Source organism: Lytechinus pictus, chromosome 5 (genome assembly GCF_037042905.1).
Source record: "Lytechinus pictus isolate F3 Inbred chromosome 5, Lp3.0, whole genome shotgun sequence".
Lineage (NCBI taxonomy): Eukaryota > Metazoa > Echinodermata > Echinoidea > Temnopleuroida > Toxopneustidae > Lytechinus > Lytechinus pictus.
Window position 1 is genome coordinate 51,905,029 of NC_087249.1, and position 109,819 is coordinate 52,014,847.

Genomic DNA, 109,819 nt, shown 5'->3' on the forward strand with positions numbered 1-109,819 from the left:
TTTTAATGAAGAAAAAATGAAAATATTTCATGTATAAAAAATACAAAAGAAATAGAGAGTGAATGACATCGATCACCTCACTAACCAGGATATGCATATATTAAACTGTTTTGTGAAACCATACTTTGAAACGCTTGCCAACGATGTTTTGAATGTTGCATTGCACGGTCACATCGTTGGTCGTTGGCTAGCGGCGCACCCAACGATGTTTAGCAATAGCTAGTAGTAGTAGGTAATTTAAAAGAGTGTATTAATCTTGTACTATTGCACCTTCACATCGTGGGTCGTTGGTTAGCCAACGATGTTTTAAAGTTGAATTAAGAAGGGGGTGAGTTTCCATAAATATAGGTTCTACATACAATATATAGTATATATAAGTTGTTCAAACACATAGCATGTCACAATAATCCTCTGCCTTCTCGATATTTTGCTTTGAAAGTCTATGAAATTAGCCACCTGTCAGAGCCCGAGAGACGAGTGTACAGAAAAGTCACTCGGAGTGTGACGTCACTGGGGGGAATTTAGTATAAGAGGTGCCTGAATGTCATACAGAAATGCTATGCAGAGAGAGAAAGATATTTTACAATTTTTTTTCAAAGCAACTCAAATCAAACAAATAGGACTGATATGTACAAATCTTTACTTTCCCTGTATAAAAAACAGTATGAATAACCACCATGAACTCTTCAATCATGATGTAAGATAGCAAACAGTGAGTTATTGAATGATATTTTCACTATTTCTCATTTATTTTATCACGATGTTCAATCAAGTGAGTAGCTGGAAAGTAATTCCGGCGGCTAGCTCAGCGCGCGCTGAACGCATAATACTAGTACACACAACACCCAGGCACTGAGTGTACTGTTATGGTCTGGTATGTCGACTTAGTTCATGGCCGTGCAGCGATCCCCTGGCGTTTTTTCTTCTTTTCTTTTGTCTTTGACTCCACTTTTATATCCTCTGGATCATTTCCACTCATAGCTCATTCCACAGAACAATCTTGAACCAAACGTATAGTATTCTTTCTCGGCCTTCTGAGTTGTTTTCTATATTTAATTACGCTAGGGGTCACCGTCACACATACAAACGCAATTCGGAAGTGAGTTGAAGACAGAAAGATATATAGTAATTAGTATACATCTCTATGGTTGAAGACAACAAGAACGGTACGGTAGCTCGACAGCTAGCTGCGCCGGAGCGGGCGGCCGGTCGGCACAAAGCAATTCCGCAACCAACTGTGTTTTTTTGCAAGAGCCGCGTCACACGCGGATAAATATGTCATGATAACACGTCTGCTACGTTATCGACTGGTGAGAAGATCTCGATCAAATTTCATATTATTCACCTTGAAATTATTCCTTTAGGGTCTATGGTATCATTCTGAGGGAATTCACATATTTGGAATAATAGTACGGCCACAAATATTTTAATCATTTCCTCTTTGCAAGTTCTATGGCTCGCAGATACAACTTCAACTGCAGTTATTCCATATGAAGGAGTACGTGCATAGTACACAAAACGGCACTGCCTTGTTTACGACACCGGGACCGAATACCCCCCGGTGACGTCACACTCAAAGAACACCCGTCTCGGTAGGCATTGCAGGAGCGAACTCAGGGAAAATGGGTAGGGATAAATCGTTCAAATTCACTATTTTGAAAAAAGAAAATGGGGGGTCGAATCACCTATTAGTGTTTGGGGGGTTGTAAGGTTGCTATTAATGTAAATATCTCAATATTTGGAATCGTCTTCTTAATTCAACTTTAAATGTTACATGGCACCGTCACATCGTTGGTCGTTGGCTAGCGATGTTTTGAATATTATATTGCACCGTCCGTACCGTCACAACGTGGGTCGTTGGCTAGCAGCGCACCCAATGATGTTTAATTATAGCTCTAGTAGTAGTCAAAGGGCAAAGGTCATTACGTATGGCCTGGATGCATTGCTCGTACGTACCGTCATACGTACGTACGTACGTAGTATAGTAGTAGTAGTAGTACCAGTAATGCATGTACGTATATAATAGTATGGATATATCTAGGCTATATACCATTGAATTAGTATATAGCTATAGGTCTTGACATCGTTGTGTTGGCTGACCAACGATTGGGTAGTGAGCAGTGTCGGGGTATTCTGCAGTTAAGCCAAATCTTTGTCTCTGATTTCCCTTTTTTCTTCAGAAGTTCAGTATCCGGCTTCTTATCCTGTTTCTCCTAACCTAAGTTTTTGTCCTTTTTCCTCCTCCTCCTCCTAGCTCCTTTCCTTATCAAATCCCACGTCTTTCACTCATTACTTAGTCAAAATTGTTTTTAATGATACATGGTCGCCGGTCCGGGCGAAGCCCAGCGGCGTAACAGGGGTCGGTGGCCAGGGGGGGCAAGAGCCAAAAATTTCCCGGTCATATCATGGAACAGGCAATGGCGTCATAAGGCAAAAATTTTGAGGGGGCGATATGGCGTATCGGGCAAATATATATATAGCGAGCGAGCGAAGCGAGCGAGCAAATTTTTTTGACATTGTTATTGCAAAAATCCAATTTTGTGATAGATTTTGACATAATGTTAAAAAGATGATATCATATTTCACCCTCCTCTCCTTTTTTCTCTCTTTTTTGTACGCCACGGTGAACAGGATTTTTGTTATGATTGTGAGCATCAGGGCGAAGCTCTATATGCTCGAGGGGGCCGAGTATGGCGCTTCTGGCAAGAAGTAGCTTAATATAGGTCCCGAGCGAGCGAAGCGAGCGAGATAAAAAAAATCACCTTTTCATGAGAATCTAACATGACGATAGATTTAAACGTGATATGCAGAAAAATATAAAACACTTTCCTTTCTTTCCTCATTTTTTTGTTTGGTTGTAGAACTTTTGGGGGCCATGGTCCAAACTCATCCATATAACAGTGCTTTATGGGTGGGGTCCAGGGCAGAGCCCCGGAACCTCTTGATATCAAAGCCATTTTAAACCTTACAGATGGCCACTTATTTTAATCAAATTGCGTGTATATTTATATAGCTTTAACACAACACATAAATTCAATACAGTTGTGTATCGTAATCATCCAAATATTGTGAGGAGGCACACCATAGCAAATGTGGGAAAATTTGTAAAAAGTCGCCAGCGAGCGAAGCGAGCCAAAACAAAAATGGCCTGTTAAAATGAAATTCTAATTATGTGATAGATTTTTACATCATTATAGCAAATATCATGTCATATATTTTGTGTCATTCATCTCATTTCGCTGCCTCCTTTATTTTCTTTTATTTCCCCTTGGCTGTGGAACCACCCCGCGGTACGCCAGTGCTTCAACGTAAAGCTTAATGCAGGAAGGGTCCATATAGGGGCCCGTTATAGAACCCATTAAAGGTTACAGATGAAGAGCCGCGGTCTTGACTCTTGGACAGAGCCTTTGGAGATTTAGCAAGTTTATGATAGACTTTAATACGACATTATGCTATATACCATCCATTTTTCTTCCCGCTCGTTATCTCAATCCTCGGCAGCCCGGTAGTGTACCTTATCTTGTCCCTATTCTTTATTTTCCAATTTATATTTTGGCTAATTCCATTCTGCCTTTATTTCCCGCTTTTGTTTGCCTTTTTTTCATCTTTAATTTATTTCCCTGTCTTATTAATCATGCTAATGTATTTGTATATCGGGGCGAATTGTTCTTTCTCACTTGTTCTTTTTTCCTTCCTTTTCCGTTATCTTTCCGTTTTCCCTTTTTCAAGTTTTTTCTTAGTTTTCTTTTCCCTTTTCCTTTCCCTTTCCCATTTTTTCTTTCCTTTCCCTTTCCCTTCCCTCCCCCCTTTTTTTTCTTTTTCCCGTTTTTTATTTATTTTCCCGGTGAGCTCCGCCAGGGGGGGCAGCTTGCCCCCCCTGCCCCCCCGCCTGTTACGCCACTGGCGAAGCCAAATTCTTGTACCGACGCCGATCCCCGATCACGTATCAAGTGTCTCTTCCAAATTTAGCGCTTACCCTGGCCTGCCGAGCTCCTGTGCTCTGCCTAGCGCTGTCGAGTGGAATACTAGTACCAGTCTTATACGCCGGGATAACCGGGCGGGCCGATCCGGGGGAGGCCTCGCCCCAAATGCGCTACACTCGGGAAATCATAAATCAGCCCGTCAACGAGCGCCAGTGTATGCCGATATTTAACCTAAAAATACACTTCACACAAAGAATTGATACCAATAATTTCATATTCACCTGCACCAGTGAGTATTTTTCTTGAAACGACGCCGAACATTTTTGAAAATGGATGCTCCTTTTGGTGAAAAATAGCAATTTTCTTTAGTAATAAATTTGTTTCTCTTTCGTTTCGGTAGTATCCGCTGCACTTGCGTGTATGGAATGCTAAATGTGCATGACTTGTGTGTTTTATGGCATTAATTTGTTCCAACAAAATAAATAACAATTGAATTTTGAATGCAAAAACTAACTCTATTTTAAGCTCTGTTCTGATATCGAGTTTGTTCTGACAAGAGAACAAATAAAAATCTTGATATTTAAGATGATTGCCTCATTTTCATTTCCATACACTCTATTTTTAAATACTGCTTTTCTTTAAAATGCCAATCCGTTACTCTCTACCAGAGTCTATCAAAAAATGTTCATCTCTTTACTCATTTAAGGCAAATAGTAAATTCATGTTATTATCAGAATATTTAAACTGTAAGTTTTCTGTGTCAGTATTTCAATCAATCATTAAATCACTATTCCTGTGATTTAATCATCACCAAAATACTCTCCGTGACCATCACCATCATCATCATCTCCATCATGGCCTTCATTTCACCATTATCACCATTCTCATTCTTATCATCTTCATCATCATAAAATTGTGAGCAGAATAACATTTCCATTCTGCATTATAAAATTAATGTATTTATTAATTTAATGAGTTTTATTCCGGGGCTGACATTTTTTCAAGCAATCTGCTTATAAAGACAATCCTTCTCCTGCAAAATGTAAATGTTATAATTTTCTGTTTGTAGTAGATCATATTTGTTTAGAATGCCTTTTTATTTAGTATTTTTTTCTTTATGATTCATACCAAATCAATTACCGATATAATGTTTGTTATGCAATGAAAATTGTATTGTGTACGAATGTTATGAACGCAGAAGAAAGCAATAAATCAAATAAAAAATCAAAACAAGAAAAGGAGAAAGGTGAAAGACTGAAAACTGAGAGAAATATGAAAATTAAGGATGCTTAAAGAGCGAGTCCACCCCCAGTCAAAGTAGATTTAGATGAAGAGAGAGAGAGAGAGAGATAGAAAAAAAATCCAGCATAACCCTGAAAATTTCTTTAAATTTGATGTATTAAAGTTTTGACATAACATTATTTTCACAAAATCGCACATGTATCCTCGTCAGTATAATATGCAAATGAACTAATGACGTCATCCATGCCCGCTGGGCCGGTTTTGAGGGAGGGGGGGGGGGGGCGGCCCAATTCAGATGGTAATTTTTTAAATACATTTTTGTACACGTTTATTGAAAAGGGTAAGGGGTGGGCTGACGCCCCAATCCCCAAAGTTTCACGACCCCTGCTTTATTAATGAAAATTGAAATATCTTTTTGTTAGTCAAGGCCTAATTCTTCATTTTATTTGTACTGTAGCATGGTTGCAATCATTCAATGAAGATGCTCCCTAATTGTCAAATCTGCATGATAAATTGAAATATTATTTATTTTAAGTGCACATGATAAAATACAAGAGAAATAATGAATGTGTGAAATATCCTTTTTATAACACCTTATGTTGTAACTATTTTGTGAAAATAAGCAAACTTTGTAATGTTTCAAATTATTTTATTCTAAATGAAATTTTATGAGACTTTCAATGGTATGCTTGATTTCCCTATTTGTTCAAATACATTTTTTTCTGGGGTGGATTTGCCCTTCGAATAAGAAGTTAGTGGTTTTCGTTTAAGGAAATGAGGACTAATATGCAATTATACACATACATACATTACCCTCCCTCCCTCACTTGAATTTTACTGATATTAATTTAATGATCAGTAAAATCTGTAAACGATTTGGCTTTGAAGTTTTGCTCATTAGTAGGACCTATGCACTTTTTTGTCACCTATACGTTACGAAATGAATAAGTCCATCTAAAAAGGAATTTTTAAAACTATTCGTACAAGGGTCATGAACAGGATAGGTTTCTCAGTATAGGCCTAAACAAAAAAATGTATAAACACGACGTGTTTAAAGTCTTGTAAAGTCTTGGTATATTGAAAACAGAAAATGGGAAATTTTAAGTTCTTTTCATAATTATGAACAGGAGGCGTATTTTACAAAACAAACCAATGAAATTGCAAAGTGGAAACTGAACTATCCTTTTTCTATATTGACTTTGATACATGACATTTTAAGCGTACATATCTTGTTAAAAGGATAGTGCGAGCCCAAAACGTGAGTTTTTATTATGACCTAAGGCTAAAATATATAAAAATAAAATAAATAAACACTGTAAAAAAAATGAAGTGCTAATTTAGCAATCACAGTGCTTGTATAGTGACTGCATTATACGAGTGCTGATTTTCTAGTTCAAATTTAGACTAGAAAATCAGCACTCGTAGTGCAGTCACTATACAAGCACTGCTAAATTAGCACTTAATTTTTTACAGTGTGAGATTAGTATATATTTATGTTGATTTATAAGAATAAAGCATAGAAGTGACTACATTATTAATTAGGACTACCCCTTCAAAGAAACAAGCAAAAATCAACTTCGAGCGGCCGATCAGGGAGAATGTGGCTAAAAAAATTCTGCCCCCCCCCCTATTTGCGAAGGCTGGATCCGTCCCTGGCTTTTAGGCTCCTGTATTCCCAGAATTATGATACCTCTATGCACCCTCTCTCTTTTATCCTGATTTTATTTTTTTCTCATTCCTTCACTTCTACGTACCCCCTTTCCATTCTTTATTTCCTTCCCTTTTCCCTTCTTTCCTTTTCACTCTATTCCTCTTCTCTTCCCTGTTCACTCCTTATCATTCCCTCCCCCTTTCCCTCTCTCTTTAATCCTTTAATTATCTCTTTTTTCGGGGGGGGGGGGTGCCCCCTTAGTCCCCAATGGATCCGCGCTCGATAGGTTAACTTGTGGTTAGCAAGCAAACTTTGATTTCGATTGACTACATTTTTTTACTAGTCTGCAGGTACAGACCCTTGGCTTTCGCAACTCGCATAGTGCATAATGCAGAGTCTTAATTGGTGAGACTACTTTTACTATAATGATGTGGCTGGTTCTCACACAGAGTGTCTTCACTCTAGATCTGGTTTTGGTTGAAGTGTCAAACAGGGGGGCGTTTCATGAAAGGACTTGTCGGACGTTTTATCCGACAAGTCCCATTTTATCCGACAGTTACCATAGGAACAGTGCCTCTCAGCCAATCAAAATCATGGAACGATGTCAGATCTGACAACTTGTCGGATGAAAATATTGATGAAACGCTCCCCAGGAGTCTGTGCTTACAGACTACCCTTTTACCATGGAAGTTTATAATGATGACACAGTTACCACAGTCGCAAATTCTGTAATAAAAACGGACCCTTTGCCCAGGACTTTTCCGGCAAAAAGCATGAATTGTATGTTTTACTTTTACGCCAATGACGGAATTTGACAGTGGTGTTTGAAATGAAGCTCAAAATCTATACAGAAGCCGCAAAACCAGCAGTAAAATTAACGTTGAAATAAAGGAGATACAATATTATATCCAATAGGCCTGTTTGGCAAATACTGTCTTAGCAATATGGTAACATGGGGGGGGGGGGCAAAAATCATGATTATTTTATTTCTCATTATTCCGTTTTCAAAACAAGAGTGCATGGTTATGAAAATTTGTATTGGTTACTTACGGAACAATATACTCCAAGGTGTCACCTGATAGCAAACAGTGAAAATCGTCGATATTTGATATGTACATATATCATTATTTGACGTAGTAACATACTTTTAACACGGCAAACATTTTTCCTCATTTTGACTGACCTATAAGCGAATTATGTTTGAAATAGGCCTTATGTCATGATTGTAATATATATTTTATTTTTGCTCAGCTGAATATCACTGATGTGCAGTTACCCTTCAGATATTCCTCACATAACATGAAATCAATGCAAAAGACTCTTCAGCATTTCAAAGTGGAAATCGATCCCAACGATTAAATGGAATAAAGAAGGTATAACGGTGAAAAATTCACCAATGTCGGATGTAAAATAAGAAAATAACTACCTACTCCTCTTGATTAAATTATGCACTATTATGTGGGAACCAATTACGTCACCCAATAACTATTGTCTCTTATGACTTATGTCATTGTGAAGAATGAAATATTATATTTTATCCTCATTACAATGTGAAATAATATTTGATTCGTCCCTGAACATGTGGAATTGTGATTTGAATAAGAGTCTTATCAATGTCAAGCCTGCCAAAGTGACAAACACGGTATAATTCATACATTGAAACACTGAAGAAATAAGTGAGTGACATCATAAACTCTCTGACATCATAAACTCTCTGGTGACTTTGGAAAAAAAGGCAGAGAAGATTGAAATATTTTCATTTTGCAAGAAGTTATTGCTTATTAATTTAAGAACCCTTCTTCTCGACTGAATCACTGACATTTAATGTGACAATCTCTTATTTCGTGTACTTCGAGTAAGATGTCTAACAAAGTTCTCATCTAGAAATGAAGTTACTACTAATTGCTTGAACCACGTCAATACTATTAATTTTAGTTCCGCGACGTACGGATGATTCGAGAACAGTGATACATGTATTTGCTGCTATGCTTCAAGCATATATTTGCTTATATAGTTTGCCTCTGCATTTTACTCATTATATATTTTTTCTATATTGTATTTATGTCTTTCTCCAGTCACTACATATAAGATTATCACTTGGTTATGTACTTTATGCTATATTATGATTATGTCTCAAGCATTGTAAATTTGTTTTTTATATTATTCCAATAAATGCAGAAAATCCTGCCAAAAAAAGGTCATTTTTATTTTTTTCACATGAGCGATATATTATAATTTTCTTATATTACATCTGATTCAATGACATTTTGAGCATTATGCTTGTTGATTGTTCCTTTTCCAATTTCAATACATATATATATATATTCTTTTTTGGGGGGGTAGGATTTCTCGTATAACGGGAGTTTTTCTTTAATTGTTGGTGACTTTGGAAAAAAAAAAGGCAGAGAAGATTGAAATATATTCATTTTGCAAGAAGTTATTGCTTATTAATTTAAGAACCCTTCCTCTTGACTGAATCACTGACATTAATGTGGCAATCTCTTATTTCGTGTACTTCGAGTAAGATGTCTAACAAAGTTCTCATCTAGAAATGAAGTTACTACACATTATCTATTCTCAATCGTACATAAACAATTTAACATAACCATACTGCCAGTACTTAATTCAGACTGTTGCTTGAACCACGTCAATACTATTAATTTTAGTTCCGCGACGTACGGATGATTCGAGAACAGTGATACATGTATTGAAAATGACCTTTAAAAATGACAAAGAACAGCTGGGAGGGTGAACCGGAACAGCAGTTTCGTTCTGAATTTCGGAGCTGACGAAAAATGGCAAATATTTCGTGTCCAGAGTCAAGGACTGAACTGCTGTTTTGGTTCACGAATTTTCGACAAAAACTTTTTGGTTGTTCTTCGTCACCTAGGGCATTCGACAACACATTTTCTCCGTTGCCTTGAATCGTCCGTGTATACATCGCTGTGCATGCGAAAACTTCCTATCATCTTTCATTTTTTTAGCAACTCACTTTTTACACCATGAACGAAATAGGTGTTTGGCCATGCATAAAATGCAATCTGATAATCAAAGCATTTATTCATGTCGAAATGTCTCCTTCATATTCATAAACAAAAGTTCGACAGTTAAGCCAGGGAAGTGGGAGTTAGATAAGCAGTGAACTTAGGTATGATGACGAAGAGCTCACAATGAAAGTTTTCGAAGACTCATTAAAGTTGCTTTCGATGGCCCAATTTCCATAACAAAGAATAAAGGTACAAAAACCCATAGCTGCAGTTCAAAGTTTATTTTTTTTGTCACTCTGGCAATACTGTAAGTGAATCATAATGGAGTAATTTCAAACTGTGTATGGGAAAACTGTTGACAACTTGCACTTAATTGCTGAATAAAGTTTCATCGCATATAACACAAAGGCAGGTTTGGGAGTTTGTAAGACAATTCTATGTCGACAAATCTATGACGATCGGGTAGAGTTTTCTGAATGCGACTCTTGGTTTTTGTTTTTCGATTCTTCTAATGAAACATGTACTGTTCCCGCTAATGCGGCTCGATCTGGATTGCGATGTTGGAGACACAGTCGTTTGAGGCAAGGAATTGCTAAGAAAAACGCACGACGATATCGCTTGTTGGATAAAGTATAAATAAAAGGATTCACAGCGGGGTTGATGTAAGATAAAATACGAAATGCCCACACGAGTTGACGCGTGCGAGTTGCGATATTGGAGGTGGTATCGGTGACTAATCCCTCAATCATTCTGTAGAAAGAAAATATTTGAAACGGAGACAGGAGGCAGAAAAATACGACGCCATTGATGACAAGCATACGGACAACCTGATTTCGGGTCCGCTGGTTTCTCGCGTTTATGATCCCATGCAGACGCTCATTGGCTGCGATGGAACCAGGGTGTGCGCGCATGCGCTTCGTGAGCGCTCTCACGATGCGCACATTCATGTAAAAATTGACGACCATGACGGTGAAAAAGGGTATTGTTTGTATTCCATTGGCGATGTAGTTTGCAGCCATAGAACGTACTGGTTCGCATTTCCCTACATCAAGAGGGAAAACCGAATAAACATCTTCATCTGGCCAAATGAACTGGTAGTCATTGTACACAGCGTGTGATGGGATGAGAAGAAAGGCAAAAAGTAATGCCACTATCCAAACTGTTACCAGAGTTCTGACGGTCCTTTTTATCCCGCTGGCCACCCGATGGTGCAAAGGCTTGCAAACTGCATAGAACTTTTCCGCCATGACCGCAGTAATGAGAAACATAGATGCAAAGAAACAAATATTGGTCGTATAGTATAGAAGAGTACACCCCCATGGTCCCAAAACACGTTGGTCGTCAACCATCGGCGATACAAAATACAAAGCGAGCTTATCCCCTGCTGCCAAGCTCAGGAAAGACACATCAGAAATGGCCAGGTTCAGTAAATAATAATTCGTGATGGTGTGCATGTGTCTTAAACGCAGTACCACAAAAATAAATGTCATGTTCGCACATACTCCGATCCCAAGAATGATAGGAATGATGATGACGATGAGAATCCGCTCGCTGTCGGTATATCTGAGAAATGTTGCTATGTCGGTGTGATTTGTTAGATCGCACTGGGTCGGATCCTTCCCTGAGCAAATGGGCTCTGGATCCCCCATCGTGACGGGAGCTTTAGCGTAATTGTCGCCAGGATGCACTCTCGTCCTCGTTTTATACTCAAAGTCAAAGGGGGAATACATACCAACATCGGGGGGGGGGGGGGGGGTAGGTTGGAAGGGCGTAAAGAGAACATGGGTTCAGAGGGTGTATATTAAATACATGACTGGGGAGAAATGTATTCTTATAAGGATCACACCAAGTGTTTCTCCCCAGTGTCGATTCTTAATTCGACACCAAGTAGTGATATTATATATATATTTTAATACATTAATGAAAAAAAATGAAAAAAGTGATGAGGAGAAACATAAAAAACTAAGCTCTTATAGTCATCGCAGCTGAAAATAAGCTGCTCTATACATTTTATGTTTATCGTTATTCATTATTCTCTCTCCCCCTGATGTGTGTAATAAATACAAGGGGGTGAGATTACCCTAGTATATACTTCCCGCGCAATAACATGGGCGTTTTCACTATTATAGTAGTATAATGCAACTAGGTAGCTCAATGTTTACCAACATTGATATTCATCCACTATCTCCCAAAATAATTAATCTTATCATAATTTGTCATGCTTACAAGACGTGGAGGCAATATAGACATCACCCAGCAAAACGATATCCAAAGTACAACGGTTGCCAGGTTAAGGATTTCTCACCCATTGCGCCAGGGAGCCAAAATGCTGATACAAATTCATTAATGGAAAATGAAGGATGATTATTAATCAATATTTAAATGCATGATTATTCACACTGGTCAAAGACGTATAAGAAGACAGAATCTCTTTTGCGCGGATATCTCCATAACCAATTCTTTCCTCTTTTTCTACCATTTTCTCCCTTTTTTCTTTACAATGCCCTGAAAAATCTTAGGGGGCAGCCGCCTCCTAAGGGGGGAGTGTTGACTTTCAATTCCAGGCAAACTGATTAGGTTTATCCTTATAGTGAATGCACGCAAAATTGCGAACTATGACTTGCAAATTTCCAGAACAATTAATCGCCAGGATAGTCTAGCGAATTTGAAAGTGATTGAGTATTAGACTGGAAAGCTATAGTTCGAATTAGTCTTTTCGTTAAAATAATTCCAACTATCTTTCGGTATACCCTATCTTTCCAGTCTAGTACTCAATCACTTTCAAATTTGCTAGACTATATCAAGCCGATTGTTGTTCTGGTAACTTGCATTTGATTTGCAAATGATAGTTTATCTAATATCTAATCTTGTTGCAAAACTGTTTTATCTCATCCTGCTAATACGTGCGTGTCACTTTTCGACTTACTGCCCTCTGATATTTCATTCGCATCAAAAAGCATTTTATGATTCTTTCCTGATCCTGGTTTTAAAAAAGCGAAATGAATACTAGCTGCGTATGCATTTTGTGCGAGGTGTGTTTCACTGACGACTACGAGACTATATTCCATGCAGGTCAGTACAACTTGGAACAAATCTCGTCGTTTCCAAAGCAATAACATTAATCACGATCATGATTTTACCATCTATCATCGTTAATTCATTGATCATTATGATTATGTTGATTGATTTTATTCGAAGAAAGCAGATACTCATTCAGTAATTAAACAGTACAAATAAACTATAAACTATAATAGATTCTTTATAGGTATACCACATACAATTGGAAAATATATAAACACACAAAATATGTATATATATATATATGTGTGTGTGTGTGTGTGAGTGTGGGTGTGTATGTATGTGTGTGTGTATGTATGTATGTGTGTATGTATGTATGTATTTCTATTCCAAGATTGACTTTTATAAAATTCTATATCACCCGCTGTCAATGATATTCATCACTTTTGCATCATCCATGTAATATCCTAAAATAATGTCGGTTCTTTACATTAAAATTTAAAAACGTCAATATTGTCAGAGATAAAGAATTCTCCAAAACATGTTTCTACTGTCGATAACGTAGAATTAATATAGGCCTATATTAAGACAATATTTACAATATCTCAGTGGATTTCAGGAGATCGAACTTCTGTTGTTCTGCCATTTTTACATTTAAGAAGAAAAAATGGAGAGTGTACCCTTATTCGAATTATTCTTAACCCCTTACTTGGGACCTGGAAATGTCTGCCAATTCAGTTTCAATTTAAATTTAAAATCGGCCGTTTCTTTATGAATTTCAATACCATGTGTCCGGAGAAAAGGAAGAAATCCGTTATGTAAGCATTACTTTATAATGTTTATGAATAGGGCGGCGCAGGTGTAATTCAATAGGGGCAAGACGATCTACGGCAATGTATTTTTACTCAGTTAGATAAATCGGTATTTCACGACATTTCCTTTTCTTATTTCATTCTTTCTTTAGTTCTTTCACTACTTGGAAAATCATAAGGGACCGTTGTCTTATCTGCCCGCCACCTTCTTGTGTGTTAGGCCTCTAGATGTATAGGCTTTGTACTCCAGCGTCTCTAACATTAAATGGGTCCACGAGAGGGTTTTGTTTTTATATTTTTAAAGAGGGTTGGTCCACTTCCATATGACCTAAGACAGGTTCTGCTTTTGTAGGCACATACGTCGTTCTTAGATAACCATATTGTAAGGAGGTGGGCTTCCATTGCTGGCGTTATCAATCCCGCGTCCCTGATCTGACGTCACAGTATACTTCCCGCAATCGATGGACACGCCTTTCGAAGGGGTGTATATCGCCGTGCCGTCAGATTCCGTAGCGTATTCTCCAGAATAGTCATCGGGGATAGGTCCGCCTCGACCGGGAGGGAATGGCTTGTATCCGTGAGCGATACGGTCTACATTCAGCGCTGGACCCCAGTCCCATCTTGGTTTTACTAAGAATGAAAGACGCTAGGAAAGTTTAGAGAAAAAAATCAAAATGACGAGGTTATTAACATGCATGATCATTAATATAGATTGCGGTGTTCAGATAGCTAACATTTAAGTATAATTTCTTTTCCATTTAACGATATAAACATGATCAACTTTTTGTGATTTATTTGTGGCAATGATGACATCGATGTTTAAACTGTCCATAACGGCTCTTTTTCTTCTCTTAGTTTCCTATAGGCATGATTTTTGTTACTTATTTGACCCATACTTTAATGTCATTGAAGTATTGTAAAATTGAAATAAATATGTACCTCGGAAAGTGATCCCTTGGCGTGGAATATTATGGCATAGATGGCGTACGCAGGTATGACAGCGATTGACAGACATGCAAGTAGCCAGCCGACCCCCTGGGCCCAAGGTTCGAAGATGTAGTCTCCAACTGATGCTGGAGTGTAGAATATTACTCCTAACACCACGATGAGCTGGTGAGTTAAAATATAGTGTTAGGTAGTTTAATCGTATTTGATGAAGTATAGATGGATATATTATGAAATATTTTTAAACTATATCGAGTAACAAAAGAACTATATAGGACTTTAGATTGCGCTATAAGTCTATTGAAGCCCCTTGAAGTGTAGCCAGAAAATATTTCCTTGCTGTAATTTGCATGATTACTTCGTACCTCCAAGCGTATAGATATCATTTACTTTTTATAACCACGTCGTATAACCATACTTCACATATAGCCATACGTCGTAGAGCCATACGTCGTATAGCTATACATTGTATAACCATACGTCGTATATCCATACGTTGCAATATTAATTTCTAAACATGCATGAGGAAAACAACTCTTTAATATAATAATCCGTATATATTTTAATGATCTTTTATAACTTGTTTTTTTATATTGTTTCCATGATGCATTATCTTACGTATAGTATATTCATTTTATTACCTTATTTATCTTGCCTTCTTAACTATTTTCTACAGATGTTGCTGCTTTTAATGTTTGAAATATGATGAGCCTAGTAATTATATATACGACTAATACAGCCATTTGGCTGCGACTCATGTTTTAATAAACCTTAATTTGAATCAACTGTAAGCACGTCGCCTAGATATGAATTACTTTGTTGAAAGAAACTAATGAGATTCGAACATGCAATGAAAAGGTAAAGTAAGGGCCGTTTTGAGATATCTGAAAAGTTATTGTTAAAAATTAAATGAGTGCTCACTATCATGACAAGAGGTGAAATTACAGCCCAGCAGATCTGCCAATAAATGAAGACATCAAAACCAATCATAGCCCGGATGTCACCCACATAACGCTTCCGTCCTATGAATAGCAGATTTTGGGAATAAAAGTTTACAACATCTATTTATTTAGTTATATTATAAGAACGAACTAGTTAAAAAGACAATAGATTGGCAGTCAATCTGGGCTCCCTACACAAAGGTTAGCGATTAAACGTATACGCTTGATTTTCAAGCAGTAAATATTCTACGATGATCGCTTACCCAGGTACATCCATTTTGGCTATATTTAGCCATAATCTTGTATAAGTAAATCACAAATGACTGTACTACAATAGGTTTATTTCCAATTCGTCCAATTGCCAACTCGTCTACTATCATTTGGTCTACCATCGGTTTGTCCACTATCCACATGGTCAAATTGCCTATTCGTCCACTCACCATTTCGTTATGAGACGAAATGGTCGTAGACGAACTGGTGAATAAACAAAGTGATGCATTGGACCAAATGGTTGTTAGACGAAATGTTGATGGACGGAATGGCATTAGACTAAATGAAAGTAGAAAATGCTGTGAGTGGACGAGACATGATATGATGAATTGGCAATTTACCCTACAATATACTCCACTGTTACGGAAATAATAGCCCCACTCAACTCTCAATTCTCATCTAATTATTTGTAACTAGGTTGTTTTATTTATTCTTTCTTTGATTCATCTATTCGTTTATCATCTATTTATATCATAATTTATTCATTTTATTTATTATTCATTTATTTATTTATTTATTCATACACTCATTCATTATTCTCCGAGAGGCTCACTATCACTAGATGCCATTCCACAAGATAACATGAAAGCTAGAAAAGAGCCATTAAAATACTCAAAAGACATTGAAATTCATAAATATATATACAAATAATAATAATAATACTCCAGACACTAATTCGAAATATTTAGTTTTGCGAGACCCAAAAAAGTAATTTAGTTGAGACTTATAATAGAAATTCACAATTCTGTGTTTTATTAAGTATTAGCCAATCATAGTCGTGATATTGAGCGACATAAATGTATTTAGTACCTGTCATAAATGTTTACGGCTTAATGACTAATATTAAAAATCCAGTATATTTAATTATTAAATTGCTGGAGATTTTCTTCACAGTGGACATACTTTTAAAACATGTCTTTGATAGGTCAATTACAATTCATGATAGGATAATTAATAGATGCATCTGTTATTAACAATATAAACCCCTCAAAAAAAGTTTGGAAATCTGAGTTTGGCAATCAATTTCTCCCAACTTAAGATTTTACACAATGCATATTGGATATCATTCAAAAGATCATTTAATTCTCTTTAAAATGATACCATGCTTGTTATGATCATGCCATCACGAAAAGAGCAGGATTCAAAAGTGTTGGATGAGGTCTGAATTGAAAAGCTGCAAAACGAGCAGAAATAGTCATGAAGGGTCATTACAGAACATGATTCTTTTGTCTGTTTCAATAGAGATGAAAATCCATTCAAATCAAGCCCCTGCTTCTTCATTTTTTATGTTTTATTGTGGTTTATGTAGTGATGGTTTGTTTGTTTGTTATATGTTTGCTTGTACAGAGGTGTGTTTCATTCCATGTTAATGTTGATGTCAAGGTGCATGAAAACAATTAAAAGAAACCGCTGAGAAACTCACTCACCACCACGGAAAAAAAACAGTGACTTTCAATACTGTGTCATTTTGCAACTTTTGAATGTTGACCTTGCCCCACATTTCAAGACACTGCACCTCCATGTGAACCATAATCATATCATGTAGGGTATCATTTTAAAGAAAATTAAATGATCTATTCATTGCTATTAATTACACATTGATATTTACTAAAACCGAGGAGGAATTATCGATCAAAGTGAAAGGAACAGCTGAGAAACTCACTCATCACCATGGAAAAAAGAACAGTGACTTTCAATATCGTGTCATTTTGCAGCTTTTGAAATTTGACCTGGCCCCACATTTCAAGGCACTGCACTCCATGTGAACCAGAATCATATCATTTACGGTATCATTTTAAAGAAAATTAAATGATCTATTCATTGATATTAATTACACATTGATATTTACTAAAACCGAGGAGGGATTAACAATCAAAGTCAGATTTCCAAACTTTTTTTGAGGAGTTTAGTATTTGTATTACTTTCCAACTTAATGTGCAGACCATTAAAGGTGATTTGATTCTGCACGTAAATTCCATTTAATAAATATGTAATATATTTGTTCTTTCTTCCATATCTTCTATGACACATTGTTCCGAAGGGTTCACATTTACCAACAAACATGCATGATCCATTTATTTTTAACGTAATTGGGTAAATTTTAGAATGTACAACAGGAATGCTGAATTTTATTATTTTGAATTTAAAAAGGATTTAAAAAATAATTCCGAGTATGTAAGTGTTGAGCTATACCCAATCCTTTATTCCCCTTCCAATTTCATTAATATTTAGATTCAAATTCTCTTCTTGTCTTTTATTTCAAAATGGTGTCGAAGGCAATAGGTGTCTTTCCAATTTGGGCAAAGGAAGTTGAGTAGTTACAATTTCTAGAATCAGTGTTAGATTTTCAATTATATTCATACACTTTTGTCAATCAGCAATATCAAATGGGTTGTGTCGAACGAATATATGTTGCCTTCCTGTTGTAATTAGGCTCATGAAACCTCTAATCTATTTATTCATGAAAGTTTGGAAAACTTACCGTAAAGAAAACAGATCACCAGTAAGTAGCAAGTAGCCATAATGAAAACTGAAATATAAGCCGCGTACCAGTCAATCAACGTCAATACGTATAACCCTCCCTGAAAATCATATCAATAAACATTGACAAAAATTATTATTAGCATTGAAATTATGCCAGGAATCAAATCTGTCGGAGTTTTTTTTTTCTCGCTCAGACGATGGATCTCTTGCTCAAGGCATGTAGGCCTACAATAAATTATTTTTTTGTGGCATGGCATGAAGATATATGGGAGTATGAAGACACGAAAACACGCACAGATCTACAAACACACACATCCGTTACAAAGATATAACACGTACATTCCCCCCATTCCCACACTCAAGCTCTTACACACACACACACTCTCTCTATATATATATATTTCGCACACAAACACTTTACAAAAAGGTAACACATTCACACACTCTCTCTCACACACCCGCACACTATCACACAATCATCATTCTGTGACACACACACACACACCCCTATACGGACCCACTCACACCAACACACCCTCACTCTCTCTTTCGCACACAAACCCTTTACAAAAAGGTAACACATTTACACACTCTCCTTCATACACCCGCACACTATCACACAATCATCATTGTTAGACACGTACACACCCACCCTGACCCCTATACAGACCCACTCACACCAACACACACTCACTCTCTCTCTCTCTTTCGCACACAAACCCTTTACAAAAAGGGTTACACATTCACACACTCTCCCACATACACCCGCACACTATCACACAATCATCATTCTGTGACACACACACACCCACCCCTATACAGACCCACTCACACCAACACACACTTACTCTTACCCCTTACAGATAGGTACCACCCACACCCTCTCATAGACATACGCAAATGCTCGCATTTCACTGATACCCACTCCCGACCCACTCACACACACAGACCATGTACATACAACCTCCCACACCCTCCACACACACCCTCACCCACATAGATACACTAACTACAAGGCACATCAAAGACATTTGATTATGTATCTATACACATGTACATGAATATAGGTACACATCTCTATGTCAATGAACGACTTGCTAAACAATATTCTCACCTGCATGCATAAGGGTAACCCGAACAGGAATCCAGCAGCACAAACTAACACGGTAACAAGCCACTTCCATTTCTTCCTCAATTCAGGAGTGAATTCATCGCATATTGCCGTGACTAGTGATTCAATTCCAGCAAACTATATCAAAAGTCAAAGGTATTGGATGAAACTGTAAACACTCATGATTTATTCATGTGTTTCTGATGAATCCTAATGGTTTTTATCTTTAAACAGGACAGTCCAGGTGGATATACGGATATACATGAGCTATAAAACAAATCATATTACGATTATCATAAAGATGATGATCATTATTATTATTATTATTATTATTTTCATTGTTATTATAATTATCATCAGCATCAGCATCACTTTTATTGTTATTATTATTACTTTTATCATTATCATTAATATGATTATTCATTATCAGCTAAAACTTCTAGCCAAAACATTCTCCGACCGAAATGTCATCCACTTAATCTCCCGTCGTATACTCTTAGAAATATATTAGAGGGTAAATTACATTAAACAGCCAATTTGGAATCATTTTAGTTTTTTTTTATAAAACTGTTTAAGGTAAAGAAACTTTCTGGGAATCCCTTTTCAAGAGGGTTCCTAATACGGGACAAAAGGTTTCAATACGCACCCTTTTTATTCAAGAAGCGTAAACGCTCTTTATCTAACAAAAATACAAATGTTACCTAAATATTGTAGAGGTCAAAATAATGATCAAAGTGATGGGAGAAAATGGTACAGGAAAATTTCGGGCACTGGTGGGTCCAGGAGGAGGGGGGGGGGGGGGGGCACAGCCGGCCCGTGCCCCCCTTTCGAGAAGCAAAATTAAATTTTTTAAAGTAAAAATGCCGTTAAAACAGAAGTGTGCCCCCCCCCCTCTCTTTGAAAGTGAAGACCTTCTTTTTTTTTGCTTGTTATTTTTTCGGGGACGCAATATCCTAATTTTTGGTTAAAAGAACTTTTTTCTTTGCTTGTAAAATTTTTCCTAGGAAAAATGTGCCCCCCCCCCCTTTGGAAAATCCTGGATCCACCCCTGATTTCGGGCAAAATCATTCAAAGATATTCTTAACGACGACCTATTAGTTTTCAATTCAAAATCATAATATAAATTTTGAACAAAGCATTAATGTATTCCGTGAAAACGATTCCAGTGAAATATCTGAAATATATTATTATTAAAAGTCTACCTGACTATCCAGACCAAGAGTAATCAACATGAAGAAGAACAATATAGACCAGAGTTGAGGGACAGGTAGACGGGACAGGGCCTCAGGGTACACCTTGAAGGCTAGTCCAGGACCTGATAATGGAACAGTCGGGGGTGGTGACGAGAGAGTTAGACAGAGATCGATAGAGTGAGAAAGAGAGAAGCAATTATGAGGAAGGGGAAGGGAGGACAGCAAGTGTAAGAAATGTGAAGAGAGATAGAAAGGGGATTAGAGGGGAAGAGAGAGAGAGAGGGGGAGAGGGGTACATGAAATAGAAAATTTGAAGAGTCATATTAACAAAAAGCTATATAATGATAGTAGGCCTACTGGTGACCAGGATCTCTTATGGATTTTTGGAAGTGAAACAATTACCAAAGTACCAAATTGCATGTGCCGAGAGTCTTATAATGAATCTGACACTCTGTTCCTGTTCCTTTCATACGGGGTATTCTCTTTCTCAAATTTCTTGATATTTCTGAAGATTTACTCCAATATGGAACTAATTGTCTCGCTCCCATTCTTTTTATGGAAGTCTCACAAACAAACAACTTAATCAGGAATAAGGAAAATTAATTGGGTCTCTTTGGATGTCTTACCGTCGTCCACGACGTCTTCGACATCTAGCCCGCTATCGTGAGCCATAAAACCCAAGACAGAGAAGATTACGAAGCCAGCGAATATACTTGTCCCACAGTTTATGACTGAAACAGTAAGGGCATCCCTTCAAGCGCCATACAATAAAAAAATGTTGAAAATCAAAATTTTGTTAAATCATTCAGATTGAAAAAAGGAAAGTTCAAATGCATCAAATCCAACGGAGAGTTCTAAGGAATGGTAATTGTTCAGTGACACAATGGTCATGATGGTAACGTCGAAGCTGGGACGTTTTAGGACAAGATCGTATAAGTAGCCGGTGGCCCTTCTGTCATAGCAGTAGAATGCAGTATACAAACTTGACGTTCATGCAAGGGACAATACTAATTGTCCATCAAGTTTTCCTGGGTGAATGACACACCAGGTCATGCTTTGAATATCACTTGGGTTTTCGTGCCAGCATAGAATAGGGAATAGGATGAACAGTTTAAAAAATTTTATTTAGCATGCACTAGACTATTTTATCCAGCTGAAAAAAAATAATTAAAAAAAAAATACCTTCAGGATGATCCTTCTTCTCACTTTAATACCAACCTGTAAACATTGTTCTTGAATTTGTTGTAGCTTGAAAGTGTGATGTTAGTTCCAAAAGACAGTCCTAATGAGTAGAATATCTGGTTTGCAGCATCCTTCCATGGCTATATAGTGGAAAGTAAAACTGATGAATTTTACAACATGTATCGATTCTCATTGCCTGTACAAACTTTTGTCATTTGGATATTATGTTTTAATAGCAAAAGAGGGTGCTCTCTTCCTGGATCATCGTTTAGGGATATGCTAGCTATTATGGCAAAACAATCATTATTTCGCCATATTGACCACCAAGACGAACAAAGTGACGTCATTTTCACAATCCAATAATTAGGATATTACTAGTCTTACAAGCCCAGGTATTTAAATTTTTAACGCATTTTGGAAAATAAGGCAGGCGGTTACCCCTATCCCCTCCCCTCCGTGACGCTACATTGTTTTTTTTTTATTCACATTGACTTGTGACATCTTTCATTATAACGTATACTATTATTATGTCTTGTGTAGTTCATGCTCGCGCGGTCAATAATGAGCGCTTATTTTCTACCTTAAAGATTCAGTTTCAACAGATCAAACCGCATAATAATTATTTTGTGTTAATTAATTCATTACTATTGTTTTTGTTTTCCTCTAATTATGATTTAATGAGGGCTTATTTAAAAGTTTAATTTTATGGGTGCACCAGCCAATGTGGAAAGTTTTTCTTTTAGTTGATCCTCTGGCGTTGACTGGTGCTCAATTTCATAAATATTTTGTTTCAACCATCTGATGCTTCCGGTCTTCATTGTATTTTTTTAACAACTTGCCTGCAAGTAAAGTAAATAAATAAAAAACTAAATAAAAATAAATGAATTATCTTGCCAGAACTTTTAAACAGAGGGTGTGACTGACAAACCTCTACTTTCAGAAGCCTTTGGAAATCTGGTCGGATATAGAAAAGGATGCCTTTGGCTGCGCCGGGGAGAGTGACACCACGGAAGAAAAGAATGAGGAGAACCACGTAAGGGAAGGTAGCCGTGAAGTACACCACCTGACGTATGAAAAAAATAAATGAAATGATAGAGGTTGCGATTTCCAAAGCTAGGATTCGGGTAATGGTATTGATATTTATATTTATTTTCCATAACATAACATAAAAAAAACCAATACAAGGTAAATGTATGTACATTATAAAAATGAAAGGTGTAGCGAAATGGCTGGATAAGCCCACTCAGATTTGTTGATTATAACAAAGCTGTTCTTAATTCCCTTGGGTCCAGAGCATACATAACAAAATATACTGTACATGACAACAACAAAAAAGCATGATTTCAGATTTCCAAGCAAGATATTTGACAATGAAACCCAATGTTTGAATCGTTTTGAATGTTTTGAATCGCATCATTCCTAAAATATACAAGAAGAGGCATGGAATATTACTTCAGCCATTGGCGAAGATACACAGGTGACGAATGTTGTAGGCGGAGTCCGGTCTGGGGCCCCGTTTCATAAAGATTTACAACTAACTTTGCCATTATTGTACCCACCCTGTAAACTTGACCTTGATTGTAATTCTGCTGAGACTAGTGACAATGGTGTCATGGCAAATTTTCAGTTGTGACTCTTTAAGAAACGCCCCGGGGTCAATAGTCAATAGGGGCGTCGATCCATTTTTCAGATGGGGGGGGGGGGGGCAAAATCATAAAATTAACTTTCAAAAGGCGCTCGATCACACAAAAGAAACAAACTCACACACACGTATTTATGACTCATGAGATAGAGACACATATCTCACCAACAAATTAATGCGAGCGCGAAGCACGAGCTGAAATTTGTTGTTATACTGACCTGAAAACAGGAAAAAGGTGCCTCTTTAGGACTGTTTGTAGTAACTCAGGAGGAGGATACAAATCTCACTACACAGATAATGCGAGTGCCGAGAGCGAGCTGAAATTTCTTTACATTGATCTGAAAGCTTGATATTCTAAGCATTTTTGGTACCAATGATTAAGATGTGTATCTTTAAAAAAAAAATAGATGCGAGCGCGAAGCGCGGGCTGAAAATTTCGATATTTCAATCTGAAAAAATTGACAGTTTAATGGACGTTTTTAATAAAGAACAGGATATATATCCAACAAAAGATTATTGCAAATCGAAGCGGGAGTTCTTTTGAGGTTTAGAACTGAAAACGGGACATTCTATTCACCTATTTATTCATGAAAAGTATGGGTTTTTGCTACCATAATGATGCGAGCGCGAAGCGCGAGCTGAAAATTTTTATATTCCAATCTGAAAAGCGGACATTTTGAGCACGAGTTTAAATAAAGAACGAGTTGTGTTTCTCAATCTCGCTTGCTGATTTCTTTATAACATTACAATCTTTTTTTATTTTTTCACATGCGGAATTATTGGGGAGGGGGGCAAAACGATATGTTTGCCCCCCAATATTTTCATTGGTGGGGCGATCGCCCCCCCTGCCCCCCCCCCCCCCAGGATCGACGCCTCTGATAGTCAACAACAGGGGGCTGCACCCTACAAGCTCTGCTTTTTTATAGCAGCTTCCTCCATTCCCAAACCGGCATATAAGATAATTTTTATTATAATTATTGAACATAAAGAAATTTGCTATACATTTTCCTGCTTTAATTTGCATATCAAAATGTATGAAAAATTGTTAATGGAATAAACGAAACGAAATGAAATGAAACAAAATGCGATTCATCATTAACTATTCTGTTGGTCAAGAATTTACTCCTAGAATACGGACAATATGAGTTTATTTCTTTTTTTTTCTAGTCGAGTCGTAAAATTATCACTTGAATTGCCATCAACAGACATGTAGTCGTTCTCTCTCCGTTAAACCATGGACGTCTCCCTCTCACGTCCCTGGTTTAACATGACCCAACGTTCTACCGTTTAATAAACCCTTTACTCACCTTTCCGACTGATTTGACCCCTTTGAAGATGCAGAAATAGACGATAAGCCAAGATCCGACAAAAGCTCCAAACATGTCCCAGTTCATGGATCCCATGTCTCCAATATCTCCCGAGAGATGATGAACCCGGTGTCTGATTCATACAGAAATATTAAAATGAACTTTGTTTATCAATAATTTATACATTTTGTGAATGGTCAGCCAATGCGCGAAATTCAGATATGCTGTTAGTTATTCACAAACTTAATTTGGGAGTAAAAAGTTACACTCTAACCTTCAAGGATTTAAAATCAATTCAGAAAAGCTGTGAATAGTGACCAGCGGAATATTGGATACAGGGGCCGCAAAACGGTTTTCAAAGTGGGGGGGGCTGAGCCAAAAGTGGGGGGGGGGGCTGACCATGCTAAAAATCACAATCATATGGTCAATTTTAAGTTTTTGTACACGGTTTTGGAAAAAAGTGGGGGGGGGGGGGCTGAAGCCCCCCCCCCGGTTCCGCGGCCCCTGGGATTATTAACCCTAAAAGAGCCGGGTTTTTGAAACCATCATGATCTCACAGCCCTTTTACATTAGCTGGGTTTTTTAGGGTTAAGGATCAAGAACTTTTTAATCTCAAACGATTTAAATTCAAGTCTTTTTGAAGTCTTAGCTTTACATTAAAATCCAAAGTGTTTAAATATAATTCTAACATTCTAATGGTCATTATTCACAGCTATTCTGAAGAACTCAGCCTGTATTGATATTATCTCATAACTGCGCTATTGATGAATTATCTCATGTAAAATAGCACAGGAACTGAAAATCGTACGTACGTGTGTCATTGGAAATATAGTTCAATTCTTTGTTTCTAAAGACATCGTGTATAGAGGTATAGATATGTTCCTGGAATGAAGAATTTGATAGAGCTTGTGAGGCAGAGGCCTCTCCTGCCTAGATGAAAGAAAGGGTGTCATTTCCATGTTGCATTCTATCGAAGAAACGGGCTTTTTTATTTTAAATTAATTTTGTGAAATTGTACATTCATTAAACTGCACTGCACGAAGTAATACTTGACACTCTTCCCGCCTTGATTCCAAGAGAGTCCTGGCCCCGTAACACAAAGGTTAGCGATTAATCGCTAACTTGACAGATCAATTCTGATTGGTTCCCAGTCAGTCTACTGCGAAAAACGCGCATGCAACGATGATCTTGATAGGCCATTCCATTAAAGGGATGGTCCGGGCTGAAAATATTTATATCTCAATAAATAGAGTAAAATTCACAAAGCAAAATGCTTAAAATTTCATCAAAATCGGATAACAAATAACGAAGTTATTGAATTTTCAATTTACCAATATTTTGTGAAAACAGTTATGTGCACATCCTTATGAATATTCATTAGGTGGGCTGATGATGTCTTATCCCCACTTTCCCTTTTCTTATATTATTACATGAAATTATAATTGATTTATTCTTTTCATATATTTGTAAATGATGTGTCTCCATTATATGATGAAATAAGTTGCGGCAATAAATAACTAATGCACTTAATCAGTTGTCAATCCAATTGTTTTAGGCTTGTTAGAAAATTTTTGAACAAACCTATATAATTTCATATAATAAAATACAAAAGAACAAGTGGGGATATGACATCATCAACCCACGTAATGAATATTCATGAAGACATGCCTGGAACTGTGTCACTGGAAAAATGCAAAACTTTAAAATTCAATAACTTCGATACTTGTTATCCGATTTTGATCAAATTTTCAGCATTTTGCTCTGTGAATTTTACTCTTTTTAATGAGATATAAATATCTCCAGCCTGGACCATCCCTTTAAGCGATTAATCACTAAACTTTGTGTTACGGAACCCTAAATATTATTGAAGGAAATGGGGGGGGGGGGGGCAGGGGGCGGGGCTGGGTTATAGGCCTATACTCACTGCCAGTATTCTTCGCTAGGTCGAACCGAGTGTGTGAGGTTGAATGTATTGTTTAAGCTGGATTCGAAACAGTTTTCTGTGTTCCAGTAGTTGTTACAGTTGGACCAAGGCAATGTGGACTGACAGGAAGCTCCCAAGAAATAGAGCGCCCAAGCTACGAGGACGTTGTAGTAGATGGAGACCAATGCGTTCAAAATCATCATGCCTATCCCCAATCCTATGATAGATGGCAAACCGGATTGTTTACACAGTAAAAAAACGCTGCTTAAAAAAATTCAGCCTGTGACAAGTTAAGTCGTCACTCTAACAACAAGTTGTTCAAACTTTTTTAAATTACATGTTTAAAAGTTTGAACGAATTGTTAAAAAATTTAAACTATAGTTCGACAGGCTTAAAATCGTGCTTATGTTTTTTAACATCGCTTTTAAACATCCAGTGTGTCAATTCAACCCAAATATCTATATAACTATAACTGGGATCCGGTATGCCATATAGGGGCAGTCTCTATTATGCCCGCTCCCTCCCTGGTTCAAAACTTTCTTTGTAAGTTCTATATGGGTGGCCTGTTTTCCCATTTCTAGTGTATACGACGTCGGGCATTTAACAAAGGATCATTTCCATTAAGAATTTTCTCAATACATATAACACATAATTCAAACATAAAAAAAATATATTATACGTAATAATTGTCCAATATACAATATAATTCTAACCAATTTCTCATAGGGGGCAAAATAACACCTTGATAATCTTCAACGATTGATTTCAGTTTTTTGTTGTTGTTATATTCAGGGGTGTGTTCTCACCTCTAAACATAGGAGCAATATTCCAGCAGCCGATGCAACCAAGACTTGAGAATTGTCCTATGGATAGCTCGATGGTGTAAAGTGGGGCACCAGCAATGGCCAAGAAGATGATGTACGGGATGAGAAACGCACCTGTATTAGATTCCGAAGAATAATTGATGGAGTCAAGTTAAACATACTATACAGGACTGCAAGTCCAAATGGACGGTACACTCTTAAAATGTTGGGCAACATACTGTTCACAAAAAGATTTACCCAACTCGGGGTCGTTTTCAACCAATACTGTGTAGTTTTTTACCCAAAGCACACATTATTGGTTTAAAACTACCCAGAATTTGATAAAGTTTTAACCCGGGAAGGGGGGGGGGGGCACTTACATTGACGAGTGGATACCTTGCGCGACCAAAAAAACACGTAAAAGGATGTCTAGCTTTTTCAAGATAGGGCTCGTTACGTACGTAACGTAATAAGGGTGTCAAAAACACTAAAATATTGAAAACTTGTTTAGGGTCAAATTTGTGAGGGTATTAAAAAAGTGTTATAAAGGATGTATACTTTTTGCCCCAACAGTCAACACTACGTGTTTAGAGTACGATTTGCTCGAGGTGTGGGAGGTGGTAAACCCAATGATGTAGGTAAAGGTAAAACGACCGACGTCCGTGACATATACATGTAATATCGCTGTACTTGTTTAGGGGTTTAATTCAGGAAATACTTGCCAATAGTATGGTTTTGTTTCCAATACTTGTTAAGGGTAGGGTTTCACATGCCAATACTTGTTAAGGGGTGCATTTTAAAAAACATGGTAAATACTTGTTTAAGGTGCTCTTCGAGACCCCATGGTCGCGCATGTTATCCAATCGTCAATGGAAGTGCCCCTCCCGGGAGTTTTAACTAATTGTTGTGTGGACAGTATGTACGTGGCCCAACATTTTTAAGAGTGTACCTGTTCGTCTAGAATAACAACTTAGCCTTGAATGATGATGATGATGATGACGATGATGACGATGATGACGATGAAGATGGTGAGGATGATGAAGATGATGATGATGATGATTACGGATGATGATAGTGATGATGATGATGACGATGATGATGATGATGATGACGATGAGGATGAAGATGATGATGATGATGATGGCAAGCATGATGATGGTGATGATGGTGATACTGATGATATTATGACAATAATGACGACAACGATGATGATGATGATGATGATGATGATGACGATGAAGATGATGACGATGAGGATGAAGATGATGGTAATGAAGATGATTTCGGTGGGAGTGGCGGTGGTGGCAGTGATGGCAACAATAATATTTATAATGCTTATTGTGATGATGATGATAGCGATTGTGAAAAGTGTCAGTCTTCGGTCGGGAAATTACAAGGCCTATATTACGATCGATAATAATTATATTTGAGGTTCGTCATGGGATTGTATGTTCATCAGTTATGTAGGTCTATTGATGTATTTATGGACATTCTAGCTTACTAAATTTACTCATTATCTAATACGGTTATCACTGATTTAAGTTGTATATTCGCCAATTATCTCTATATTTGTATGTATAATTAATTGTTCGTAATGGTGTTTTCACTCTCAGTTTCTTCGTTGTTCTTTTACTGAGATATCTTGTACTTATATTCTTTTTTTTTGTCTTCTTTCTTAGCGCTTTGAAACTTCCGTATAAAGCACTTTATAAATTTTGTATATCATTATTATTATCATTACACGCAATAAAAAAATTCAAGCATAAAATGTGACTTTGGCTTATCCAGGCTGCGATAGGGATTTTTATACCGACACTCAATTATAAATCACGGTAAGAGAAAAAGGTTTAGGGGAAGGCGGGGTAAGTTGAGCATAGGGGCAAGTTGAGCCACCACCCCCAGGCTAATAATGAATGAGTCAGACAATGTGGTGGTGTCATGTATTGATGACCCATTGCATAACCCTTAACCCCACCACTTTGTTTTCAACTTTGAAACAAAAAGTATTTTTTTAGAGGGAAAAATACAAATTTCAGCCAAAAAAGTAAAAAAGGGTGTGAAATAGATAAGTGCTTTATACCCACACACGTCTTTAAATATATTATAGAAATAAGAACAATATTGTTAGTCCAGGTATGGATTCTCATTTTTGTCATAGTCTTTTACATGATGAATGCGTAAGAAATGTGTGGATGTGAAAATATCTCAATAAGTTCGGACTGGGGTAATTTAAGCCAAATCAACATGGGGCAAGTTGAGCCATGGTAATTCTTATGGTGATGTATAATACAAAATAAAAAAAAACGTAAAAAGCCATTGATATGCAGGCAGAAAGGAGTAAATTCACATGACAGTTCTCTTACTTTTAGAAGATGTTAGTATTTATAGATAATTAACAAGTGAAAAGGCTTTAAATGAAAAATTGACATCCTGGTTCTTCCCGCATACATTTTGTACATAGTTTTTGTGGCTCAACTTACCCCACAAGGTGGCACAACTTACCCCACAGATGGGGCAAGTTGAGCCATTTGACATCGTTTTTTTCAAAGGTCACGACGACTTTCAGTGTGGGGGTAGAAAGTTATATATAAGTGAACAATATTTCCCAAGAATCAAATTTAAAGGCAAGGTACTTATTTCTACAATATTACTAGTCACATCAATTCTAACATGCAAAATGCAAAAAGTGTCACAACTTACCCCGCCTTCCCCTATACTTAAAGGAGAATGAAACTCTTGGAGCAAGTTAGCTTTTGTTAAAGCAGAAAAATCAAAGAATAAGATCAACAAAAGTTTGAGTAAAATAGGACTAGCAATAGAAGAGTTATGAGCATTTGAATGTCGAGATCACTAATGCTATGGAGATCCTCCCATTGGCAATGCGACCAAGATCTATGATGTCACAGATGAACAACTCTTCCCTTTTGGACACTGAAAATATACCCCAAAACATCTATTTTTGCTCATTCTAATCATAATAGCTCCATGTTCTAATCATATGACAAACGATTCATCAATGATATAATGTTGTGAAACCTCTGTACTTGTCCTCTCATAAAGAGAACACCTCACCTTGTGATAGACTCTATAAAAGTGAGAATATCAGTGAAATATTACTAAAGTAATGAGGGAGTTGTACGTGTGTGACATCACAGATCTTGGTCGCATTGCCAATGGGAGGAACTACATGGCATTAGTGATCTCAATATTCAAATGCTCATAACTTTCTTATTATTCATTCAATCTTCCTCAAACTTTCAACAATATGTTTCTTTGATTTTTCTCTTTGATATGGATTCAGCTGGTTTCAAGGGTTTCATTCTCCTTTAAGGTTGTTAGCCTATAGCCCCACTTTTTCAGAAGTTCACTGAAACATAAGCATGTGTTAGGTTTTATTTAAGGTAAATATTGTTTCTGGCTTAATAATAAACTGAGATATTATCTTATAAAGTAAATAAAGAATTGCACCCTTGTTTGTTTCTCATAAACAGCAAATGTAATGGGAAACTATAAAAGAATAACCCGCTGGGCCGCTCCACAACGATTTGAATAAAAATAGAAAATCAAATTGGCCTCATACTGACAACTCCATGAAAATCAAATGTAAAAAGGAGTGATATGTCATTTTAGAGCTTTGCTTTCTTGCTTTCAAAAATCGTGATTTGCTCATTATACTGATTTTATTATTTTGCTAATAAGAGTGACGATGTTATCACTACTCAGTTGCTTTTGTACATTCATTTTTATGTTATTTCCTTATAATATAGCCAACTGAACATAATTACCATAATTCATCCTTTTTCTTTCCTCTTCTTTATGTTGTTTCTTCTTCCCTTTCCCCATGGACATGGAAACATTTTTTTTTTTTGGGGGGGGGGGAGGGGGGGCAAATGCCCTAAACCCCCATCTATACACCGTTTACTACATCTACACAATAAAATAATTATCCTTTCATATATTGTTTATATATGTATGTATGAATATATTATATATATATATATATATATAATTATATGTCTTACCACCACCGTTCTTGAAGCACAGATAAGGGAATCTCCAAACGTTTCCAAACCCAACAGCATAACCAACGGCTGAGAGGAAGAAGTCCATTTTATGGCTCCAATTTTCCCTCAGGTTTTCATTCTCCTTTTCCGCTTCCACATCACCCTTCTCCCCATTCTCCTGCTCAACCTGCAGACATAAAGCTCATTATTCGTCATTTTTTGTAATAGTTAGTACACTGTAAAAACTGTGGTGTTAAAAAACTGACACCAGTTTGACCACACCCCGCTGAGGTGTTATATTTACACCCTATAACATAACACCAAAGAGTTTAAATGTAACAACCAAAGGTGTAATAACACCTATAGGTGTTAAACTAACACTGTCAATTTAACACCGGTGTAAAATAACTGGTGTGGTCCTCTATGTACACCGGTTAACACCACAGTTTTTGCTGTGTATTAATCATACAATTCACGGTACATTGCAAAATGTGTCAATATAAGGATTCATAATTAAAGGCAGGTAATCATTCATTATACAGAAAATTGTATACAAATCGTGTGTATTTCACATTGCTTAATGAAATAACACTGAATAGATTCACTTAAAAATGAATCAATTTTAAAATACTGTTTTTGTTAAGTAATAATACTAGCAGTTCAAACTGTACAGTTATAGAAAGTTACAATGGAAAATGTAACAATTTAAAATCAGCTGACAAACTCATACAGGTGGATAATTATCCATAATAAAGAAAAATTGCACAATAGCCATTAATATCAAATTAGAAGTTTCAAAAGGTATATTTTTATATACAGAAAATTCATATCCAATTGCTCAATGATTAATAACACTGAATGAATGATGTTTGAGATAATTGCTTCCAGCATATCGATCTTGCCTTCTCAAATGAATGCATATACTGCATAAAGATAGTATTGCTTGCAGTTCCTAAATCCAAGAAATCATGGGGATCGATTTATGCACATGCTGGACCATCTTTGTGGAATCAGTTGCCGTATTCCATTCGTAGTATTTCAAATATTGATAACTTGAAAATTGCTCTAAAAACCCCCTTTTTTAAATTGCCTTCCAGTAGTTTCCTTTCATTGTCATGACTGTTTCTTTTATCCTTGTCCCTTCCTGCTCCATGTAATTTTTTTAAATTTCCATTTCGCAACGCCTTGAGCACATAATCAATGTGGATTTTGCGCTTTAGAAATACTTTATAAAATTATTTATATTATTATTATTATTGAAAATGTTATTTTTTCACGTTTGAAAATGTCATGAAATTCCTTATGCCTGTATAATGGTCATAGGCTGCGACTCCTGTGTTTAATGAATATCGGATACACTGGCGGATCCACGGGGGTAGGGGGGGGGGGGTGAACGGCCGACTCACCCCCCTTAATAAACAAAAATTTGTAATGTAAAAGTGCCGTTAAAACACAACTGTCAATTATTTATCGGGAAAATGTGCCGCCCCTTTTGGGTTAATTTTCTTTTTTTCTGAATAAACTTAAAACGGGGATGGGGTATCAGACTTGTGGGGGGCATATGATAATAGATGGCATGGACAAGAGAGGGATGGCATTTTCAGTAATATATGCGGATCTTGCGAATGAATACTCAATGACACATCTTTCATTAACAACTAATATAAAAACATAATTTGTTATGTTAGATATTGAACGAAAAAGTGAAAATCAATATAATTCATTTCAATTCTTATTCATACTTGTTTTCTTTTAATTCAAGTTGTTGAAGTTTCTATATCAACTCGTAAAAAAATCACCATTATTCTATAGAATGTAAATAAGTATGATACATTTTGCAAATCGTACCACATGGGTATACATCCTGGCCAATGTAGTATCACTAAAAACTAGAAAACTTACTGAAAATCTGTCATGTACTTACTATTTTATGTTTATCTTCCATGGTTCTGAAAATAGGTATAGGCCTATACTGGAAGCTTGCTACAAGAACACTAAACGCATCACAATTTAAAGAGTAAAATGCCGAATACTCCCCTTGATATACGTAGTAATTATGATTTTAGAAATACTTTTTATGACACATATAATTCTCGTATACTTCAGTTTAATATCAATAAACCAAATCGTGACCGTCATATATACATAATTTTATACCCTTTTCACAAAGTTAATTCTATTCATTGACACTCGAGAAAGAAAGTGTGATAGCACAGCCATTTGGAGGTCAGGAAATATAACAAAATATATAGGAAGATAGATCACAAATACGGGTGAAAAGGAGAAAGATTTCAAATGTGTGAGAGAGAGAGGGACCCGGGGGGCCACTTACATTGACGAGTCGATACCATGCACGACCACGGGGTTTTGAAAAGCACCCTAAAAACGTATTTTCCATATTCTGAAAATGCACCCCTTAACAAGTATTGGCGTGTGAAACCCTACCCTTAACAAGTATTAGAAACAAATACTATTGGCAATTATTCCCAGAATTGAGCCCCTAAACAAGTACAGCGATGTATTTTCCATATTCTGAAAATGCATTCAAGTATTGGAAACAAAACGATACTCTTGGCAAGTATTCCCTGAAATGAACCCCTAAACAAGTACAGCGATATTTTATTGTTATGTCACGGGTCCGTCGGTCGTCGGTTTTACCTTTATACACACCATTATTTTGGTTTAGTCGGCCCCACCTTCCACACCTCGCGCAAATCGGACTCTAAACACGTAGTGTTGGGGCAAAAAGGACATCCTTTATCAAACATTTTTATTTTGTTTTATCATCCCCGCATATTTGACCCTAAACACGTATATATTTCCGCACGAAATAGATTGCCTTTTATCAATATTTTTGTGTTTTTGACACCCTTATCACGTTACGTACGTAACGTGCCCTATCTTGAAAAAGACATCCTTTTTACGTGTTTTTTTGGTCGCGCATGGTATCCACTCGTCAATGTAAGTGGCCCCCCCCCCCCCCGGGGAGAGGGAATATACGAAGAGAACGGAGAAAGATAGAGGGAGGGAGAGAGAGAGAGAGAGTGAGGGAGAGAGAGAGAGAAAGAAAGCAAAGTGGGAGGGGAGGGTGCAGAGCACGGAAGAAATGGAGATAGATAGATAGGTAGATAGGCGATAGGGGAGGGCGGTAAAGATGAGAACTATTATTGACCAGAAGGAAAAGCAACAAAATTTCTCCACAAACACTATAACACACTATAGTATGAACTTTAAACTCCATAAAGGATGGTAGCACTATGCATGGTCTTAAAATCGTTTCATTGCTCTGTCAGATATTGTTTGATTGTATATATTACTAATTTACTGTTAAAGTTTATCAGTCCCCATAACACAATATTTGTTCCCTATTTGGCAACTATTACTTGATTCCGGTGAGGGATATCGGGAATGATAAAGGCACAATTTCAATAAGCCCCGTCATTTATGCATGTGATTTCATTTTCCTGCTCGTCGTCATAAACCTTGATCCTGATTAATACATTGGAAATTAGTGTGAGAATAGCCCGGAATAAAATAACCCACAAATAATGAGTTAATGTATTTGGTGTACATTATTTTGTGTCATGAGTTTCCATACATGTATCCATGTACATTGCATTTGACATTCCTGTTCACAGTGCGTCTCAAAATTAAGGCAACTTATATTCCCAGTCATCTGATTCCTATAGCATAATAATAAAAAATGTTTCCCCCCATCATTTACATTCAAGTTCGGTTACTTTTTATTTATTGTCAGCTGACTTGATCATACCAATCACACCAGCATCTTTATAATCGAGTAATAACTTGTGTGTATTACGGAGATCGAAATACCACACCACCCCTCGCTCCTCCCACACACACAAAGAATTAAAAAATCAAACAAGCATATTTATGGTTTTAAAAAATGAAAATCGGATGTCAAATAAGATCTTAATGAAAGTTTAATATTTCACTTAATTAACTTCACAAAAAGTACGTCCTGGTCATGTCGGAGGCCTATGATGGGGCAACCGATGACGTCCGCCACTTACTTCGTATTTTATCATGCGAAATGGGTTTTCCCCTATTGATATAAAACAAAAGTTGATTCCTAACTGGACATGTGGTATTGCAGTTGTTTCAATTAAAATGATCCTAGCTCATGCAGTCAAAATCTCAGTGCAAAGCATTGGAATATTTTATTGAGTCATTAAACTTGGCAAAATATTCAACGTGACATCATCGTCTCTCTCATTTGCACCTAACAGTTTTAACAAAGTGAAAACCTATAGGCTAACAATTCTTTCTTTTTCAGCATGGTGGTTGTTTTATTTTTTCTCTTTCAGTGTACCTATAAAATTTGTAATTTCTCGGAAGGGGAATGAAGTACTGATTGTCTGTATGTAAAAAAGACCGTGTATACTTCTTGCTTACAAGAAATAGAAAATATTGATTTCCTTTCCCCCTTTATTGCCCATTTTATTATTATTATTATTTTTTTTTGGGGGGGGGCGGGCGGCGCGGGCCCACGGGCACTCCCTTCTGCACTCCCAGACTACGTACGCCCCTGGGGAGCAACAAAAATACCCCAAAATTATTTAATGTGGGGGTGATGACCTTTTTCCTTTTTTTGAGGGGGAGGGGCAGTGGCGTACCTAGGATTTTCCACAGGGGGGCAAAATCGACCGCCAAAAAATTTGACAAGCAAAAAAAAAAAAAAAAAAAAAAAAAAAAAGAAGGTCTTCAATACAAAAATAAAGGTTTTCGTACCAGAAAAAATTTGACAAGCAAAAAAAAAAAAAAAAAAAAAAAAAAAAAAGGTCTTCAAGGTCTTCAGGGGGGGGGGGGGGCAAAAAAGGTCTTTTATGCTCGTCAGGGGGGGCAGGTATATGTCTTTTGTATGGGTTGTGGCTCGTCAGGGGGGGGCAGAGTGCCCCCCCCTGCCCCCCCCCGTAGGTACGCTAGTGGGGAGGGGGTAAAAGCACCCGTGACCCTGTTGAAAACACCCGCGGCTGCAAAAAACCTCAAATAAGTGAATTATTTGCTCAATGTCAAAATACGTAGAGGGCGTAATCAACTTTCCTTGGCGAACCTGATTGAATTTGTAAGTAGCAAAAAGTTTTCCAATTAATCTTTTAACATAAAAGGAGACTATGAAATATTTGTCAATGAAGTAGTAAATTTCAATCAGTAAAAATAGGTTAGTATATCATCGTACAGTTTCATGAATTAGATAAAGGTCTCGACGGAGGTCATTCGCGAATTTGTTTCGTTGCTAATTTTAGTCCCGCGTGCCCGTTTTCGCGTCTTCTGTAGACCTGTAGTGTAAGCAAGCACCATAGAGATGTATACTAGTAACGCTAGAGGGCGTACTTCGTCAAATCGCTGTGATTACGTGGAGACCGTCCGCCATTGCTCGATAGGTATTCGCAGCCTGCCATGCGCGTACAGTACCTATGGGGCATGTACACGGATGAGCACAGAACATGACAAATTTATGACATATGAGCACGAAAGCATATGGAAAAGCAAAATTGTAAATATTGCACTGGATTAAAGTTCAAATACAACAAAAATCTAGCAAAACTGAGGTCAAAAGGCCTATATAGGCCTATCTATATAGCGCATAATATAGGCCGATACAGCTATAATACAGGCAAACGATTTAAAGTCCCAATTGTTTTTGCTTAGGTAAAATTTCGATACATTAATATGACTTCTATTTTCTAATGATTTGGAAGAGATGAATATCAAAAATAACATTTAGGCCTAGGTCCTGATAAATAAATTTAATGTGTTTTAATATGATTTGATGTACATTAACCTAAGAAAATTCATAGGCCATATCACAGTGTCTGATGCATCTGAGACGCTGTATCGAAAAAAAAACCACGATTGTATTTTTATAGTTCATAGTTTCCTAATTACTATTATGCTGATTGCTGATAATTTATTTCTTCACTTTAGATAATTGTTATAATTCATTTTCCATATATATCTACACAATAGGGCCTATAATAACTCGATCCCTTTTCCCCATGTCTTACACGCGGCTGATGTAAACCAACATCACAAAAACTCGCGAATCATAAAATGACTTTTTATTGATATTTGGAAATGATTTACGCATTGATTCAGTTAAAAATTGATGATTTAGATTTCCTTTGCTGGCAACCATCCCATCATATTTATAAATATGTATATAAAAGTATACTTTCTTACTTGCGATCAATGTATAGAAAAGTTTGTTGACAGCAAAATTTGCATATCAAATGCGCGCATGCAGTCGTACAATTTTGCAATGTACAGGAGGCCTAATTATGGGGGGTTGGATGTTTATGTACAGTGTTATTGCCTTGCAAACATTTTAAAACTTCGGAGAGTAAACAAATCACAATGCGCAAAACAATTTTACTTTGATTTTCTGGAAAGTATAGACTTGATTCTCCCCGGCTGAAAATATGCTGATCGGCAAACTGGCTGAAATATTTTGTTTATCGCCGTTGTTTCTGATCCTATAATGATTGGACCAATATCATGTGAACAAATCAAGGATAGAATAATAAGGAGAGGAAGAAGGGGGAGAAGGAGAGAAGAAAAGGGGCGGGATTATGATATATAATTTGTATTATACTATAAAGAATATTATTACTACTGCAAGAGTGTATAAAACTAATATCATGAAAGACATCAATGCAAACTTATCATAATTATGAAAACGGTTGCAAAATTGTGAGTACTAAAACCAAACATAATTATGAAACAATAATATTGCAAAAGTGACAATACTTGGAATAAGATATTAAAAATCCTAATTTAATCTCAAATTTGATACCTGCCTTGAAATTGTGTTAACTAACTGTGTCTGTGTCGCTTGAATAAATGAACTTTATGGCAAATATTTGTAAGCACTGGCACCGGCCTAACATATAAACAGATAAACACGCGTTTTGAATATCCAGTTTTGTTTTTCATTTTAAAAGTATAACTGAATTTGATTTTCTAGTTTTCTTCCTTTAATGTCATTTGCTGGCCTATGGACCTGAGTTTGGTTATTCGATCAGTTTTTTTTAAATAAGATTTCCATGGATGAACAAAATTATTATATTATGTTACGGCGTCGCGGAATGATTTTGAAAGTGATGGGGTGTATAAAATCACAATCATTTATTATGTGTAATGTTCATTTTCATTTCAGGGAGGGGTCCGGTCGCGCCCCCTGTATTTTATTTTGATCAGTATGTTAAAGCGAATTTGCTTAGGTGTGTTTGTTATTTTAATTGCACACACGGCCCCTAAAAAGCGAATTAAAACAAATCTAACTTAAAGTGAAGGGAATTAAAACTGTCATTTTTGAAAAGTTTGAACAAATTAGGCTATATTCTCGACATTTTAAATCAATATTTTATTTTCGGGCCATATAGGCCTGCAGATTTTGGGGAATTTATTATGTTCCTATAAGAACAAAATCAGCACGTTCACCAAATAACACAAATTTCAACATTGATAGTGTAACGGGAGGCTCACCAAGAACAATAATGAGATGCCCTTTAACAGCGCATGTAGATCAAAACACTAACTTATACAGAATTATTGTACAACTTAATATATAAAAATGATAGGCCTATATTTCATACAAATTAAAGCAAGTTACATATCATGTAGGCCTATATAGAAATTACAAAATTATATCCAACATAAACATAGAATCAAAGGACGTATATGTGGGAAGGATGGAAGGAGGACGGCGATGCAGTTAAAGGTAGGGAAATCCAGAGAAGGGCTAATTCACTGCAGTCTTTTGTATTAATTGTCAATCTTTCTATTAATGTCCGCTGTATGTTTTTATTTTTATATGATTGTTTATATGATAGTATATCAACATTGTTATCTATTACAGGCCTATAAACGGACAGGTAAATGCAAATTATTTAGAATTTCATCCCGAGAAATCAGGTTTTTAAAATGCCAAATTAATAGCATAATCCCCATGTAATCACTCTAATAGTGTATTGAGATGCAATTTGTCATTCATATTTTCGATTTTTATGAGGTTGTGTTCTTTTCTTCAAGATAAAGGCCGGAGACGGCACCCCTTTTCACAGCGTTACAACGCACGAGCTATGGGTACATCCGGGTACTTTTGCGAATCTATACCTATCGAGCAATGGCCGCCACGCTCCACACAATCACAGACGTTAAGTACGCGCGCCTATGGAGACTCCGCACTCTAGCGTAGTTAGTATACATCTCTATGGCAAGCACCCAGTGCCACGGTCGCGTCGGATACCTGGGCCCGGGAGGCCGTTGCCATTTCCAGCGTGTATAATTTCTTACACCCACAAGGGAATAGGTAATATCACGTTTCTGTGATACATGTGTTGAAATTGCGCACGAGAAAAATCACTGGATACATCATCACATTTGTTGTGATGCAAATATCTTTATTATAGTATACTCTGTTAATTAACACAGCAATTTGTCATTTCATTTTACTTTTTAATTATCAATCATATTGGCGCCCGGGAGGGGGGGGGGGGCACTCGACCACAAAAGTGGGAGGTACGTCAGGCCTGGGGCTGGGCCTGGGTACGCGTACGTGCATGCTAGCATGGACATGGACGGTGAGATGAGACAAAAAAAAGGGGGCTTTGCCTTGGCTTGGATTATTGACCTTAGTAACTCTTTACAATGCTATGATTATGCCACACTTAAATTATTGTAATGTTGCATGGGGAAATACATTGTATAGGAACCATTTAAACAAACTGCTAGTTCTTCAGAAGAAAGTTATGAGGCTCATATTCATAACATATTCGAATTACAGATGTCCAAGTATTCCTTTATTTCTGCAATTGAAGATTTTGCCTCTTGATGATTTAGTCTCCCTCAATTGCTTGATATTTATGTACAAATCACAATCCTCTCAAAACTGTTCATTTTTAAAAGATGCATTTGTTGTTAACTCAAATGTCCATTTGTACAATACACGGCAGAAAAATCTTATCCACCAGCCACTTGCAAGAACAAATACTGCTTTTAATTCTTTTGTCATAGTTTGTACAAAAGAATGGAATAAGTTACCACAAAACTTTAGATCCAGTCCAACACTGCCCATATTTAAAAATTCATGTCGAAAATATTTATTTGAAAGATTACAAAATATCTTAAATTGATTCTTGATAAACCATGTGTGTTGTGTGTGTGTGTGCGTGTTGTGTTTGTATGTAGTTTCTTATTTCACTCTTTAGATTATCATTGTAAATATTTTTCATCTCATTATTGTTGTAATGTACTTTATAAGGGGCCCCTCTCACAAGCTCTGCTTCTATGGGGTCCCAAACCTATCATGTATTCTCATTTTTGTTAAACTATGTGATATGTCTCTTGTTCTTGATTGGTTTGAATAAATTTGAACTTGAACTTGAACTTGAATGGGCTTCGGAACTACACTTTCGGGTTTTCACGACCCGTGCGCAATTAATTTACGTTTGCGATCGCCATTTAGGTGTAGCGGAGGGTAATATTGGTAGTGAAGTGTAGTATACGTGGAGCCTATACGAACCATCACCTGAGGTAACGCGCATGCAGCACGGGCGCCGGGGTGCGCTCGCGCAGAGGCGATGGTCAGCCGCTTTTCACAAAAAATGCAGCTCATTGTAGCAGAAGGGCGTAATGGAAAATATGCGAAACATTTCCATTGATACGGATTTCTTTTTCTCGATTTAAGAAGAAAATGCTATGCTTTGGAATGGCTTTCTTTGTTCTTTTTCTTAAGATCAAAATGCTATGCTTTGGAACTGAAATTTGAGTGTAAAAAAGGGGGTCCTCTCCGTGGCACATACTCACCACGCATTATTTACATGAAGTTCCTCACACGTATGAATAATTCGCTGCCGATTTAAAAACATCGCATGCGCAAGGGTCCGAGCTCGGACCGGACCCGGTACCTCGCGCATATCGCATCCGCATGCGATGTTTTGAAATCGGTAGCAAAATATTTATAAGTGTGAGGAACTTCATGTTGGCTCTAAATCACCAATTTTGAGACTGATAGAAGCATGGAAAAGAAGTGAAACTTTGTGTAAAGTAAGAATATTAGTTTTAATTGTTTTTAAAGATTGTGATGTTGCATGAATTTTATATTTTCCCCCATAAAATTACGGCGAATCCAAGCGAAGCGATGTCTGGCTGAAAATTTAAACGATGACACAATTGAAATACAGCCGTTCCCGATTGCAATATTTGGAAAAGTGGAGGGCATATTGACCTTGAAATGTAATTGAGAGACTTGCTTTGACATTTGCAAACAATTACTGGTGGGGACATTATTGCGAAGTCGGCCAATGCAAAACTGCGTTAGCGCCATCTTTCTTATCACCGTTTTTGTAAAGTTATAAGCTTTCTAAAAATAGCTAACATTGATTAGAAAATGATTTGTAATGCTAGACTTAGGGGGTGTTGCAAGAAAATATTTGCAATCAATTGCAAATTTCAGGTGCAAATTTACATGAGATATATCAATTTGAACTAAAGCAAATCAATCTATATTTGTTGATGCAAGAAGCAGACCGTCAAGCAATTGCAAATTTGCAATGAAATACATGAATTTCAATTGATTTGGGGACTTGAGTGACTTGTGATCAATTTTCTTGCAACACCCCATTAGAGTCTTAGTCTTTGACTCGCTCATATGGCAGTCACTTATTAACACTATATTGGGCATTAGGACCTCAGTAATGTTGAAAAAAAGCTGCCAGAGTAGTCATACTTTCAAGCACTATTGTACAAAATCCACAGATATTTTATCAAAATTTTTACCATAGATATAATTTGTGATATTTAAACTGCAATAAACAATAACTAATTCACTCAAAAATTTCATAACTAAAAGAGAGAAAAAAATAGAATCACTCGACAGTTCGCCCCACCGACAAGCCTTATCGCCATCATTGTGTGCATTTGTGTGTTACCGTGGGTGCCGACTTTCTACAAATGCACTACTCCGAGGGCCTTTGGGTATATACACTACTGTCGCCTACGAGGTCAATACTGGTGTGTTTTGACCTCATTGGTACTACGAGTGCTTAATATATGCCAAGTGTATAAATTCTGTATATTTTCTAAACCATTTTATTTATTTCAATTTGTCAGAAATATGAAGAGCAAAAAGCATAAGAAAGACAAAAAGAAGAAGCACAAGAAAGAGAAACACAAAAAGAGAAATGGGACTTCTTCCGAGGTGAGTATATCATTTATAAAGCAGAAATTTTAGTGTAGGGTCATCCTCAGAAAAACTTACAATCCATGAAAATGATGTTTTTTAAAGCCTGAGGGGGGGTATTCGAATTTCGAATTATAATATGATACCTATATATCATACGTATCATTCATTTATACTAATTACCTCCCCCCCCCCAGGTTTGAAGACCTCTTCTGGGCCCACAACCCAACCTACACCCACACACATCTTTAATGATATTCCATCAAATAAAAACATACATGCTGCATTCGCTCTTGATGGTCGGTAACTCCTTGACCAGAATATGAAAACACAATACAAATAAATGTATTATGGATACGAAAAACTCATTTGCACATTAAACCAAAGCATCACTGGTTACCAAGGGTCAAGTGCACATCCCCTCCATGTAAATTGTATTGACCAAATACATTGATTGACAGTATGTCACAGAAACCATGCAAGGGTGTCGAACATTAGGCAAATACAAGGTTGGGAAAATTAATTATAAATTCATTAAAAAAAAAAAGATCTATGCCAATTCAAAGATCAAGCATTCCTTGACAGTTGTTAAACTCTTGCTTTTTCATTTTGATTTAAGTGCTTTGTAATTTTTATTAGTTCAGTTTTTTGTACACCTGCAAAATTCAGTTTGATGGGATATACACTATACAGAAATCATTGTACAGTTGAATGGTCTGTGGGTTGCAAATCTTGCTGATACGTCTACTTCCTTGTTTTTGCCCAATGATCTTTGGTCTTGTAGTTATACATGTCTAAAAAAAATTAACATTTTATAATTGAAATAAAGGCGATTAAACCAATAGGAAACTAGTTATAGATAAATAGTAAGTTGGTGCACTAGCTTTCCCAGCCTTGGCCCTACCAAAAATTGGTTTCCGTTGATATTGTGGCAACTGCACATTTCTTTTAATAAAGTAAAGATTTCTGCTCAACTAGCCACTAATACTTCATGTAACAAAGTTGTATGTACTTTCTTTTGCAGATATGACCATATTCAACGAATTATGATATTGTCATATTCATTTTGCTTACTACATGTATCTCTTTCAGGAGAGTTTTAACATATTATGTAACAAAATTGTACCTACATTCTTTTCCAAATAATACCATAATAAAATGGATTATGGATACTGTAATATTCATGTTGCATACTCCTTATTTCAGGAGAGTTCTGAGCCTGAGATGGAATGGGTCGAGTCCAGTTCCTCCTCCCACCAACCCCCCAAAGCCCCATCTCCTGATCCTATCTCTATCACTCCAAGCGAGAAAGATGATCCTTTATCACAGGTGAGTCACGTAAATGTTACACGCTACTGAAAATCCTTGCATCTGAGTGGCTGAAAGCAGATAAGTCAGTGAAAAATCGCAGACAAAGCTCTTCCTTAAATGCTTCCCTAGTGTTATGCGCACAAAATTGAGGATATGAAAATATGGATTCAATTGAACAAGTTTGCTTACGCTCTTTTAGTGTAGTAAAATATCCTGATATATCTATATTCTGCTGCTTTCTACCCGGGTGAGGTGAATGAGCACTAGGCAGAATTCATTCCTGTAAAGGAAACCAAAACCCAAGAAGAGAATCAATCTTATTGGAAAGAATCAATAAAATGAGAGGAACAATTTAAAATAAGTTTCATCAAAATCGGTTATGAAATAAGCAAGTTATGGACGTTTAAAAAGTCCTGTTGTACTTTCTATGGGGATCCTCAAATTGGCAAACTTCCTTAAAAATTGCTGATTTTGTGAACAACTCCATTTGTCTTGTACACAAATTTTCAGATTTTCCCTTTTATTTTACATATTTCACATTATCTCCTGACCATGACATATGTGGTGTGAATCATATTTTCCCATGATATATGTTGTGCTCAGAAGGAGGCAAGATGCAATTTGAAAGATAATGAGGAAAATCTGAAAAATTTGTGTATAAACAAATGGAGAGTTGTCCACAAAATAGCCATTTTGAAGCACGTTTGTCAATTTCAGGATCCACAACAATAGTTTTCAAACTTCCATAACTCGCTTATTCTATAACCGATTTTGATAAAACAAGTTTTAGATCGCTCCTCTCATTTTATTCTTTCTGATAAGATAGATTTTCCTCTTGTATATTGGTTTCCTTTAATGCACCGATTATTGGAAAGAGAAGCTTGAGCTAACGTCAATTTTACTGGCACTCTGAAATAGATTGTAGATAAAGGGCATTTTATAAATGTGTACTTTTATCAGCATTATTAGTTTCAGCTATCTGTTACTCTCCCATTTCACTTGATTTTAGTTTTCTTTCTCCATGTTTTTCTTTTCTCCTTGATTTAAGCTGTCCGTTTCCCTTTCTCTTTCACTTTTTTCTCTTGATTTATTTGTCAAATGTATACTCTTTCTCATCATATTTTGTGCCTTCAGTCAGTCAGTTTTATGTTATAAATAAATGAATGAATGAAATGTTCCCTTGCTGATAGAAATATTAAGATTTTGCTTTGTACATTATTTTTTTCACAGCTCAGTTTTGCTTCTTAATTCTTTTTGTTCTTATGTACAATAATTTTACTCTTAATTTTTTTTAAATTTCATTTTGACTTGGTTTTTTATTCCCTTAAACCTTTGTAATGTTTACTGCATTCAGTCATGTAGACAATTGCCACCAGCCTTAGTCTTGGATTTCAGCCTTAATTTACATTGCACAAATCACACAAAAGTTTTGCATTGCACATACAACACTACATATTTACGACCTCCATGAAAGATGAATGGCCTGATGCATGATTTTTATAGCAGTCTGTTCAGTGTAATGGTCATATATTCACCTTTTGTTTTGGATGAATAAATAAATTGCATCTGAGAATAATGTGAGTCATTGACAGTTTATAATACACAAATCATTAATGTTTTTTCAAGTACATTTGATGCAGATATTCAGAATAAATGCAAAAAAAAAAATAATTATCATCTTCTTTTGTATTTTTTGTTTTGTAGTCATTGTACCTGTACCCATAATTATTTACCCCTGTTAAATGAAGTTTGAATGTGGTATATTTTAACGAGTGTATAGTCCGTTGGTCTGATGTAAATCTAATATTGCCATGGTAACAACATATTTTGGCAATAAACCAATCAAAGAATAAGTAGAACTACTTATTGCCCACTGCTAATTAGACTTGGCTCATTTCATAAAACTTGTTATAACAATTTTGCAATAATAGAATGTAAAAGCTGCTGATGTGGCTGATGCCGACAGTAAACTTGTTCCAAAACTGCATTTATTATGAAAACAAGTCTTTATGAAATGGGAGCCTGGCATGCATTTGTCCAAGAGTAAAAGAGACACTGTGTTGAATGCTGTGTTGTCATGGGATAACAACATGTTGGGGCGAAAAAAATCAGAGAAAGTGCAGTGTGTGTTCATTTTTATATTTTCCTTACACAAGGTTGTCATGGTGATGGTAGTGATATTTCAGGGTTACATTGAGGGAAGGATAAGTATATATTACGTTTTGTAGAGTTGATTTAACTTTACTTCATTTTCATGTTTTTTATTCCAAATGTTATAAGTTGAGCAAGTTTCAATTTCAATTTTTAGATTGATGGAGATGATTTGTTCAAGCTTCATCTTATAAGTAAAGGGTTATGAATGATTCAGGGCCAACATTGGGGCCAGCCATAAAATATTTCAAGGTCATGGCAATCTATGGCCTTTGATTATTACAGTAATTTGAAACTGGATAAGTTGGTAGATTATGCACTGAAAGTCTCTTTTGAGTGAATGAATTTGAATATTTACGATACAAAGTTTGTCAAAAGTAATTAAAAATTCACTGATGTAAATTTAAAAAAATTATAATCAAGCAAGTGTTGACATTTCTGAACTTTATTCAATTCAAATTCAAAATTCAAATCAATTTTAAAACTATTAATAATTTGTCATAACAGTTTAGACAAAACAATGCAACAGTTCACATAACATTTTCAATAAACATCCAGTTTAAAGATAAATTATAATGCAAGTTTCAAACCAAACATACATAATATTTATGTGTTCACTGGGAGAGAGAAAGAATTAGCAAAAACCATAACAGAGAGGAGGAAAGAAAAGACTGTAGGGAGGAGAGTGGGAGAGGGGGAATAGTGAGTGGGGGGATAAAGGGGAGGGGGAGAGGTGGACAAGGGGGGGGGGAGAGGAGGGGGCTACAAGGAAGGGGTATTGGGGACCAGAGGGACTTGATTGGGGAGAAAAATATTTTCCCTAAAATCAGGTAACTAAATAGTAATTGCATGAATTATTGCGAAAATGAATATGAATGTTATACATAGGGTAACAATAAGAACACATTTAGGTCAAGTCCGACACGACATTAAACTGATTTGAATAAATAGAGAATGAAATTCTTTTGAAATAAGATGAAATATTGACATTCTAAAATTGTTCTCATTGGCACAAACAGCAAAATGTGAGTGATTGGTGATACACAAATGAGAGAGCCTATAATGTCACACTGCCCACACAATTATGTAAAACTTGGTTTAACAACTTGTTCTCATGGAAAATATAAAACCATTGTGATTATTGTGATTTGGTGGAGATCCTTTTTATCATCAAAATGTAAAGAATGAATTTGTTTTCATTTCATGAAATAGTAATGATAATATGGCAGGCACATTTACATCATGCTTAACTTCATTAAGCGCTGAATATTTTTATCTGAGCTTCAAATAATGAAATACAAAAGAAATTGTATGAGTGTGTGACTTCATTGGCTCCTCATTTGCGTTCTGATCAGGAGGGTAAGTATTTAACTGTTTTTTTAATAAATAAATGAGACCTGGAAATGCGATTACTTTTTTACATCCTATTTTGGCAGAATTTTTAGTATATGCTTGTTGACATTCTTCATTCATAAAAACAGCTTGTTTGAGTAGACTTGGCCTTTAAATTCAAGCATCCAAATGGTTGAGTTTAGACTGAACAGTAAAATGCATCTTGATCATCTTTAATATAAACCTTCCGAATATTGATAATCGTATTCAGACTCTGAATGAATTAAGTTCACAGGTCGCAAGAGAACTATGCAGTAAAATACCTGTAGAAAATTCAATGTCAAGATAAACAGTATAACACAGCAAAATGGCAAAACATATACCTGTATGTATATTTCAACAATGCAAAAGTGTTTTCTTTCATTGAATGAACTCCAATAAATAGCGTTGCTCAAAAGGTCTTTTTCCCATTCAAGTACTGAGGTAGTTTATTTGGCAAGTGCTATCACATTGGGTTATTGTGTCCGGTCAGGAAATCGCGTAACCTGACCATTCAAGAAAATGGCCCCTAAATTCATGAAACATCAGCTTCAGTTTACCCAACCTTTTGTATATTTTGCTGTAATTTTCACAAAACAGGTATTATTGCACCCAACCTTTCAGGAATTTAGGGGGGTAAATTGCACCCAATCTTTCTGGAATTTATGGGTCACTTCTGTCAAATGGTCGGGTAAACTAGATAGACTGTATTTTAGGGGGCCCTTTTCTCCAATGGCCGGGTTATGCGGTTGCCCGCGACCGAATGCTTTAACCTGATGTGATTGTACAAGCCATTTATTGTGTGTCATCCAACAAGATCATGTAATATAGGTAATATACATGAAGGACCCTGTAACCCCAAGACATATGATTAATATCAATAAACAATTGAACATTTTTGTACATGGTTCTCCATACCATAGACCTTACATTTACGTTTAATTGTACAATTGATTGTGCCATATCTTTTATATTCCATGGGCAGATGTGCTAGAATTAATCAAGCCAGTTTATAGTAGTTTGGGGTGTATTGGTCTTGTCAAAACCATTGCTAAAAATACATGACAAATGCATATGACCATAATTCAAAGGTAGATCATCAAGTCAAAGCTTGAGAAGATCATTGATGCACACAGGCATATAATTAATGCCAACATCTTACAAAATGCAAAAAAAAATGAATAAGTGAATTAGAAGGGAAAGAAATTGGCCCGAATTCACAAAGGTGGTTTTTAAACCCAACGGTTGAACCCATGGATTATGTAGATTTCCTGTATAACTTATGCTTGTTTACCTCGCATATTAAAAACTGTCCAATTATGCTGATGCGCGCTTTTGTCACAGTGCGCCAAATTGACACCTGTTGCCATGGTTAAGTACGCTAATTTATTCATGAGTGCACTGATATGAATTAATGAGTCCACTCCTCAATGTGTGCCCAATACAGTGAGTGGCCCCTTTGAGAGAAACAATAGAATCTCAACACATCTTTCACTGTGGGGTTGGGGGGGGGGGGGTGCTTTTTTACATTAAGAGGTATGCATGCTTCTCACATTTCCTGGAACATTGGAAAAAGCAATTTATTAATTTTTGTCCCACATCTAGCATTTTCAAGTGAACACAAAGTTACTCATTCATAAAGCAATCACCCATGCTTTGAATACATAGTGAAATGTAGAACAACAACAAAAATATTTGACAAAGATGAAAATTTTTGAAATTTACAGACGTTTAAAGTATATGCGGGGTCACAGTGATAAAGGTTCAAATGCACATATTTGGTTGAATGTATGCAGATGAATGAGTTGGTAGCATCATAAGCTCAAGTTTCAGGTAAAAATTGCATAAAGTCGACCTCACACAAGTCAAATATTCGCCTTTGTTGAAGCATTTTTACAGACCAGGGGTCAGTTTAATCAAACCTTTTAAAATAACAAAATTTACATTTACAGTTAAGAGCTACTGAAATCCTTCAATCTGATTGGCTGATTGTAAATTTGTTATAGCAAAGTTTCTATGAAATGGGACCAGGATTGTGCAAAACATGTTGTATTATGAGTCACATTTCTTATTTCAGTAGTCCGGGTAAATATGACTTAGGTATTTTTTTCCAGAAAATTAATTGAAAATGCATCAAATATATGTATGATCTTTTACATTCCACGAAAAGTCAAGTCATGTTTTCACACTCTTGAAACAGAGAGTATCCAAAAAGTGAGCTTGTTATTGACTCTCTCGTTTGCATGCTGATTCTCACTATTTTTGATAAACAATAAAAATAAGGGAAATAATTATTAACAAGATTAAAGTGGAAGTTCACCCTAAAGGAAAGTTTGTTGTATAAATACCAGAATAAATAGTAAGAAAATACATTGGTGAATATTTGAGGAAAATCCATTAAAGATTAAGAAAGTTTTTAGAATTCTAGGTTTTTGATTTGTGACGTCATGTACGAGCAGCTGCCCCATGTGTTATGTAAGATAAAATGCATAAATTGCAATTTTATATTGATTCATAACAACTAAAAATTGTCTTCTTTCAGGAGCAGATGTGAAATAATTTGTTACTATACTGAAGGTACAAAAAATATCAATTTTTGAGAACATTATATTTCATTGATTTTTTTATATTCTTGATACATGGCAAGCTGCTTGCATATGACGTCAAAAAAATTCTAATAATTTTTAAAATCTTTATTGGATTTTCCTCAAAACTTCATATTTTCATATTTTTCATTATTTGTTCCTGCTATTTTTACAATAAACTATTTTTTGAGGGTGAAATTCCCCTTTACATAGATTTCTGTCACAGTATTTTTCAAAACTTTTATGATTGTCATATTCAGTGTAGATTTTCAGACTTTTGCTTGTTTGCGTGAACTCTGATGATCCTCTCTCTTTCTTTTGCCATCACTTTCTCTTTCGTTCCCTTGAACAGTTTTGTTTTGTTGAGGCACGGGTGTGATTCCTAATCTTGCTCCCACAATCTTCACAAAATCCTCCATATCAGTTCTAATGTTGTGGATATCTGATGCAACTTTGGTCTTTATGAGGTGAATCTCTGATCTCAAGAGGCTTATTTCATTCCACACCAAGCCCAGATCAACTTTGGTTGCAGGATTGTGAACTTCTTTCAGATCAGCACTTGAAGGTTGAAACAAGGCTTTGGAATTGTGTTTGTTCTTGTAGTGCCCTTTGGCAGACTTTGGCAGGATTACAGTCAGGAGAGATCCAGGGTGGTTTCCAAGCCCTTCTTTTGTTGCCTTTGATGGTGACTCTCCAGGATCTACAGACTCTTTCAATGATGGTGATGCATCGCCGATAGGGTTCTCCTCACTTTTGCAGGAACGAACGCTTGCTATTTTGATACCTGGTGATTCTGCTCTCCTGTCGTTGACAGGAGATATTGAAGGCGATTCATTCCTCATATCAGATGTCTCACTTTGGTGATTCATCGCAGGAGAATATACACCCACTGTATTAATTTTTTTCATGTCTTCTGGCTGGAGATGTAAGAGAGAGTGTACAGGGGGTCCGGGTGGCCTGGTACCGGGTGGACATGTACATTTGACATGAGGCCCAGGGACTGGATAGTGCAGAGCATTTGGTGGTAGTGCAATTGGAACCATACCAGGAGGAATAGAACCTGGAGGAAACATGTCAGATGGAAAGACTCCGGATGGCCTTGCGCTTGCCGGTGCCAATCCTACAGGAACCATCCCCGGGGGTATGATGCGTGAGGGATTTGGGGGTATCCCAGGGGCAGTTGAAATTCTTAACTGTGGATTTGGAGAACTGGATTGTCCTGGGAGGGAAGGGTCATTCGATCTTCTACTGGGAGTATCTTTACCGGTCGCTTCATTTGTATCGGTCTCTTCGTCCTCAGAATCTGAATTGAAGAGAATTTTACAGGAGTCCAGAGGGATTCCCATGAAAGGTTCTTTCATTTGTCCAGTTGCATCGACAGGAACAAGGACATCAAGTGAGCCAGTAGGACTAGGATGTAACTCTGGGATATTCACAATTCGTTTCTCTGGCATAAAAACTGCACGAGTTTGGGGACTGGATTCATCCTTAAAACGTATGGTTTCCTGTGTCTTTTCAGTATTTTTCGGTACATTGCTTTCTGGATTAATAGGAGAGGAAGAGGAAGTGGAAGTGACAGCTGCAGAAGGTAAGGTAGGTAATACTGGTACTGCGATGGTTCTTGAAGGAAGAGAACTTGAAGGTGCAGTCACCTTAGGTTGTGCAGGTAAATCTGGAGCCTTTTTCATGACTGTATTTTGTGGTGGGGTACGCGGAGCTACATGTAGCAGAGGTGGCTTTGGGGCTATAGGACGATACAGAGTTTGTGACATTTGTGGCATTTGTAGAATTTGTGGCATTTGTAGCATGTGTGGTAGTCCAGGTTGTATGCGTGGCAGCTGTATCTGAGAGAAGGGAAGAGCATGAGCAGGGACAAGACCAGGGGCAAGAGCAGGACCAGGAACATGTACAGGAGCTGGAGCAGTACGAGGTAAAATATTAACAGGAGCCCGAGTATTTGATAAAATATTAACAGAAGCCCGAGGAGCATTCGGTAAAATATTAAAAACAGGAACCATTGCAGGATTTGGTACACGATAATTAGCAGGAGCCGAAGGAGGATTAGGTAAAGTATTATTTTCACCTTTACCATGCTGAGCTGCAAGATGAGCTGTAGCCCTCTCCAGTGTAAGTGGTTGATGTGGTGTCCATTGGGGAACGGTACTCTCAATGCTCTCGGGGACTGGGCTTGGTGTTTGAATGTACTGTTTTTTCACCACATGTATCCTTTGTTGATCACTTCTGTGTCTCTTTTTGAATATGGAATGCCCTCGCTGCAGGTCTTTCAATAACTTCAACTTCAGTTTTGGCCTCTCGTCCATCTGTTCTTTCAACAAAACCAGTGTATCAAGGTTAGGTTTTGGTACACCATAAACTACCTCCATGATCTTTTTCAAGATTTCATTCGTTAATGGTTCATCAGGATTTACTTCAATAGGCTCTATGTTTCCTGCTTCCCTACCCTCACCTCCATTGTCCTCACTTTCATCTCCCTCAAAATCCGAATCGCTACTGGGATCTGGAACCCAGTCATCTTCATCATCTCCATCATTCTCATCGATATCAAAATCTGATTCCGCACCACTCATCTCATCGCTTGACTGCTGATTGTCTGTTCCGGATTTTCCACCTTTGGGAGGCTGCGCTTGTCCTTCCGGAGAAGAGGGCTCACCCTTGATCCAGCCATCCTCGTTGACGACTAGCATGGTGCCTTCTGATGGTTCTCCACCCTTGGTGTTTGGAGGTTCCTGATTAGGAACAATCAGCACTGTACATGCTCCTTGAGGCGGAGTCTCCCTGGAGCTGCTTGGAATGGATTCCTTGAGGGCCCCACGCAAATGGTCTTCTTGATTCTTCATTTCTGTCAAAAATTAAATGGAAGAGAAAGAATGGAAAATATTTAAATAATAATAACTGTATATTTACCATTACATGCTATTATTTGCCATTTATGAGCAGAAAGAATTGTTACAATGTACCTTAAAGAGGAAGTCCACCCTAAAAAAATTTGTTTGAAGAAGAAAAAGAGTGCTGATACAGCAAACAAATATAATGTTGAAAATTTCATCAAAGTTGGATGTGAAATAAGAAACTTATGACATATGTCATAAATGACTGATAAACATCAAATTGATGCTGTTATGATTGGATATCATTTGTCATCAAAATTATTGTTTTCGTGGTGGGTGTTTCATAAAGCTGTTTGTAAGATACGAATGACTTTACGCACGACTGGTGATCCTTTTTTGTGCTAAATCATATCCCTGTCTAATTGAGTTACATGTATGACCTAAGAACATGTTCCAGTCGTGCGTAAAGTCGTGCGTAACTTTACGAACAGCTTTATGAAACACCCACCTGTATACTTTGGATTTGTATTTTTGTTAATCAGTGAGCACCGCATTTTCATTTATTGGACAATAAATGAATTAAATTATTCAATAATTTTAAAATTTCACAAAACAGGTATGCACATTCTGGTTGTTATGTAAATGAGGTTACCAATGGCATTACAATTACTACTTCCTTTGTATTATGTGAAGTACGAAGTACTACTACTAATAATAATAATAATAAACAGTTCTTGTATAGCGCATATCACGATTATGAATAATGTCTCTATGCGCTTCCAAAGGACTTGGATATTATTACCCCAGCTGTAGCTTGGCAGCCGTAATTACTAAGATTACAGCACACACGCATTTCAAGGAATAAATTCCTGCCAGGTACCCATTCACCTCACCTGGGTTGAGTGCAGCACAATGTGGATAAATTTCTTGCGGAAGGAAATTACGCCATGGCTGGGATTCGAACCCACAACCCTCTGTTTCAAAGTCCGGAGACTAATCCACTGGGACACAACGCTCCACAGCTATTGTTTCTATTGTTTCATTATCAAAATATGAAACTTAATTAGTTTTTCTCCCTGTAAATGTGGAATCACCATTGTTGTATACTATTAAGATTCAATGAAGAGTTTCTTCTCAATTGTCTCATGATCTCATCTTAAATAATGGAAATATTGGATAACTCATAGAATGAAATAAATATTATTGAAAGATATTGTATGACATCAACTTATCATGGTGTTGTGCATATTACTGTATTATGAAAATTATTGAAACTCTAATATGTCATAAGTAATAACATGTATTTTACATCTTATTTTGATGAAAGTTTCTGCATCATGCTTGTTTTAGTGTTCTGTACTTGACCTTTATTGGAGAATGAAACTGATGGAAAAGGTTGGTTTGGGTGAGAAAAGAATAATGACAGAAAAATAAAAATAAAAGTTTGAGTTGAATTGGGTAAACAATACGGAAGTTATGAGCCTTTGAATGTTGAGATCACTAATACTAGATGGAGATCCTCCCATTGGCAATGAGACAGAGATGTATGATGTCACATGATCAACTATCTCCGTTATAGGAGCCTGAAAATGTACCCAAAGCTTCATTCATATGATAGACAAACAATTCTTCAATCATATAGTGCAATACTAAAAATGATAAAATAAATTTTGAAATACGGCATTCTAAATAGTTTCACCAAGTTGTATATTCAAATAGCCATTTCAAAGAGGCTATTACCTGAATCTGTTTATACCACTTGGTCTATAGCCAGTTGGTCTCATAGACAATTTGTCTAATACTTGGGCCCTGTCTTACAAAGAAAGCCAGCAACATCAGCATCTTATAAATGCATGTTCAAAATATTTTCTAGATATAATGTGTATTCATAAATTCATTGTTTTCTAGAGAATTTGGATTTTTCACCTTTGTTTACAAAGGACATTTAGCAAATTTCCTGTCGAAAAATTATGACACTAATGGATTTCCATAGAGTTGCGATTGATTGGATTAATCGTAACTCTTTGTAAGACGGGGCCCTGGTGTAATAATCAGTTCGGATAATACCAGTTGGTCTAATCATCATTTCGTTTGATGCCATTTTGTCTTAACCCAGTTGGTCCAACTCCGAAATTGTCTGCAGCTGTATTCACTTTGTCTCATTACCATTTTGATCGATCATCCTGTGGTCCTGTAGCTCATCTAATAACCATTTGGTCTAATATCCATTTGTTCTATGTTTAAACATACATGTATATAGACAAAACATGGATCATGTGGATAATCAGGCTAATCTATAGCCCACCTACAGGGGGGGGGGGGGGTTGCTGCACAATGGGGTAGGGGAGAGAGACCCTAAATTTTACCCTAATCCCATTTCATGTTTATGAACATTTGATTTCTCCCTCAATGCAGTGGTCGGAGGGTAGTCTAGTCATAGAAAAAGGGTTTACAAATTTATAAAAAATAGCCCAGTAGGTAAGTATCTATAGACGAAATGAAAGACCAAATGGTAGTAAGACCAGGGACCCATCATATCAAGAAAATACAATCAATCTTAAATCTATAGCAAATCATGTACGAAGGGGGGGGGGGGCTACAAACAGGGGCTGTTGGGCAGCCACGCTGCCACTGCCTACCTACATGTTCAGATTTAAGTCTTTGTCTGGTTTTCTTATGATGGAAGATTTACTGTTGGCATTTTTTCGTTATGTCCAAAAGAATCTACGACCATTAACAAAATTAACACCCGTTAAAGTTTGCAGCACGTGTGCGCGCGCGAGCTCTCACTACAGGCCATATATGGGCAAAAACATGTCTATTGAAAATTCACTATAGCTCTGTGAATAGTCCGTTGACCCCAATATTTTTGTTCATATATCAATAGAGTATGAGTTGTAGATTTGATTTCATGTCACCATTGTCCCTCAATTTGATCATGACGTCATCAAAATTGCGCCTAAACTGAAAATTTCATTTTTTTCAAAAATGATGTCATCAAATTTGATCATAACTCTGTAAATATTGATCGTTTTTCGCCCAGATTTCGATATGTTGTAGTTTAGAATGTACTCTTTCTCCTCAGTAGTCATGAATTTTCATTTTGAAAAACACATCATGGCGTAAGACAGCGATGAAAAGAGGCATGTCATTTTTCCTCATTTTGCGTGTAATCTCTATGGGACATGACTTTTTCTCAAAACTAGATCTACATTCCTCTATTTCGTGAGCTATATCTCCATTTTTTCTTGTAAGTTATCCCTGAGCTTTTAGTATGTTGTAGCTGAGATTCTTAGCTTTCTGAAGTGTTGCCTTCATTTCTCGATCAGATGCCGAGATCATGCCCGTTTTTCGCTTGCAAAATTGGATTTGTAATTCTCAAATTTCCTTACGTGTAATCTCTATGGGAACGTATAATTCTTATGGGGAATATCGTGGCTCAATGGATAACGCACTTGACTAGCGTCCTCGGGGGCGCAGGTTCGAGTCCTGGGTTGAACAAGATGATTTTTTTTCCTTTTTTTTTCTTCTTACCACCTCGTACATGATCCTTTATGACAATTAAAAGGTATAAAAGTTAAAATTTAGCAAGATAAAACAGATTATACTTTTTTCATACTTCAATTGTCATACATTAATGAGTCCTTTTCACAGTGCTTTATCATCTCCCCTCATCTCCCGTCTTTCACAACTATTCTATCCATAATGAACATTCCGTTGTCATCATGATGATCATATTGATCTACATGAACATGGTGATGGTGCTCATGATGCCGAGAATAAGGACAGACCACCTAATTCGTCCGCATGACGAATTAAATTCTAGTTTATTACTCTACTTTTGTGTTTAGTTTTTAAAACAAAATTGAGTTTCCTCAATAGGGGCTCAAGTACATTTTCCCCCTTTTTCATGTAAATATGTAGCAGAAGTGCTCAGGGGGGGGGACACTCACATGTACATCGGTGATATGGGAATGTGCCGCCTTGATGACCCCCCTCCCCCTTTTCAGATCTTGGTGTCAGTTTTCTAGATACTTTTTGCATGTTGGGGGGGGGGGGGCACTTCCATTGATGAGTGGATACCAGGCGCGTAGAAAGAAACGCGTAAAAAAGGATAGATCTCTTTTTCAAGATTAGGCACATTACATACGTAACGTAATAAGGCTGTCATACTGAAAAACGGTATATATTTCGCTTGGAAAGCTACGTGTTTATGGTCAAATTTGCAAGGCTATAAAAAAGACTAAAATGCTGTATAAAGGATGTACTTTTTGCCCAATAAAGTGTTTAAGAGTCAGATTTGAACGAGGTGTGGGAGCTAGGTGGAGCGGTACTAAACCCAATGTAGGCCTAAGTAGAGGTAAAGACGACGTCAGTGATCACGTCCATGACATAACAATTAAAATATCGCTGTACTTGTTTATTTATTTATTTATTTTTTTATTTATTTATTGATATATTCATATTCCACAATCATCAAAGTACATTTATAATAAATCATTTTAACACTGAAAAAAATGCATAACACACAGGATTGAAACGTAGCAATGAAATGAAAAAAGTGGAGGGGCCTACTTAAAAGCAAAGCTTGTAAAATGTAGACCCCCTATCAAAATTTTATACAAGGGTAATATGATATAAGTAGAGTAAAATAATCAGCAAAATTCTATAAAATTATATATAAACACTGTAACACAAATGTATTTACACTATATACAAAATTAAATATTGACTTTAAAATAATCAATTTGTTTAGGGGGTCAAAACTTGGAATACTTGTCAAGGGTACCATTTTGTTTCCAATACTTGTTAAGGGTAGGGTTTCACATGCCAATATACTTGTTAAGGGGTGCATGCATTTTCAGAATATGGAAAATACTTGTTTTTCGAAACCCCATGGTTGCGCCTGGAATCCACTCGTCGATGGAAGTGGCCCCCCGGGCAAAATTTCCTTTCAGAAGCTGCTGTTTGTAAATTTTTCCCAATACGCCATATCAGGCCCCTTGAAATTTTTGCTCATTATGCCACTGCTTCACTCCATACGTTACCAGTGCCATGCATGGCCAGGACCCACAAACACAGCGCTAGCAAAAACTATACCTTCCCTTCCGTCCCGTCGTATTTTTTGTGCCCAAGACCCTGTTATTTCCCAAATGTGGTTAGCTCCTTGGACCCCCATTTCAGGGTTTCCCGAGGCACACACCCATCAAAATATACTTCAAGCGCTCCCCCCCTCGGAACAAGTGAGGGAGCCCTTGGCAAACGAGAGCTTATTTGCTCGTGGTGTTTTGAATATACATGTACTTTCTGACGTGTATGATGGTCACATTTGGTAAATAATACAAGGGCATAAAATATACAGGAACATATTATTCAACACTATTCAACATTGTATTACAAAGCTAAACTTATATATCCACTACATGTAGATCTACAGCCCTCTGAAAAGCCCGGGGGGAGTCAAATATATTGCTACACACATGCATGACTAAAAAAACATGTTTGAATTAAAGGGGTGTTTTTCAGTTTTGGACGCGGGCTGCGCGTGCACTTGATTAGGGTATCAAAAACACAGATTTTTCCCCAAAAGGGTGGTTTTAAAAGACTGGTCAATGGTCAGTCGCGGGGTCAAGGTATTTATGGTATGTTTTTTTCCAAGGCTTTTTTGTAAGACTAGCCAAATGTGTTTAGGGTATGTTTTTTCTCCAAGATTTTTCCCCAGGGTCATATTCTGGCGATAACTTGTTTTGGGGCCAAAGTAAATAAAGCCTGCAAAAAACTTGTTTAGGGGGTGTTTGGAAATAATTTTTGTCACGCATGTGCACAGCAATACACTTGACTGCCCCCCCCCCCACCCCGGGATGAAAGGCTCTGTCTATATACCCCTGTCCAAAAAAGTGGTAGGTATATGTGCCGCGGGCGAGGCAAAAAACAGAGGCTTTGGAGTGGGCTTATTGTAAAAAAAGAGGGTCCTCGGAACGGGCTTTGGAACTACAAATGTTTGTGAAAACAGGGGTCATTGGAACGGGCATACGTGCATGTAGCTAGCCCGGTAGCCCGGGTCCGCTCGCGCTGAGGCGATGGTCGGACAGCGCTCTGCGGCCTTTCACCAAAATTGCAGCTCATTGTAGCGGATCAATGCGGCCGGAACGACGTTACAAAAAATATGCGAAGCTTTGGAACAGATTTCTTTTTTCTCGATAAAAAGAAAATGCTATGCTTTGGAGTGGCTTTCCTTGTTCTTTTTCTAAAGAAGATATTAAATGATGTGCCTTGGAACGGAAATTTGAGTGTAAAAATAGGGGTCCCCTGTGCGGCACATACCCACGTACATGTACCACTCATTACATACTGAGGAATCAGGGACAACTCGAACCACGGGACAACTCGGACCGTGGGCCGAGTTGTCTCACCCGATTCGTGATTTTTTTTTCCACAAATTTGCGTCTATTTTTCCGTCATTTCGAAATTTCTTGAAAAGATTTTCTAGAGATATAGTCTGATGGTAATGTTCTTCACTTTCTATTACTTTTTTTTCGCTGAAATAAATAAAAAAGTGTAATTTTAGGCGTTTTTCGACAGATCGCGATTCCCATAGGCGCGCGTGTATTAACTGTGTTGGTGCTCTGCTCGGCCCCGCTCAATAACTGACTTGATTTTGTGATCATTTCTCCTCAAGATGCCACTTTTATCGCAGAAGATGGACTTTCTTGTATTCCATTAACTCCATTTTCTCATCAAAAGGATAAAATTTGGAGTATTTGCACGATTTTCTTAAAGTTTTTCACCTTTTCTCTCTGGTCGTAAGAAGCGAACAACCGATGAACGGTCCGCTGCTCTTCATCGCAATTCTACGTAGCTCGGCCGCCTAAACTGGCGGGGTGGGATTCAGCCCGGAATCCCCAATGGAAGTGGGCGTGCACAGTCAAAGAGCCGAGCTTGACTGAGTGAGAGAGAGTGAGCTACAGCTTGAAGCTTGGCGCTGGCAGTGTCGTATAGGCTCTGCCTTTTTTTTTTGTATATCCTATAATCTATATATATATATATATATATATATTTTTTTTTTTTTTTCTATATTGATTTTCCCTGGTGTAGAGCTTTAAGATTGTAATGATTAAATATGCTTTAATTTCTTTGACTGAGTGTGACTGTGGTGTGGATGTTAGAGTCGCACAAAAAATACTTTTACGTGGGTGGGGGCTCGGGGCGATTTCACTCCTGCCCCCGAAAAAAAAAAGATATATAGGCCTAAAAGTAATCAATTTGATTAAAAATTAAGCCCCCCCCCAAAAAAAAATTTATGGCTACCCTCAACCCGGCATGCCAACACAGCTACACCGCAAATATTTTTTCACATTTCGGGGGCAGGAGTGAAATCGCCCCGAGCCCCCACCCACGTAAAAGTATTTTTTGTGCGACTCTAACATCCACACCACAGTCACACTCAGTCAAAGAAATTAAAGCATATTTAATTATTACAATCTTAAAGCTCTACACCAGGGAAAATCAATATAGAAAAAAAAAATATATATATATATATATATATATAGGATATACAAAAAAAAAAGGCAGAGCCTATACGACACTGCCAGCGCCAAGCTTCAAGCTCTAGCTCACTCTCTCTCACTCAGTCAAGCTCGGCTCTTTGACTGTGCACGCCCACTTCCATTGGGGATTCCGGGTTGAATCCCACCCCGCCAGTTTAGGCGGCCGAGCTACGTAGAATTGCGATGAAGAGCAGCGGACCGTTCATCGGTTGTTCGCTTCTTACGACCAGAGAGAAAAGGTGAAAAACTTTAAGAAAATCGTGCAAATACTCCAAATTTTATCCTTTTGATGAGAAAATGGAGTTAATGGAATACAAGAAAGTCCATCTTCTGCGATAAAAGTGGTAACTTGAGGAGAAATGATCACAAAATCAAGTCAGTTGTTGAGCGGGGCCGAGCCGAGCACCAACACAGTTAATACACGCGCGCCTATGGGAATCGCGATCTGTCGAAAAAGGCCTAAAATTACACTTTTTTATTTATTTCAGCGAAAAAAAAGTAATAGAAAGTGAAGAACATTACCATCAGACCATATCTCTAGAAAATCTTTACAAGAAATTTCGAAATGACGGAAAAATAGACGCAAATTTGTGAAAAAAAAATCTCGTAATGGGTGAGACAACTCGGCCCGCGGTCCGAGATGTCCCGTGGTCCGAGTTGTCCTGACCCCATACTGAGTGCCCCCCCCCCCGGTCTATACCTGAAATAAACAACTTTTGCAGAATACCTGTCCTTATCCTTCATGCAGTTTACCTTATCCATCATGCAGTTTATGTGGCACAGGGCATTCAATTTATATCGTTAATGAATAATGATTCAGCCAAATATAAAGACAGAAAACTTACTTCTCAAATCTGTTATCTGTACGCTGCATGGCTTGATCAGTTGTGATGATGAAGTCAAATCCATGTTCAAGTTCAGATCATGAAAGCGATGACAACAAAATAAACATGATAAGATGCAGACAATTACGCTCAAGGCAAAGGTTTACGTTGCCAGGCCCTCCATTGTAAAGAAACAATTAAGATGACAGTTAATTAATGCAGCCCAGGCTTTGTTCAACAAGAGAATATATCATGGGATATGGAAATAGCAGACAACTCAATTGTACGTGTATACGTACATGTACTGCATGAAGCATGGATTTCTACAGCACCTGGGTTCGCGCACACACTGATGTATTGTTCTATTTACACCACACAGAGCTGAGCTTAGCTTGCTGTGTTGACTATTCTGTATTTTCAGACCCTATTGACTGATTTGCTATGCCAGCTGCAGAAAAAAAGTAGCATGGTGGGGGTTATAATTGTAGATACCGGTATTATACCCCCAGGTATCACCTGCACAGGGGTTGATTAATTCAAACTGTGTATATTCAAGAGGAACAACAAATTAAATCCAGTCTTAACTGTTGGTGGAGATTTATTCGGCCAAGTTTATTTTTACAAGTGTCTTATCTGATTTTTTATTTGGGGAAAAATATAGTTTGACCATAATCAGATTTTGATACCGGTACCTCTCTCACTATATATCAAGAAGGAAACAGGGACCTTTACATTCACCTTTATGCATTGACACTTTGTATTGAAATACCTTCAAGGTTTTGATTGGTCTATATAAGTTTTGTTACTATGGGAACTGTAAGTGATTTATCTTATGGTCTTTTAACCCTCATGGAATGTTTCACATATTAAATCTCACCATCATCGTATATATCAAATTATCATTTTGATGATCATTATCATCTCTGTCATCTTCATCATCATTGTTATTATCTTGTTGTTAATGTTATCTTTTTGTTATTGTTATTTGTTATTATTAGTAGTAGTATTATTATTGTTATTATTATAATTATTGTTATTATCATTATTAATATTATTTAACCATGTGGTTTTTCTGTAATAAGCCCCTGTTTCAATTGCAACTGAGCCACACTTTTATCCTAATAATTAATATGGAGTTGATGTAATCCTTTTCTGTCCAGTTTGGAATATTATATTATATGATTATAAAGCACATGTAATATTGGTGATCTGAAGTGTGTATAGGTTTTTCCTCACAATAATAGTCTGATTATTTAGACTAACTGCAGGTTTGTCATCTCTGAATACCCATTCTCTCTTTTTTCTCTCCCCTCTTTCTCATTAGAAGAATAGAGAATTGAAAGGAGCATCAGACCTCAATAGCTGAGGGCCACTGGTAGCTAACAAAAGACTTCCTGACTTGGTTGGGCAGGATTAGAGAAAAGGGATTTAATCATATGAAAGGTCAGGGGGGGGGGGGGATATTCACCACTAAATCAATAGTTCTATTTATATGCAAATTAGTTTGCACTGCTTGGAGAATAATAGGCAGGAAGCTTGGGTGAAGTTGGGCGCAGATTCTGAGCAGCCAATAGGGCGGCCAGGCTGTGGTGGCTCTTTGACTATGGAGTGAATTATTGATCGGGCCTTTTGTCGTTGTCTCTTTTGTAAGCTTCAGTGCTGGAGTGGCTTATTGAAAAAATGCACAAACCGCATCATCCTTTCCACCATAATAAATATAGCTTTTGAAAACTACTGCGTGTTTAATACCTAAAAGCATATCCTGGAATTTATCTCTGATAGAATCCCTGTGCATATTCAGAGATCAATTGCTATTATTAGTGTATGCTGTGTTTTGTATATATGATTACAGGAAAATAGATGTAAAAAGGGTTTCACTTCATTGTGTTACATATATATGTGTACACTCAGTGACCTGTGAAATAATATTTTCATGCAATTCGTGTTATTGAAGTATAAAGATTTAGACGCTTGAAATGAAAAGATGGCCCCTGCCTCCCATGCAAGAAAGCTGGAATAACAATGCAATTAATACATATATTATTTAAATTACATGTATGGAGGAGTGGTCATTTTCATAAGAATTTAACACAAGAGCATAATATATAATTATGTGTTTAACTATAATAGGTGTTTCAAAACAATCATACATCTTCTCATCATCATGAAATGCTTGTTGATGAATTAGAATGTATTAGGCTAGGACAAATATGTAAAACTCACAGCTCCCACAAAACAAACAAACATACAAGACATTGCTGATATTTATAAGCAAACAATGAATGTTTGTTTCATTTTAACTTGGGTTGTAATAAAATATCGTTGTGACAAATTTTCTGTAATATTGACAATTCCTCTCGATAATTACTCTTGAAACTAAAGAGAGAGAAGAAAATCCAAGATCTGCTTTTTAGATTATCTTTTCCTCAGTAGGCCTATATATTGACTGTGCTGGCTTTCAAGTTAATGAATATGACATTATGCTCCAGCTCCATGTTTCCAAGGATGTTTGTTATAGTAAACAATGCCAGTGGCATACATTGATCACCGTAGCAACAGCATGAATGCCCTTTGTTTGTTTGAAAAAAGTGTTTTTTAATGTCTTTTGTACCCATATTGTAATCTTCTTTTTGTCTTTTTGTTTTACATAATTCATCAAGTTAGGGTAAGATCTTTATGCATTAATTGTAGTTGATTCAATTGGCTTAACTTGGTGGATGTATCTTATTCATTTTATGTTTTAATATTTTCATATTTTTAAACTGATTTCTATTTATTTAATATTTGTACATTCACAATTTCTTGAATTATTGATAATTGTATTAAGTGGTTGAATGATAAAGTCTTTGAATTGATTGAATGAATAGGACAGTGAGAGTTGGGTAAATTATTATAAATATCTGAATTTCACAAATATTTTGTCAATAAGTAATGAAAACTCTTTTAGATATTATTCTGAGCTCATCTTCATGTTATTGATCCCCTTCCATTATGACATATTTTATTTGCTATTGCATGTTCAATATAAGTTCTAACTATAACTCGTAAAGAAAGTAAAATTACAATCGACCTTGATGAAGGTGGTGTAAACTGGTAGTCAAAGGAATATAATTCGCAAATCATAATACCAATTTTTTGTAACAAGTGTTATGAAGCCCTATTATTTATTAGAATTTATTACCGGTTTTTTTAATGGAGCATCACGCTTTTTCTTTCACTGCTGTTTCAAGGGCAGTATTTTGAGGGGGTTGGGCACAAAGGCCTACATAATATTTCTCAATTGTTTGAAACAGCGGTTATGATATATAGAGTCACACAGCACAGATCTCTCTTTTGATACTTATTCCTTCTTTCTTGCCACTTCTCCTTTTGTCTGTTTTCTCCTGTTTTATTACTTCAAAAATAATGGGGTACCCCTGTAGTTCTGTTCATACAGCTGCTTTAGTTATGAATTTTATTATAAAGTTATAGAGGTTTACGGTGAATGTTGCAAATTCAAATAAGGGCTTCAAAGTTTCTACATGTATATCCCTCCTCACAGTCACCCTTCTCCCCAAAAGGGGCCTTTTCTGCAATAGGCTCCATGAACGTTGAATCAACTTACACTAACTTCCCTTTGTGTCTGCCTACTCCTTTTCTTTCATCCCCTTCACTAACCTGATTGGTCTTCTCTACTCACTAATGCCCCTTTTGTCTCCTTGTTTCTAGTGTTGCTGTAGCTTGTTTGTGGTCTATATTATGGTTGTTCCACTTTATATGTTTGTCCTTTTGCCTCCGACGAAGATTCTGCTAGGATCGAAAGCTTAGGCCCCTTTTTGACTTTCTAACATTTTATTTAATCAAAGTGTCAGTTTCAAATAAGCTTATTTCAGGTATATTTCTCAGCATCAGTGTCAAGTAATTAGTGAATGTGAAGTGAAGAAGATTGGGAGATTAATGGATCTTCTTTTCCTCTTCCCTACAGGGGGAAGGAAATTGGTTAGAGAGTCCGTTCCTGACTGCTGCAACATCTTTGGCTGATATCCGCAAGAAGAAGAATGCAGAGAAAGAGAAGGAAAGAGAAAAGGCACAGAACCTTGCTGATGCAGATTATGTGAGTATACAAGGGAGCATTTCATGAAACAAGAAGTGGTAACTATTGTTATAAGCTACTGAAATCCCTGCATCTGATTGGCTCAGAACACATAAGTCAGTGAAAAATTTGCTTTATGAAAAACACTGCTTATTTTTATTAGAAGTTAAAGCATGGAATATTTTCATTGTTGAGATGTTTCAAGTTCATTGTAATAGACTAGGGATAAGAATGTAATGTATTTCCAGACAAATGCTGACTTAGCTTATGCTCAAGGTGCCTAAGAAAATAAAGTTGGCTTTCACTTTAGATAAGGTCCCCCAAAATAGAATTGGCTTACACTTTAAATATGGTGCATAAGAAAAAAGAATTGGCTTACACTTTTGATAAGGTGCCTAACAATAGAATGGGCTTACGCTTTAAATAAGATGTCTAACAAAATAGAATCAGCTTGCACTTTGAACCCGGGGGGGCCACTTACATTGACGAGTGGATACCATGCGCGACCAAAAAAACACGTAAAAAGGATGTCTTTTTCACGATAGGGCACGTTACGTACGTAACGTGATAAGGGTGTCAAAAACACAAAAATAATGAAAAAAGGGTATCTATTTCGCTAAGAAAATTACGTGTTTAGGGTCGAATTTGCGGGGAGGATAAAACAAAATTAAAATGTTTTATAAAGGATGTCCTTTTTGCCCCAACACTTCGTGTTTATAGAGTCCGATTTGCGCGAGGTGTAGAAGGTGGGGTCGTACTAAACCAAATAAGGTAAAGCCGACGACCGAAGGACCCGAAGGAACCCGAAGGAACAATAAAACATTCCTGTACTTGTTTAGGGGTTCATTTCAGGGAATATTTGCCAAGAGGATCGTTTTGTTTCCAATACTTGTTAAGGGTAGGGTTTCACACGCCAATACTTGTTAAGGGGTGCATTTTCAGAATATGGAAATTACGTGTTTAGGGTGCTTTTCGAGACCCCATGGTCGCGCATGGTATCCACTCGTGAATGGAAGTGGCCCCCCCGGGACTTTGAAGAAGATGCCTTGAAAAATAGAATTTGTTTACACTTTAAATAAGATTCCTAAGAAAATAAGATTGGCTTACACTTTGAATACCTTGACCATAGAAAATAGATTTGGCTTACACTTTAAATAAGCTGCTTAAGAAAATAGAATTGGTTTTACACTTTAAATAAGGTGCCTAAGAAAATAAAATAGCGTACACTTTAAATAGGATGCCTAAGGCTGAGAAAATAGATTTGGTTTACACTTTAAATGAGATACCTAAGAAAATAGGATTGGCTTACACTTTAAATAAGCTGCTTAAGAAAATAGAATTGGTTTTACATTTTAAATAAGGTGTCTAAGAAAATGAAATGGCGTACACTTTAAATAGGATGCCTAAAGCTGAGAAAATAGATTTGGTTTACACTTTAAATAAGGTGCCTAAGAAAAAATAAGATTGGCTTACACTTTTAATAAGAGGCCTAAGAAAATAAAATCGACTTTTGCTTTAAATAAGATGCCTAAACATGGAACTGGCTTATGCTTTAGATAAAGTGCCTGAGTAAATAGGATTGGTTTACACTTTGAATATCTGTACCGTAGAAAATAGAATGGCTTACACTTTGAATAAGGTGCCTTAGAATATAGAATTGGTTTACATTTTAAATAAGGTGCCTGATAAAATGGAATTGGCTTACTCTTTAAAAAAGATTCCTAAGAAAATTGATTGGTTTACACTTTAAATAATACCCCCGGGATGATGCCTAAGAAAATAAGATTGGCTTATAAACTTTGAATATCTTGACCATAGAAAATAGAATGGTATACATTTTAAATAAAGTGCCTGAGAACATAGAATTGGCTTACACTTTAAATAAGGCGCCCAAGAAATTGGAATTGGTTTACACTTTAAATAAGATACCTAAGAAAAGAAAGATTTGCTTACAGTTTACATAAGGTGTCTAAGAAAAAAAATAGCTCACACTTTGAATAAGGTGCCTAAGAAAATAGAATTGGCTTACACTTTAAATAAGATGCCTATGAACATAGAATTGATTTACACTTTCAATAAGATACCTAAGAAAATAGGATTGGCTTACAATTTAAATAAGCTGCTTAAGAAAACATAATGGCTTACACTTCGAATAAGGTGCCTAAGAAAATAAAATTGGTTTACGCTTTAAATAAGGTGCCTAAGGAAAACATAAGATCGGCGTACACTTTTAATAAAATGCCTGAGAAATTAGAATCGACTTTCACTTTAAAGAAAACTAGAATTGGCTATGCTTTGCTATGCTTTAGGTTTACAATTTTATTAGGTATAAAGTGATAATTCTCTTACGCATTAAACACAGTGCCTAAGAAAATATAATTGGCTACACTTTAATAAGGTGCCTACAGGAATAGAATTGGCTCACACTTTAAATAAGTTGCGTAATAAAATAAAATTTTTGTATAATAGTTAGATTTAACTTGATTACAAGATGAAGTCGTCAATATCTGCTGGAAAATTTTGATTGTGCAGTCTGCCAGAGAGCTGAATCCATACTGGAAGGATGGTGGTACAGGCCTGCCAGAGGAACGGGACACCTCTCACCACCAAATACCTCAGCCAGCCAGGAAGGTAGGACATGGGGTTGACGGAGGTGTCAGCTGGCTTAAGAAGTCTTACCAGAGGGCAGTCGAGCAGGCCAGGGAGAGTGGTAGACCAGTAGATGATGTGGTGGCTGAACGGTGGGGGGTAAGTTTTTTAATTTAATATATGTTTCTCAATACATGCACCACTATTTGTTGATTATCATGAGAGGCTCTTGGGTCAACGACCTTTTTCCTAAGACATTCGTGATAGCACATGCCATAAATGAGAATTGAAAAAAAAAGAAAAGAATAATTAGTGTATATCGTAGTATGTATACAGTATAAGGAATATGTAACTTAGTGATGATTCTCAAATGCAGGGAAGAATAAGGATAATCAGTAGAACTATGAATGAAATCACAGGAAAATTGTAGTGTGTAAATGAGGTTTGTAATCACTTTGAGGGAAAAACGCTGTGAAAAAAACTGTTAAACGCTGGGTTTTCAAAGGCAATGTACATTTCCTGACATACTGGTTTTTATCAAATATGTGATGGTTAAACCATTTGAGATTCTAATAAGACAAAATAAAGATCCTCTCTTATCTATCACGCTGCTGTGACAAATATAGAAAATGAAATGCTGATGAAATTGGATAAATGAAATGATAACAATTACATATGTTGAGTTGAATAGCAATGTTGCCAATGTATTCAATTTGTTATTTTGACAGTCTGTTGCAGAATATGAGAGACTGCTTGATGAGGCAGTAGAAGCAAGTGATGGACATTCTAGAGGACCACCACCAGGATGGAGAAAGAGAAAGGATGATGATGGGGATGGCAGACGAAGAGAGGGAGGAAGGAGAGATGATGAGAGGGATCGAAGGAAAGATGACAGAGGAGGGAGGGATAGAGAGGATAGATATGAATCTAGGGATAAATTCCAGAGGTATGACTCTGATTCCAGGCGAGACTTGTCCAGTAGGGGCTTCAAGAAGCCTGGAGATGACGGTGACAGTTTGCGATCAAAATTCCAAAGGCCCCGGGATGAAGGTGTTAGGAGAGACGATAGGCATAGATCACGCTCATCGTATGATGAAGGGTCATCGTCAAGGGAACGTAGTAGGAATGATGATCTACCAAGTTGGAGAAAGACTGGGTTTAAGAAACCAGGAGAGAATGAGGATGATTCTTCAACTCATTCAAGATCCTCCTCCTCCAGAATGAAACCTCCACCAGCATCAAGTTCCTCCAGCAGGGGTTGGAGGAAGCAGGGATTCAAGAGACCTGATGATGAAAGGGAAGGTGCTAGATCAAGCCCCTCATCATCCGGAGGATGGCGGAAGTCTAGCACCTACGGACCTGAGAAGGATGATAGGCACTTATCCAAAGACCACTCCTCCTCATCTGCTCCACCACCGCTACCTTCGTTATCATCTGCATCTTCCAAGAGGTCTCGGAGAAGAAGTGATAGTGATGAAGAGCACAGTGATGATGCAGGTTCATCAGGATCATCATCTCCTGATTCTAGGGAAGGAGATGCTGGAGGAGGGAACAAGGAGAAAGAGAGGAGTCCGAGTCCAGTCAAGATTTTATCAGATACTGAGATGAACCAGCTTGGTGCAAAGCTAGTAAAAGCAGAGATCATGGGCAATGAGGTATGATGGAAGATGATGGTGATGATGATGCTAATGGTGATGATGATGTTGATGACGATGATGATGGTGATGACGATGATGATGATGGTTGGTATGATTATGATGCTGATGAGAAGGGTCATCATAGCAATGCTGATGGCAAAAGCATTGATAATGACGATACCTTCATCTAATAATCATTTACACAAATTACATCTTATTTTGTCATCACTAATACTCTAATATTCCATTATCACCTGGTACTGGAAAACCAAGACAAAAGTGAAAATAAAATGTTCTTCAAGGTATAACTGTAGGCTAGATTTGCACATAAATTAGATTCTCACCTTATCTGTAAACATATATTAAGTTTTCATTATGTGTGTGGAAAATCTTGCATTATGGATAAGAAATTCAAACCAGTTTGAGGGAATCAGCGTAAGCAAAAGAGAATTCAAAATACTTCAATATGCCGATGATACGGCTTTATTCATTTCTGGCTCAAATAAGTCTTTTCAAAAAGTGTTGGAGATGATTTCTTTTTTCACTGAATTTACTGGATTTAAACTCAATTCACAAAAGATGCAAATTATTTTTTTGGGTAACCTGAAAAAGACCAGTTTAAACATTGAATTAGAAGTAAACTTGATAAAGGATACTTATTTCCGCTATCTTGGTACAGATTTTCATGTGAATATTAACAAGATTCCAGATTTCAATTACGATAGGATTTTTGATAAATTGAAAAGACAGATGATTTCATGGTTGAAGAGAAATATTACACCTTTGGGTAGAATTACAGTGGCTAAATCCCTTTTATTGCCTCAATTCAATCACCTTTTTCTTTCAATCCCCAGTCCATCGGCTCAACTAATGAAAAATATTAAAGTTAATTTTTTTCAATTTGTATGGAATGGAAAACCAGACAAAATTAGTAGGGAACAAATCCTTGGTTCATACGAAGAAGGGGGATTGAAAATGATAGATATAGATTGTTTTAACAAAGCATTAAAATTATTATTATTATTATTATTTGTTTGGCGTCACCTGTGCCTGGCTGAATAAAATTGACATGGTTGAGAAGAATTCTATTGAGAAAATGTGACGACGTAGAAAGTCTATTAGGATTTTCTTCAGGACAGCCTTTCCATCTGTTTTATGGAGATCAATATTTTTATAACATATCGGAAAAGATTAGTAATCCATTTTGGAAAGAGTTTTTTGCCATGCTATTTTCGATGTTTAAAAAATCTGAAAATATCAATTGGTTAGCGCAACCTTTATGGAAAAATAGTAAAATACAAATAGATGGAAAGTCTGTTTATTTTAAATACTGGCAAGAAAAGGGTATAAGATTTATTAATGATTTAATAGATCGAGAAGGAGATATATCTGTAACTGAATGTAAATCTAAGTTTGGTTTAAAAGTCAATGTTTTGGAATATTTTTCAATTTCTCAGGCTCTAAGATGTGTGTTTAATCGAAAATTTCAAAACCTAGACCATAGAATATGTGAACCATTTGTTATGCCTTATATTTCTCCTATAATGAGTGATAAAAAGGGGTGTAAAAGTATATACAAACTTTTGATAGGAAATAAAGATTCAGCCAAAACTATTGCAGCAAAATGGGGAAAAAATTCAAATATTATTTTGGATCACACTAAAATACCGGAATTTAATAGGATGATTTTCAGATTTACAACTGACATTCGGATAAAATATTTCCAATACAAAGTTTTCAATAGAATTGTGTTTTTAAATGATATTTTATTCAAACTAAAGATCACCAATACTGAGTGCTGTACATTTTGTTATACTGTAAAGTAAACAATTGAACACTTCTTTTACTTCTGTAATTTTAGTAGAAATATTTGGAGTAAAATAGAAACGTGGATATCATCTCCTATGTTTATTCTTAAATTTGCTCCACAGAATATTTTGTTTGGATATAAAGAAAAACGAAATGATGCCCTGAATTGTATTATCATTTTAGTAAAACAACAATTATATTTCTCGAGGTTGAACAAGACTGTACCTGATTTTAAGAAGATTAAGAAGGTATTACAAACTTATTATTTAGATGAATGTTACATTTATGATTTGAATGGAAAAAGGAAAGATTTTAATTTGAAATGGAGTATGTTGAAACATTTGTTTGAATAATGTATATGATTTGACTTCTGTAAACGTGTTCATTTTTTGTAAATAAACTTGCCCATTGGGGCAAAAGTATGAAAAAAAAAATTTATATAAGTTATTTTTATTCCAGTTACTAAATTTCATTATGATGTGCTTTTGCATGGAACTTCCTTTCTTAATGTATTTTGTAAAAAATGACTGTATAAAAATCTGCAATTGCTGTTCTAAAAAATAATAAAATTATTCCTCTCGACAGGCCCTCGCTCAGAAACTGAAAGCAGAAATTGAGAGTGCTCGTCAGGCCAGGGTTGCCCATAAGACAAAGCAATTGGAGAGTAAGGAAAAAGAGAAAGCTCCTTCAAAGAAGACTGGTAAGAGGTCACATGAAGAAAGAGAAGAAGTCATCTTGACCAGAACTGACCATAGTGGACAGAGCTGGCCGCTGGCCGAGCAAACAGCTCCCCCTACAGGTGGAAAGAAGATGAAGAAAAAGAATGTGAGTTTGTATCAAATTTCAAGATATAGCCCAGACATAAAAGTGTTTCAATATTATGAGTTGTTGATTGTTTGATTGTCAAATTTTAGTTGATCAGATAACAAGGATGATGGTCTTTTTATGAGCATGGTATTGCAGCGAATTTGCATTCTAGTATTCGTTCTTCTTTATGTACTATATTAAGTTATTTGTATGGCATTTTGTAAAGTATAATGCAAAGACATTTTTTATTCTTATTTTGTTTAAGTATCTTTTCTGAAACATGAATACAGACATGTCATTTTGCAAGATGATTTTTTTTGTGTTATTGATGGATAATGATGTAAAAATTGCTTTTGAAATTATGTATAGAGACATTGTTATCTCACAAAGATTTTGAATTTTTGATCATCCAGGTAAGTACATAACTATTGTCAACTGGTTTTTAAAATTCAGGTACAATGGTTTCATGTCTGATCCTTAGCCCGTAATTATGGAATTATTGAGATATAATTTTACAGAGGGGATTTTACAGAGGGGAGAGACAACGTACTGTTATGTTATAAGTACCTTGTTGGAGCAGCATGATTATGAATGCTTGTTTGCTAGCCTTTCAATTTTTATCTTTTGCATAGATTGTAACCCACGACAAGGGAGGGGAGAGGGAGAGATACTTTGCAGATGATGATGATGTTGACCTGGAGACAATGGTGAGAAGAGAAAAGATGGGATCTTCTGATGATCATAATAGACTTCTCAACAAAGTAGCCAGCAAGGTAATCGACCTAGAATATTTCTTCCTATGATATCTGGGCCCCCGTCTTACAAAGAGTTGCGCTTGATCCAATCAAACGCAACTATGGACGGCCAGCAACGTCAACATATAAAATGCTTTTTTGTTCAAAAATTTTTCTAGATATGAATGTGTATCCATAAATTCATTGATTTCTTGACAATTTGGTGCGTTCTCCTTTGTTTACAAAGGACATTTTACAAATTTCCTGTAGTAGAAGTTATGACACTGATGGATTTCCATAGAGTTACGATTGATTGGATCAATCGTAACTCTTTGTAAGATGGGGCCCTGGTCTGAACCGCATGGCATATACTATTTTAGTAAATTAAAATCCAGTGGTAGTTACCATGGCAACAGTGCTCAACAGCAAATAAAAATTAAGGATTTCATAGAAGATACAATTGAGTGAAATAAGTTAACATAGCAGTATGCACTGTTCAGTTGTCATTGATTTTCTATATCATATGTGCCTTTCCTTGGATTTGTGATCATTTATTTCCCATTTTTTTTACAGTTTTACAGACTGAAGCCCAAGAATGTATTTGAAAAATTATCCCCATATTGTAAATTTTAGAATTACCGGTACCTTTTAAAAGTGTTAACTATTGATTCATTTGCACTGTATAGTAAAATAAAATTTGTCAAGCATTGGTCGGGAATCAGCTTAGCATGTGTATTCCAAATAAGAGGCGTTTTTTTACAAAGTGCTAAGATTGACTGAAAGTCACGCTTGAGTGCATATGATATTTGATGAGTTATCTCAAAGATCAGTATGCATCAGTGGATGTCAAATGAGTGTGATATGACCAAAGTGGTGATGCGATATAAACCACACACAACTGCAAAATTTAGTCAGATTTAAACTTTTGTGAAACCACCCCCCATCTCTTTTAAAAACGTAACCAGCCCTTATGAAGATTACATGTGATAAAAGCGTTGACATCCGCAAACAACCATAACCATTGCTTTTATCAAACAGAAACTAGCGTTGCTTGATTCGGAGTTCAACACCCTGGATGAGATGTTTGTTTCATCAGCAGCAAAGGCCGAGTCCAAGTCAAAGGTGGAGGAACGTGAAAGGTCAAAGGCCATCGCTGACCATCAGCATACCATGTCCAGGCTGTCCAAGTGTCCTTTCTGTCTTGAAAGTGAAGAGATGAAGAAGCATTTGATTGTAGCACTCGGGTTAAAGGTAATTTATCAAAGGGTGTATTCAATCTCCCACATTCACGGTCATAGAAGCAGCTTTCAGGTCTCAATTCGGAGGGAAATTCAAAGGCTGTAAAAAGTGCGTTTTGAACTCGATCAGCTTAGATTTTATAATCTTCAGCATTCGCAAATGCAAAAAAATGTGATACTGAACTCAAATGAGTTCAGAAACTTCTTTAAACATGCTCTTGCAGTGGAAGCTGCGCTGATATTAGTTTTTGAAAGTGGGGCAAAAAGATGATTGACATGTAATAAGCTACAGTTTTTTTACCCTAACCGGTGCACTGCTAATCGTGTTTTTATATTGTATTTTGAATCATGATTCATGTTGCTATTTGAAATTGAAAATCGACATTGAACACAAAATTTCCTGTAAATGAGCAATATATGTCATTTTAAATGTATAGTGATCTGGTCAATGCTGTGTGTGGTCTCTTAGCTAGTCTTTATATATACCTTTTGAGATAACTATTGATAATACAGATAATAAACTAGCTTATAATTTTATTTGTATAGATATAGAAACTAAAGTGTTATGATAGGAAGGTACTTGTTGAGCTACTTGGAAACATAATTACTGCGTATTTATCATGGTGATGCAATAGTTCTACTTATTGGTGAATGGGCTACCCTGTCAAAATATCAGAAATAAATAAATAAATAAATAGTTGGAATGCAGGTGAAGATAATCAAAATATTGTTCTTTTCAGGTGTATCTGTGTGTGCCACAGACAAGGTGTATTTCCGAAGGACAGTGCTATATTGTTCCAATGCAACATACGGTAGCTAGTACAGCATTAGATGAAGATGTGTGGGCTGAAATACAGGTAAGTTTCACTCTTATCTGACAAATTCGCATACAAAGAGATTTTTTAAAAATCTGTAAATGTGCATTGAATTATATCCATGTCAGACATTATTTGGTATTCCACTCACGTTATCTGGCGATTTTCTAGAAAAATAATTTAAATTTATCAACCTTCACAGTCTATGCCACACTGGTAATTTTTGTTGGCAGTTCCCCGCATGTAGTTTTTGTATGGATCCTGCACATATTTGCATGAAAGGAAATCCCATTGGTTCCACACACGTATCAGTGGCTCTTTGTTCAATACTCACGCACAAGAATATATTTTCCATATTGTAGAAGTTACTGAATCAGTTTTTAGCAAAGGAATGTTACATACGTTTGAAATATAGTATCTAATATCAGTATGTAATCTTTTTTCGGGCAATATCATCCTTGAAATGCTCAAAAGAGCTGTGGAAAACAATAAAGGAGCTTCCAAAATCCCCTCTTAACTGCAATGTTTAAGTCTACCCAATGTTGCAGATTTAGGCAATTGGTTGTGAAGTAGCACCAAAAAAAAATAAATTTTTGCTTGCAACTCTCTCTCGCAACAATAACGTCAACAGTATGGTGGCCAAACTCATTGGTCTACTTTCGATTGTTCTCATTTTTCATTCCGGCCAGTAATTGAAGGTTAAGCCCTCCTGAACAACAGTTGATTTGAATCAATTAAAAAAAAAATGTATCCCTGAAGATTTCATCAAAAATTGAAATAACATAACAAAGTTTGTAAACAGACTTTCAGGATTACTCCTATGTGTTTAAGATCGCAGGCTCGATCTGTGATGAAAATCATAAGTCAGAAAAAATTGGAACCAGTGGGATTCGAACCTGCCATCTACTGCTTTCCGGGCAGTTATGGTAGCGGTTGATCATGGGGCTGGTTTACATTATTGATTTCATTGACTATTGTGTATGATCAATCATAATAATTAGCCCCAAGATCAACACTTCTTGAAAGGACTTATTGGAAGTTTTATCCGACAAGTCCTGTTTTATCCGACAGTTATCATGTTTACAGTGCTTCTCAGCCAATCAAACTCAAGGAAAGTTGTCAGCTCTGACAACTTGTCGGACAAAGTTGTTGATGAAACGCTCCCCAGGTCTTTGAAAAATATTCTGTGACTTTGACAAATATTAGACTTACATGTATAGAATGTCGATTTATGCAAGTTTACTTGTAATTTCTTCCTTCTCAGGTGTTCCGGAAGGGTTTAACAAGGATGTTTGAGGACCATGAGATGGATGTGGCGTTTCTTGAGACCTGTATGAATCCTATGAAGCAGAGGCATATGTGTATTGAATGTCTTCCCATCCCTAGAGAGCTCGGAGAAATGGCACCCATCTACTTCAAGGTAAGCATGATTGTACAATTTATTTTTTACGAGTGATTGTAAGCATTGTTGTCAATGTAATCAACAGTAAAAATTTGTTCCATCATCAATAGCTTTGATTTGTTTTACTAACCCCTTGGGAGCATTTCATGAAAGGTATTGTTTGACATTTTATCCGGCAGTTACCGTAGTAACAGTGCTCAACCACCAGAAATCAAGGAAACATGTCATATCCATACCAATGATTATACACTTGTTTGTTTTATTTACTTTTGCATTCATAAATGACACAAAGTTTCTCAAAATAGTTTTGCAAAATATATACATCTCGATAATAGATGATGAGAGTCAAACAAATATAAATAAATTTCAAAGATGCAGTACTAAGTGGTCAAATAAAAATATATACAGATTGGTATCTGTTCATTCAACATAGTCTAATGGTGAAAAAACCCATTATTATTAAAATTAAAGGTCAAGTCCACCCCAGGAGAATGCCGACTGGAATAAATAGAGAAAAATCAAACTAGCATAGTGCTGAAAATTTCATCAAAATCGAATGTAAAATAAGAAAGTTATGACATTTTAAAGTTTCGCTTATTTTTCACAAAACAGTGACATGCACAACTAGGTGACTCAGTCGATGATGTCCATCACTCACTATTTCTTTTTTTTTTTAAATTATACAATATTTCATTTTTTATAGATTTGACAATAAGGACCAACTTGACTGAACTATATAGTATTAAACAATGCTAATGCCAAATGTTCAGGGAGGAATTAATCGTTGTATCACTTGACAATGAGGAGAAAATTAGAATATTTCATATTTCATATAATAGAATACAAAAGAAATAGTGAGTGGATGACGTCATAGCCTCCTCATTTGCATACCAACCAGGATGTGCGTATAACTGTTTTGTGAAATTAAGCGAAACTTTGAAATGTCATAACTTTCTTATTTTACATCCGATTTTGATGAAATTTTCAGTGTTATGCTTGTTGGATTTTCTCTTTTTATTCAAATCAACTTTTGTTTGGGTGGACTTGTCCTTTAAATATGCTCGAAAGCATGACAGACCCACAACAAAGGTAAATTTGGATATGATTAACAGACTATATTAAGCAGAAAGGAGGTACATGTACGTAAGGAAATCATTGTGAAGAAAAGGGATGATAGGGATGGCAATGGAGGTAACGATATTGATGATGACGATGATGATGATAATGAGGATGATGAGGATGGTTATGTTGATGATGATGATGGAGGTGATGATGATGATGATTATTATTATAACAAAGATGATGATGATGATGATGGGGAGGAGGAGGAGGATGATGATGGTATTGATGATGATGGTAGTTATGATTCTGATTGTGATGATATTGATGATGATGATGATAATGATGTTGATGAAGTAGAATGGTATGGGATTTTTTTTTAGTAAAGATAAATTATTTCATAATCCAAAACAATTGATTTTCATGAGTGATAGTGTACACTGTAGTCAATGCAATCAATTTTGAAAAGTTGTTATCAATTGCTAAGCTTCGTGTGACTAACCCCTGGTCATTAGTTTGAATTATGAACCAAGAAATCTAAAAGTGATCGGGAAAGGTTGATGGCTAGTAAATTATTGATAGAAATGTATGAGACTGGACACAAATTGTTCAGTGTTATGTATTTTCCAGCAGCAGTATGCGATATTTATGTACTGATATATATCAATGATTGTTTACAGAAAGCTATACAGGAATCCGAGTCAGAATGGACACAGAACAAGAAGCTGATCGACACCAGAAAGAAAGACATCCGTAGATCTGTTCCTAGGGGATTTCCCTTCTTCAGTGTTGATTTTGGGCTCGATGGCGGATTTGCCCATGTCATTGAAGATGAACTAGTCTTCCCTCATTACTTTGGAAAGGTAAGAGCCTAAAGATCCTGATCTTCTGTAAAATGTATAAGTATCGCTCTTGGGCAGGTAGACACTGTCAGTCTTATATTGCATGCTATCCCACAGTGATTTGTACACCGTTTGAGCAGAGGGAACTGTAATTGGTTTATATGAGTATTTATACAACTGGGATTAGTATTTTGGCCAAAGAAAATTAGTGTTAGTTAGCCTACTTTGTCTCAAAATTATCTATATTGAGAGAAAATTGACAGTATCTTCAGGTTTACCTTTGTTTTGCTACTACCTGGCTCGAAACAAGAGACTGTAAGAGGGAAATCATTTTTGTGCTCCTACCCAACTGATAATTAGGTTTAGGTTGCTCTTAGGTTACAGTGCTTCTCTGTAGTTGAATATGAGTTAAGATAGTTAATTGGGTTTTGGTTAAGTATATCACAATGTGATAGTCCTGAAAAGGACTGTTCGCAATCTTCTGTAATTAATGGGTAGCTGCAGGTTCAAGGAAAGGAACTTATTATGAAGCCTTTGTGGAAATGGTAAAGTTTAAACAATAAATTAAAACATTAAATTGCCAGAAAGAAGAACAAGTTATATTTCCATTTAAAAAAAATCAAAATGTCATGTATTTTTAATCTTTACATATGATAAAAAAAAATCAGAATTTTTTTCTCTTATTCAAATCAACTTTTTTTATTTAGATGGAATTCCCCTTAAACATGTATGGTGGTACTTGAATGGTATATGCATTATATGTACATTGTAATCAGCTTGCGATATTCTTGCTACCAACTAGCTTAAAACAAGAGACTTTAAAGAATACATATATTTCTGAAAACCTACAGAAGACATTAATTGAGGTTGAAGCTGTTCTAAGTTTGTATACTTATATAACATTATCAGCCCTTGAATGGTCTTTTATTCACCTATAGTTTATTTATTTTATTTGGTTCTCTGTTTCTCACATCCTATTCCTTTGCTATTTTGTCTCTTTGTTTATTATTGTACATAATATTCTTCATGTTGAAATTAAGTCACTAGGGGCTTGCCTCTTAATACAAACATTGCTTTTTAGCCAAACTTCCTCTGTACCGTTACTTCCTTTTTGTCTTAGCTTAATCAGATTTGTTCTTGTTAAATTGCAACTTTTTTAATTCAGTCACCGATTTTCTCACGGAATATGTTGTTTATTATTGAACTTTTATGTTTGACTTTTATGTTTGAAAGGAAATATTTTCTTGATGGAAAGGTATATTATATATAAATCTATCAATATATCAGATACATTTCTGTTACAATCGGCTTTCAACGTCCATGCAACTGAATACAGTATACTTGATACACCAGAAAACAAGAAATCAGCGCTACTTTTGTGTAATAATCAAGAATATCCTTTTCGTTTTTTTTCTTGTAGGAAGTGATTGGAGGCCTTCTTGATGTTGAACCTCGTCTCTGGAGACACCCGCCCAAGGAGAACTTTCAGGACCAGAGTAAACGAGTCCTGGAACTTAGTCAATGGTGGAAACCATTTGATTGGACTAAGAAAATTGATAGGGAGAAGAGTTGAAGACCTGCCGGGTCTCAATTTTATGTGAAACCAGCAGGTTAAAGTCTAGGAACCCTGCCAGTGATATAACCCTGCCATTGGACTAGGAAAATTGAGGTGGAGAAGAGTTGAATCATGGAGGCAAGCCAGGTCTCAATTTTAGGCCAAACCAGAAGTTGAAGTTAAAGTCCAGGAATTTTGTTAGGGTTGGAACCCTTTGATTGGTCTTAGAAAATTGATCGGGAGAAGAGTTGATGATTGTTGAACCGTGGAGATATGTGCTATGATGGAGTTTACTACTGTTTTGACTGCCCTGGGCCCTGTTAACATAACACTTAATGATTGATCTTGGGGCTGATTTTAATGATAGATTGCATTGACTATTGTATATTATCAATTCGGTGGATTCACAATATGGTGCGCCATGTATCAGTTGCAGTGAACAGGCCAACTGTCTTACTTCGCGGTCCACATCACGCAGGCAGCGCACAGTGCTAGTGTACTGTTATGTAACTGTGATGCTTAATAAAATGAAAACCATATGGCAAAAGCGGAGGAACAATTCACTGAAAACGGTATAAATTTGGCAAAGAAATATGCGAGCAATTTTTTTTCCCATCTCCTGGACACTAGACAGCATATGCCAACCGGCTGAGCCGCATCAGCCAACACTGAATAATCACATGCATGCATGCACTATAGTACTAGCAGGCACAACAGATGTAAACTTTTTCCCATGAGGCATTGCCTGTCCGCTGCAATTGATAGATGGCGCACCGTATTGTGAATCCACCGAATTGTAGAACTCGGCCCAACGATCAGTCGCCATTCTTACTGTGTACAGGGACTGATACACTTTGCCCAACCCTGAAATATACTGGATCTGGGAGACATCCTCCCTTTGGCAATGCGACAAAGATGTATGGTGTCAAATGAACAACTTCCCCATTATTTACGTCCATATTTCACTTTCATTGTCAGTTTTAATATGTCTATTTGTATGTGTTATTTTTATTATTTTTTATGGGAGGACAATGTACTATCATTAGAATGATCAAAAGAAATGTTCTGGCGGATATTTTGTTCAGGTTCCAAAGAAGAGTTTTTCATGGGTGACGTCACACATCGCGGTCACATTTCCAAAAGGAAGATCTCAACATTCAAATGCTCATGACATTATTTTTACTTGTCCAATTGTTCTCAAACTTTCATAAACTGTATTCTTTAATTTTCTGTTTTCACACAAGCTGACTTGTTCCAAGGATTTCTTTCTCTTTAAATCTGGGGCCTGTTTCATAGAGGGTTACAACTGTTGTAACTTTGCCATTTATGGCAACTACCATAGCAACAGGGCTCAGCAGCCAATCAAAATCAAGGATACCCGGCAGTTGCCATAATGGCTCAGTTATAACTCTTTATGAAACAGGCCTCTGGTCTGAAAAACTTGGGAGATTATGCAGATTCAATTCTATGACAGAAGTGTAGTTAAATGATCAGTGGAATTTTTAAATGTATTTAATACCATTTGCAAACGGATATTTCCTATTTTTAACCTCTTGCTATTTGTGAATAAATTAATTAAGATGGATATTTTGTTACTGATTCTCTTTATTTGAACTGATATCTTCAAATATCCTGTTGTAATCTCTCTCCAATTGTCATCTATTTTTCTTTCTCTCTCCTTTCTCTTCCCCCCCCCCTCCCCCTCTCTCTTGACAATGATACAAAATCAGACTACAAATATCAAATATTGACTTTTTATTACAGAATCCAAATTGTAAGGATTTTTTTTTCAACATAAATGAAAATATATATTTTTTACATTCCTGAGAACAAATAATTGTCATCAATAAATAAAATATCTTTTTCTTTTTACACATGTACATTACTTGCATTTTATGCAACTTTAAGTAAATTATGATGTACACAGACACATATATATATGAAGATTAATTACAATCCTTTAGAATAGAAACATGTCATCACAGAGTCCATGAATACAGAGATATCTTAAGTTAATTCTTAAACAGAACATTTACTATCATAAGGCAAATCTTACCTTGTTTGAATACAAAACAAGAACATTATTTTAGGGAAAAAGAAAGATACATAAAGTACATATTTACTGAATCGCAATTTACATTCAAGAATAAAGGATATGCCAACAATAAAAATATAATCCTGTCATGTCCTCTGATCATTTTAAGGTTGATTGAAGTACTTAACTCACTTAAGCCAGTTTGAGATTTTTGTACCCAAATAATATCTACATATTGTAAACAGGCCCCAAAAGCGAAAAGGTAGTTTTGAAACTGTGGTTCCACACCATAATTCATGCAAATTTCTTGCATTCATCACATATATTGAGAATGCGTCTAACGATTGCACGCTTTTCTCACAGCCTGCCAAAGTGACATGCGTTACTGAGGTTACAGATTTAATGAGCCTACCGTTTTTTAACTAACAAGTCCACCGATTGTGTTAATATACATCAATTGGGCTATTCAGAATGAATTGGAAGTGTCGCGTAGTAAAAGCGCCCATGAATTATTGGATGCTCTTAAAATATTGATTGCCATCTATAATATTTGATTCTGACAGCATTGAAGTGAGTGTAAATGATTCATTGGAGTTTATTTGTTTCATTGGAAACCATAAATCAAACTCCTCGCTATCTTCATTATTCAAGAAATGCGATACCTGCTACTTCTAATCTCCAAAACATTAACCCTTTGTCTCCCTTAAGGGGTGGCTTAAATTCAAAGTACAAAACATGGCCAAAGCAATGTAGAGGCTTCACTGTATGAGTTGGTCCAAACTTGATGTTTCCGCAAGTACATGTACATTCATGTTGCTTCATTCTGAGCCATGGTTACCTTCAGGATTTAGTTCGCCAATTTATTGACCTGAATAGAGAATTTTTTAAACAAAAGTATTCAATCTAGCGACCGGTATGAATCTTAAGTCAAATACTTATTTCCTATACTGGCTAAAGAGTTGCACAGACACTTCTATGACTTGATGCTATCACTTGATTCTTCCAACTCAGAGACAGTGTCCAGTCTATATTCCTATCAGAAACTCAATGAAATCAGAAAGATTTTCAAAAAACAATTCCATCCCAACAAAAAGTTGATTTGAATAAACAAACACCAGTACAGAAGTCCAATAACCTGAAAGCTTCAATTAATTTCAATTTATTTTCAAGAAGTAGTATTTTTTATTGCCTACCCTCCTACTTCCCCCTATAGCTATACCATTCATCCAGAACTAACACAAATACAGCAGTCCTATAACCTTATAGCTTCTTTGAATTTTATTTTATTCTCAAGAAGTACCATCTCTTTCTCCTTGCCTACCCATCTGCTTGACCATACCATTCCCTATACCATTCATCTGGAACTGACACCCATACATCTGTGCTATAACCAGTCAGATTCTAAGGGTTTTATTTTCAAGAAGGATCACACCGACACTCTTTGTCCTATTTGTCTTTCAAGGCACCCTCCTACACTTCCTTCTATTTTTGATATATATCAAAAATGAAACTCCCATACAGCATACCTGCGCTTCTATCTCGTAGTATTCAATTTGGCCCTATATACCGCCTAGTCTACTTGTGCCATGTCCTCCAAGTCTTCTACTGTGTTCTCCGAGTTTTGTACCCTGGGTAGCTCATTCTCCAAGTTTTGTACCTCCATGTTCTGTTCCCTGAGAAGCCTTTCCTCCAAGTTTTGTACCCTTTCTTCCAACAATGTGACCCTAGTCTCCAGATCAGTCTGAGCATCCTGTTGATAAAAATGATATTCGTGAAGTGATAGTTTCCCTTGGTATGGGAATAACATAGCAGACATTAAAGTGAATTACAGTCAACCTGCCCAAGTCGATCTGCACAAGTCAAATAATCGTTTAAGTCTAATGACTGCCTTTCACGTCATCTTATCATTTATATTCTAAGGTTTACATATGTTCATTTTTTTCTAAATAAAATAAATTTCTTCAGTCCCATCAGATTCGACTTATGCAAGGATGAGTAATATCGATAAAAGCCTCGGCATTATTGACTGGAAGACTTATGAGGATTTGTCGGTAATGTTGAGCTTCATATAATGGAGCCCTGCAATAACATGAAAATTAAATGTAAAGAGATGTTTTTAAAAATATTACAGCATTTTATAAAGTATTAAAACAATTTTATAGCACAATGATAGTCCGGGTTGCATACAACTGATTGAGCCTGTATTACTAGCTCACTTTCCCTCATTAATGGTGAGCCATACAAAACAAATTAAAAAAAAATCATGTTATGGCATCTTTAAGATTTTACAGTAAAAAAACCCCAGGAATATAATAAGCAGTGGATACCTTTTTTTAAAAGGGGATGTTTTTGTCAAACTTTGACAAGCTTTTATTTTTTAATTTTTTTTTTGCCCCCCCCCCTCCATCCCTGATATTCAACACAGGCTGCATGCAAACAAGGAGTTTTATGTTACTAGCTTACTCTTCATCATGCAGGCTTATTGATTGTGAAAAAAATTTAAATACTAGTACTTTCACTTTTCTTGATGTAATTAAGTTACAATAATGATTTCAGGTGTTTCATTTGTCATACTATTTTTTACATATTCTGAGTGAAATCTTTAACTACGTGGCCAAATTGTTATGAATTTGTACTTATTAAAAATCATATCTATGTCAATAAACTCACATTATTCAAAAGGAGGTCAGGTGAATACTCTTGGGTGCTGTATCCTCTGAGGGGAACTGGGGTCTTGCCTGTAAAAGAGTAGTTTTGGTAAAAATCTGATAATCTGAAATATACTGGACCATTCGAATTATAATTATTCGTTTGAAACAATAGGCATGTTAACTAAGCGATTCACGTTGCTCATATGTTTGTTTTCCTCGAAACTAGAAATGAGTATTCATTTAAACTAGAAATGAATGGTTTACAATCATTTACAGTTTGTATACAGTGGCCCGTATTCTTAAGTCGGGTTTAACTTAAACTCAGATTTAAAGTTGTGGTTTAAAATTAAGTATGGATAGCCAATTGTTACATAAAAAACAGTAGAGATATCATATTTCAGCTCATTTGGCTCTCAAATCATTCATAATTGTCTAGAAAGTATAAATAGATTTTTGTCTGCATCATCGATGAATCAGAAAAGAGCACAGTAAACATAAGAAGCATACAACTTAATAAAAATTTTGACACTTTAGGCTTCCCATTATTTTAGCACAGAGTTAGACCATGGTCTAAGTTAAACCTGACCTCAGAATACGGGCCAGTATGTCTGGCAAGTCAATAGAAAGCTTTCACGTTGTCCATTACCACGTTTGTTTAAAACTTATGTATATGCTGGAGAGTAAAGAAGGCAGAGAGGAAGAAAAAAGCTGCATTTGAAATAATGGTGCTGGCGTGGGATGCTGAGGATTTCATGGACTGACAAGAGAACAAACATGTCAATATTTGAAGAGATAAAACCAAGCTACTCCCTTGAGGCTATGGTTTTAAAACAGAGATTAAGATATTTTGGAGACACATTATCAGATCAAAAGGTAGGAGCAGGACATTAGGGTTGGGAAGTTACAAGGCAGAAGGAGAAGAGGAAGATAAAGGAATAGATGGAAGGAATTACTAAAGCCCCTTTCACAATTGCTGGTGTAAATGTTACAACCGTTGCGATTCTGCGCAACATATATTGTGACCAAATGATCGCAAACGATCGTACGAGCAATTGTGAAAGCCCTTAAAGAAACTGGAATATCTTTGAGAGAACTGAACATGCTTTTACAGAATAGAACAGCATGGCGAAAGTTTGTCCGTGGGGTCACTGGGAGTCAAGAACGACTCGATGGCACTGAACAACTTAACAACATGAAATGTGTGTAAATAGGAGCCTGTTGCAAAAACAGCAGTAATCGAACATATGTGGAATAATCAAAGACATTCTATTGCCGGTCATTACGTCAAACCCTCGTTGGGGAGACGACCGCTGCTCAGACCCTGAACTGCGGTTTTATACCCCAACTACAAAAACTTTGTTAGAGGATCCTAGTTCTTTTCAAAGCTTTTTCAACCCTGCATGACCAATTTAATCCCTCTTATCTAATTTTTCACCTCCGCAGGCAAGCCTGAGCGCGAGCCAGGGTTAAACAATAAACAGCAGTTGTGATAATAAAGCAATATTGACTGGCCTCTTGGCGATACGACATATATCGCCCAAACTAGATTTATATCGCCCGAGTCGAAGACGAGGGTGATATCAATTTAGTGAGGGCGATATATGTCCTTTCGCCCCCATCAGGCCAGTCAATATTGCTATTATTTACCAAATCAGACATCTAGAGCAAAAATCGTTAAAATTTAGATATTTAATTTTTTTTATTGAGAATCCATAGTTTCTCATGTTGAGCAGATCCACTGGTCCACTGAACTTTCCCATTGTGACGTAATTGAAATGACGCGTCCCTGACCTGGGGACGCAGTATCCAGCGTTGTCTCTACTTGATTACCATTATGACGTATAGCACTGCGCGGTTCAAGGACGCGTACAAAAACGCGTAGAATACCTGGATTAGCGCTGCCTTTTATTGCCCGCTACATTTCCACGCATTTTCTCATTGACTTTCCTGAGCGGGCAATAAATTGGGCCCGTGGATAAACAATTGGAATTTTATTGACCAGCCATCTGATCCCAGTCTTAAGCAGGCAACAATGTTTCAAAGTTGCCCTGCTCAGATGTCTGATACGGTTAATAATACGTAATATCAGCTCTGCATGCAGTAGGTCCTTCGGAATGAAAATTCTGTATTTGATATTTAATCAAGTTTTCAAAGGCATCTTGTATTTAGAAATCCCATGTTAATTTATTTTAAATTTCAAAGGAAGAAAATCGACCCAGAAATTAAAAAAAATATTAAAGAGAATAAAAATGACAGCGGGAAGAGTTTGCTCAATGCTGGGATCGTCAGGCTGGGGTTAATCCCTCTTCTGTAACTTTTCATCTCTGCAGGCAAGCCTGAGCGCTGAGCCAGGGTTAAACGATAAACAGCAGCTTCAAAACTGGCCTATATCTCTAACAATGATTTTTCCTCATGGAAACTACATGTAAATTTTTTTTTATTTTGTTGAAAAAAACATGCTGAAACTTAAGCATGAAGGAAACCAGAGTAACATACCTACGATGATGCTCACTGATTGCTTGTGTTCAGCACTCTCACTTATTTCTGTGCTGTTCAAGAAATCTTTGCCATGGGCGGTAAAGATAACGTCTGGATCTAGAACCCTTGCCTTCCTGCTGGTAGGTCTAGAATTCATGCTTTCTGATGAACCTGTGTAAAAAAAATCATCATTCCTTCTAGAAACCAAGAAGAATGTCAGGTTTACTCATTTAAAACACAAATCATACTTGACTAGCTAGACGTGCTCAAATGGGCCCCATTGCACAAAATGGTAACTTTGCCATCCTGAGTACGTTTCACGGAGTCCTTGCTTTTAATTGGCTGTTGAGCATCATTACCATGGTAGTTACCACAGGATAGCAAAGTTACCATAATGATAACTTTTATGCAGCAGGACCCTGAGCCCCATTTAATAAACAGTTGGTATGATAGTAACCGTCTTGCTGGAATGTCAACTATCATGACAACAATGAAAATTCTGCTTTCTGAGACCCGTTACATAAAACTTTTTGCCATAAAAAAACTCTGGCAAACAAAATTATGCCATTGAAAATTACACATAAAAAAACTCTGGCCAAAAATTTGCCAGACTTTTTTATGGCAAAAGTTTTATGCAACGGTATCTGGTTGGCTCTTCCAGTGAAAGTTAACACTCCATCAAGAGCTGCTATCAGAGCAACTTTTTTGTGAAATAGGGCCTTGACATAAGTTGCAAATCTCATATTTCACTGCCTATTCACAGTCATAATAGTCTTAAGGTGTCACATATAACTCATACTCGGATAGCATTTGACCCACATTTTTTTTATGATTGACTTGCAATATATACCATGTTTAGATAAAAAGTACATTCAACATAAACATAATGGCACGACTCAAATAAAACATAGGTACATATAACTAATTAAATAAACAAAGGAAATAAAAAGATATTGACAAAAAACATGTTTCTGTAGCTATTAAGAACATTGTTTACAGAGAATACATAATATTTTTTAATGAAATTTCCACTTATTCAGTCCAACATGAATAGAGTGACCTTGAATCTGACCTTGTTCGGCGATGGTGCGCAAAGGAGTTTTGCCTCTCGTCAGATCCTTATGTTTATTTCTCACCATGGAAACTACTTCTCTTGTCAAGAGGATCTTGTGCTCTGCAAATCCACGGCTGAAAAATTGAGGCCCGGTGATCCGAGGGACATAGTGGAACAGATCCCTCAATACCTGTTAAATTAAAGGAATAAGAATATATATATATATATATATATAAATTCTTTCTGAAGAATTAAAGACGAAACTAGTTAAAGTGGAATATTAGAGCATTCTTTGACTATTCTTCATTTAGTTTGATTATTATATTCTTTCCGTGACGGGGGACATACTTCGTTATTTCATCGTATATATATATATATATATATATATATAAATATATATATATTTCAATTCATTTTCATTTCATTTATATCCACAAAAGCAGTAAAATAAATGCACTTTGTATAAACATATATCAAACAAAATCATCATGACATAATTATTGTAAAAGTAGTTAAAAAATCATAAATCATCTTGTAATTTTTAATCTGTCAAAATTTAGGGAATGAGAATATATATATATATATATTTTTTTTTTCTTTTTCTTTTCATTTCCATTAATATCCATAATAACAGCAAAATAAACACACTTTACATATCAAAATTGTAATAGAATTTAGATGAAATTGAAATGTTATAAAAGTAGTTGAATAATTACTAATCATCATGTAAACTAATTTTTGATAGCTCTATCAAAATTATGGAGGAAACATTGAGAAAGAGCTTTGGTATACTATAAAGGCACAGATTATAATAAATATACAGCAAATACTACAATAAGGCACCCCAGTTTTTTTTTTTTTTTTTTATTTATGTATGGAACAAAATACAAAAAATAAAATCAATAGTATATTAGTATACTGTACACAAACATATCTCTTCAGAATAACACATATCTTTTTTTTGACACTCTTAATCTCTTTCTCATATCTTCATAATACTCTCTTCTGGAGCAAGAATTGGTGTAATAGATATAAATATTCCTTTTTTTTTTTAAATACATAATTCTTGTCAATGTAAGTGTAAACTAGTTTGCTTAATTTTACTTTTTCTTGCTCTAAATTTTCCACCATAGAGCAATGTACTTATTACATATATGCTGCATGTATCAGGCCTGCATTCATTGTAAAGCACTAGATCTCTTACATCTGGATCCCTGGTTATTATAGGTAAGTGTCAAGTTAAGAGCTCAGGGAATAATTTTCCTGGTATCGCATCGCAATTTGCACCAAATTTTTGAAAGACTGCTATGCATAAAGTCTTTTGTAAAGCATATATTTACACAGGACTGTAAATTACTTGGCTGCAGAGCTTTTCTCCTATGACCAAAAATGATATTCAAATTTGTAAAGCAAAATTATTCCCTGGAGCTACATAAGCAAATAAACAAATCACTATACTACCCTCCCCCCACCCTCATCGAGGTATCGGCCCATCAGGGCACAAGAGTCTGAAGATTGAAGTCATGTACTCAACTCCACAATGGGGAGGTTATAATATACCAATAAACCTGCACTGCACATTGCATATTGCATAATGTATACATATTCTACATTATATGCAGAGCATATGTCATGATAATGGGATATATACCCAGTGCATTTTGTGTGTACCCATAAAAGTGTGCCAGTACAATACACTGTGCTTTGTTATTGCTTTTATGCTAGCTCATATCCTATACACACAAGAATAACACAACAAAGCCATGCATGCACACACAGTGCAAACACACAACCCGTACCCAAGATATTGTTAAGGTGCTCTTGTAATGGAACTCAGATTGAGTTTTACACAGTGATGCTGCTGGCCAAATCAGTTCACTTTCCCTGCATTTTCTTCAACAACAGAAACAAAGCATTGTGAATTTATGCAGTAATTTATCTGGGATTCTACATAAAGCTCAGGAACTTAAAACGAATGTGACTGTCACCCTTCTTTAGTAATTTGCCCACAGGTAAAGTATCTGGGAAACTACAGTGTCTTATGCACATGCATTGGTTCATGCAGTGGTACATGCATGAAGGCCTGTACCTGCATAAGGTTGCTGCATGTGTGTGTGTTGTACATGTACGTGTAAGCCTAATGTGTACTGACTCAGTTTGGTTATGTGTGAGGTGTGTGTGTATACAGTTTGCAAGCAAAACTAAATCGAGAAAAATGATCTGATATATTATTGGAAGAAACATAATTATACAATGAATTTTTCAAATAACATCAGTTGCCTGAAAGGTGATTTCATTTTGGAATAGGAATGTATTCAATTGGTTTTAAATAAAGTATAAAACCAAGTATTAGGCCTAATTACTTATTTCCCTAGCTCATATCCTTTCTGGTTGAAATTAGTTATCCCCGTCTCTTCTTGTGATGCAAACTACACATAGATTTTAATATAGCCTAGCCTGCTGGGTTTAGCAAGCATGAATACATGTCAAAGTTCATTGTATAATTTTGTAATCCTTCAATTAAACCTGTATCTATATAAATTGTCCTCTGCTTTTATAGAGATCTGGGGAATGAAGTTTAGAGTGAATTGGAATGAGGAAATTATAGTATCGGTAGCATTAAAACATATACATGTAACGGCCTTCAACACATCCAATAATAGAAAAATCATGAACATTATCAAACCTCAAGCTTCATTCTTGGAATGTCAACTTTCCTTTTTTTTTTCTCCAATTAACGGTTTGTTTAATTCACATATGACTTTATTAAGTATGTGCTATATTCATCAGATATATATATTATATTGCAGTATTATGTGCTATACTTTGAGATATCCATGATCATTATATAGCCTACCACATGTAGGCGAATCAACATTTTGCTCATTTATTTTCCTTTTGAAAATTCGGTTCATAAAATCAAAAGACAATTTGTATTTGTTTTGTTTCATAAATAAAAAAAAATGTATGTGCCTATACTTTAATTGGTGATAAAATACATAACCCCATATGCTTGAATTTGTGAAAGTTAAAGCTGAAACTTAAAGGCCACTTCATGCACCCCAACAAAAGTTTATTGCTTTTATGAAAAGAGAGTAATCCAACAAGAATAACACTACAAATTTTATCAAACTTGGATGGAAAATAAGTAATGACATTCTTTAATTTTGCCTAAATAAAAAAAAAGTTATATGCACATCTTGATCTTTATGCAAATGAGGAGACTGATGTCACCCACTCACTACATGCATTTCTTATGTATTTTATTATATGAAATATTCAAATTTTCTCCTCATTGTACATCAAATGTGAAATACATGTATGTTGAATTACCATTGCTTTAATATTTTGTGTTTCAGTAAAGTAATTTGTCAAAATGGTATAATAAAAAAAAAGAAGAAATAGTGAGTCAGGGACATCATTGCATGTCTATTTGCATGCCACCAAGTTTTGCTTTAAAACTTTAAAATGTCATAACTTTCTTATTTTACATCCGATTGGGATGAAATTTTCGGTGTTATGCTGGCTTGTTTTCTCTCTACTGATTCAAATCAACATTCTTCTGGAGTGGACTTTCCCTTATAAAGATGAAACCATGACGCTTTTAAAGGTGAAAAATATTTTAATGGCTGCAAATACTGGTTATTCCACATAACAAGTATGTACCATAACAAAGGGTAAACATGCAATTTTATATTAAATGGCACAACTCAGTCACACAGATGCACAATGTAAGTTGATTTTATTAATACATTCTGATACACTTGCATATCTGGTTCATTACTTACCTATCTTAATACCTGAACCACAAACATCAGAATTGACAAAATTTTATATTTTTTTTACAAATACACCTAGACCTAATACCTTCTTTAATTTTGTTTGATCTCCCAACATTGGAGCTAGTATTGGACCTAGACCATGTCCTCCACTATGTCCTCTGCATTCTACCTGGTCCAGTGGATGCCAGGACCATGTACAGAACCAGGAACCAGTAAAGAATTCAGCATCATTGGACTAGAAGACATCAAAGATGACTATCGATATGCCTTGGAGACTGGACGTATTACCATGGCAACGTATCGCTTTCGGAGTGGTTCTAACGTCGGAAGCATGCATCGCTTGTGCAAGGTGCTTGGATCCGCAGGTAATCCACACAGCCGACAGCCCCCCAATAAAAAAAAAATGGATGTACCAAACAAACCCAAAAGGCTGTTTTGACAGTTTTAATTTGGCCCCTATTTTGTCTTTTTATTTTGGTGAACATTGCATTTTTTCCCTGAAAACTAAGGTACCGGTACATGTACATATACAGGTATTCCAAATAGTTTGACGAAGATAAAAATAAAACTATGATAAGCTCTTGCATTAATAATTCTCTGTAATTATGAAGAGGACTTGTCTAATTGATATGAAATTTTTTGAGCTAATTTGATGACTCCTAGAAAGATTGAATGAGGTCTAACTCTCCTATTGTCTAATTTGCACAATCGTGTGAAAACAAGCATCGTGTGAAAACAAGCACTTGTGCTTTAATAGACTAGTCAAAAGTTCCTTTGATAGAAAATGTTTTTCTCTTTGTAATGAGTGTTAGGATCATTCAATAATAGTGAATTATACACCATTTCAAATCTGAGAATCCTCTTTCAGTGGGGATATTAAATTGAATATTAATTATTATACAACTCCCAAGAATGTTCTATAATCTGATTGGTCCAAATCGGATCACATGATATTCAGCGAATTGCACTATTGCATCCAAAATGCACTATACTGCACTCTGACGTCATACCAAAAGTACTATCCTGCACTCTGACGTCAGAGTGCAGGATAGTGCGAGGTCTGGAATTATCTAGAATAATCTAGAATTTAGATCAAATATAGCATTCAGGGCAACTCAGTAACATGGGTGATAAGGGGGGTTGTATAAAACAAACAATGCACGCATTATTGTGCATAGAGGACCTAAATAATGAACTCTGTGCTCGACTCGCCAAATGGATATACCGCACTCGGTCCTGCTGACCTCGGTGCGGTATATCCATTGGCTCTTCTCGCACATCATTCATTATTTGGCCCTGCATGCACGCGCTTACGTGCATTATTTGTATACATGTACTAACAACTCTTTGTAAGTCTTGCCATGTCTTGTCACATACATGTATAGTGTACAGGGAATCATTTTCCTGGTATTGCATTACAATTTGCTCCACATTTTTAAAGACTGCTATACATAAAGTCTTTTTTATAACATATTTTTACAAAGGACTGTACATTACTTAGTTGAGAGCTTTTCTCTTATGACCAAAGATGCTATTAAAATTTGTAAAGCAAAATTATTGTGAATCTATTGACATGACAGGAGATAAATCTCTTTTGGAGGTCGACTTGATGGCATTTATGAATGGAGGCGAGGATGGGTCTGGAGTCTATACTATCGAAGATGAGAAGGTGAGATCCTGTAATTCCTTCATATTTCACACCCATTACAGCTCTACACTGTGGTTACATGGATACACAGTAATATGCAGTCTAGTGCCATATACATGTATGTATGGTCAAGTATTCAACTCATTGAATGCAGTGAACAACGGATAATCAAAGCCCTGCCGGATCTAGCAACAAGTAATTGGTAGAATGGGGTCGAATGAGTGGAGTTCATTCTTGATCATGTAACAGGATAATGGACCTTCTTAGAAATTCAAGATCCTTGGGCATGAAGTAACTATGCGAGATAATTTTATCATATGCCTCTTTTAAAAAAGTTTTTGAAGAGCAGTTAGAGATTCTATTAAAAAAATGATTGATTTATCTCTATCTGACTAATGAAATATTATTATCTGTAGTATGAACCACACAATCACATTGTGATGTGGGCCCATCAAAGCTCATTAGGGAAGGTCATTTGAATCATATTTTACCAACATTTCTAATCAGACTAATGGTCAACAAGGTGGAACTAAAAATAAAAATATTTCAATTTTTATTCTTATTTATAAAAGAAAATACTACAGTAGGGTAAACTTTATAAGAGAGATCATGAGAGCTGTGTCAAGGAATAAATTTCAAGTTTCATAAAATACGAATTTAAGTTCAAACAAGTGGAACGCCTCTGGCAGTCTTGCCCGCATTATGCGATTCAATATAGCAGCAGTGCTGACTTTGAAAACAGCTATTGAATAATTAGTCGCAAAAGAAAACACTCATATGATAATAAAATTCTATGTTCGTTGACCCAACATGAACTTTGACCATGATCATGTGACCTACTAAGACATGTGCAAAACATACTTAATTACCCTTATGTTATGTCTATGTTTCACAATCTACATGCCAATTCAGCAAAATACCCCCAAAGTTCATTGACCTTAAATGACCTTTGATCTTGGTCATGTGACCTGAAACACCCACAGGATATTCAGGGATACATGGTTATGAACTAGATCCATAAACTTTTAAAGTTATGACAATTCCACAAATACCCCCAACATTATCAAAGTTTGTTGGCCCTAAAAGACCTTTGAACTTGATCATGTGACCTGAAACTTGCTTAGGATGTTCAGGGTTACTTAATTGCTCTCATGTCTAAGTTTCATGAACTAGATCCATAAATTTTCAGTTATGACAATTCCACAAATACCCCCAAAATGGTCAAAGTTCCTAGACCCTAAATGACCTTTGACCTTAGTCATGTGACCTGAAACTCAGGCAGGATCTTCAGTAATACTTGATTACCATTATTTTTAAGTTTCATGAACTAGGTCCGTATATTTTCTAAGTTATGATGACATTTCAAAAACTTAACCTTGGTTAAGATTTCAATGTTGACGACGTCCGTCGGAAAAGCGGCACCTATAGTCTCGCTTTGCTATGCAGGCAAGACGAAAATGGGCAGATGTCTGTGTTACTCCATTCTCATATCAGGGGCCAAGAATCTTAATCAGCTGGTAAATGTTTGTTTTTGCTAAAGCCCTCCAGCTGTGCTCGTAAGGCCCCTGCATATTATTACCCAGTTTTGGGGGATCTAAAACATGGAGAAAAAAATAATAATGAAGCATATACTAAATTCTACCTAACAGCCAAATCAGCTGACCTTTAGGAAGCAGTCTGGCTCTAGGCCTCCACCTTGGGAGGTTGAGAAAGAGATGCTCACACTGCTGGAGGAGAACCATAAAGTCAAAAGAGAGAACGAAGCACTGAGAACAAAGCTTGCCAAAGCAGTTGGTAAGAAGGAATAGCATTAAGAATTCAAAGGGGCAAGGCCAAGGTGGTGCTCACTTTCGAATCTTTCAAATCCATTCATGAAGGGCATTAATAGTAAAAAAAATTTTGATGGGATATGCACTGGATTACCACAGGACACCAAGGCCTTGGGTTAATTCGAGCCGTCTTTAATGTTTCATGATGGCATGTATTACTACTTACCTTTGCTAGGAATACTATATAAAAAAATCCACTTTATACTGTTATCAAGATTTTTTCCAACAATAATTTTTTTGCCAGGGATCACAGGAGCCTACTTTATTTTGCAATGCAAATTTTAAAAGAAATGTGAGGAGGATCATAGATCATAATAATTTGAAGACAGTATTTGATGAAACAATAAATTTGTGGGGACTCCAGAAGTACTTTCCCTAGCATTACACGAGGATTTTTATTGTATCCTTTAGTATAAAACCTTCACAAGATTTACAAATTTATCATACACAATTTTGCTATATTTTCCTTTAAAGATGCAAGTCAAATTTAAAAAGTGTAATTATTCCATAATTTCTTACATCTTTACCATTATAAATAATCAGTTTTCAATGAATCCTGTATTTTCAGATGTGGGTGACTTGAAGAACATTTTGGAGACTACCATACTCAACATCCAGAAAAAACAAATTGTTCAACCATCACTCAATGAGCAGACTCCCTCCAGCCAAGTGTCCCAGCCAATCATTGAAACCCTGCACATGACTCAAGACATGGACTTGATATCACAACCTCAGCTCTCCAGTATGGTTGATCACAACATGTCGTCAATGCAAGGGTTTCCCTTATCTACATCGGTCACACAGAGACAACCTCCTAGGCGAGCCCCAACAGTAAACTCTGTGAGCCACCAGCTAACAAGAACATCCTCGTCCACTACTACTGCCCAAAGTCAGTCTAGAGCACCAGAATCAGAAATGGATAACCCTTACATCGTCAGAGTTCAGTCACTAGCCGAGTCAACGCCCATTCCACCAGCACCGCCTCACCCTGTCGAAGTCCGACCTGCTGGGATTGCTCCACGTGAGAAACAAGGGGGAAATTCCATCAACCAATTAAACAGAGGGTACACTAGGCCTTCGGCGCAGATCAACCAGCGAAAGAACAATGTGAGACAGAGGCAGATAAAGACCCCTCATTGGCAGGCTAGCTATGTTTCAGATGGTATCACTGAACGTCTCAGGATTGGACGGAGTGGGGTGAGCCAAAGCCCTTCCATGAGTACCAATAGTACTATTGCAAATATTTCGGCACCATCAATACAACGCATGAAACCTATTACAATGAAGGGTGCGGCTCAAGATGATCATGATGGGGATAAGGTGAGAGACAAGAACATGTAGCTTAGAAGTGCCATCTAGATGTACAGATTTCCTCTCGTCATGTCTACATCCTTTAAAAGAGATTGCTTTGTATTAAATTGGTTTATTAAAGGACAAGTCCACCCCAACAAAAAATTTATTTGAATAAAAAGAGAAAAATCCAACAAGCATAACACTGAAAATTTCATCAAAATCGGATGTAAAATAAGAAAGTTATGACATTTTAAAGTTTCACTTAATTTCACAAAACAGTTATATGCACATCCTGGTCGGTATGCAAATGAGGAGACTGATGACGTCATCTACTCACTATTTCTTTTGTATCTAATTATATGAAATATTCTAATTTTCTCCTCATTGTCAAGTTAAACAGTGATTAATTCCTCCCTATACATGTGGAATCAGCATTGTTTAATACTATATGGTTCAGTCAAGTCGGTCCTTATGGACAAATCTGTAAAAAATGAAATATTGTATAATTCAAACAATAAAAAACAAAAGAAATAGTGAGTAATGGACATCATCGACTGACTCATTTGCATGTCAGTGAGTTGTGCATATCACTATTTTGTGAAAAATAAGCGAAACTTTAAAAAATACCATAACTATCTTATTTTACATCCGATTTTGACGAAATTTTTGGTGTTATGCTAGTTTGATTTTTCTCTATTTATTTAAATCAACATTTTGCTGGGGTGGACTTGACCTTTAAAAACATCAGCTCGAATGGTCACATTACAAGCTCCTTACACCATGTGAGCTCACAGGACACTACTATTGGGCATCTTGTCATCTCTCCTAAAGGATGAAGACATGATGGGATCGGAGATATTGTCATCTGGTCATTTTTTCTACTGGATGATCACATGACAAGAAGATTATCTGTACATCTGGATAGCACTTCTAAGCTTCCATAAAATCTTGGTGAATGCTTACTTTAAACTATAAACTCAGAATCAGAATAAGACAAGATGTCTAACCATAAGCAACAACTGGTGCTCCCCCTCACAGCCTCCCCCCCCCCCCATCCTAAAAACATACCCCTAGATTAAAATTATAATACAGATTTGGAAGTCTGCTACCCCCGTTACACTATAAACTCCCCTTCCCATATTTTGGGGTTAAAGCAAAATATTGTGTGAAATATTGTGAATTCATGACCATAGCATCAAGATCATCTCCTAATTTTCATATTTTTTTCAATCTTCAGCTGGTCGAGCTTGTTGTGGGCTCGGGCATCTGGTTACCAAGGAAACAGCTAAAGCTGTCGCAGAGAACCAAAGGACTCAGCCAGTACACCAGGAAGTTAGTCATGCTCCTGTTCAACATGAAAGAACTCAGTACCAGCTCTGTTACTGGCTTCAAGGCAACAGGCAAAGGCAGTGAGAATGCCATCAAGCGTCCGGCCCTGGACCCCAAGAGAGTTCATGCCATAATCAGTAAGTCCGTTGAAACACAACATTTGTCCTAAGGGGGACACTCAACAAACTATCACTGTACAATTTTTAAATTTAAATCCAGTAGCGAACAGTTTAATAATGGGGAAATGTTTTGGGGTCTTTCCATGAAGTTGGGGCATGAATTGGGTCATTTCAGCATAACTCAAGACTAACTATACGGTGCGTATAAAAAAAACGGGACAGATTTGAAAAGTCTATAAAATTTTTTTTTCAAATTATGATGTCTATATTTTGATGTTAATAGGTGCTCTAAGGTCCTATCTTTCAAATGCCATTAAAGAAATCAGTTTCGTTCATGCTTGAGCGAACACGGAATGTTTTTGTCTGGGGTTAAAAAGGAGGCTTGCGCCAAAATGGCATAAAATTATAAATATGATGATCGGACTTCTTGCTAATTAGCAGACTTCCTCTTAACCTTTTCATTATCTTTGCCATAATTTCAAATTATGCGGTCAAAATTCATTTTCAGATCTATTTGCTTGAATTGTTCTGTTGTTGTTTCTTTTTAATATGCTCTCTGTTAGCTTCGAATATTCCTTTAAGCTAAAACAATTTTGTTTCAACCGAAGTATGGGAGAGCGTGGATTTTTTATCAAATCCTTTCATTGTGTGTTACAAAGGTTATGGTGCCTTTTGAGTTTTGAACTGTGCCACACAGATGGGCGGGGGCTCGGGATGCTCCCCCCTCAATTGAAATAAATCATGACCAAGAAAAAAAGTGGACAGGAAATAAAAGGAAAGATAGAAAGTAAAATATGATATTGTTTTCTGAATATTTTAAATGTCAAAATCTATCACAAAATTTTATATTGTAATAAAAAAGTGGGAATATTTGCGTGCTCACTTCGCTCGCTTTCAACTTTTTAATACATTTTACCCGATCTGCCATACATGTATCTAGCTCCTTCAAAATTGACTCAATACACCATTGCCATTGAAAGACATGAATCCCTTCCTGTGTTTCCTGTCAAGCAATTAAACTTGGTCAAGGAATAAATGACCCCTTGAAAAATAGATTCATGTCTTTTAAAGGTACATAACATAATTTGTTTCACATAATAAAAGGATTTGAATAATCAAGTTTTCCCAATTAATAATGCAAATCTTCCATGCTTGGGTTGACAAAAAATCTTCTTTTCTCAGATACTTATTAAGGAAAATTAAAAGGTAAGAGAAGTTTAAATGAAAAAACCAAACAAAATAATTCAAGTAAATAAATAAATTTGTAAATAAAATTTAACAGCATAATTCGAAAATTGTGGCACAGATAATGAAAAGGTCAAGAGGAAGTCTCCTGATTAGCAAGAAGTCTGATCATCATATTACTCATATTCTGCAATTCTGGCGCAAGCCTCTTTTTGAACAAAAACGTCCCGTGTTCGCTCAAGCATGAACAAATTTTTTTTTTTTTTGCATTTCAAAGATAAGATTTTAGAGCATCTATTAACATCAAAATATAAATATCATAATTTGAAACAATTTTTTTATAGACTTTTCTAAACTGTCCCGTTTTTTTAATACGCACTGTATAAGATATTTTTTGTTTGTAGGCTTTATATTTGTATTAAATGGCATTACATTTTACTGGAAATTTGGGGCTATTTAGACTCATTTTGAGCCAAACAGAGAATAATGCTGTACATAAAGAGTTACAACTGTTGTAACTTTGCCATTATGGCAACTACCATGGTAACCTTGATTTTGATTGGCTGCTGAGCCCTGTTGCCATGGTAGTTGCCATAATGGCAAAGTTACAACAGCTGTAACTCTTAATGAAATGGGCCCCAGGTCCTAAAATTCAAATTATGGCAATTAGGCTGACCAACACTTGATACAATATGCACATTTCCTTGTTTAATCAGGTAGCTACTTGTAAATACTTCAGATTTCCTTTGCATAGTTCAATTTATTTTTCAAAAGGAAATTTAAAAATAGTCACTATGCTACTAGGTGTCCACCAAATGTGACATTTCCCAATGCTACATGGACACTTATAATTTTTAAATTTTCTTTTGAAACTATACAGATGCACTAGGAAATCTGAGGTATTTAGCTACCTGACTTGACAAGTAAATGTACTTATTGATTCAAGTTTTGGTCAGTCTAATTGCAATAATTTGACTTTTAAGACCAGATGTAAATATCCCAATACACAGACACCATGTCCATTAAACAACCTTATACATAAAATGTACACTGTTTTACTAAATAACTTTAATAATAAAGAATTAAGCTAAATATATGTAGCCCTAAATTTACAGTAAAATGTATGGTCTTAATACTTATGTAAAGCCTACAAACGTAAAATGTATAGTATAATTATTATTGAGTTATGCTGAAATGTCACAATATGTGCCCCAACTTCATGGGAAGACCCTTTTACAAATTTGTCTCAAGTGCATAATATATACATGTAGAATAGAGCATTTCCAGAAGCAGACAAGGTGGAGGATAAAACCAAAGAAACCTGTGCATCAAACAGTGATAAATCAATGTTTTTAGGGTCTGATGCACAGATTCCCTCCATGTAACGCCACCTGAAACTTCTCTATACAGTACACCTTACTGAAGTTGATTCTTCTGGGTCACTGGTGGACTAGGTATGACTTAGGAACAAATTGTCTTGCGCTTCAATGAAAAAGGTTTTGTGAGTGCATCCATTTCATTTGCTCCAATGACTATGATTTGTATTCTCACTTCATTCTAAGGCAAAAATCCATATCACAACCCTAAATGTAGACAGGAAAAATTGTCAGGCCACCCTTGTAAATACCTTTACCTTCCATATTGTCCTTATGAACAAGGAAATCGTAATTTGAATGATTCCAGTGAAAAATAAGGCTAATGACGGATATTTAGCACGTGTGAAACCAAACTAGAACATGATTAGAATCACAAATGCTATTATCACAGTCATGATTACAAAACAATCATCATCACGTGTGAAAAGGCCCTGAGTGACCTCAGACTCAGAGTAAGCTTCCCAGAGAATGCTAGGTTTCCAATCCAGATATCACTCAAGGTAATTTTGGGTCAATATACATGTACCTTGATCTTGTCATCAACAATGATCCGACTCTCTACTTAAATATTTTTTTATGTCAGTCTTATGTAAGTAAAGTGAACCCAAATAAACTTGCCAAAACCCAAAAAGCTCTATCAGGCTTGATCAAGTTTACAGATCAAAAAGGAAATTGAGCAGAAGCATTTTCTCATCCTATTTCATTACTTGACACCAATATTGTGTCCTATTTTTCTGAATTGCATTATTTTAATTTATCTTTTACCAGCTGCTGTTCAGAAGCGCTTCCCTGCAGCTTCACCATTCAAAGTCAAGCAAGTCATGAGTCAGAAGCTGATGGATATCCGAAAGACAGTCCGGAACAAACAACTCAAGAATGCCACATGGAAACAAAGAGGATTACACCATGGCATAATCTAAGATGGACCAGTTTCCTGCATTTAAGAGACATTGAAATTCAACTATATCAGTTTATTCACTCAAGTTGAGTTCTTGTTGGAATTTTTATCAACTAAAAGTTAAGGCCACTGCCAAAAACCATCTGAAAGCAACAACAATTAGACTATGTTCATTAGACCACCAGGAGATAAAAGGGGTTTTTCCCTAAAAGGACCCTGTTTGGAATTTTCATTGTTGCCTTGGTCTATCAATATCTCTTTGGTCTACATGCTAGCCAAAGCAGAAAAAAAAAAAGTATATGAACTTGTGAAAATTATCACTGGGGAGTGCTTCACAAAGATTTAAGTGTGACTTTTTGAGTCCCACTTTAATTCCCATTTGCTTCCTGTATAAAAGTCATCACACAATTAGTTAAATCGAGCTGAGGATCCGTGCTACGTAGTATTAATCAATACGATTGCATGTTATATCATCTGCACGTCTGCATTTAATCGTGACTCTGAGTCACACTTAACTCTTTGTGAAATCTATCCCTGGTCCTGGTTGTGATAATCTCATTGTGATACCGGTAATCAATTACCTATTACATTATGCAGCTCTACAGAAACCATAGTGATTTTGTACAGTGTATATAATGTAAAGAAAATCACACTAAAAAGCACATTGTTTTGGGGGTGCTTGCAAGTTTTTTTTATGTTAAATCAAAGCTGTATAGTTATGCAGGTTAATATTTTTGCTTTTCCACAATATATTTGTTCATCCGTCCAGAAGTTGAGATTCAGTAAAAAAAAACTTTGCTATTGGTACATGTACACTGGTTGACAATAGGTTTGTCGATAAACAGCATTAGTATTTTGTCTAAGACTTATAGAGAGACTAAGAAGACATAAAGTTGATGAAGATTTATTGCAAAGGATTAAGAGAAAAAATGCACCAGCTATCTTTCTATTTGCTTAGTTTGTGAAATTGTTTTAGGACTAGTGACAGCATGGCTTGTGTCTATCGAGGGATGATCCATGTTACAATGTACTTGTAAGAACTGTTCATGATAAAGATGATTTCATTACTTGGTAGCAAAAAGTCACATCTGCTGATTTGCCAAACTAGCAGGCAAGAAAGTAATATATGGTATGATCATTGTTCACCTTCAAATAAAGCAGTCAGCATTACCTATTTGTTCTATGTTTCAAATCAATGACTTATAAATTATGATATATTCAAAACAGAGTTTAAATTAAAAAAAAAACAGGTTTGAATATTTCATATGATGATATGAATCATATATAATGAGATAAAAATGTTAATTCACATTGGTGTCAATGTAGAAACCTTTGTACGACACAGACACATTGTTTTGGTGAATATCGTTGTTTGTTACCAACTAATTGTATAAAATTTGGTAAAACTACATAACACATTTTGTTTGTTTGTTTGCTGTTTGGTTTTCCTTAAATTATGAATCTACTGCCATAAGCCTGGAAAATGTGTTTATAAAACATGTCTTCTTGCCCATTTGCGATGTGTTTTAAAGATATCATTGACATTGCAAAGCTTGAATTTGAATGACACTGAGTTTTGAAGGTTTTTAGAAAGAAATCCAGTGATAGCAAAATTGATAATTTTGATAAAATTTGATAACAGTGCCAGCATTTGACCAAACAGCACCGTTTCTCTGTTCCTGGTTTTTTGTATGTTGTTTTTATCAATTTAATTCAATTTCACTCATTATTAAAGCAAACATACTACCACACTTTGTCAAATTTTTGAATTCCACAGTTCATCCTCTGTTCTCCCATTCCCTTTCTATATCCCTCTCTCTTCCCATTCCCTTTCTATCTCTGTCTCTCTCTTTCTCTCCATTCCTTTGTATTTCCCCTCTCTTAACATTTTAAAAGTATTATTTCCTTTCAAGGTTTGCCATACAAAGCACATATGTGGGTGCGTTGTGGTCTGGTGGTTCTGACTCTTGCCTTTCAAACAGAGGGTCGTGGGTTCGAATCCTAGCCATGGCGTGTTTTCCTTCAGCAAGAAATGTATCCACACTGTGCTGCACTCGACCCAGGTGAGGTGAATGGACACCTGGCAGGATTGATTCCTTGCATGCACTGAGCGCCGGTGATGGTAGCTCGAGCTAAAGCCAGGGTAATGATAGCAAGCGCTTTGTATCCTCAGGCAAAAAGCGCTATATAAATCCAGCTATTATTATTATAAGGAAAGGGGTATTTAGAGGGCTGCTGTATAGTATTCAGGGGTTATCAAATAATACTGGAACTTAAAAAACAGAATAAATAAAGAGCATATATGCTTAGCTTTTCATTGATACTTCACTTGTGTATCTTTAGCTGACACTATAAATGACTATTTAATTTTTAACTATTATAACTATTATATAAATATTTAACTATTTAATGCTGAACACAATTTAAGAATTTCATTTTGTCCAAATTTTGGAAAGTAATATGCAAAGGTGATTCATGGATATGCCTGCCAAATGAATGGATCTATACCATCTTGCAGGTATGCATGGTCTCAGAAAAGTTGAGGTGTTGCTCTGCTATATTTGGAACATAAAATTGTAAAATTTAATAATCTTTCAACATCAGCCCTCTAAATCAATTAACTTTAAACCTAGTATTTGATAAGAACTGTAATTAACCCCATCATATTATACTTGAAAAGTCGATTCACTAGGTGAACTGGGCCCCATTGCATAAAAGTTACTGTAACTTTGCCATCCAATGGTAACTTCCCTAAAATCCTTGATTCTGATTGGCTGTTGAGCATTGTTACCATGATAGTTACCACAGGATGACTATTACTATTATAGTTAGTTTTGTGCAACAGGGCCCTGGAACTGAAAAACCTCTCAAATTTTCAGTACCAAATATCACCATGCAACCAAAAAAAAAGAAGAAAATTTATGGTCAATTATGCTATTTAAAGAGAAACAAAAATTAAGGATGTTTTAAACCATTGATTAATGATTTTTTTTTTTAGTTTCACTGCATGGGACTGAATTTTGTAAATAATGAAATAAAATGCTATGTTTTCAATAGTTTTCACCAAACACTTGTACATTCTTGTCTATTCTTGTTTTATTGCATGACTTTTTATAACAGGTTTACTACCAGCCAATCAAATCAAATAATGTCAGTAGCTTTAGATTTTTTATTGCAAATTTGTTATTATAACTAATTTCAGGAACAGGCACCAGATCCTTGTTAACAACAATTTTAATCTAAAAATATCACATTTCAGCGGAGTGTTTCATGAAATGACTTGTCAGACGTTTTATCTGACATTAACCATGTAGTAACAGTGCTTCTTAGCCAATTAAAATCAGGGAAATTTGTCAGACTTGTCGGACAAAAATGTTGATGAAATGCCCCCCCTGGTGTAAATCAAAATTGACTGAGACTCATTTGCACCAAAGAAAGAGCCCTGGTCGTGTCTTTTAAGTTGTGTGTACATTGTAACTTACAAACTGCTTGAAACACAAACCAGATTGGATGATAGTTGAAATGGTTCTCTACAGTTGTTATCCTGGCTATAGCACCTACATGTACCTCTAGCTGCCAAATAGACACTTTACCAGACCTTAAATGTTAATAGTTTTAGGCCTTCTTTCCATTGGGCACATTTCTATATTAAAGCACAATTAAAGCAGGAAATTAAAAAAAAGGGGAACAACAAATCTTTAAGGTCAAAGAGAGGGGTATTGAGGCCAATCAAAGGGGTATCTAAGGATATGACCTTCGATGGGCTTGGATTAATTAAAGCCCAGGATCTACATGTACATGTAGAGTGGTACCAAGTAGGTTCATACATGTACCGCGTTCCCACCGTAAAAATTTAAAAGGGAAAAATGAAGAGTGACCGCCCGCTCCTTCCCCGGTTTGCATACAGTAGGCCTACCTTGTATACTGCTTCCATGAACTTCTGATCATTCTTAGCAGCAAGGTCTATCTTCCTATCCAGAATCAACTGACTGACTGGCCTGGAGTAATCGCAGAGCATGAAATGCATGATGGGAAGGAATTCCTTTGGAGATCCTTTGGCAAGGCTACAACAATAAATGCAAAATATTCAAAAATGAAAAATACATATCATATATTTTAAACTGAATGTTTTTCTAGATTGTGAAATCACCCATTCCTACTTATATATTACACAATCCTTATAGCACTTCAAGAAACTTTCTGTATTAAGCACTCTTATCAATATAATGTGTTAAAATTATTTATATGGACAAACCTGTTTGCTATCATGTTCAAATATTTCAAATACAGTACTTTCACTCAAAGGTCGTTCTTGACACCATGAAATCCTGCCTGACTTAGCAACAAGTAATTTCTGCAAACTATATTCCAAATATTGCAGTGTATTTTATATCTAAAATGGTTTTAAGGGATACCTAAGTCCTAGGTTCCCGAGGAAGAGACATCCATAACTCTGAATTACTTTATGGCAAACAGGCTATTAAAACAAGAAAATACACTGTTATGGCAAACCATATTGATTGTAATAGAGTGACATTCACAGCACAAAACGGAAACATTAATGGCCACATTTTTTTTTCTCTGCAGTTCCCTTCTTAAACTGACATGATTAGCACTGAATTTACAATTTATCAAATTCCTTTGCCAGACATCATAATCTTTGTTTATCCACTATATGGCTAAATTTGTATTTGAAATTCTAATATACACTGTAAATTCAGAATTAAGATCATGAATGATAAAATCCATTTAAGAAATAAATGGCTTTTATCAAAAATTAAACAGCATTAAAAATATTTATAACCGGTACTCTTTGGGGACGGCAGGAAAGGAACAATGGCAAAATGTTAGAAGGTTTAAAATAGCAAAAACCGTTTGATGCAATTTCATTGTAAACAATACTTATAAATGCAAGAAAAAATACTATAAAAAAACATATTTTGGTTCTAATTATGCAAAGTAGAGGCAGAAGGGGAGGGGGAGGGGGTGGGTGATCACCTGTAGCCCACCCTTCCCAAGTTTCATATGTTCTCCCCCTCTATTCCACTACACAAACAGTGAAAGTTCACCCCCTATCCTGGTTATTGCTGCTTAAGTTACATCCAAGTCTGAGTCAAGTCAATATACTAATATTATAGGTTATGATTCGAATCAGTGATAGGTCAATACGCCATCACGTGACCATAGCTGCGAGGATCACATTTGTTATATTCTGGGTTTTGACGTCACCTCAGAGAATATAACTGCGTTGTATTGTCAATTGCGGCATTATATTTACTAAGGTGACGTCACTCGCTGCTTACAAGTTGCATAATCAGGTAGTTTATTTGATGTACGCGCTAATTGTTAATGCGTAAATTGCACGAAGAACGTGCTTGATGTATTTAAAAAAAAAAAATTATTATGACGTTGATGGATCAGAGCTGTAGCAAGAATTTCAGGTTGGAGCCAGATGAAGAATGTAATCTCTGATGGCGAATCCATATAGACTATATAATATAACAGATATTGCCTGGTCTATCGTTTTGATAACATTTCAACTCCCCTCCGAAGCTATATTTTTCCCTCAGCGCTGCGCGCTTGGGGCAAAATATAATCCCTTGGGACAAATATAACTCCGTCTGGGAGAGGAAATGTTATATTCAAACTCTAGGTAGGCAATATCCATATATTAGTACTCATTAAGAATTCAACATTTCATTGAATACAGTAGGCTGATACTAATAAAAGTTTTATATAGAACCTAGATCTGAAAGCTAATACAGCACCTGATAAAGTCTAGTTCCTTCGGGTATTTTGCACGCTTCAGCTCAGTCTGTAAGCTCTTGATGTTTCCTTTCACATCACCGGTTGCCATGGTTACCTGTACGTAGAAAATGAATGAGTATGAAAATTGTCAATTGCATTGAGATCGTACAACTCAACATACAGTCTCTATGCCTATACGCACAATGGATACTCTGAAATATTGCAGATTATTTTTTAGGATACTTGTGTCTGAAACAAATGTGATGAAGCTTTGCAAATGAAAAGAAACATCAAAAATGCATTTTTATCCAATAATTTTTTTTGTCACATTTGAGCAAAAAGCCAATTTGTTTTGTGTGTAGATTATATCTGAATAACTTTGGCAACAAAAGTGGCCAAATCAAAGTGTTGGGGAGCCACTTGTGGATATACATGTATGCGTGCACAGTTGCATACAACGTCAATGGAGATGGAAAAGAGGATCATTAAACACAAATATCTTATATTAGAGAATGGGTTAGTCTCCAATATTGACATTAAAGCAGACATGTACATCAGTTAAAAAGAATTCCAGATGCAATTTATTTAGTGCACCCCCTACCCTCGATGGAACAATTTGAAGATCTAGAATCCTATATTTTCTTCAGAAAATATTTTCAAGTTTGAAATAAAAGAAAGAAATTTCCAAGCAAGACTAAATACACTACCGTAGCAGAGTGCTTCTACTGTAGTCTAATCTACTCTCTAGTTGTATTAGTATTCCTGACTCTAAAAATATCAAAATGTTACACTTATCAATAAAACACCATACAACAAAACCTCTGCTCTAAAAAGAAACATACAATTTATAAAATGTACAAAGACAATGTAGGCCTACACTACAGTCATTCTACCTGAAGTTGGAAGCAGAAAATAATTTGTTGACAGATAGTAAAAGCTGCCAATCGATTGCACTGATTCAGGCCGACTATCAAGTATGACACTGAAGGCTGTAATGGGCTTGTATTCTTCAATTTCAAATATGGCTGCCAAAATGTCTGATATCCATGGTAAACAATTCTGACCAATCAGTAGTCTATCTAGGGTATCCAATGAAATGCATGAAAGAGGACTCAGTGACTTGAAGCTGAATAGCCAAAGAAAAGACAGAGAGGGAAAGGAGAAAGGGAGACAAGGAGAGAGAGATTCCTTAAGTAGGCAAGTGTAAGGTAAGAAAACCATGAAAAAGGACACAACAATAGATGTCCATAGAGCATGAAATACAAAAGGGATCAAAGTAGGTTTGGGGTGCCCTGAATTAACTCTTTACTCTGCAACTCAGAAAATCAGAAAAACAATTATTAGCTTTCACTCTTGGATGAAGTTTTATTATACATTGCTGGTTATTTGTTATTCAGTTGATATAAATGTACATGTAGGACAAGGTACTATTCAGTTCAGATCAGGACTTTGGTACATTCTTCAGTTTAGTTCTCAATTATATTGTTATTCAATCAATGATCACTTCCCTGATTCTAAATTTCTATTGGTAATATTCATTCCTTTCCTATTCAGACTTGCTCATTCATTCCAACCTCGCATCTTTTATTGGACATTCTTCATACATAGTCACACATCCTGTACCAATCCCCTCATTCTAGCACCCTTAACAAGTATTTTCCATATTGTGAAAATGCACCCCTTAACAAGTATTGGTCGTGCATGGTATCCAATCATCAATGCAAGTGGCCCCCCCCCCCCCCCCCCCCGGCATGCTCATTCACCTCATTGGTCGTTTTTAATGAATTAGCTACATTTTAGTTGGGTCGATAGACATCATAACATGCATTACTGTATGGTAGGATATCCTTAATCTACAGAGTCCTGCTATGCACCACTCATCGCGCATGCAGTTTCAATGACAAATGCGCACTCTGTGTGTGGAACTGCAACTGCAGAGTGCCGAACGATTCCTATTCAATTTTTTTTTCTATAGAGGCTGCGCTAAATCACTAAATGCAGAGAAATCCAGCAACTGTTTGGAATTTCACTTTAATTTCATATTTTCCTATTTAATTTAGACATTGAGGCACAGGAAATACTTAATATTATTTCTTTGCAATATAAATCAAGTGTGTAGCTATATACCCTCTCCTACATCGGGCAGCGAAGTCAAGAGGTGATCGGAAAACACAGCAGGATTTTCGAATTAGATCTAGTGAGTTTTGTGATATTTTCTTCTTGGTTAACTTAAGTTAAGGATCTTTAGAATATTACATTTACAGATTAGAATCTAGTGAGATAATTTGTTCAATTTAAAATTAAAAATAGTTTTAATTGTTTGAAAACAAGGTGTGTCATGTGTGTAGCTTTACTACTATACTAGGTCCCCCATCATACATGCACATGTTAGATATGTTACCGTAATTCACATTCATTATTTTCCCTTGGCTTAGACAAAATAGCTACCTACTAACCTAGTCTTTAGTCTAGCCTCTAGGCAGCCTAGCCCCACTCTAGGCGACACCCCAATACTTACCCGTGCTAATAAACTGGGACTCCACTCACGCGCA

At 36.2% G+C, this 109,819-nt stretch overlaps 7 protein-coding genes across 9 annotated transcripts; 3 read left to right on the top strand and 4 right to left on the bottom strand.

Moving 5' to 3' along the window:
• Nucleotides 1–10,252: 10,252 nt before the first annotated feature.
• LOC129260110 (neuropeptides capa receptor-like) lies at nt 10,253–11,452 on the bottom strand. The gene has a single exon (XM_054898161.2). The coding sequence runs from the start codon at nt 11,450–11,452 to the stop codon at nt 10,253–10,255; it is 1,200 nt and encodes a 399-aa protein (XP_054754136.2).
• Nucleotides 11,453–12,961: 1,509 nt separating this feature from the next.
• LOC129261288 (sodium- and chloride-dependent glycine transporter 1-like) lies at nt 12,962–33,468 on the bottom strand. Its single transcript, XM_054899347.2, has 14 exons — nt 33,364–33,468; nt 31,458–31,626; nt 27,439–27,570; nt 26,633–26,849; nt 24,709–24,841; nt 22,688–22,822; nt 21,796–21,899; nt 21,204–21,328; nt 20,587–20,699; nt 19,388–19,522; nt 18,272–18,371; nt 15,500–15,600; nt 14,573–14,743; nt 12,962–14,279 (listed from the first exon to the last, which is right to left on the bottom strand). The coding sequence occupies exons 1-14, from the start codon at nt 33,382–33,384 to the stop codon at nt 14,001–14,003; spliced, it is 1,935 nt and encodes a 644-aa protein (XP_054755322.1). The 5' UTR covers nt 33,385–33,468; the 3' UTR covers nt 12,962–14,000.
• Nucleotides 33,469–39,692: 6,224 nt separating this feature from the next.
• LOC129261112 (HMG box-containing protein 4-like) lies at nt 39,693–44,035 on the top strand. The gene is made up of 3 exons (XM_064099223.1): nt 39,693–39,774; nt 42,576–42,663; nt 43,852–44,035. The coding sequence occupies exons 2-3, from the start codon at nt 42,580–42,582 to the stop codon at nt 44,002–44,004; spliced, it is 237 nt and encodes a 78-aa protein (XP_063955293.1). The 5' UTR covers nt 39,693–39,774; nt 42,576–42,579; the 3' UTR covers nt 44,005–44,035.
• Nucleotides 44,036–46,536: 2,501 nt separating this feature from the next.
• Nucleotides 46,537–61,682, bottom strand: LOC129261111 (proteoglycan 4-like). Its single transcript, XM_054899157.2, has 2 exons — nt 61,305–61,682; nt 46,537–52,923 (listed from the first exon to the last, which is right to left on the bottom strand). The coding sequence occupies exons 1-2, from the start codon at nt 61,366–61,368 to the stop codon at nt 50,333–50,335; spliced, it is 2,655 nt and encodes an 884-aa protein (XP_054755132.2). The 5' UTR covers nt 61,369–61,682; the 3' UTR covers nt 46,537–50,332.
• Nucleotides 61,683–61,757: 75 nt separating this feature from the next.
• On the top strand, nt 61,758–81,427 carry LOC129261287 (CWF19-like protein 2). Of its 2 annotated transcripts, none has more exons than XM_064099221.1 (11): nt 61,758–62,099; nt 65,248–65,376; nt 67,888–68,103; nt 68,673–69,599; nt 71,976–72,215; nt 72,830–72,970; nt 73,970–74,182; nt 74,910–75,026; nt 76,249–76,404; nt 78,126–78,308; nt 79,708–81,427. In XM_064099221.1, the coding sequence occupies exons 1-11, from the start codon at nt 62,091–62,093 to the stop codon at nt 79,858–79,860; spliced, it is 2,484 nt and encodes an 827-aa protein (XP_063955291.1). In that variant the 5' UTR covers nt 61,758–62,090; the 3' UTR covers nt 79,861–81,427. The 2 variants fall into 2 exon arrangements, with proteins under 2 accessions (XP_063955291.1, XP_063955292.1); XM_064099222.1 differs by lacking the exon at nt 61,758–62,099 and adding an exon at nt 64,906–65,024.
• A 467-nt stretch (nt 81,428–81,894) lies between these two features.
• On the bottom strand, nt 81,895–88,246 carry LOC129261110 (uncharacterized). Its single transcript, XM_054899156.2, has 4 exons — nt 88,079–88,246; nt 87,025–87,177; nt 84,548–84,615; nt 81,895–83,627 (listed from the first exon to the last, which is right to left on the bottom strand). The coding sequence occupies exons 1-4, from the start codon at nt 88,143–88,145 to the stop codon at nt 83,448–83,450; spliced, it is 468 nt and encodes a 155-aa protein (XP_054755131.1). The 5' UTR covers nt 88,146–88,246; the 3' UTR covers nt 81,895–83,447.
• A 1,583-nt stretch (nt 88,247–89,829) lies between these two features.
• LOC129261107 (uncharacterized) lies at nt 89,830–104,587 on the top strand. 2 transcript variants are annotated; one of them, XM_054899154.2, is made up of 7 exons: nt 89,830–90,072; nt 91,967–92,207; nt 93,423–93,511; nt 95,140–95,284; nt 95,888–96,639; nt 97,850–98,078; nt 101,390–104,587. In XM_054899154.2, exons 2-7 carry the CDS (start codon nt 91,982–91,984, stop codon nt 101,539–101,541), a joined length of 1,593 nt encoding a protein of 530 aa, XP_054755129.2. In that variant the 5' UTR covers nt 89,830–90,072; nt 91,967–91,981; the 3' UTR covers nt 101,542–104,587. The 2 variants fall into 2 exon arrangements, with proteins under 2 accessions (XP_054755129.2, XP_054755130.2); XM_054899155.2 differs by having other exon boundaries at nt 89,867–90,072; nt 91,963–92,207.
• Nucleotides 104,588–109,819: the final 5,232 nt, after the last annotated feature.

What these genes read in the sequence shown, in the direction of transcription:
- LOC129261112 (XM_064099223.1), top strand. Translation starts at nt 42,580, where the DNA reads ATGAAGAGCAAAAAGCATAAGAAAGACAAAAAGAAGAAGCACAAGAAA. An exon ending in GAAATGGGACTTCTTCCGAG is followed by an intron (nt 42,664 to 43,851) that starts GTGAGTATATCA and finishes TCCTTATTTCAG; the next exon opens with GAGAGTTCTGAGCCTGAGAT.
- LOC129261107 (XM_054899154.2), top strand. Translation starts at nt 91,982, where the DNA reads ATGTCCTCCACTATGTCCTCTGCATTCTACCTGGTCCAGTGGATGCCA. An exon ending in CAAGGTGCTTGGATCCGCAG is followed by an intron (nt 92,208 to 93,422) that starts GTAATCCACACA and finishes TTGACATGACAG; the next exon opens with GAGATAAATCTCTTTTGGAG. An exon ending in GAGAGTTCATGCCATAATCA is followed by an intron (nt 98,079 to 101,389) that starts GTAAGTCCGTTG and finishes ATCTTTTACCAG; the next exon opens with CTGCTGTTCAGAAGCGCTTC.
- LOC129261287 (XM_064099221.1), top strand. An exon ending in ACCTTGCTGATGCAGATTAT is followed by an intron (nt 65,377 to 67,887) that starts GTGAGTATACAA and finishes TTGATTGTGCAG; the next exon opens with TCTGCCAGAGAGCTGAATCC. An exon ending in TGGCACCCATCTACTTCAAG is followed by an intron (nt 76,405 to 78,125) that starts GTAAGCATGATT and finishes GATTGTTTACAG; the next exon opens with AAAGCTATACAGGAATCCGA.
- LOC129261111 (XM_054899157.2), bottom strand. Translation starts at nt 61,368, where the DNA reads ATGGATTTGACTTCATCATCACAACTGATCAAGCCATGCAGCGTACAG. An exon ending in ACAGATAACAGATTTGAGAA is followed by an intron (nt 52,924 to 61,304) that starts GTAAGTTTTCTG and finishes AATTTTTGACAG; the next exon opens with AAATGAAGAATCAAGAAGAC.
- LOC129261288 (XM_054899347.2), bottom strand. Translation starts at nt 33,384, where the DNA reads ATGGAAGATAAACATAAAATA. An exon ending in TGGAAGATAAACATAAAATA is followed by an intron (nt 31,627 to 33,363) that starts GTAAGTACATGA and finishes TTATGTCTGCAG; the next exon opens with GTTGAGCAGGAGAATGGGGA. An exon ending in CTCTTGGTCTGGATAGTCAG is followed by an intron (nt 19,523 to 20,586) that starts GTAGACTTTTAA and finishes CTTTTGATATAG; the next exon opens with TTTGCTGGAATTGAATCACT.
- LOC129260110 (XM_054898161.2), bottom strand. Translation starts at nt 11,452, where the DNA reads ATGGGGGATCCAGAGCCCATTTGCTCAGGGAAGGATCCGACCCAGTGC.
- LOC129261110 (XM_054899156.2), bottom strand. Translation starts at nt 88,145, where the DNA reads ATGGTGAGAAATAAACATAAGGATCTGACGAGAGGCAAAACTCCTTTG. An exon ending in GCGCACCATCGCCGAACAAG is followed by an intron (nt 87,178 to 88,078) that starts GTCAGATTCAAG and finishes TTTTTTACACAG; the next exon opens with GTTCATCAGAAAGCATGAAT. An exon ending in CTGACCTCCTTTTGAATAAT is followed by an intron (nt 83,628 to 84,547) that starts GTGAGTTTATTG and finishes TTTTATCAACAG; the next exon opens with GATGCTCAGACTGATCTGGA.